At 41.6% G+C, this 114,641-nt stretch overlaps 1 protein-coding gene across 7 annotated transcripts; it reads right to left on the reverse strand.

Moving 5' to 3' along the window:
- Positions 1 to 8,190: 8,190 nt before the first annotated feature.
- On the reverse strand, positions 8,191 to 68,009 carry PPP4R1 (protein phosphatase 4 regulatory subunit 1). 7 transcript variants are annotated; one of them, XM_044382839.3, is made up of 20 exons: positions 67,972 to 68,009; positions 67,168 to 67,212; positions 48,683 to 48,767; positions 47,559 to 47,665; positions 43,125 to 43,267; positions 42,294 to 42,440; positions 39,699 to 39,806; positions 39,492 to 39,557; positions 38,655 to 38,813; positions 34,377 to 34,504; positions 27,233 to 27,756; positions 21,645 to 21,817; positions 20,253 to 20,348; positions 18,254 to 18,439; positions 16,378 to 16,539; positions 13,949 to 14,049; positions 11,059 to 11,179; positions 10,829 to 10,963; positions 10,239 to 10,380; positions 8,191 to 9,335 (listed from the first exon to the last, which is right to left on the reverse strand). In XM_044382839.3, exons 3-20 carry the CDS (start codon positions 48,739 to 48,741, stop codon positions 9,172 to 9,174), a joined length of 2,721 nt encoding a protein of 906 aa, XP_044238774.2. In that variant the 5' UTR covers positions 48,742 to 48,767; positions 67,168 to 67,212; positions 67,972 to 68,009; the 3' UTR covers positions 8,191 to 9,171. The 7 variants fall into 7 exon arrangements, with proteins under 7 accessions (XP_044238774.2, XP_048074414.1, XP_048074413.1 ...); XM_048218457.2 differs by lacking the exon at positions 67,972 to 68,009 and adding an exon at positions 67,408 to 67,528; XM_048218456.2 differs by lacking the exon at positions 67,972 to 68,009 and adding an exon at positions 67,408 to 67,528 and having other exon boundaries at positions 48,683 to 48,818.
- Positions 68,010 to 114,641: the final 46,632 nt, after the last annotated feature.

Genomic DNA, 114,641 nt, shown 5'->3' on the forward strand with positions numbered 1-114,641 from the left:
TACAGGGCAGAGTGCCTTCGCAACGATGCACGGGTCAGTCAGCCTGACTTAGCAAGAGAGCAGGTTAGTTATTACAAAGTCACCTTCACTTCAGGGCTGGCAGGGGTCTGTCAGGCAGCTTAACTAGCATTGATTAGGCGATTTCTGGTGAAGATTCCATTGCCAGGAGCTCTGAACTTAGAATTAAGTTGTGCTTGCTGATGTGGGGCTTAGCATAAGTCTCTAACAATAACCCCCGTCTTGATGAGACTCTCAGCCTGGAGGGATGGGATCAAAAATTAAGGCATTAGTGCTCCTCTCTGCTACCATTCTGGTGTTCTTGCAGTTTTCGCCCAGTGTCGGGTTCACATTCTTTAATTTGGCCATTCTCTGTTCCTTTTCTGATGTTACATTCTTAGGGAGATCATCTGCGTGGTGGTAAGTGGCGGTGGACATGGGTTTAAAGCTTTTGACAGATTCGGCGAGGGGCCATGGTCCCCAAGACCCAAGGCAGTCAACAAAGACACCCTGTTTGAAGGAGTCATTTACGTCAACTGGCGTGTTCACAGCTCTTGGGTAGCTGCGTCTCCACTTGCACACCAGTGTCCGTCCAAGTGCAGCCAGTGGCACTGGCCACAGCACAGACCCCGCCCTGCTCAGACACCCAGGGGCCTCCCGAGTATCAAGACCGGTGAGAGAGCTCAGGCTTTGCTTGTCACGCGGCAGCTGTCGCTGCAGCAGCAGATTCTTCATGTCTTCAGGAGTTAAGGAGAAGTTCTGATCCTGGCCACATTTGCACTGACGCTTAGCCAGCTGAAGAGGGCAATCTGTTGAAGGGCGTGAGTCTGGAATCGAGTGCTTCCTGGGCAGTCTGGTTTGAGTCTGCGGCTTGGGCCTGGCCCGCTGACAGCCGTGGAGGCCCGTACGTACCATTTCCGGATCTGCAGACTGCACAGGTGGTTTTATTCTGGTAGCATCTCTTATCTGTTTCTTGGTCCAGAGCCTGGACGCAAGGTTCCCCAGGTTTGGGGTTAACAGGACATAGGGAGATGGACCCCAAGGGTTAGGGAGCCCGACAGCACCGAGAGGGCTGAGCTTGTTCCAAAGAAACCAAGGCATCGGAAATCAGAAAGTTAGTGATGGACAGAACTACAGGATCACCAGCGTCGTGGCAAATCCGGCGGTGATTTAATCCATGTCGATTACCTGCTTGAGGTGTGTGAACAAGGTCGTTTCTGGGCCAGAGGCAAGGCAAAAGATGAGCAAAAGAATCCTGAAGACCTTCATGGTGTAAGAATTAGGGAAAGGACGGTCAGAGAGGGAAGAAGGAGTAGAAAGAAGCATTCTTGGCCCCACGTCTCAGAAGCTGTCTGCCTCAGTGTTGGCTACTTCTCTTCCTGGTCACTTTCTTTTGAGGGCTCCAGCCATTTGCATAGGACTAGGTGTCAGGTGGAGCCGTCTTCAGTGTGAAATCTGCACCCGGGGTTTACTGCCTTGTAACGGAGCAGCACTGTCAGTAGTCAGAGTCCTCGGGAGGGGCCTTTCCATGAATCTCACTTTTACAAAAGTATCAGAGTAAAGCAACTGTCTGTCAAGACTTTAAAAATGCCCGTGGTTAATGATCTGATGAGTTCATCGGAGAAGGAAATGTTATTTCATCATTTAGGATAATAATTAGACAATGAGGGTTTTGACAAATATCTAGAAACCGCAATTTCTGGATTACTTACGTTAGTAATATATATCCCTACACACACAACGTAAGGTTTACGGCACACATACAATCAGCATTTGACAACGCGTCCCACGTATTTTAACATGTGAAATTAATGAGAGCCTTTGAGATTTTCCAGAAGCCCTCTGGGAAATCTCAAAGTTAGTTTGAGGTCAAAAAGACTATTGAGAATTTTAAGAAAATGTCAAAAGTTTTGAACATGTGATTAGATAGGATCACAGATAATTATGAAATAGTAATTGTCTAGTGAAAGTGACTAGAAGATGCTGAGGTAAATACAGGAGGTTAGCTCTCAATACTGTGAACACTGGGTTTTAAATCATCAAAGACTGATAGAGACAGTGTAAAGCACAGTAAGTAATTTGGGGAAGAAGAAAATCTTCGCTGTCCAAAGGTTAAATAAAAAAAGACAAAACCCACAAAACAACCTTTGCAATTTCTTATGAGCAGAACAACCATCTAAGAAAACTTTGTCCTTTTAACAGAGACAAAACCAAATTCTGATTTTGTATCTGTATTTTTGATACTAAAACTCATTTTTTAAAAAAACTGTAGTAACTCTATATTCCAATCTTAGCCAGCTTCACCACGCTTAAATTCTTTTCCCAAGATTCCTTTTCCACAAACTTTCTACAACCTTTTCCTATCCATTCAGATTTTGTCCTGGGTTTTCTCCTTTAATTATGGAAAATTTAGCCAGTCATTTTACTTTCCTCATCTGCTTTCCATATGCAGGTGTTTCCTTTCACCCTTTTTTTTTTTTTCCTTTGAGAGAGAGTAGGGGAGGGGAGAGTGGGGTGGGAGGGACAGAGAGAGGGAGGGAGGGAAAATCTTAAGCAGGCTCCACGACACAGGGCAGGGCTCCGTGGCACAACCCTGAGATCGTGACCTGAGCAGAAATAAGAATCTGATGCTTAACTGAGCCACCCAGGCGCCCCCACCCTTACTATTTCTAAGTAGCGTTCATTATATGCATTGATTAGAATTTGTAACCCTTAGGATCCTTCATTCCTAGTGAAAACGAAGAAGTAAGCAATTGTGGACTGCTAAGCTAGCCTTCTGTGGATCGGCAAATTTGTAGATACATTTTCATAGATTCTAAAAGCATATTCTTCCTCTCAGTAAATTTTCCAACGCAGCACAAAACGTGTTTACTGATAGAGCTGAATGTCTTTATCTCCTCTATAAAAGGAAGCCAAAAGTGGTAAACCTTTGTTCAGTGATGTTTCAGTATTTTTTTTAAAGATTTAATTTGAGGGAGAGAGAGCGGGAGGTGGGGCAGAGGGAGAAAGAGAACTCAACAGACCCCTGGCTGAGTGTGGAGCCCCACAGGGGGCCTGATGCCACGACCCTGAGATCATGACCTGAGCCGAAACCAAGAGGCGGATGCTCAACCGACCGTGCCACCAGATGCCCCAATGTTTCGGTATTTTTATCTTATTTGGAAACTGATCTAGATACTCCATGAATATCCATTGTTTATCTCAGGATACCTTTAAGGTTTCAAGTTACCAAAAAGATTTTGAAAACTTTTTAAGTAGACATACCAAAAAGGATAATTATTGTTGAAAAGTTCATTTATAAAGTTTTATCTTATTTACATCTATTTAATTCACTTGTTCTTAATTAATTTAGACTGGTCGTGAAAATTTAATGATATCGAACTGCTAACCACCATCTTAAGTTATCTTTCTTGCTGACAAATTCTGTAACAGAGACAACATGAGCTTACCTGGTTTTTAGTAAACTAAGGCAGAATAAAAGTTCTATCTTCACATTGTATTTAATGTTAACTCTAAAGACATGCCTATTTTCATTAAACCAACAAACTTAAACTAGATTTTACTTACTGAAGATTATCCTCGATCACATGAACTTGAAAAACAACTGGGTTAGTTTCTGTGTTTCTGGGCGTATACTCGATTATATAATACTTGTCTTTAAGCCAAATAGGGCTCCTTACAAGTTAATTTTGGCAATCATCTGGAGCTAAAGAAGAAATCACACATTTATAAGGGATATACGTTGACACAACCAAGCCTACAGACACAGAGGTCCAGTAGCTTGTAAGATTTCAGCTGTGAGACAGTTACAACAGCGCAGAACTCACTAGTTTACGAAAGAAAGTCAGATACAAATTTTGTTTTAGGCAGAATGGAATAAATTGAGGTTGCCTGCTCAGATGGCTTAAACTTTTCACTAATATTTGTGGAGAAGAACCAACGGGTAACCAAAAACAAATTCCAAGTTCTAATTCAAAGATCTAATTCTTAAATGCTTTTTGCCTGCCAATCTGAATATGGAAAGGAAGGGACAAGGTCACATTCTGGCTTCTTCTCTAGACCAGGCACCGTAGAGCTATGGAAGAGCTGACCCTGGTAGGAATTCTCATGGTTTGCTGGCAACTGCCAGTTTTCCCAGGATCCCATCTGCAGGTTACAAATTTTAACCTTCTTTGAGCAAAGATTGATTTGAATCAGGCAGTATCCCATCTAGCAGCTAGAAAGGAGTTCCAAGGAGTGGTACAAAATGAAAGGCTTATAGGCAGAAGGGAGCAAGGACAAAGAAGTTAGAAGCAGCCATAAAGCAGGTTGGTTATTACAGAGTTGCTTTCCTTTAGGTGACGGCCTGGGTCTCTTACCTCCCTAGTGCTGGTCAGGCAGTTCCTGGCTGGTTCCAAATTCTGTTTCCGGGAGAGCGGAAACTGTAAGTTGAGTCTCGGTTTGGAGACGTGGGGATTAGCATAAGCGACTCCATTTTGGGCCTGCTGTCTTGTTTTTAACACCAGGAGGCTGAGGCACAAAGCAGTGGTACGGCACGCAGCCGGCTGTTGCCTCTCCTGTCACCACACATCCCTGAGACTGAGGGAATGGAGTGCCCTCTGTGCAGGGACCCTGGGCCAGTTCTGATTCTCTGGAGTGCCCAGCCCCAGCAAAAGGCAAGAAACTGCTGAAAATTCCAGCTCCAATTAGAGAAAGCAAGAGCTGCCTCTTTGGGAGGATGTCTGTAGCCTTCTGATAAAGGTCGCACCCAAAATTCTTGAGTTTCTCACCTACGGATCTCATCTACTGCTATGAAGATGGTCTCCATGCCATCTGCTGTCTGTCTTCCCAAGCAGGGAGCAGCCATAGGGAAGGAAGGGTAAGTTCTCTGGAGGAAACATGAACTCGGCCCTGGCAGGTGGGGTGCCCAGGCCCCTGCGGCTGGGGCGCAGGGGATGGCGCCGCCTCCAGGCAGGCAGAGGCCCGGGAGGGCTGGTGGTGCCCTACTGCTCGCTGGACTTCAGTCTTTTGACTTCGGCTGACCTTACCGTGGGGCTGCCAGGGCAAAGACAGACATCCCATTATGCTTTAATTTCAGATCAACAGTGACACATAAGTGTGAGTGAGGGTGTCCTGGCTCTCCTCTCCTGTATTTTTACTTTTTGTCTGGCCACCCCGCCTTGGCGCCTCTGCGCCAGGGCCGATCAGACCTCTGCGGAAGCTTACAGCGATGCTAAGTGCTGTAGGAGCTCCCACTCCTTGAAGGAAAGAGCAGAGCCCCGGGGGGATGCTATCAAGTAGGTGGAGCTGGGGAGAGAGGGGCGGATTAAGGACTGACCAGGTTTGGCTTTACCTTCGATGTGAAGACTGTGGGGACACTGGCTGAGCGGGCACATAGGCTGGTACGGACCCCATGTGTTTGTGCACAGGAGGCGGCGGCTCTCCAAGACAGTGGACGAGCCAGACGGAACAGTCTGGGCAGCTGGAGGATGCACCCGCCCCCCATCCCGAGAGCCTGTACCTGGCTGACCCTCGCTCTTCCCATCCCCTGCGGGAGGGCTGCGGGCTCGCACACCAGCTCCGGGGCTGGTGCTGCCACCGCAGCCACTGTGGTCACGGCCACCTGTCCCGAGGGCCGGTCACCACGTGGGCACCACCACCACACACCTAAAAGCAGCGGCTGGCAACTGAGGAAACAAAACACAAATATTAAATACTTCCTCTTTTTGATTACTGTGCCGTTGGAGTTATATCAAAATTACGGAGAGAGTATTAATCTGGGAAAGGTAAGATCCCACACCAACAGCTTCTTCTAGGATCTTACTATTTAAAAATACCACCTTGATTCTCGTTAGGAGTGCGGGATCGGACTCTGCCCCTCAACAAGATTCCAGGTGACTGAGATGTACATGAATTTTGAGAGGCAGCACTCTAATGACCAGCATTTTCCTACCAATATTTAAAAGCCAAAACAACAAAAACCCCAGAAAAATCTCAGAATAAATGGCCATCCAAAACAAGTCCGGTGGCAGCACACAGACGCATCACGCGGCACTGTTCTTCCTCCGCGGGAGCCACTAGAGAACTTTCTCGTGGCCGGGGGCGGGAGGGGGGGAGATCCCTGCTGTGGGGGCGCACCCCCACCGCGCAGACCAGAAGTTACATGGCAGCTGCGGTGGCCTCTAGGGAGCTGAGACTCTGTCCACGTCCCCATGAGCAGTCTAGGCAATGTTCCCTATGCACCTTTCTCTCATCTGTGCTCCCAAACGTCTGCATTTTCTGAGCGCTGGGCTGCCGGCGAGCTCTAGGCTAGGACCGCTCACGGGGACTGCCCGGGGCCGCGGACACCAGCCGCTCACAGCTTCCTCCTGAACATCTACAGACACGACCCAAGCGATGCCGCGGCTCGTGAGTAACCACTGTGGCATCATCAACACGAAACACAGCTGGGCAGGGCGAGTGTTACAGAAGTTCTGCCTAAAAACCCCGAGGAGCCAATCTTGCCGAATTTCTTTCGGCAAAACTTGACTTAAATAAGACTTGGTGGAAATCATCGACAGCTTACTTACTCACATTTCTTTCCAGACTCAACTTCTTTTCCTCTGGTTTGAGTCAGATTATTCATCGTAGAGGCCCTTGGCGTTGTTTCAAGTTGCTGGGAGTTTCCTTCTTTTCTGCCCATCGCTCAGCCCTTCCGTCTCCTGGAGTCTTGCACGGAACCATGACCAGACAAGGAAATCATCGCGGGGGTCCTGGAGCCTGAGCCGCGGGGCTTTTTCCTAAGGAAGGTCAGTTCCAAACCTGCCGCCCGCGCTCGCAGCCCCGCCTTCCCTGAACTGCATCTCAAGGAAGAAGCGGCATTGCTCCCCGAGGCTCCCCAAATACAGCATGCCTGGGGTGGCAGGCATCCGTGTTCCCCACGCTGCCCTCCGCACATTCAGCCTGCAGTCCGCCAGGAAACACGCTCGCCCGACAGAAAGCGGGGCCCGGACCCAACAGGTAGGAGAAGAATCCGTGACACACCGTGCACCCCACCGCCTGTTCCGCAAACTACGAATCAGGATGCCAACAGCCTGGACGGCTCTGAGGGCATCTGCATGGTAGTCAGGGACTCGGCACTTGCCAATTCAGCTAGAGGGTTCCAGAAAAACTAGTGGTGTGTCATCACAGAAATACCTCCGAGACCTACGGACAAAGATCACAGCCCAAAGGTGGCCCCCAAGCTATTCCACTAAGCACATAGGCGGTCTGGTGGCCTGGGTAAAGGGACCCTCTGAAAACTCACAGAGCTGGCACAGAGATGTCCCCCAGGCCAGCGGAGGCGCAGCGAGAGCCTTCGGAGCAGCACGACTCGCAGCCGCAGCCGCGCAGGCTGCCAGGGGGGCCCGGCGCCGGCCGGGCTGGGCGGCCGGGAAATGCCCTGCACGACCGCGGGGAGTAAGCTCCAGCTTTGGAGAAAGACAGCCTTCCTCTTCACCTCGGTCGCCCTCACTCAGCAGTCCCCACATCACAGAGTACCTTCTAAGATCAGCTACCGCATAGTAAATATCTTAAGTACCATTTTGTTCATTTTCCAAGTATGACATCCGCATGCGTCCTAACTGCTTTGCCGCTTTCAACTCCTGGAAGACGTCAAAGAATCGTGTTTTCCTCCCTTTTCTCGCTTCCACGAGCCTGTGGCCTGAGAGGCTGCCCCGGGGCCCCGCTGACAACGCGCAGCGCCTCGTGTCCACGGCCACGCAGCTCATCCGCGGCACCCCGGGAATTCCGTGTGACCGGAGCCTCGTCCTCAGAGGTGAGGCCGCGGGGCGGGCCGAGCCCCCCGTTCTCCGCAGCCCACCCGGTCCCCGCGGCTGCCCCGCTCCCAGGGCTCCTCGCCCACGCTTCCCGTCGCACGGTTGGGAGGCGGGAGGCACACAGGCCTTACCCGCAATCGTCCGTACAGAAAGCGGCCGCGGGATCCCCAAGCCGCACCGCAGGCCTCACGCAACCCTGAGGGGTGACGGGTCACGGACACCAAAGCTCACAGAGGCTCCGCAAAGCGGCTGCCAGACCCCGCGCCGCGGCCGGCCGGCTCTCCCGCTCCCGCCCTTCTCCTGGGGGCCGAGCTCCGGGTCCAGGCGCCTGGGGCACACCCGCCCTGCGGGGGCTGCGACCGACCACAGAGCCTCGCCCTGGTGGCACGTGCAGATGGCAAAGAAATGACTAAACTAGTTAAAAGACAAGGATTTTAATCTAGTTTTCCCACTTCATACTAAATCATTAATACAGGTCACAAGTTGCATTTGCAGACACCTAGAAAACAATCAGAAGTGTATATATCTCTCTCTATAGATCTTATGAATAAATTTTATTCGGACAAGAGAACTTGTGCCACAACAGTTTAAACAGCATGATTCAAGACCGCAGCACTCCCGAGAGCGCTCCCAGGTATGTACAGTGTGGGAAGGACAGCTGCACCTCAGAGCCGATCACCATCAAGTTAAAAACATCTGCCGTACAGCACACGTGCCAACACACTCCCTCGGGTCATGACCAGCATGAAGAAAATCAGGACACAGATCCTCAGCCAACGTTCTGTAAATGTGCACAGCAATATGCTGCATTTAAGAGCTGAAATCAGGTCCTACGTTAGTGTTAGCTCAAGCCCTTAGGAGAACCCCCAATCTCCTTTCGCATTTACACACGTCAAAAACTATTCACACTTAGGGCTGGGCAGCCGGCCACAGAACCAACAGGTCCTTGCCTGCGTGGGGACAGTGCGGGCTAATACTGAAGGTCTCTTTACATCCTGGCTCACGGCCGCCTTCTGGCTGCCACTCCATCTATCTGTTGTTAGAGCAAACCAGGAGAAAGCAATGCAGGTCTCTGGGAATCTCCTCCCTTCCACAAGGAAAATGCTCTGCCAATTCAAGTTTCACTCAGTCAGGAAGACGGAAGGATTTAAGGCTTCGGTGACAATTATAATCCTCTGAGAAATTATTTTCCCTTAAAGTCAAGATAAGATAATAGTGTTTACTGTACTTTCTCTTGACTCTTAAAATCCCTGGTATCGGTGTAGGCAACTTGCACCTGCAGTTAAGTCTGCGAGAGAGGAAGGTCTCTCCTCCTCCCAAACGCTGTCCCAGATCACACGCGTGGAGCACTTGTCAGCCCTTGGCTCCCGAGGAAGCAGGACAACGAGGTTCCAGCTTTCTAGTAGGTTGAGGAAGCTGTGCTCATGGCATCGTCAGAGATTTTGGTACTGGCAGGGTGGATGCTTGCGAAATACTTGACGTCACTGTCCCGATCCATCTGAAGAGCCATGATGGTTTGTTCCACGGCTTCCTGATGACAGCTGGCAGAGGTTAAGAAATATTCTGCAGACACAAGGGCAGATTACAAATAAAATTAGTTTAACATTTCATAGTTTTATCAGGTACAAATACATTAAGTTCTCAGAAACAAAGTACAAACACAAGCTATGTTGAATTATAAAGAGTAATCCAAATTGATTTGTGCGATATGAAAAAGATGCCCAAACATAAGAGAATTAGATTTATCTTGATTATTTTTAGAACAAATGTCAGTGAAGCTCATAAACATATTAAAACATATACTTGTGATAAGTATTAATTCACTCAGTAAAAACACCCCGAATACCAATCAGACACACCACTGAAAACCAGTCTTCTCTAGCCATTTCCTTATAATTGCTATTAAAACAACTTTAATGAATTCTAAAGGAGAAAAAAGCAGTATTCATGTACCTATATACTTAGACGTCTCTTACAAACCTTTCTGTGCTTCAGTCCCAAGTCCATGCATTTGGATGGTATTTATTAGGTATTTGGGGGGATGACAATAAATAAAACAAGCTAAACCTTCAGCAGCTTATTAGGATGTGCAGCAAAGCAAATACTAGGGGTCGTCTGTCTTCTGCCTGAGGAATGAAGAGGAGGAGGAAACACAAACATGCCTCCTGGCCTCGAACAGCAGTAATGCCCGTCACGTGGTGCAGACCGAAGGCAAGAGTTTCCTCCTGTCTTAAGTGACTATCCAATCTCTCAAACGAAGCCTGCAATTATAAAAGAAATGCCCCTGGGGCAGAAAGGAGAACAAGTCCCTGTCCTCTAATCTGTGTCCTCTCTCAGAGGGAACCCCATTAACAACTCACGAACCTTCTCCTATCAGATTATGTCTGTGCACATACAACACTTCTCCCTCCGGGTGGTCTACGCGCCTCTGCCCCGGCACAGCTTCCCTAACAGCCTCGCACCCACCTTTCTCTAGCAGAGTCTGTCTTAACGTCTTTGCGAGCAGCACTCGAACGTTTGGAACCCTGTCATTCGCCAAGGTCAGCAGCTGTGGCATCAGATGCACGGCGAACTGGTCCATGGGAAGGCAGTCGTCCTCGATGACGGTCTGGGGAAGGCAAACAGCTGCTTTACACTTGCCGGATTCGTCTACCAGACCACAACACTGGCGACGTTATCTTTTAGTAACAACCAAAGTATTCCAGATTTTAGTTACTTCTTTTTAAACCAATATTCCAGGCTTTTGGGAACTCAAAAGTAAGATGACATCATTTTAAGTCCCTACAGACACACAGTTTTTTAATGGTTCCACTGAGTCCTGGAGTGTGCACACTCATGCTCATTTACACACGTGCCATGGACCCCGAGCACCCCCTAGTGGATAGCCGTGGGATGAGCCAGGCACACAGCGACTCTAGGGAACAGGGAACCTACGAAGAGCCAGACGAAAAACTGTTTCTTAAGGATGAGAAAGAGGGTGTCGAGAGGCAAAGAGCGAAGAGGAAATGTAGTTTCAGATAGAAAAATGGGTCACAAACGGGAAAGTCTTCACTTACCTGGCAGACAAAGACAAAGGCTTGCCGACCAGACCACTTGGGACATCTACCAAAGTTCTCCACAAGCTCGTTGATGAGGTCCACTCCAAACGTGGGGGGCGTCGCCGTGTGCAGCTTCTTCACCATCTCACTGACCTAGGGCGGGGCACAGAGAAGTGAGGAGTATCTTCTGTTCTAGGATCTTACTGAATGGTGTGCTGTTCTAAAATTGTGAAAATTGTAACACATACCAGCTTGTAGGAAATCCAACGAACAGAAGAAACTTTATCTGCACACAGATTCAGAGCAATGGGACGTAAATAGTCATAAACATCTCTGGGACTATATAATTCTAGAAGTAAAATCAGCTGTCTACAAAAATGAATTATAAAAATAAAAATATAATTAAAATTTTAAAATAAATAAAAATGAAAATAGGTTAATCATCTGAATAATCTGTAATACTAGTTACTATTTGTAAGATGAACACATGCAAAGACTAGTGATTAACATGGTCTCTCATGCGTAGTTATCTCTAGTCTGTATGTAGCTGGAAATGCATTTAAACACCATGCAAGTTCACAAAGTATCTCTCCCCCTCAATATGTGAGGAAAACAAATGCTGTGCAATTGTGTGTCCACAGGGACTGAGACAGAGCAACGCATTTCCCAGTATGTTCAACGGGGGCTGGAATCACATTTTTTCCACAGTCACCGTTCAGAATGCTAATAAACTTCCATCTACAAATCAGTTTCCTAAATAAGAAGTTCTAGCAGTATTAGGTAGCCTGATGCACATCTGTCAAGGCTCTGAGCAGCTTCTAAGGGAACGATACCAGGGATACCAAAAGCGAAGAGGTCCTCTAGTGGCTGTTCCTATTACATCCGGAGAGACCTGAAGACGGACTGTGTCCACCAGGCTACTTTGAGTAGCTGCAACAATGCCCTTGAAAAAAAAAACCTCCGAGATGAAGAGATTTTTGCCTTTCAGATTTTATGTTTAAGACTATTTACATTCGTAATCAGCAGGGAGTAAACTATAAGCATGAATATACATAATATAGCCTTGACCTGTGTGCCTGTATATATATATACAAACACCAATACTCAGAGATGAGAGGCACACTTATCAACTCCATTTTCTGACATTGCAAGCTTTCTTGCTGGCCTCCCGTGGGTGCACACCACATGAGAAAGTCTGGGGTCAGGAAAGCAAACCGGAGAGAGGCCCCTTAGCAGGCAGGAAATGAGTGACACATGTTGGGGGACAGCATAAAGCCCCATGCACTCCCCTGGGCCCTTCCCTTCACCGAGCCTTACGGTGCTGACAGAGGGGTGGCAGAGCCCGTCCACCCATGGCACAGAGAAACACCCTGCAGCTGGGGACAGAGGAGAACTCTATCCCGGGGGGGGGGCGGGCAGCAAACCTCCTTGAGCGAAGACCCTACACTGATAGCAAGCAGAGGTCTCCTCCTACTGAGGACGGGCAGGAACCTCAGCCCCACCCGGACCACAGACACAAGGCAGAGACTGGATGCTACAGGGAGAGGGTAAGACTCTGAGAAAGCCCAGGCATACAGGGCCTTCCAGAGACTGAGGCTGAGCCCAAATCACAGAGATTCTCCCCTTTCCCAGCACGAGCCTACCATGCCCTAAAAGCGGTCTACAGCTAGGGGAGGGGAAGAACCCAGCTGGTTTACGTGGGCACACAAAAGCTGAAAGCTGACGGTGGAACACCACACACACGAGAAGGCCCCCTGGAGCCCCAGCTCCCACCCTCAGCAAAAGGCACTGGCAGGCCATGGTGAGAAGAAACGAAGCTTACCGGGCACTGAAGGCAATCATAGCAACAACAAAGCCCAAACCCAGCTTGCTCCTGATTAGATGGACCCAACCCTCCACACTAATGGCAGAAGAGATGTGCCTATTTTCAGTCAGAAACCCAGCAAGCCAGAACTCAGTGAAGTGAACCTTTAATGTATGAAGAAAACAACAACAAAAAACAACCAAGACTGTCAGTCCCAATTCTATACCCAGCAAAGATATCTTTTAAAAATGCAAGTGAAGTCTGGAATCCAGAACACAAAAAGAACTCTTACAACTCAACCCAATTTAAGACAAACAGCCCAATTAAAAAATGGGCAAAGGACTTGCATAGACATTTCTCTGGATTATATACAAATGGTCAACAAGCATATGAAAAGGTGTTAACACCACCAGTCACTAAGGAAATGCAAATCAAGATCACCAAAGAACACCGCTTCACAACCACTACGCTGGCAGCTATAATTTGTTTAAAAAAAAAAAAAAGGAACATACCAAGTGTTGGGGAGGATGTGGTAAAAATGGAATCCCTGTATATTGCTCATGGGAATGTAAAATGGTACAACTGTTACGGAAAGCAGTTTGGTGCTTCCTCAACAAATTAAACAGAATTATCAAATAACCCAGAAAATCCACCACAAAACAAGTGAAGATAGGTGTTCAAAGAAAAACTCGTACATGAATGTTCATAGCAGCACCAGTCACATCAACCAAACATGTAGAAACAACCCAAACATGCACCAATGGATGAATGAATTTTAAAAAGCGGTACACAACGGAGTCTTATTCAGTCATAAAAAGTAATAAAGTTCTGACACATGCTGCAACACAAATGAATTTTGAAAACATGCTAAGTGAAGAAGTCAAGACACAAAAGGCCACATGTTATAAAATTCCACTTATATGATACGTTCAGAATAGACACAGAGGGGAAAGTAACAGTTGCTAGAAGTTGAGGGCACAGAGGGATGAGGAATGACTATGAAAGGGCACAGGGTCTTTTTGGGAGGATGGAATGTTCTAGAACTAGACAATGGTAATGGTTGCACATTATGAGTGTATTAAATTTCACCAATGGCAAACTTGGTTATATGTATTTTACCACAGTAAGGGAAAAAAAAGGTGAAATATGTTAAAAAAAATTAAAAAAAAAAGGTGAGAAAATTCACTGCCGGCAAGACCTGCACTTCAAGAAATGTTTTACAGGGCACCAGACAGAAACTTGTATCTACACAAAGTAATGAACAAATCCCAAAAAGGTGAAGATGAAGCAAATACCCCTCCCAAAATATAGTCCAATAAATTGTTAGAACTTACTCAGCCAGTTCAGCTCGAAAGCGCCAATTTCTACTATTATCTGTCACCAAAAACTCCTGAAGTTGATAAAGGTATTCTCTTCTTTTGTCAATATGAAGAAGCTGAAGTGACAAAATAAAAATATTCGCTGAGATATAGGCATTATTACTTTTACTAGGCTGCTTGAAAACAACTGTAATATAGTTAATTCTTCTGAGAACAGATGTATTAGGTACATCTAATTGTTTTAAAAACTGACGTTAAGGTCATTTTCCCCGATAATCCCATTTACGTTCAAGAGTCTTAACCTTTTTTGAAATATTTGTTCCTTGAGCCATGCGTGACCTCTCTGAACCCTACAGTACCTTGGTCACAGATACACGGCAGGACTGACCGCTATGTTCACAGGGCCCCTCGTTACTGCGAACTCTCTGAAGACCGTACTGTGCTCTTATTCATACACGTATGCCCAGCGCACGGCACTGTGACGGCACACGGCAGTGCTCAATAAATACTTGCTGAGTGAAAAAAATTTATCCCAATAATTGCTTATAACCATTTTAAAGTAGGTTTATGGTCAGCAAGGGGGAAAACCCTAAAATCTGATAGAAACAGAAGCAAACTTAACCATGTAACAAACAGTTAAGAATCACGCAGGAAAAAAAATACTCTGACTACACATGTTCAGGGGTATGTTCTAAGGACAAAGTGCTTAAGGAAATCTTGAATGTTCTTTAGTTGAGTTGATGTTAGAATTAATATTGGAGTAATTCTGAAACTACTTCACGTATGCTGTGGAACTGAGTAAACGAGGACTGAGTATGTTCACGTTAAGAACAGAGTTTTTACCGTGAGAGAAAAGAAAAAATAGGAAGGGGAAGAAGGAGAGGACTGGTGTGGGACTGGGAGCTGAGTGATCACTATGAACTCAGTAATTAAAAAAAAACAAACCCAAACCCAAACACCCCTCCCAGCTCCTGTCCCCTGAGAAGGCAGAAAGGAAACGACCCCCACGGAGCAGCGTGCACACCCAGGGCCCGGGCCGTGGCTTCGAACTACCACTCTCCACTAGAAAACACCAGGCTCCTTGGACCAACAGCGGACTCCGGGCTGGGGCAGAGAAAGGAGAAGGTGGGCCCGGAAGTAAGGCTGTGCTTACAGTGAGGCAACGCATCAAAGGGGCACGGGTGGCAGCTTTCAGGGCTTCCTGTGAGCCACACTGATGTGCAGAACCAAGGACAGAAATGGATTATGAATAGAAAAATAATTCCAGAGTTCACACTTAACACTAAAAAAAACTTCCAAGAAGGGGGAGGGAGAGAAGGAAGAGATTAGCTAGCTTTACGTGAGAATGCCAACTAATAAATGGAGAAAGAATTATAAAAATAGAAAATCGGTGCTTTACCGCCAAAACAGTAACAGCTGATTGAGGCAAGAACCAGGTCTAGATGCACGGGTACAAAAGCTCTCTGGGTGGAAGACTCGGGAAAAAGGTGTTCGGAGCTTGAACGTATCAACAACCCCCCCAAGTAATTACTAATCAGGAAGGTGAGAGGTTGTTTTACAACGGAGGGAGCCACAATCTCGTGGCCGGAGTCTACACCGCCAGCGATGCAGTGACCGTGCTCCTCCCGACATGACGCACAGACACGCAACGCGCCTGCCAAGCGAAGCTGTGGAACCCGAATCTCGCTGTGTCACTGCCCGCAACCTGAGGGGCACCTGCAAAACCACCCGCGCGGCCTATTCAAAGATGCCAATGACATTAAAGACACAAGTCAGGAAACTGGTCTAGATTTAAGAGGGCTAAAGAGACATGATATTTAAATTCAAGACGCAATCCCTGATTGGATTCTGAACTGGGGGTTTGGGGGAGCTATAATGCCACATTAGACAGGCTGAGAAATTTCAGTATGATCTGTATAAAATATAATAACACAGTACCAGTGTTTTTCGAAAGTAGGACTACATTGCTTCTGTACCTCAAAACTTCGAACTACAAGAGCCAATTTCAAGGTTAAACAATAGTATTCCAGGACTAACAAGTTGTAAGATCACAACTGTTTACCTCCAAGACCAGAGATCCATACCGACTGGTAAAATACAGACTCCTAAAATATCACATAAAGCCTCCAAACTTAAATGATCATGGAATTTTTGTACATATATTAATTCAATAATTTTGAAAAAAAAAGGTGCTTGTTATCATGATCTAACAGTGTTTAATGATGAAATTTAGTGTAATTATTTTAAATTAAAAATTACAAGGACAAGCAAAAGTGATCAGAATGGGACTGTTTTTTTAAAGTCACATCTCACTATCAGCTCATGGCTACATTTTCTTATGCAAGAACATACAGAAACTTAATCTTGGTAGAAACAGAAAACCAAAAATTTTGGTCTACAATGAAACTTAAGTCTGTCTTTACGCAGAAGAATTTAAAAGTTACCTTCAGAAAATCATGCAAATGTTTAAGAACACCTATCCTGACTTCGTCGAGGTCTTTTAAAAATCCATTGAAGATCGGAACCAGATCTGCAGCTGTCAGCTGATCTCCGAGAATAACGGCAAGCTCGTGGATGGAGAAGGCTAACGTTCTTCGAACCTTCCACTGCAGAGACAAAGAGGACGTCGCTGGTAAGTGGAGCACACAGTACCGAGTGTTTTACCTCTCAGCCGGTGTGTGAAGGCCAACTTAGGTCTGAATGTTACCAATGTCAAACAATTAAATCGGAACAGAAGTAATGGCAAGAATAGACACTCAGCTTTAAATGCCTGCTATGTCTTAAAACCTGGCAGAGAAATTTCAAAGCCCCGCGTGGTACGGATTATCTCCCTTCATTTACAAAGGGAAAAAAGCTGGAAATCACTAAGGGCATAGTCTCTGCAGTTCTCTGAACACTGGGTGCCTGGTTTACAGATGTCCCACATCCATCAGAGGCTGGCTAGTGTCATCCTTGCTTGACTGTTCCCCTTCTGATTCTCGTACAGTCTATCTTATGGTTAAAAAAAATTATGAAACTTGTTTTTAAGGAACTGGCAATTAAAGAAATGTAAGAATAGGAAAATGTAGGAAAGTTTACATGACAAACATCTTTTTCTTCATGTTCCTTTAAAAGTTTTTACTTTGTTACTTAGCTTAAAACACTCTACTTGCTGAGAAGACGTTTATAGCAAGGGTTTTATCCCCACAATCCCAAAGACCAGACCCCGTTCCTGAAATAAAATTTTAAGCCCACATTCAGCATATCAAGCAGATGGAGGCAGAGATGTTCTGATGGAGGGGAGGGGACGGAGGCATGAAGCCCTGCCCATCCAGGGCCTTCTCAGTCACCAGGGGCCCCCGAGGAGCTTTGAAAGGCCTGTGGGATGAAGATGGAAAACCACCAGTGCGCAGGGCCTTTGTGGTCCCCTGCCCAGTTCTACTGGTGAAGAAGTCTGTGAACACAGGATAAATTCACTTCACCCGGACCCTGGCTTCCTAACCTCACAGGTCAGAGAAGGAACTTAAACTATATTCCCTCAAGATTACTTCCAACTCCTACCTTGCTTAGTTAACAGCACAAATTCCTTGAAAAATCAAATAATTACTAACACGTTTAAGGGAAAATTATTCATATCTCAGTATAAATTAGTCTAACCAGACTGCTTTCTTAATAACCAAGAGATTAATTTCACCAGAGAAGCAGATTTTGTGGAAGAGAGGCAAAATTTCGGTGTACGATATAGCAACCAGACCTAATGGCAGGGGAAGTTAAGTCAACAAAATCTAGGAAGAGAGCCACAACCACAAAATCATACAGATATCCAGACATGACGACCTAGGGTCAACATTTCACATTTTGTTTTCTTTCGGAGCAGATGGTGTTGGCAGTGTGTAGGTGTGGAGAAGAGCATGCTCGTGCACGCGTGCACACACGAGCATTTGCACACACAAACCCTCCCCCACCTTTACTGCAACACTCCCTGAACCAGGGCCCAGAGCTCAGCAGTGCTAATACTACTACAGTTCTATTAAGGTTTTAAGAAAATATAAGAAGCGTTTGTAACACTGTGTCTGGAATCGATCTACACATAAACTTTAGACAGTACATCTGTAAGTTAGGAACTCAGGCATGTCAAATGCAACGATAATTTCCAAACGGTGAAACCTGGACCATACAAAAAGCAAGCTCTTTGGTAGGACTTTAAGCTCTTCTGCACATGATTTCCCGTAATAGCAAGTATTTGCTGGGACATGAACAGAAATCCTACCAGGTTTTGAAGGGCACAGCACTGTGCCGTCCATCCACTCACACTCTGTGGACCCCCCGCCGCCCACTCACCTGCATGTCTGACGCCAGCGTCTCGTAGGTCTCTCGCAGGCAGTGCCAGTTCTGCCTGCCCAGGGTCAGGGCCACGCCGGGAAGGCTGTATGCACAGTGCTTAGCAATCTCAGTGTCGACCGTCTGCGCACGAGACGGGTCCGTCATAGATAAATACTGATCTAACAGAGCCTGAGGCACCACATCCTAATGGAGAGGCATAGGCACGGGTTCATTTTAGTAGTCTGGGCATAAACTGAGTGAACTTATTTTTAAATACATGAAGAATTTAACATAGTATCTCAACGAGCAGAGAAAAACCCAGTCTCAAAGTTTCAGGGGTCTGCTGAGAAGAGGAAGAGCACAGTTTTATGCTAAGGGAAATACATATATAAATAAAAGAAGCCACTCCAGAAGAAAAATGGTAAGATCTTAAAACAGAATGCAGCTTAGAGGAGGATTAGAACTGATTACTAAGCTGAAAAGCTGCACCAACAGTAAGACCAGCACCTCTCAATGTTGGTGGGATGGTCAAGTCTGACGGAATCTAGCGAATGTGACAGAACAGGTGCGCTCGTACCAACCTGGATTTTATAAAAACAACACCCACCTTTCGATGGAAATTGAGCAGCTACCTATAAAAATGTGAAGTGAATAAACATCTAACTGTTCATGTAAATGCGAGGAAAAGAAGAATGTCTACACAATCTTGCTAACGTATACATAACACAGCTCTGGAAGAACATACAAAAGAAACAAAACCGGTTGCTTTGGGAAAAGCCAAATGGATGCTGGAGGAGAAAACAAAGAAGGAAGTTTCACCGAATGCCTCTGTACCTTTTGAATTCTGAACTATGTAAACTTACCTATTTTTCAAATTCATTAAGAGATTGAGACCATCTGTTTTTATGAACTTGAAAATACATCTACAGTAGAAGTAGTGGAAAGCATGTTTACAACACTGCGAATACTAACTCCATTTTTAAAAGAACAACATATGCCATTTGACCTAGGACATCCCCAGTCCCAGAAGCAAACACCACACATAATCCCCATGAATGCGGCACCACGTGTAAGATCCCGGAACTGAACCTGGAGGCATCATAAGGACTTCAGGAGGTAGAGTGCCTTTTCACGACAGAGGCCACGCTGCGTGGACAGTACGCTGCCGTGGTGGGGCCGGGGCAGTGAGCATATGGAAAGATCAATACACACACACACACACACACACACACACACACACACACACACAGGCAAGGTACAAACTATCATATTCCAGATATTCCATAAGCATATTTTCCCATATTCCTGAAATTGGAGTGTAACTTGCCGTCGATGGCACTTTGTATGGTTTTGGGACATTTTTTCGTATTTTCATCTCTGAAATTGAGCTGTATCTTGTAATTCTTGGCAAATTAGGCACCATGAAATACCTAGGTATGATGGCATGATTCGGTCTTTGACAGACAAAAAGGGGTATGTATGCATGTTTTTGTACCCATAAAATGTTTATGAAGAAACAGACAGGGGCACCTGGGTAGCTTGGTTGGGTAAGTATCTGATTTCTGATTTCGGCTCAGGTTGTGATCTCAGGGTCATGAGATGGAGCCCCGGGTCAGGCTCTGCTCTGGGTGAGGAGCCTGCTTCAGATTCTCTCTCCCCCTCTGCCCTTCCCCCTCTCCTCTCACTCTAGGAAGGAAGGAAGGAAGGAAGGAAGGAAGGAAGGAAGGAGAGGGAGGAGAGGAGAGGGAAGAGAGGGAGGAGACGGAAGAGAGGGAAGAGAGGGAAGAAAGAAAAAGGAAGGAGCTGTGATCCGTGGTTACTCTGAAGAATGTGACTGCAGGTATCAGAAGAGGAAGATTTCTGCTTGTATTCTACTCTATTTGAATTTTCTTACCGTAAGTACGATATACTAGTCTTATTTTTAAAAAACTCATTGTAAGGACCAAATTCGGTGGGAAATGGGTTTAGAAGAGGAATTAACAAGACCGTCACCACATAAAGACTTGCTGTCACTTACTTGTACTTTAGATCTCCTCTCCTCATCAGGGCTAAAACTACTGTTGGTGCTCAAGTCCGAATCATTATGAATATAACGAAGGGCAGAGTCCATATTCTGTTAGGAAAAAATATTTACGTAAAGAACTGTCCCTTCTATAAGTTTCCTTCACTTAAACCATCTTACTAGGTTACTTACCTTTCAAAACTACCTGAAGATAAATTCTTTAAGCTTTTAAAAGTTTATAAACATACCTAAGACCTCATGAGAACCCCCCCTGACTTGAGTCAAACTTGAGGAATAGGTTGATAAAGGTATGAAAATGAATTCCAAAATAAACTCATCAAAAATGTAAATTGAGAAGTAATTTTGAAATGGCTCAAATATCTAAAATCAGCCTACTTATAAGATAGTATTATTGTATTACAGAGGGTGCTTTTGGTCAATGTTTTAGAGGCCATGGGATGTCCTATGCAGTTTTTCTTCTACTGTTGGCTATTTCTAATTTCACAAATACACTTTTTTAGCAGCTCAAAAAACTCCAAACAAAACACCTTCTAAAATGCAGAGATACCATTGCATTCAAATCACCAATGACAACAGGGGGCCAGGGTTTCATTCTGAAGCACTGATATTGTTTAAGATTTCTAACTCTACCAGCTGTCACCTAACAAAACACGAAACAGGAATCCACTAAAGCTCTAAGAACCCTCTCCATCCCCAGTGTGTATGCGGACACTCTTCCCTGAGCTTATCACTCAAACTGTTCTATCTGTGACCGGCTGATTCTAGCAACCAGTGGTGCTATTCCTTCCCCGTGTTCCTATACACAAGGGTAAGAAATACCGATCCCACACGATGCTGGCTGGGAGTGGGGGGGTGCGACAGGAAGTTAGGAAGGATCACACAGAACAGCTCCAAGTACACAGCGAAGATGACGCTAGGAACAGTACCCACCCTCACACTCCAGAGTCCAGATAATGCCACTGGCCCCTCCGCAACATGGCCTCAAGTCCCGATCTTCTGCTCAGAATACTGTGTTGCTTGCTGCAGTGAAATGGTCCGATCAGAAACAAAGCACCTCTCCAAAAAGAAAAGGGAAGAGTTAATTATTCTTGATAAAGGGCTTTGTTTCCAGTAAGACTATTTCACTGCAGTGAGCTACGTTAACACATTGAGGCTACTCAAACGGTCATGTAGACAGGATTGGGATTTACATTTCCAAGCATTGAACATGACACTAACGTCACAAAGACAGGATGTGGTGACAGTATTTTTACTTTATGTCAGAGAGAGCAGAGAAAATCAGCAACAAACAGAACACCAGTTAGAAAGTGATTAGCTACAACTAGTCCCCAACAACAGACTTCCGACTGGACCTATTTTCACTGGACACTTTACTGAGTGCATTACCTCAACAGCGTCGCTGATTAAAGGCACGGAGGCGTCGTGATTTATTTTACAGTTTGGCAGCCCACTTACACCCAGCTCATCTTGCACATCACTTCTCTTTTCTGCGTCGCTGGCCTCCTCGTGGGCGTCCAGGCTGGAAGCGCGCAGCGCGGCGGACAGCACGTCCACTTGCGCTGCGGGTGGAACAGGGAAGAGCACGTGAGCGGCAGGATGGACAACGTGCCTGCAAGTTTCTTCTCCGTTTGCACTATCAGTTATCAATGAAATGTATACTTTTTTTTGACACTGCCATCAAAAAGCTGAAAAAAAACTACTGTGGTAAATCATTAGTCCTTCGAGAGAAAAAGTAGAAAACTAATATGCTTTCATGAGATTAACAATGTTTATCCACTACTGTACATTATTCTGCGTTAGTACAGAAAAGAAATGCTATCTAGTTTTGGAGGTACCTCCAGTTTATTAAAAGGAGTCAATTTCGGTGTGAGTTAACTATGTTTTGGTAGTGCGTGAATCGGACTGACGAGGCTTACTTACTAAGCTATTTTAGCAGAAGAGCAGTCACGCAAACCCTGCCAACATAAAACAGCGGTAATTACAAAGATTTTTGTTGCAGTTACATTTCAACATCTCGTATCTTATCCCACTTTATCTTATTTTCCTCTAATTCCTCTTGAAAATGAAATTAGTGACTTAGACAACCCCACGTGAGTGCTATCTGGCTTGCAGCAAACCAAAATGACAAATTACCAAGCAGTGATTCTTAAATCTGGCAAATACCAGTCTATGTTTTGAGTTACACCTTCTTTATAAAAGTGATTCAACACTAATATGAGGCATTCTTCCTTCTCCCAAACAACTGAGACATGTAACGGAAAAAAGAATTGTGTAGTTACTTGTTTAAGTAACAATCCACCGGGATGCTCAAAATATAAAAATTCATCAATTTTCACTTCAAAATTAATTAGTACAAAGATCAGAAAATGCGTCCCCACTCCACTTAAAGATTATAAAAAAGCAATCCTAGTACTTTCATTAAGACAGCCAACTACGGGGCTGCAGCATTCATGAAACTCAAGCCCAAGCACGTCAGCCCCCGGCAACAGAGATACCGGAGACACAGGGCGAGCTTCTCTTCTACTAGGTCATTAGCTGCTCAATTAAGTAAGTAAACTGAAGGTGCTTAATCATAAAAAGTTACTCATGAAAAGTATGCTCATTCTTCTGAGAATTCCAGTTGCAATTTGTACTAATCCTTTGAATCAGTTTAGGTCCCCTTCTGGAATCTTTTTAAGTTTCCAAAACAAAATCAAAATAGTACTAAAGGAGATTGCACAACACATAAAGGTTAAAATGTTTAGTCCCACATAGAATGCACGGGGTGTGAGAAAGAGCCCTAATGCATTTTAACTGCTTCCCAGGAAGTAACTACTCAAAAGCCTTTCACAGAAAATGCCTTACCTGAGTCATTTCTCTCTAAATGGACTACATATTTCTCTTTGTCTACTTTAATGCTTGTACATTCATAAAAGTTATAATGAGTTACACCGAAGTTACTTTCCTCAAAAAACTGATTTATAAAGATCAAGAAAGAGCCTCGTGCTGACTCCTGAGGAAACCTGATGCTTCAACTCTCCAGCCAGAGAATGAAGTAGGATCTAATACTGGGCTAAATGCTGAAATTTCAGCAGGACACACTGCCACAATAAATTTAAGAAAACTGAACACACAGGTCTTCATCAAAATCTGCCTTTTACTTAATATGCAGACTGAAATCCCAGGAACCAGGGCTGGTTTAATCGTGGATTTGTGAAGAAACACAGTCCCCAGTGACTCACGCTCAGAAGCAGGGACAACCTAGAAAGTGAATTTTACTCCTTCCCTGAAGAAGCTGGTACAGCTAAGAGAAAACTTTATAATAATCTCTCACTTTTCCACACAACATACTGGTGGGTAGTCACAAATTCCTAACAATTTATTGATTTCAGTCAGGGAACAATATGATTTTTCTGACCATGACTACCAAAATGGCCCAATTCTTCCACTGGGCCTACACTGGGTAGAAATCTGTATTTTGTGAGCTTGGGCATTTTTCCTTTTATCGTCTATGAGTCGAGCTATAGTGAAACCAAGGTGGCGTCAGTAATGCTACTCAGAGTTCAGTCCTCAATCAGCTTGGTGATTCCAAACACCACAGACTGTGAAATTGCCCTAGACAAAGCCAGAAAAACCTCAAATTCCCTAGGTAAGTATTTTAGAAAAGATCTCTTACACCTTCTTTGTGTTTTCCTACTTCCCTCTCTGGCCTTCCCTGTAGGGTATGTTTCTGTTCTATGACTGAGAAAGGGCTTTCTTCTTCTGACAAGAGTATCTTTCTAGTCTCTGGAAACACATTTTTTTGACTAAAAGTCCACAAAGAAAGAACCCCCACCAATGCTTTGACGAAGAGAAGAGTTAAATTATCGAGACTGGGAAGCAAAGGTCACCTAATAAGCAGCAGCCGCAGCCTTGTGACACTTCCCACCAACGGTCACTAAGGGCTAGCGGGGAGGGGAGGGAACAAGTGCCACAGGCTTGGAAATGCTGAAACTCAACTGAGCACATGCCCAAAAACTCTTTCTCTGTGCGGTGCTGCTTTACCATTTTCCAGGCCTGCTGACAAAAAATTACACATGCAACACAACCAGTTCAAAAGGGTGGACGTTTCCCGACAGTTTGTGGCTGCCCACAGTGGCAGAATTAGAAATGAGGACACATCCAAAATTAAGGTATACCCTTTAAAACACCGTAATTTGGAAAATTAAGGCATAGTTACTGAAATTTAACATAAGTCAAACATGCCCTCGGATTTCAATGAAATAAAAAATTCAGGACTTCTGTACCTAAGAAGAAAATGCCCAACGCTGCCCACCTAGGTTTTACTGCAGAACGTCGGACGCAGGGGCAGTTCATATGCTAAGCGTCACCCTGCTGTGCTCTCTGAGGCCGGGATTTTGGTCTGGTTTGTTGCTACTATATATTTAGTGCTTAGGAAAGGAGCAGACCCACCAGTAGGTGCTCCGTAAGTAATGCTGAACGAATCAATGAACCAGTGCATATGTTAGGAAAGGTCATCATTACAGACGGAAAGAACACTGCAACAGATTTCAATGACAGCAGGTGTAAGAGCTGCACCAGATAGAGCGGATTAAATGGCAATACAGTACTCGCACTGACATCATTCACCTGTAGCCTGTGCACTCACAGTCCTATTTTAAGTAAACAGGATTAGCCATCTTCTGAAACACAAAGTCGGATCCTCAAACTTGTATGAGCACAGAGCTCTTTTTTAAAAAGCACACTCTCACGAACACAATTTTTAACATAGCTTATTCAAATATTTCAATGACCATCTGTTAAGCGCTGTGATGTGTCAGAGATTTAGCGGGCACTGGGATGCAGTGAGTACTCCCAGGACAGGCCTAAGAAGCTGAGCTAATGATCTTTTTTTCAAAAAAATGGAGCATAAAATTGATTCAAAATATATGTTATTGAAGTTTGATCAACTGAATAAACTGACAAATAGTAAAAGTTTTAAAGCTAAAAGCTTTTTTTTTTAAACTAAAAGCTGTAAAGACAAATGTTTATCAAGCTGTGAACAGCCCGAGTTTGAGGTGTAATTCTGCGTCTCCAAGCTCCTCATCTGGGGGCGGAGGAGAGTGAGGGATGGAGACAAATGACTCAGGTAAGACTCTGATGAAGGAGCTAACGAACAACAACCTCAGTACTTGCTACCTCGTCAAGCTGTCCTAGGACGCAGACTACTGGGTCAGGGGTAAACATCAGTGACAGGAGCCACACTGAGCAATGACCGAAGAAAGCAAAGCTATAAGGCTTTCATAAAAAATAATCTACCACGAGAGATTAGGGAAAAAATAGGGTATTCTATTGGAAATATTCCACCCTCTGTTCTTGCCCTTGCTGCAGAATATATTAAACAGGAATGATAAAAATAAGGAAACAAAAAGGGAGTGAACTAGTGATACACAGAATAACCAGGATAAACTTCAAATACATGATGCTAAGCGACAGAAATAAGACTAAAAAAAGGCTTCTATTACTTGATTCTATTTATGTGGCATTCTGGAAGAGGCAAAAAGCACAGGGACAGAGAACGGGTTGGTGGTTGCTAGTGGCTGGGCAGGGAAGGAAGGACTAACTAAAGGTGTACAAAGGAATGTTCCTCGAACGGTATCTGTATCTGACAGTGGGGTGGTTACACACAAGTGACTGTGTGTCTAATCTCACACAAGTGTTCATTCAAAAGGCTGGATTCTACTGATATAAACTATACCCCAATAAACCTAAAAGAAAACATGAAAAAAAAATGAAACTGACTGTCTGCCAGTTAAAATAACGTTCAACAATCACGGATATGAATTTGCCTTCAATCAAGTCTTTTAATTTTTCTCCAAGTGTAATTATAATAGGAAATCTTTAAAAATGACAAAGCCGATAAAGATAACTGAGAATTTAACCATCACTGATGCAATTTTCAAAGTTCAAACACAATAGGTTTTGTATGTTTTATAAGAATACTGAAGCTATCTATCACTTTATCTGCTTTAAAAATGGGCATTTCCCAACATTGAGCAAACTGACAGTTTAGAAATTTTAGCTTCTGGAACTAACAAGGTGAGAAAAGGAAAAGGGAAAGGAAAGGAGAAGAGAGAGGAAGAGAGAGAGGGAGAAGGAGAGAGAGAGAGAGGGAGAGAAAGGGAGAGAGAAAGTCAGTCCACGAAGTGATAGATCTGAAGATCTGTAGTTGTGGGAGATTTTCCAAAATTGGTTTTGTTTCAGATTTCACTGAATGGTTACAGAGAGTCAGGCGGAGGGCTTTAGTCTTCAAAGGAAAAGACAACACCTGCATCGGGCCCCAGCCGCACATACCTTAAACCACGACCCGAGCTCCAGCAGGCAGAACAAGGGGAACTGCCTCAGGGTGGCTCACTTCCCGCTGACTCACTCAGAACACATTTCCCCTTCTTAAGAGGGCCCTTTTTATTTTAACACAGAGCAACGTTTAAGGCCATTGTTCACAATGAAAGAATCTGGGCGATACACGTGTAACCCAGTGGAAAAAAGTCGAAACTGAGAAACCAAAACCCAGATGACTCTTATAAATGTTTATAGCTCTTAAAACTTCATATTCCATGGGAAACAGATATCTGTCTACTGTTAATAGACCACAGTCCTTCCTTTGAAAGCAACACTGTATCTGCTATTTTATAAAAAAGTTAAGCAGACCCAGAACAGAATAGTGAAGGCAGGGCTCCAGGCTGGAATTGTAAAGCACCGTTTGACTGACTGTGAAAATGTCAAGGTGAGTGATCTGTAAATCAAGAAATCTGTGTATTATGCTGCAGTTAGCAACACAGTGATGAGCTCATCGAAATGAAACTTCAGTATCAGATTAACTGTATTTATCAAGACAAGAATATTCTTATCAAAATAAGAATAAATTTTTAAAAGGTGATTTTCCTAGGACAAAAGTCAGCAAATAATATTTTGTATCAGCTTTAGAGCAAAGAATCTGACAGACTCTTCCATACCTTTAACATCTGGATCATCAATGTGCGGCTCTAGATTTTCTATCATTTCCTCAAGTTCCTTTCTGGTGGCCATAGTGATATTTGAAGAACCCGGTACGGTGACTTCAGAGGTTTCTTCTGGTGTCTCTGGGCTGAGAGTATCCCCAGAGCCCTGCTCAAGCTCTATATCTAGATCTATTTCAGGAAGAGGAGTCCTCCAGAAATGGAAGGAGTTGTACAATTCCTGATCTAAGAGAGCTGAATCTGGTGAACTGGCGCCACCCTCTGGCCGTAATGCAGATTTGCAGTTAGCAGGCTTTTTATCATTCTCATTACTAGCTGCTTCCTGATGAGATTCTGAGGACAAAGTACAAAGTAAAGAGCTGTCCATTGGGACACTTATTTCACCTGGAGATTTCCTAGATGTTTCAGCATGATCTTCCACCATGTTTTCCAGTTTGACACTGGAATTACTAATACTGGGATCTGAAGTAACATCCTCTGGCCTGATCTGTACATCCTCTGGGACTTCTTGATCTCTGATCCTTTTATTGTTTCATTTGGGGAAAAAAAAAATGAAAGTATAAAAATAATTACTGAAAAAAACTCAATGAAAGACACTACATAAAGTATTTAGACAAGTTCAATATTAAAATTTACAGATTATCCACACAAATTATACTGGTAGTACTTCTTTTTCCATCAGTTGTTCTGTGTTCAGAGATGTAAACATCCGTTAAGTGTAAGTCTAGATATTAAAGCATTACATGAGTTAGAAAAGATAACATTGCAGAATCCCAGGATTCTTAAATACCAGGCTAATTTCAATAATAAACTAAAGAAAAACTGTAGGAAGATAAATTCCTACAATGCACTTCAAAAATGATCTGATTCTTAGGATTATGGTATTGCCACTGCTCCAATGATGTACTGAAAAGCTGAGAATTAAAACCTATTTGCTTTTATAAGAAAGAAAAGGGAAAAACCTCTATACAGTATTAGAAAAGATCCTTATTTGCTATCTCACAAAATATTAAAATCCATCTTAGTGTAAATTAAGTTTTTATTTCTTCTACACTTTCCAGCTCTACTCCCAACGGTTTTCCCAAAATTAAGTCATGACTTAATTAATAAGGATGATGGTACAAGCTCCTGAAGCCCACTGACCACCACCATCCACGACCTAAACTAAAGACTCCTTACTACAGTAAGTTTTAACGTTTATCCCCTAAATTTTATTTGACTCCATTAAATTTAACAAACACATATTGAGCACCCACTAGGAGCCAGGGAACGAAGCCAGTACTGAGCACCCACATATGAATGAGATGCAGGTCCGGTCAGGGAGATCACCATTAGAGGCAAACAGGAGAGCCGAACCGGTAAGCAGGTAGCTGGTGGACAGAGTGGTAAGTACAGAAGTGCGCCCCGCGAGCATGGGGGCAGGGTGGAGCTGAAATGAAAAGGCTTAGAGGAAATGACAGGAGCAGTGTGTAGAGGAACCAGTAAATGTTTACGAGGCTACAGGGAAGAACATGCATTCAAGGGGAAAAAAGCATGTGCAAAGGCAGGAGTGACATAAAACGTGCAACATACTCTGAAAACAGCCATCAGTTTCTTATTAAGAGACGGAAATGGTGGGTGACCAGGGTGAAAAACTTTGCCAGAACCACCGTATTCCATACCCAACACCTCTGGAATGGATCCAATGGGCTACAGGGAACAAGGCAGGAATTAGGAAAACTGCATTTTTAGATGTGTTATTTTTGAGAGAGCATCCTGGAAGTGGGGCAGAAAATGGGGCGGAGGTGAGACAGGAGGCGGGGCTGCAGAAGGGCAGTGAGAGCCGGGGAGGACTGGGTGAATGAAGGCAGTGCGCTGGGGCTACAAGAAGTAAACACATTCAAATGATGACGAGACCAACAGGATCTGTTTACTTATTTACTGCATGCTGGAGATGGGAAACAAGGGGAGGAATCTGGAAGGACTGCCAAATTTTTGGCTAGCACAACGGAACAGATCGTGGTAGCACCAACTAAAAGTCGAAAACACAAGAACAGCGTAATGAGAGGGCTTATGAGTTCCGTGGACAGGGTGAGTGAGGTATCTGGGTTGTATTCTGGGTGGGGACGTCCATGGGAAACCAGTCAGACACCAGGGACCAAGTTGGAGGTCATCGACTCAGAAGGACGTGTGCAGGGCTTCGATGTGCGCGAGGCAAGAAAGATGAATGGAAACACGACAGGCACACCGAGTCACAGAGTGAAGGCATTTTTCTCGGGATGCCTTAGAGAAAGAGGTGAGAAGGGACGTAGGAACCGCAGGCATGGGAGACGGATGAAATCACGGATAAAGCAATGTCCTTCTAATAAGAAAGAATATGAACTCAAGAACACAGGTGCACAGATTCAATGGGTCAACACACACCTCTTTCCTAAGAAACATGAGAGGGAAGTAAGAATGGGTGTGTGGGTAAATTTGAAAGTGAGCGTGGGGAAAAAATTAAAGGTGCTCCCTGAAACAGTACGTGTCTTTAAATACAGACAGTAACAGATATTAAACAGGAGGCTTACCAGGACTGTGCAAACGGAAGGTGACATTAACACCTGTGTAATATCCTAGTTAAGTAGCCACCATACATGTTCCCATGAAATTATCAACTTCCCTCTGATTATGCTTTATCTCATGGTAATGTTTACATTATTTTCAAAAAATATATATTTTTAAAAACACATGAATATGTTAATGAAACTTGAAAAAATATGTAAGAAGTCATCTGAAAACATACCACACAATGATAGCATTTTACTTCTGGTGTTTCCCTTCTATTCTTCTAACCATAAAATAGACAGTGGGCGCACACAGTAGAGTTGTTACACCTGCGGGAGAGCTGGCCCCGAGTTCTTCGGTCCTTGCCCCAGCTCCAGCGCTGTATTACCATAAACCTGTGAGCCTTTCGCAGCTCCACATTTACTCCGTATTCATAAGGAAGAGGGACTGGCTTAGACAACCTTTAAGAGTCCTTCCCTCTCCAAAACAGTTCTTGAAGCTAGTGCTGTTACGCCAAATGAATGCCTTCTAAACCAATTACATATTTTCCAACCCCGTGGTTCTTATTAAAAGACATTTTTTCTGTTGTTTTAAAGAATTTAGTGGGATAATTGGTGAAATTTGAATAAAGTCTCTTACTTAGATGACAGTATTGTATCTATGTTAATTTCTTAATTTTGGTAATTGGACCATGGTTATGTATTAATGCTTGTGTTTTGAGGAAATACACAGTGAAATATTTACGAAAGGTAAAAAGAATATCATGTCTAAAACCTCAAAGTATTCAGAAAAAAAGATCAGTAAAGCAAATATGGTAAAATGTTAATAAGTGGAGAATCTGAAGGGCATATGGGATTCTTTGTGCTATTTTTGCAGTTTTTCTGATAGGAAAACTAAATTTAAAAAATTATAGTAACAAGATATTGTTTGGTGGGAGTAGAGACCAAATGAGTTAAAACTATTACCTGATAAATTAAAAAACACACACACAAAAACCTGTATTTAAAATGCCCAAAAAGAACCCAATTAAAAGGCAATGATTCAGAGGGTACCTGGGTGGCTCAGTGGGTTATGACTCTTGATTTTAGCTCAGGTCATGATCTCAGGGACCTGAGATGGAGCCCCACCTTGATGGGAGCCTGCTTAAGATTTTCTCTCTCCCTCTCTCCTCAAACAACAATAAAAACAACAACAAAGGCCCTTCAGTATGCAAAACTATTCCACTGGGCCTGAAACTCCTTGGTTACTATTCTCACAGTGCCATTAATATTAAACTTTAATATTCTTAGGAAAAAAAAAAGAATGGCCACATCATTCTATTTGTCTAATGTTACATTACTAGTGTGTCCAAACTTAGAACTCCTAGAATCGTTTTAAGGAGACAAAAAAATTTTCCCTACTGTTAAATTCTGGGAGAATTACTACATGTATGAATAACAGTTGCTTCAAATAGTCAAATATATGTTATCTGAATACTGATTTTTCCCAGAGCTGGGAGCTAGCTAGTCAATGCAAGATCAAGTTGCTAAATACTAAAATTCTGATATTCTTAGTTGTCAGATTTCCAAATGCTATTACAAAGCAAAAATCGTTCTGAAAGCTGAAGAGACCTCTGATTCTGCAAAATGAAAGAACTACCCCATCTCCTAAGGGATGTGGGTAACAAGAGCTCCAGGGTAAGCCAAAAATTTCCCTAATGGAACCTTAATTTTCCTTTAGTGTCTACATAAGTATCCTATTAATACCCTCCGAGTTCTGGACTAGAGACTCTTGGCCTAGAAAAATAAGTACACGTATTTCCAGGAGAAAATGACCTGTGGGACATCTGGTGAAAACAGCACTATGTCCTGACATGAAAGCAAAGAACATACATCTTTCCTGTACTGTGAATTAGCTCAATGAAGTTTTCACATCACTGAAATACTTCCCAATTTGTACCAAGAGCCATCAATTTTACTTTCACGCAGTTGACATCATACTAAACTGACGAAAAGTGGTGTAAGTGGTGTAGCTACGTGAGGCTTCGGAGATTAAAGATTTCTTTACAATTCATTCAAGGTTTATTATGTGCCAACTATGTGCCAGGCCCAGTGAAGGTGCTCTATACACAAAAATACAGAACTCGACTGCTACAAGCAGATGGACTTACAGTCTGCTGGATGACAGATGCAAATACACAATTGAAAAGATACGGATCAGAAATCAGTGCTCTCCTTCCAGTGCTGACAGCCAAGATGCAAAAGCTCTGAATTTCCAAAAAAACTCAGGGAAAGATTCATGGAGGTAGTGAGTCTAGAGACAGCAAACACACTGACAATTCACTTTGTTAAATGGGTATGGATGGAACAGAACAGCTTCTCAAACAGAAAGCAAAGAGAACCAAAAGAACATAGTATTCAGAGAACAATAAACAGCTGATCAACTAAGAAGAAAAGGGAATGCTTATTTTACATAATTTAAAAATGCAAATATGAATGTTTAACTCTGCTTCTGGAAGTAGCCTTTATTAACACCTTCCAAGAAGCGTTAATAGCCTGATCTAGGGTGAAAGGTAAGTCTGGCATACAAAGTTAGAGGTTTAAGATCAATTAAGGCTTCAGAGAGCATTAAATGACATTAAATGTTTCCAGGATCAAATGAAACTATATAATTATAAATAGTAGTGGAAACAGACTGTCAGAAACTTGCTTGAATGATCTGAATTCTAGGAAAATTGAGAGGACCTTGAGAACAGAAACCAAGTTCTTGATTTCTATCTATAGAAGCTGGTTCATAGTAGGTGCTCAATTATTTTCTGCATAATCAACCAATCAATCAATCTTAAATAACAAGTTTTAAGACACCTTAGAACAAAAGCTAGCGCAGTATTTAAGAGAGGGTAAACAAATGGTTCTGAGATTAATAATACATAGGACTATTTTTTTTTTTTTTTGAAGTTAGGAAGTAAAACTACACAAAAGCTTTTACGGTATTTAACACAACTCCTTCCTTAGCCAGAAATTCTCTCTTCCCTCCCCTCTATTGTTAACACGATTCAATAAAGTCTAACAATATAGTGAAAATCCAATGCTACAGAGAGTACTGACTTGACATTGAGACATACCTCATTAACAATGGAAGAGGAATTAAGGTTTGTAGGTAAAAGACAACTACCTTTAAATACCTCTTCCAGTAACGTCCTACACAGGCAGTCAGTACAACTACTGGCCATGGTAGTCACACCAATTATTTTGTCTATAAAGTTTTATTGGAACACAGCCAAGCCCATCCATTTATGTACCATCTATGGCTGCTTTCATGCTGCAAAGGCAGAGTTCACCAGTCATGGCAGAGACTGAAAATATTTATTATTCGGCCTGACCTATACAATTCTCTGTAAATTTATATTTTCACTTACTAGACGCCTTCCAGATTTAAAAATAAAGTTATGTAATAGTCTTTGCACAATTAGGTAGTGAACAAGGTACACTGACTTTAAAAATGAAAAACAGATAACATTTCCCCCCATCATCACTTTTGTCAAACTCCTTGTAGCAGCTGTTTTTCAAAAGAACTGACAGAATCTGCTTGCTAGGAAGACAGGTTTAGAGTGATTTTCTTCCTTTACAAAAAACAGTACCTCAGGTCTGTTTGGCTATTCAGCAGGACAGTAGGAGAACGGGCAAAAAGGTAAAACAAGGCAGCAGAAGAAAGGAAGAACTGCCAAATCAAAACACCAAGAAAGCAAATATCACAGTATCAAGACCTACAGAAGAGAATGTCCATTAGCATCATGACAAGGGAGGGAAAAGACACTATGGTAACTCAAGCATTATAGCAGGGACTGTTTCAGAAACAGGTTCTAAGTTATTTCAAGCGCACACCTGTAAAAGTGCATATTTCCCATGCACTAAATTAGGCTTGATTTTTTTCCCCCCTGAATATATAGTAAATAAATTTTAAAAACTAAAGCTCAAAATTTTTAATGTAAAAAAAATTTAGAAATAAAAATCAGAGTTGTCCTTTTTATTTTAAAATTTAGTTGCCCTATTATACTTAAAGTTGATATTCTAGTTAATAAGTACATTAATTTGGTGCTAATCATTATAATACTTTCCCCCTCGATTAAGAGATTATAATCATCATTCTGCAGAGTCCAAGATCCACAATTAAATTAATTGACTGAAAGGAAAAATAATAAGAAATGGACTACATACTAAAACAAACATATTCCTAAATTAGATTTTACCCCTTAAACACTAAACGCTTTATATTGTATAACCATTACTGCATCTATTCTAAATGTCAATAGATGGTTTACTAGGTAACTAACTTAAAATAAACTTATTTAAAAATTATCATCACATCTACCATAAATGGTATAAATACTTTTCTCCACGGCTGGGATCAAGCTCAGCGTGCTACATGCATCTTCATCTTCTCACGTAAGATGTAACTAACCAAAGAGACATGTAACAAATGTATGTAAAATATAGCTCTTGAAAAATATTTACCAATTTTTACCATCAAGAGAAATAGCAAAGTCTCCAAAAAGAACACTTATTATAAAACAGAGGAAATGAAAAATATGTTCACAAGCAATAAAGCTGGAAACCAAAGTTTAAAGAAATCATACCTGTTTTTGTCTTCGACTGGCGTATCTTCTGAGCTTTTGCTTTCTTCTTTAAAATACTGGCCTGAGCTAGATGGATTAGCAAAAGTAGATATGAAAGGTCCCAGAGACTGAAAAGCTGCTTGGCGAACCTAGAAGAAAAAGAGGACAGTAATAAAACATAAAAATAAGAGATTATTAACAGTCTACTTTCCATATACCGAAGTATGGTTAAGACAGTAATAAGGTGTTTTCTAAAAAACCTTCCCAGATTCAGAACTATAAATTGTTCGTCTGCTAGGACGTAAAATTCTTCATAAACTATTTTCTTTTTTACTTTCAATTTTTAAAAATCTGGCTTGAGTATTTAAACGATGAGAATATGAATATGAGATCCCAGAAAGCATCTGCACGAAACTAAAGGAAATCCTGCAGTCTTCTCAAGGAAAACAGAATGAAGAAAACCGAGACTGCCAAACAGAAAATAGAGAGCAATAAAGTTGACAAAATGTGATAAATACATTTCATGCTTTCTGGTAGGAAAGACTGTAATTTGCTTCCTACAAGGAAATGAGACAGACACGCCAGAACTATAGACACACTTATCAGAAACAGAATATGGACTTCAAATATAGTTCACAAAAATATGGATGCACATCCTACTGGTATCCATGAATGTCTCAAGTAGGAGAGCTGAAAAAAAAGGTTATAGAATTTTATTTCATATTGTACTCCTGTATTATTTTTGTAATCTTGATTATAAAAAAAATTGTGGGAGAGAGGTTTTCTGAAAGGAAGCAGGAGGACGGACACAATCTGAAAGAGGCAACTATGATGGGAGAAACCGCAAACCAATTTCTCTAAGCCCTGCTCTCGAGGCATAATAATACATTTTCCATGGTTTAAAATGAGGATTACATGACGTGTAAATTTTGCAAGGGCAAATACATGTGAAGCATGCCCATTATTAGTATTTACCTTCTGGGGGAAGCAGATACAAGACGATTCAATTGGTTAAAAAAAAAAAAAAAAGGCTAGAATTATACACAAGATAGCAAAAAGCAGCCTATGTGTGAACTTACAGGTTGTTTTCTCCTTTACAGCCAATAAATGTTACTTTCATAAAAACATAAAAGGTAACTTTTACAATTATCTGCATGAGTTCAGTCTACTCTGGATGCTGTTGAACCTCGCAGCTTGCCTCAGTTATAGGGTTTACATACACCTCAGATGACAAGATTTAAGCAGTCCTTCATTTTAATATAAACATATTCCCAAATTAGCAGCAAATACTGTATATCACTGAGGAAGACGATGACAAAGTCTCAAAATGAAAACTTCAAATAAGCTACATAATCTTTTCTAACAATCTTATACATTTTAAACAACATTAAAGTTGTGCTAAGGCTTAACAGTCTTTCCCTCTATGTAGAGTCTGGAAAATGAATATGGTAAGGCTGAGATCTATTTCAGGCATGACAGTGTAAGGAGCACCACTGACCCACTCTCCAGTGAAATCGTTGAAAATGGAAAAACAAACAAACAAACACCCCTAAAACCCCACCAATTACAACTTCTGAAAACAGTCCTAAGGGCAAACAACAAAAGAGGGAATATCTATAAATATTCAGTTAAAAAAAAAACCCCAAAAAACAAAAAAACCCTGAAGAGTCTGTGGTATTTGAACCAGGGAGGCAGAACCTCTCATCCAGATGGCTGCAGCCAACAACACTGGCCTTCCTCTCTTCTAGCTTCTAGCCAGGGGGCTTTTGAGGTTTTTCATCCTGCCCCCAGCTACCTGTTCAGCAGCGTGGCACTCCCTTCTCTTCTGCACAACGCCCACTGGTAGAATGGAAGCTCTACCTTGGATGTGGCTCAGAACACTGGGCCCTGAGAATACTCAGAATACAGTCCCTGCCCCAGCTTGTAAGGCCAGGATTGATGAGCCAAGAGAACCTGGGCGGCTGTCCCTCCCACTGCCATCAAAATGTGGTCATCCCAGATGGGAAGTAGGTATGAGGCATGCCCAAAGCTGCGCCTCCTGGAGGGGGAGTAAGAGTCCACTAACACCTTCCAGCCAGTCACTAAACAAGCAAGAAACAGTAACAAGCCCCAGAGAGAGATACAAGTACCCAAATTTGCTGTATTATCTAAAATGACCAGTTTAAAAAAAAATTATAAGGCATGCAAAGGAACAAAGAAGTATGATCCACAGGATGGGGAAAAAAATTAACAGAAATTACATGTGAGAACACTAAGATGTTGGACTTAGAAAAAAAACCTTCAAAGTGACCATTTAAATTGTTCACGGAACGAAAGAAAACCATGAGTAAAGAAGTAAAGGAAGGTATGAGGACAGTGGCATACCAAACACAGGTTAATAAAGAGAACCAGATGGAAATTCTGGAGTTGAAAAGTATAATAATTGAAATAAAAACTCACCACATAAACTTAAGTAGATCTGAATTGGTAGAAAAAAAGAACTAGGGAATTCAAGGTATATTAATATAGATTAGGCAAAGAACAGAGAGAAAAAAGAAATGAGGAGTCTTAGAAAATGTGGGACTGCATTAAGGGCACCATCACGTGTGTAACGGCAATACCAGAAGGAGAGAAGAGAGACAGTGCTTGAAGAAATGATGGCGCAAAATGTCCCAAATTCACGGACATCAATAATCTACACATGAAAGAAGCTCAACAAAAGTAGGATAAATTAAAAGAGATCTACAAACACATCATGGTAAAAATGCCAGAAGTCAAAAGCAAGATGAAAAACTTGAAAGCAGCAAAAGGAAAGTGACATATCACTTATAAGAGAACCGCAATAAAATAAACTTAATTTTCTGGCAAAAACAAGAGAGACTGGAGGGCAGTGGGAAGAGATAGTCAAAGTGCTTAAAGATATTAAAACAAAACAAAACTGTTAACCAAGAGTCCTATTACCCAACAAAGCTATCTTTCAAAAATGAAAGCAAAATAAAGACATATCCAGATAAACAGAAACAGAATTTGTTGCTACCAACAACAGGTTGAAAGCCAGTTACCCCGGATGGTAACTCAAAGAAAAAAGGATGATCTTAAACTGCTAACTTAATCTTCCACCTCAAGACACTGGAAAAATAAGAGCAAACTAAACCAAAAGCAAGCAGAAGAGAAGGTATAATATAGATTACAGTGTAAGCTAACGAAACAGAGAACAGAAACAGAGAGAAAATCGGTGAAACTAAAGCTTTAAAAAGATGAACAAAACAGACAAACCTTTAGCAGACTGGCCAAGAAACAAAGAGGTAAGAGTCAAATTACTAGAACCAGAAAGAAGGGACATTACTACTGACGTTACAGAAATACCAAGATTATGAGGAAAATACTATGGATCGTATACCAGCAAATTAGATAACCTACATGAAACAGACAAATTCCTAGACAAACTACCAAAACTGACTCAAGAAGAACTAATCTGAATAATTTTCTAATAAGTGAAGATTATCTGAATAGCGCTATAACAAGTGAAGAGATTAGTAAACAAATAACAAACAAAACAGAACTACAAAGTCCAAACTGAGATGGCATCACTGCTGAATTCCACTAAACATTTAAAAGAGAACACCAATTCTTCACAAATTCTCCCAAAACAAAGAGGAGGGAGCCCTTCACAACTTGTTTTATGAGGCCATTATTACCCTATTAACAAAACAAAACAAACCCCCCCAAAAAAAGCCATGGCAAGGAAGCTATGGACTATTATCTCTTACAATATGGATATAAAAACCCCTAACGGGCGCCTGGGTGGCACAGCGGTTAAGCGTCTGCCTTTGGCTCAGGGCGTGGTCCCGGCGTTGTGGGATCGGGCCCCACATCAGGCTCCTCCGCTATGAGCCTGCTTCTTCCTCTCCCACTCCCCCTGCTTGTGTTCCCTCTCTCGCTGGCTGTCTCTATCTCTGTCAAATAAATAAATAAAATCTTTAAAAAAACAAAAACAAGACAAAAAAAAACCCCTAACAAATTAGTAGCAAACAGTTCAGCAACATATCAAAAATTATTACACTATGGCCAGGTGAGACTTATTGAAGGTTTAACACCTGAAAAGCAATATACCACATCATATCCTTAGAATGAACATGATTTCTATTTGTACAGTTTTGTTCAGTTAAAAAAAAAGTTAATACAGTAGCTTGCCTATTGTCTACTCCTAAAAGGATTAACAATAACATACTTTACTAAATTATTTCTTAAATTATGAAATCAAAATGTTTCGTGTAAAATGTATTATTTTACAAAAATGATAATTAGACAAAACCCTACCCAACGCGAAGGATCACTGATCAAATTAATAAACAGTGCTGACAATTTAGTCCGTCGGATTTCTTGACATGTCGCACAGGAAACAGCCATGAAGCATTCGGCACAAGCTTTCCGGACTCCCCACACGTTATCGGAACAAAGCTGGAAAAACCTGGGCAGCTACGCAAGGACAGTGGTGTGTTAGGCAGACAAACGCAGGTTTCAGTGGTTCATTTTATTTCATTTTCTGCTTTCACAGTGTTTCAAAATATTAGATTTTCCTTTAACAATTTAGAAGATTTGTTTCATATTAAAACTCAGTAATTTGAAATAAATCACACCTAATTCACGGCACTGTTGACTGGAAAAGCAGAAAAAATAAATACAGCTTAAAAGTTATACACAAGCTTGCACCTAAATGTTTTGCCTAATGGATGGTTTCAGAAACTCTTCAAGTATGTTAACTGGTACACGAAGCATGTATATCCCATGCACTAACCACTGAAAAATAACAAGCTGTAGATTTAATTTGTCACTAGAATACTTGAGAGTTGCAATAAAATTACAGATTTCTTTGAATAAGAATTGATTTGTTTGATATTGGGAGAGGTAAAAATAAATCAATGGTCCTTATACATCACATATCTGCACTTTTAACAAACTGTAATCAAAACATAATTCAAGTGCCTAGATTATAGAAATTTAAACTCCTGAACTCAAAGTCATATTATCTTTCAGGTTCACATTCACGGGATTGTGTTAAAATTTGGGGGTAAATGTATGCATTTTGAAGTTTACATATTACTCTGTAACGTAGTGCTTACTCCTTTATTACCCCTTTATTTCTGCAATACTTACCAACATCTCCTCAGTAGCTTGCTGGCCAACTACACTGCAAATATCTCCAAAATTGGCAGCACAGACCTGACAACAAAAGCATCACTGACATTTCAAAATCTTACATACACAGTGCTTTTAAAATAATCTTTTAAAAAAGTTTCACATATCAATACAGTAACCACTAAAACCGTGTGTTCTTAAACAAACAAAACGCCTAAAAAATACCTTTCGAACATGAAACATTCTGCAATCACAGCACATCTCACAAAACCTAGGGAGGATAAGACGCTCTGTAATGTCCTTCCCAACCATGGGAGCCATTTTGCACATTATCTAAAATGGATAAGAACAAAAGCACACTGAAAACATCTTCAAACTAAGACTTTTCCAGTTAAGTTTGTTAACTTATTAAAAGTATACACTTTAGGAACTATAAAATAGGTTATGGCATCATTATCCCACATACATCACAAAAAACATTTACCTTATTGATTCAGGTTCAAGGTAGAAAAATACGTATTTACTATGACCAATAAAATCAACCAATAATTACTAAATGCACAGTAAGCCCAGAGAAAATCTGAAAAATTTCATTTTACTATAGTTTCAATCTTATTAATCATTTTGCCTGATAGCTTTAAAAGTAAAACACATTATATTTTCCCAGTAAGAAAATAAATGGTCACTGTTCAAAGGAAAGATTATCCACAAGAAGAATTTGGATTTAGTATATTTGTACTGCTAAGAAAAGACGCTCTGGAGGCAGTCCTTACCCTGCAAGGTACCGTGTTAACAGAAACTCGTGCCTAAGAGAACTGTGTCCCTTGGTTCTAAGGAAGGCAAGGACCCAGTTCCAACACACAGAGTTTCAGGTAATGCAGTTCCAGGCAAACTATGGATGAACTATGTTTGAAAACCAGCCCAATGCTACATAAATAAATTCCCCACACCACCGCCCAGTTAGTACAGAAAGAAATCTGATGGTCTGCTATTATTACACCTACTCCTAGCCCATATAAACATGATTAGAATAGAGACTGCAAAGAGAGAAAACACTATCCATACAGGACATGACTGACTCCACAGAAAAATTCCAAGGACTCTACAAAGAAGCCATTAGAACAAATAAGTGAGCTTAGGAAGTTTGCAAGACATTATGTCAGAATCAAAAATCAAATGTATTTCTATAAATTAGCAATGAAATGAAAACATTTAAAAACGGTATATTCACAACAATGTTAAGACACATAGTTCAACAAAATATATACATGCGCTCTGTCTACTGAAAACTACCGAACATTGATGAGAAACATAAAAGACCTAAATAAATGGAGAGATCTACTGTACTCATGGATTGTTAGGTGGGCGACCATCTCCAAATTGATCTATAGCTCCAACACAATCCCTATTCAAAATCCCAGCATCCTCAGAACTGGAGAGAACAGCTGTATCTCCCAAATCCCAAAGCTGTTTTTGTTCTTTGACTCTATACTGTTCCCGAGCATTTTCAAGCCCTAAAGATCCAAAGTTATATACTGTATCACTGATCTAACATAATTAAATTCATCAGAATGAATTATTTCCAAGATAGAGAACAACTAGGAAGCCAGGGTGTGCAGAACATGGTAAAATAAATAAACCAACTATAAAAGAATCATGGGTTTCATAATACTAGTGCTGGATATAGTCCATTACAATTACAATGTTTCACTATTGTTAAATCCCATAAAAATAATAGAGCAAGTTAAACTGCTCAGTTATGAAAAAACTGATTTCTTTCATTGAGGAACTTGTGAAATAAAAATCTACATTTTGGGATGTGACAGAGGTGCTGATTGTACAACACAGTGAATGTACTAAATGCTAACTTAACTGTACACTTTAAAATGGTTTTTCATTATGTGAATTTCATTTCAATAAAAATGGTATTACTGAAAAGTATCTAAATTTATTATTAAATGGTATGGAGTATCTAAAAAAATATAATAACGGAATCAAGAAATTTCCAAGGGAAAGGGGACTAATTTATCCTATGATCCAGAAACACTATCGTATCAATAAAGCTGCTATTATTTTAGGGTTTTTATTTTTTATTTTATTTTTAAGTAATCTCTACACACTCAACTTTGGGCTCGAACCCACAACCCCGAAATCAAGTGTCACATGTTCTACCAACTGAGCCAGCCAGGCGCCCCTATTTTAGGTTTAAATAGTAAACTCTCACTATCCAAATAGATTTGAATGTTTAGATGGATTTATTATAACTGACTTTGTTATGTACATGATTTAATCTGTGTGGCTTTCTTCTAATCACAATTTCTATCGCATATCATATATCATTATAAAATTACTTGCCTAATTCTCCTTCCCCCAAAGACCACACTTCAAGGGCAGGAGCTATTTTTTTCCCCTGTGCTTACATAGTGCCGAGAAAAGTGTTCAACAGCAATTACAGTTTCACAAACATTTCTTCACCAGTACAGGGTTTTTGTGTTTTTTATTTTAACTGCATGGATTACTTCTTCCATCTTCTTTTTCCATAATCAGGGATTTACAGTTACTTATTCTCTTGCTGCATATCTTGCTTTCTCAGAGCCCAGTGATAGAGCCACCTAATTCACAGGTGCAAAGCATAATATGGGGCCCACAGAACAGACCTTTTTTGTGTGCCTATGTCCCTTTCTAGCCCTAATAATTTGTGGCTACTTTGATACCTAATACGTATAAACTCCATAGCACACAATATAATATTTGAGCACCTCCTATTTGTCAATACAGTGACTAATTTTTGCTGAAACAGAAAAAGCACCTTCTACTTACAGCCACAGCTTCGGTTTTCACATCATCGTTGCTATCTGGGGCAGTCAGCTCTATGAGGACGGGGCACACTTTGGTCTCCACATCGAATCGCTCAATTAACTCCTGCTCCAGCAGGGCCAGCAGAGCTGCCTGACTTGTTTTTCTTACCTGGGAAAAGCCAGCAGTATGAACAAAGTACATACATGATGTAACAAAACTCTATTACTTCATTTTCATAAAACTGAAGACTTTTCACCTCAACTTAAAGGGATTCATAACTGGCAAAACCCTGCAAGTAAAAACTTGTTGCTATTTTTTCCAGCTATTGCCGACAGCACTTGGTAGACTGTGATACGACAAATGAAGTGGCACAGAAAAGCCATCCTTGGGGGGCGCCTAGGGGGCTCAGCTGGTTGGGCACCCGACTCTTGATTTCGGCTCAGGTCATGATCTCAGGGCCTGGGATTGAGCCCTGCACTGGGTACCCCACTCAGCGGGGAGTCTGCTTCTCTTCCTCTCCCTCTGCTCCTCCCCCCATTCACATGCTCTCACACGCAAGAGAAAAGCCATCCTTGTGAAAGGTGACTCCCAAATTAGCAAACTTTCTGAGGGACACCCAAGAGGGTACATGTGAGAACGCAGCTACTGGGCATTGTCTTATAACAGCATTAAGGAGACTTCCTAGATTTGCCAGACTCTCAATATATCTTGTCTAAGACACACAGTCATTTTGAAAAACAGAGTAATGAAGCTGAAAAGGAAAAGACTCAAATGAAACCAGCTTGGGGAGGCCATTCTACATACATCATACTACAAACATTTCCAGCAAGAACATGTAAATGGCACTCTTACCTGATTATTCTGATCTGCGAGATATCTAACCACGATAGGCAGTAAGTATTTGGAAAAAGCATATGGGATTGAAGGCCGGTTTTCTTGACAAAACAATGCAATATGAGGCACCTGTTCCATCAGCTCTGCTCTCACGGTTGGTTCTATTGAAACAACAGAAATGTGAGCAAACACATTCTCCCACAGTAACAAAATCCTTGCCTGGACTTAAGACTATTTAGGAAAGATGTGGACTTCCATCCTTGACATAAAAAGGACTTACACAACGTTTTCTAACTCTAGGATCCATTTCACAATCATACGCAGGTCAACCCCACGAGTAAAAGGAAGACCCTCCTCCCATCCCAGGCTTCTATCTTCCTACTGTGCACCAAGTACGCAATCATTTCCCATTATGACCAAATTTATCCACCACCTACATTGTGTCACATATGCTAGTTAAATACCCAAATATTTAACAATCAACAAAATATGTATTATTTATGAATTATTTAAGAGCCTCCCAGGACAAGTCATAAGGACCAGTTCCTAATCTAAATTTAATCAACAAATGGAGAATTTACAGTAAAAATTAAGACTAAAATGGTAAGTGACCATTAAAGTAGGCCAATCAAGTTAAAGAAACAAAAAAAATCTAAAAAGACCCAAGTATGTACAGCAAATTTCAGTATGACAAATAAAGCATTTCGAATCTCTGGGTTTCAAAAGGATGAACTGCCTACGAGTAATGGCAGGAGAATCAGTTATGTGAGAAAAAAAAGGATTCCCATCCTGCACATCATACATGAATTCTAAGTGAATTAAAGTTCCAAACTTTGTTTTTAAAGATCAAAAGCACTACAAGACAACATTAAAAAAATGTTTAATCTTGAGGTGAGAAGCCCTTCCAAGGCAAACAAAACCCCAAAACCAACTTAGAGACCAACTAATTCCGCTTTATAAAGCCTCCATTATAGACAACAGGTACCACACTCAGTTAAAAGGCAAACCAGCCTGGGAGAAAATAATGCAGTATTAATAACTAAATACACAAAGAACCCATTGTTCAAATGAACACAAGAAAGAAAATAAGGAAACAGACAGGCAATTCTCAGAAGAAATGCAAGTGACTAAGACACATATAACAAGATGGATTATCAATACAATTCATTACATCAGACCTAATTAGAACTTTGGTACCTATTAATGATTATATCACTACAGTTACTTTAAGGTAAATATGCATGCATGGGTCCAGAACTTTAGATTTCAACAAACAGAAATTAATGAAACAATCAGCAGAAAATATACTAGCATCTTACAAAGCTAAGAATCTTATCAACAAACCAATATTTTGAATTTCTATTACATGGCTCTGCCATTTGAAGTTAGACAGTAATTGAACAAAATAGTGCTTCTGTTTTGAAAAATACTTAATTAAAAACAAAACAAAACAAAACAAAACATAGGCCTCTCCTTTTCTTCACTGACCCTGAATTTGCTAACACTGACCTAATACATATTATATATTTTTTTGAAGCAAAAAAAAAAAAGGATACAAGTTACAGTTCTGGTTAAGAATGAATCAGTAGGGGCTCCTGGGTGGCTTGGTTGGTTGGGTGTCTGCCTTTGGCTCAGGTCATGATCTCAGGGTCCTGGGGTTGAGCCCCGAGTTGGGTTCCCTGCTCAGCCAGAAAGTCTGCTTCTCCCTCTCCCTTTGCCCTTCCCCACTGCTCATTCTCTCTCTCTCAAATAAATAAATAAAATCTCAAAAAAAAGAAAAAAGAGAGAGAGAATAAAATCAGTAACTTTTCTTTCTTCAAAGCCCTGCTTAGGCAAACAGACCAATGGAACAAAGCAGAGTCAAGAAATGAACACATTTTGGGAGGAACTGAAGTGCTGGGGAGGGATTTCAAAGCTACTATGATGGTTGAAGGGTATGAAGGAAGAGAAGGGAGTTGAGCCTAAGGTCTCTAACTTGGTGGGCTGGGCTGATCATGATGCATATATTCCACTTTCCTAAGCAAACAAGGAGCTTAGAACTTTTCAATATTTCATCTACCTTATCCATATCAACTTTTATCTTGATTTTTTTTATTCCCCTAAAGTTGTTATTCATATTTTTAGGATTTTACACAGCAAATGCTTATTTAGGTTTACTAATAACTTACTAAGTTCTTTTTCCTCGTCAGTACATCTTTCATCCAACTCTTTTCCAGTTCAATTAAAAAAAATCTATAAATAGAGTTACATACCAACAACATGGTAAGCTTCAGAAGAAAAGAACATATTCAGTATGATTCTATATAAAGTTCAGAGGGGCAAACTAATCTATACACTTAGCGGTCAAAACATGGATTACACCTTGGGGAAGAAGAACAGGACAGAAATGAGGAGGTGCCCTGAAATGGTTTCTGGGGTGCTAGTTCTCTCTCTTAATCTGAGTACTAATTACATGGGCCTTCATTTTGATTTACTTCATGGAGCTGAAAATTTATAGGCCATGTACTTTCTGTAGTTTTATTCAATATTAAAGTAACAGAGTTCCCCAACAAGTGTTTCTGTTGCCCATCGATGTCACCAAGTCAGTCCACACTGGTACCTTACTGTTCTACACCACAAAAACGCACTCTAGCATGGCAGTCTAAGTCCCTATGATCTAGACCTCGACTGCCTTATTGAACAGCCTCATTATTTTAAACTGTAGACTCAGTAAACTAGTGACCAAATGGGCCACTATCTGAACTCCTTACACCTCTAAACCAGTCTTGTCTTCTCCTGAGTATGCTTCTTCCCTTCTCTGTACCTCATCATTCTACTGAATTCAACTCAATGTCACTAACTTTCTGAAGCCAGCACCAATCCTCTCCGTTATAATGTACTGTTTGTAAGTTAGTTGCATTCATTAAACTGTTAATCTGATAACAGGAATTCTTATTCACCTTAGTAACTGCTCTAGCATTTATTCCAGCATCCGGCATAGGACTGTGCACTGTATTATGTTTACCAAATGAACAAAAAATGTAAATGTCAACACAGATAGTTATCATGAACTCAACAACTTGAGAGAGTATTTTTTAAAAATCTACAGTTGACCCTTGAACAACTAGGGGGCTGGGGCACTGACCCCTCCCTGTGCAGTAGAAAATCCACATATAACTTTTGACACCCCCAAAACCTGACTACTATTAGCCTACTGTTGACTGGAAGCCTTACCAAACAAACAGTTAACACGTACTTTTTATATGTATTGTATACTGTATTCTTAGAATAAAGTAAGCTAGGGAAAAGAAAATGTTATTAAGAAAATCGTAAGGCAAATACATTTATAGCACTGTACTCATTGAAAAAAAAACCTGTATCAATGGACCTGCACAGTTCAAACGCTGTTTGAGGGCCAACTGTATATACATTATATTTATAAAAACAAGCACTATAGGCAGCAAACAGGTAAAAGAAAATAAACACAAATTCCTCCCTAAAGAATATCTATTCTACTAAAAAAAGGAATAACCACAATGCAAAAAAAAAAAAAAAAGATAAGTGAAAATTGTAATTGATGAGATGCTCCTAAAACCGTTCTGGAACAAGCATACAGACATGAGTGAGCAATACAGTATCATTAGATATCATCACTAAGTTATTTTTAAGCTTACAGATTTTTTTCTACCCTATAGGAAAATAAAAAACCACTTAAGGCTTATGTAAATAGTAAAACATACTCCCCCATAAAACAAACTGCTCACCAACGATGAGCCCATCTAAAAATAAAAAATGAGACTGCTAACATGCTAGAAAGTTTGTTAAAAAGTGAAAAATAACACATTTTAATAAAGAGATAATGGGTTTAAGAAAAAAAAATATTTACTTTTGAATTGTTTCTAAATAGAAAATAAAGATATGCATATGACTTACGATTAGGTTAAAATGGTAAGTTTTATGTTACGCATATTTTGCCTTAAGAAAAAATATTTTTAAAAAACTTAATATAACCATATTCCAAGCCTGAAGTCAGGTTTACCTCTTTCTTAAGCAGACCCTCCTATCTTCACTTTGGAGACAAAATGCTCTAGTTTTATGACTGATTCACATTTTTCACAAGTGAGAAAGCACAGGATAAGGAAACATTTCATATTTGCCTAAAATAACTTACAGCCCGCTTCATCCCTTTTAAAATTTATTCAAAATTATTTTTAAGTTTTTGGTAACCCTAAAATATTAAGATACATGATGCAAAAACAATTTTTAGATTTTTCTGGTGAGAAATTTCCAAAATTAAACTAAACAGACCAACTACAAAATGTGAGTCTTAAGAAGTTTGTATTTTCTTCCTACTGATGTATTTGGTAATTTACATAGGAAATCTTTTAAGAAGTCTCATATCACACTAAGTTTTCATTAGTTTTTAAAACCTCAAATTTGGTAAAAGAAACCTTTCTCTGCATAAACATATACCTGAATCGTCAGCTAATCTGCTAATTCTTTCCAAAACAGCAATGCAATCTCTCTCATCATCGCAGACTTCCCTCAATGTGTCCAGCAAACTCCGGGCCACCATTTGTCTAACAGAAAAAGAAAACGATATAGTGTTTAGTGGTGTTAATAAGTAATATTTAGGGGGCGCCTGGGTGGCACAGTGGTTAAGGCGTCTGCCTTCGGCTCAGGGCGTGATCCTGGAGTTCCGGGATCGAGCCCCACATCAGGCTCCTCTGCTATGAGCCTGCTTCTTCCTCTCCCACTCCCCCTGCTTGTGTTCCCTCTCTCACTGGCTGTCTCTATCTCTGTCAAATAAATAAATAAAATCTTAAAAAATAATAATAATAATATTTAGAATTCCAAAAGGTAGAATCTACATGGTTTTAAAGAATGTTTTTCTTAATATATTTTATAACATAAAGTCACTAATTTCCTAAGTGACAAATGCCATATGGATTTTATTGTAACAAGATGAGACCGAATATTTACCAAAATATTTTTCATCTTTAACTGAAGTGACAAATTTCTAAGGTCACTGAAAATTTATAAAATTTCAGTTATCTTTAACTATCAAGTAATAGGAAAATACACACATTCTTCATTATATAAAATATTACCTTCATACATTTTTACTAAATGAGTTCTATACATCTATACTCAAAAAATTTAAGACTTTCAGATTTCCCAGAAAACCGATACAGGTATTCTGGGGACCACAGCTGGAGAAACAATGCATTAGGAAGAATGTCCCAATCCCCTTGAACATCACCTGGCACACAGTAGGTATACAACATCATCTGTTGAAAGAATAATATACTCCCCTCAGTAATCACTTTACACAAATATCAAAATTATGCCTAACAGCAAAAAAGTAATGGTGGTTGTTGTAATTGTTTTTTGCCAAAAAGCAAAGAAAGAGTGCCAGATGCTTACGAGGATCAAAGAGTAAACAATTATAAATGAGGCCTTGGCTGTGATTATTAACAAAACACGTTGACTAAGACTACACGTTAATATTACTTTAAGCAGGAAAACTGTATTTTCCCTACGGAAAGGAATGTAATAATCCTTCCACTTCCACAAGGAAAAGAATATGCACATACCTGTTAAATACGTTCTCACTTGCAGCATACTTGTCCAATCTCCCCAGTGGCGTCAACATTTCATCTTGTGAGACAAAGTCCAGGGCTGAAGGTATAATAATCACATCAGACTCTGAGCTGTAGTCATCCACACCAACTATCAGAGACATCAGAAATACTCCTTATAACACTTTGAAAGTAAAAAGTACCCCTTGCCTGTCTGAAGCAGCTAAGTAAAATGGCCTTTAATGTTTCTGGAGTGGGATAAAGGTTCACAAGAGACTCTTCCATCAACTCAGAAGCCATGAATGACTGAAGGATGCTCCCCTCCTTTTTCTATAGATACATCTAGATGTCTCTAGAAACACAGGGGTCAGAGGCTACAGAAACTCAGAGTGGAGTGATCACTGAGAACTTACATGTTCAAGGAGAACACTAACAACTTGTAAATAAATAAAATGTCAAACACTGGTAAAGTAAATTCTGCAATGCAGTCAGAATAACTCACACTATAAGCAAAAGAACAAATATAAGAATTACAGCAGATGTCTCATCAGAAACAATATAAGCCAGGAGACAGTAGAGCATGCCTTAAAGTACTAAAAGAAAAAAACCCAAAAAACAATGTCAACCTACAACTCTATACCCAGTAAATAAACACCTTTAAAGTATCTCTGAAATTTGTATCTTTCAAATACAAAGATTTCAGACACACAAAAGCTGACAGACATCATCCCCAGCAAACCTACACTACAAGAAATACTGAAGTCCTTCAAGCAAAAAGAAAATTATACCAATTCGAAATCTAGATCTATACAAAGGAATAAAGAGCACTAGGAATGGTAAATATGTGGGGAAATACAAAAAAGACTTTTCTTATTTAAAAATCTCTTTGAAAGATAAAGTAAAACTATGTACTGCAAAAAAAAAAAAAGATAAAAAATGTATTGCGGCGACTCTTAACTAGAATGAACAGACTGATGGTCACCAGAGGGGAGATGGGTGGGGCAATGGCTGAAATAGGTGATGGGGATTAAGGGGGGCACTTGTTGTAATGAGCACCGGGTGATGTATGGAAGTGCTGAATCACTATATTGTACATCTGAAACTAATTACACTGTATGCTAACTGGAATTTAAATAAAAACTTTAAAAAAATGTACTTTGGGTTTCTAACATATATAGAAGTTAAATAATGACTATAATAGCAAAAGTCAGGAAAAGGGCAAAGTACACTGTTCTAAAGTTCTTACAGTGTATGTGAAGAGATACATATTATTTGAAGGCAGACTGTTAAGATATATACTAATTATAAACTCTACAGTAGCCATTAATCATCAAAAAAAACCCCCAAAAACAAAAAACCAATAACAACAACAACCACCCCACCAAAGATACATAGCTAGTAAGCCAATAAAGGCCATAAAATGGAATCATAAAAAGAAATACTCAATCCAAAGGGCAGAAAAAGAGGATAAAAGAAGAGAGAGGACAAACAGAAGAGAAACAGCAAGATGTGAGATTTAAACCCAGCCGTGTCAATAACCACGCTGAGCGCAAATAGTCTCAATACCCCAATTAAAAGGCAGAGATTTTCAAACTGGATTAAAAATAACACCTAACATTAAAATAATTACTTACACAGTGCAGACAAATTTTATACAATTTATGCTTATCTACAATTCACAGCGAAGTATCTTATTTATTTTGAATCAGAAGGTTGTAAAAACCACTCAGATGCTCTCATTTGGCCTCTGTTTTCTCTTTCTAGCACAGGACTGTTGAGCTAGCATGACCTCAAAGGCACCTTTATGCAGGCTCTAGAATTCTATGACTATGACCAAACTGTTTCATCAGTCTCATACTTGTTAATCTTAAAGATAACCATTAAATACATGATTCTGGTCCTTAGAAAGCCAGGACCGTCCCACGTTGCAGGGTATAAGGCAAGCTTGGAGCACTTAGCTCTAAAGGCAGGCGCCAGGTCGCATATTCGAATACTGATTTTGTAGGTTTGGAGTGAGCCCAGGAGCGCTCATTTTTAATAAATACCCCTACTAATTCAAATGCAGACTGTTGAACAACCATATTTAAGAAACATACTGTTAGAGGGCAACGAAATCCTATTTTGCTTCAACTTCGGACACCACTCTATCTATTATGGTTGACAATTACTTCTCTACAAAAGGAGGTGTTCCACTCTGGCACGGGCACTGGTGACAAAGCCTCACTTCTATTTCCCAGAACGGCTGCCTCCTGCCAGTATCTGTGGAATCATTCTGGCCTGAACCCTCCTTTCTGAATTCAAAATTTCTTCATCAATTCTTGATTGGACTAATAAGGCTCTGAATCTCATCTTAATGGAGGCCACAAGGATTTGGTTACCATAGTTACAGACTACACACTCAGGTCTTACCCAGTCATCCTGCAAATGTCTGCCACAGGTTACAAAAAAGAGAAACACGAAAATAATCAATAAAAAGACTATTACCACTAATGAAAAAATCCTACAGCATATACTGAGTGATGGTACAGTAAATAATATCCTCCAATAAAACAACACAGAGGTAGTAAGTGTAGCAGTACTGTTAACAAGGAATCTATCGTTTATGCAAAGTAGAACACTAAAAGATTATGATAAATTAAAGACACAAATTATACCCCTTATGAGTACTCTCAGAAACATGCAAGAAAGAACAGCTAGAAAGCCAACAGGGGAATTAAAACGGAATACTAAAAAATATCATTAACCCAAGAGAAAGTCAGGAAAAAAGCAACAGAGGGAAAAAAAGAGAGAGACAATCAGAAAAAAAACAGACCTAAATAATTACATTATATATAAGCAGACTAAACATATAAAAGCAGAGATCCCTAACCAATAAAAAAGTAATACCCAACTATAGCCTATCCACCAGAGACAGTTTCAAAGCCAAATTTTCAACCAATAGGTTGAAAAGAATTTTTTTTTACAAAAGATAAAACATGAAGCAGTAAGTCTAAGAAAGCCAAAGTGGTGATATTATTATTAGACAAAACAGACAAAGACAAGGACTATTACTGCAGATGAAGAGAGATATTTCATGCCTCCATACCCCACCTGAGCACTTTCTTTCTGGACAACTAACATCAGTTTACAGATTCTTGGACACTGTGGCAGCCAAGAGCCCTTTAGGGTGTCACAGCCTTAAAAACCTAGGTTCCTCCACTGATGAATCATGTTATTGGAAATTTCAAATTGACCAAAAAGCATATAACAACAATGATCACTCTAGGGGGCCTGGGTGGCTCAGTTGGTTGGGCGGCTGCCTTCCGCTCAGGTCATGATCCTGGAGTCCCCAGATCGAGTCCCGCATCGGGCTCCCTGCTTAGTGGGGAGTCTGCTTCTCCCTCTGACCCTCCGTCCTCTCATGTTCTCTCTCTCTCTCTGTCTCAAATAAATAAAATCTTAAAAAAGAAAAACAAAACAAAAAAACAATGATCACTCTAAAATGCTTTTTCAAATTATCTGACCTCCCCAAATTCCCATACTTCCTCCTCTCCGGTAAATTTACTGTCTTAGCTGAAGGGCAACCAGCATGGAGTGGAAAAAGAAAGAGGACTTGCAAGCTCTACGTAAGAGATGGAATTCCAATAGATACTTAAGTAGGCAATCTTCATTTTTCAAAACTGCATACTTAATTATCAAATAAAAGCCTCCATGAAAAAGCTATATGACATCTTTTTAAAAAAATTTTTACTTAAGTTTTTTACCTTAATTCCAGCATAGTTAACATAGTGTTATATTAGTTGCAGGTGTACAATATAGTGACTCAACAATTCTATACATTACTCAGTGCTCATCATTATAAGTGTACTCTTTAATCTTTTAATGAAAAGTTGTGGGTTTTAGTGAATTCTAATAGACCAGAATCCTTTTTTTTTTTTAAGATTTTATTTATTTATTTGACAGAGACAGCCAGCGAGAGAGGGAACACAGACAGGGGGAGTGGGAGAGGAAGCAGCAGGCTCCCAGTAGAGCAGGGAGCCCAAGGCGGGGCTCGATCCCAGGACTCCGGGATCACTCCCTGAGCTGAAGGCAGACGCCTAACGACTGAGCCACCCAGGCGCCCCAGACCAGAATCCTAATAGAAGAGAATTCTTAATAGGGACAGAACCCTAGAGCACAAACTGAAGTCTTATATTTAAGGCATCATATGGCAAAAGCCCAAAACATAAATTAGACTCAACAGATCCTTCTAGTTCCAAAGTATAAGAACCAAACATGTTACAATACAAATAAAGAGATCAAGAAAAAAATGTTGAGAAAGTAACTACAGAAAAATGACATTTCTCTTTGTTAACTTATAAAACAGAATACTTTCCTTTGTAGAAAGCTAAGAGGTCATACAGTGGAAGAGAGAAAATACCCTTACAGTTCAGGATGTGTCTCCCCTACCTACTCTCAGCTCCTTGCACCAGCACCAACAGAAACCCAAAGTAGCAGAAAGCAATGACCTAATTTTTAGCTGTTTTAAATTTAAGGAAAATGTAAAAGTTTAAAAGTTGGATCCATGTGGAAGTCTGAAGATGATTAATTTAACCCCTACGTAGTGACTGCAAAAAGTGGTGTGAAAAGGGCAGAGGCTCTTCAAAGTGAGACAGACCTGGGTTCAGATCTCATGTTCTGCCAGTCATGAACTATGTGAACTTACACAAATATCTAATTAATTTGGGTCTGCTTCTTCATCTATAAAATACTGCAAGACTTCAATAAAGGGCAAGACTTTTAAGACACACATTCTAAGATGTCTATAAAGTCTCTAACACAGTGTCAGGCAAATAAGTAAATGTTCCCTCCTCTCTGCATTTAGGTCTGTTTCTAGTTAGAGAATCTCAATGTGGTTTCCATGTGTTTTTAAATGTTTTCATCCATTTCAACCAGTAAGTAGGGCTGCACATACACTGGGAGTGCCAAGCACTCAACAAGGAACACAGATAGAAACACTAGACAAAAAGTGTATGCATGTAAGTATATATGTACAGCTATGTGTACACAGACATATACACGAAGAAAGAATATACCGTGTAAGAATACATACATACAAAATATATTGTTAACTATTAAATGTTGTTAGTTATGGTAAGTCTAAATCTGCCCTGGTGAGTACAAGAAGACTTCAAAAAGTCAGGCAGTTCTTGGAAGACACATTGGAGTTGCCAAGCAGAGGCAGGAAGAGGGCATTCCCAGCAGAGAGATCTAAGGACGCTAAGGGGGGAGTAACAGCAAACCATGGCATGTCTGGCAAACCACCCACGGACTGTAGTGCAGGTGGGACACAGGGTTCCTCTAGAAGCGAGGCAGGAAGAACAGGGGAATGTGGCCAACCAAAATCAGCCTAGCCTTCTAATTTTTAAAAAGTTAACACTATTACATTTTTACATTATTACAGCTAGAGAATTCGCCTTGACACCCCGTAGTTAGGAATGGCATAGGAATGCTAAGCAACAACTTAGTCAAATTCAATAGTAGCTACCTCTCTTGGGCAACAGACAGTTCCGGGCAGCATCTCTGCTTATTCAACTGTGCTATGCTAAGACTTTATTAAAATTCTCGATTATTAATTAAAACTGTCATTTTTTTTAAGTTAAGCAATAAGCAAAGCTCATGATGTCTTTTCCAAGCCAAAGACTTTTTGCCTTTACACAGCATTCTAAGAAAACCCCAGGTATCACATTACTCCTCTCCCGATTATGACACCCTTAGTCGCTGGAGCAGAAAAGGAGGAAAGGAATACAGAGAAGCCCTAGTCCCCTTAAAGAGTTCAACATTCTAATTCAGTGGCGACAATCCTGGTTCCACCTGCATCAATACCGTAAGTAAGCCTCTTTTCTACGCCTTGTTAACAATGCTCAGACATACTACAAATTTATGCTCATTTCATGCTCTTTAAGAATTTTGAATCTACTATTCTTAAATCTTAAATTCTCTCAGAAGATGTTCCAAATCCCTAAGTTCCCAGAACTACACTAAAAAAATCAACTCCCGTTCCTGCCTTACCATCATTAATGATAAACGCTACAGCACCAAGCGAGGGAGAAACAGTGCCAGCAGCCAGGAGAACAAAAGCAGGGGAGAAGAGGCTGAGTAGTGCTGCCGCCCACCATTCTACTCCTGACCACAGATATGCTTAAGAGCATGAGAAGATCCAGAAGTGCCTCAGCTGTCCGGACGTGCTTCTCAAAATGTAGCAGCTCACTACTGCTGTCTAAAGATATATTTTTCCAACAACATTGCCTTTAAACACCAACCACCTTATTTAGGACTCAACTACAGAAACAGCAACATTACAATGGTGGAGGGAAAACAAGGCCATGTATAGTACGCTTTACAAGCAATATAAAGTAATTAAGGGCAATTCTGAGTACCTGGGTTTTTTCCTGACACACTGAATCTAGAACTTAAGCTTGCTATTCTCTAAAATGACTTTTTCATCAAACTTCTTAAAGAGGTAGTTCCCTTTGCAGCCTTCACCTCCTCAAGACAAGCAATCTGTCCTATTTCCCTTCACTCTTGTGATTCTCGTCTTAAGGATCAGCAATAATTTGCCAAAATTCGAGGGCCCTTCTTAGACCTATTGTCTTATTTCTCTACAGCACTTGACAAGGCTGACTTCCGCTATCCCAACTTCTCTGGAAGTACACCATCCTGAGTACTTTTCTACCTTTCTGGACTATTCTTATTTTTTTCTGATTGTTTAATGTAGGTAGTTTCCCTCTACTTTTATCCTATTTTACACACACACACACACACACACACACACACACACACACACACACACCCCTCTCCCCTCCCTCTTGAAAATGCAAGGCTTCAACTCTCACTTATAATGTAAATAACCTCCAAAAGTCTCCTGCCCTAATCCCCAGATCCATATTTGCAGGTACTTCATAGACTCTCCGCCTCAATGTCCCATTTGTTCTAAAAATTAAACTGTCCAAACTGTATTATAAAAACCAGCTCTTCCTCAGGACTTTCTCCCTTGTGACCTTGAGTTCTCAAACAGTAAGTGTTCAGTTACCTTTTTAACATGCCTTTCTGGCCCCCATCATCTAATCAGGTGCTAAGAACTATAAATCCTACTTTCATAAAGTATTCTGGATTCCCACATCTCAGTTCCCAACACCCTAATTCAGAGGTTCTGATGTCTTTTGCTGAGAGCAAACTGGGGCACTTGAACCCCACGAGGGACACAAAGATTTTCCTGGGAATATATCAGATGGATGACTTGAAGGGATATTCTAGACCCCAACTTCCAGGAGTACTCTTATTGCAAAAATGTGTGTAGGGGTTTGGATCCTAAGGCTTTCCCTTTTACAATCTCCGGCCTCCCACGGGACAAGTAAAGATACATCTCCTAGCTCCAAGGCCACCATGTTACACTGCCCCAAGGCTGGAAACACCTCCACTGTCAAACAAAAGGACCCAAAGAGACACTACTGGAAGCGTTAAGAGATCGACTCCCTAATGATTTTAACAAATACTTTTACAAGTCTGATACTTTTCAAACCTTTGCTTTCAAAAAATTTTAAAGGTTGAATAGCTCAGTAAAAACATGTTTTTAAAAATTTTAGCATATAAGTTGGAGGAAGTTCAAGGACATTACTGGCACTGCTAACAAAACCCTCTCCATCAACTTATTTATGTCAACAAAATGTCTCAGTGCACACAGGTCTTAAAAAGTAGAAAATGGATGCTAAATATTGTCTCATTCTGGCAATAAACTATATTCATCCATGAATACATACATCACTTTTTAAAAAGCCCCATCCAGGGGCACCTGGATGGCCCAGTCGGTTAAAACATCTGACTTCAGCTCAGGTCATGATCTCAGGGTCCTGGGATGAGCCCCACATCAGGGTCCCCACTGATTATGGGAGACTGCTTCTCCCTCTTGCTCTCCCTCTGTCCCTCCCCTCCCTGCACTCTCAAAAAAAAAAACAAAAACAAAACAAAGCTAAAAAAAAAATCTTTTCAAAAAGCCCCATCCATTTCATTGAGATACCTAGTCAGTAAAATTGTGTAGGAAATGGAAAAAGATCAAGAAAAAAGAACAGGGTAAAATTCCCAATTCTTGAAAATGGATGACAGTGGGTATCAAAGTGTTATGCTATGTAGATTCCATTTTAAAAAATGGAATTTTTTAACAGTGACATTTGTAAGTTTTGTTTTAAAAAATAACTGTAAACTTAAAAATGCACAAGATAGAGTTTTTGAAACTATTTTAGGAAGTATACAGTAATTAAGTTTGAAGACCACTGCCCTCAAAGGACTTCGGCTCCCCCCCTCCCCATTCTATCCCAGTTTACACATCACAACCACTTCCATCTTCCTAAAGCTCTACTCTGTTCAATACACTCCCTGCCCTCCCTCCCTCCCCCACCCCAAAACTCCAAGACACCAGGACTAAGGGACAACTTTCTCACGCTGTAATTCAAGGGACTCCATGATCTGACACAGCCTCTTTCCCTCTCCTGCACACAGCCCATACAGGGGCCCATTTCCCATCACAATTCCCACAACTCTCCTGTCTTATGTGCTTGTCACATCTGCCCCATTTCCGCCCTTTTACCCCCATCTCAGTTTAAACTTACCTATTTACAAACACCATCCAGGAAGCGTTTCCATTTTTTAAAAAGATTTTATTTATTTGGGAGAGAGAAAGCGAGAACATGAGAGTGGAGAGGGTCACAGGGAGAAGCAGACTCTCCGATGAGCAGGGAGCCCGATGCAGGACCCCAGGGTTCCTGGGACTCCACGATCATGACCAGAGCCGAAGGCAGTCCCTTAACCAAATGAGCTACCCAGGCGCCCTCCTCTTCTTTCTAATTAAGATCTCTTCCTCAACTCCCCCAGTCTGGGTGCCCCTAGCTTTTATTCTGCTGGCAATAGCAGTGTTTGAGTTGTTTTTTCTTCATTTTTTTCTGCCTGCCCCCAGCCCCAGACATAGATAAATTCCCTGAAGGCCGAGACCGTCCTGTTAATCTTTTTCTTACTTAAAAAAGAGTCTAATGCTTCTCCTGAATAATGCACATTTATTAACATTTGTTAGTGAAAGGTAGCCCATAGGGATACTTGAGGGGACTAGGGTACTTCATCCTCCAAGCTCATTAGCATATTAATGCCTCTAATAAGTACCACACCAAAGAGAATGGTTAATTTGTAGGACCTGACTTTCACCAAGCTTGATCACAACACAACATCCTTCTGTTCACCATACAGTCTCTAATAATAGCCTCTAAAACAGGGAAGAAAAAAAAAAAAAAGCAGACAATGTGTCCTCCCTCCTCCAATTTTTTCGATACTACTTAGGGCCACAATAAAACTTGCCAAATTCTGTTTCCCAATTCTTTATATTCTTTTTAGAAAATGAAAATGAGATGTACCTTGGAGACTTAATCATTTTTATAAGATTTACTTTAAGATACGGGGTTTTAAGATGATAGTCTAATAAATAAATCAACAAATGAATAGGGAAGAAGGGGAAGTTCTGTAAAGCAGACTGAGAGCCAGTAAATGTAAATTGTTTCAAGTAAGAATCACGGACACATTCTAACACGAATGGGTAAAAGTTTGTTTGGGAATGAGATATTTCCCCAGTGTCAAACTATTCCCCTTACTAATTACAAAAGGAAAGAACAGAATCTTTAGGTGGAGAAATCTTGCACACATCACCTTAATCAAGTGGTTAAAATTACCACCACCAATAATGGACAACTGGTATCAGGTGCCTCTTGAGATGAAGCACTGAGAAAAATCACAGCATTGCTTACAAAGTATTCCTGTTTAAAAACAAAAAAACAAACAAAAAAACACAACCTGAATCAACTCGTAAGGGAACATAAAACCAAACTGATTCTCCAAAAGTATCAATATCATGAAAGATAAAGGCTTTTAAAGAGGCATTACAACTAAATGCAGTGTTGGAGCCTGGACTGGCAACATGGTTGCCATAAAAAACATTATCAAATAATTGGTGATGGGGCGCCTGGGTGGCGCAGTTGTTAAACATCTGCCTTAGGCTCAGGGTGTGGTCCCGTGCTCTGGGATCGAGCCCCACATCAGGCTCCTCCGCTAGGAGCCTGCTTCTTCCTCTCCCACTCCCCCTGCTTGTGTTCCCTCTCTCGCTGGCTGTCTCTGTCAAATAAATAAGTAAAATCTTGAAAAAAAAATTGGTGAAATTTGAAAATGGACTACTTATTACATATTTGAATTATATCAATGTTATGTTTTCTGAATCTGATTGCTGATTATGAGAGAATGGCCTTGCTCTTAGGAGATTCAGGCGAAAGGGCCTGATTTCTAAATTTATTCTCAAGAGATGCAAATAAGATTAAGAACAACGTATTTATTACAATGTTTGTTTGTGTGTGTGTGTGTGTAAATGAATAGAAAAAATAGAGCAAACCGGCAAAATGTTAACAGTAGTTGAAGGCAGGTGAAGAGTTTTGGGAATTAACACAGGTGTTAACCTGTGCAACTTATGTGTGGGTCTGAAATTTTTCAATTAATTCAATTAAATCAATTTTTCACATTTACCTTGAAAATAAATTACTTCAGTATTTGACACAAGTAAAGTTTTAGGACCATATTTAGCCTGGCCAGAAAAACCAAGACTCACCCTAGCAAGTATGTGCTGAAGGTCTACTGGGTGACGGGTACTCTGCTATAGGTAAAGAGTAAAAATGTTACAGACCTTGGACTTAATAGTACAGTGCAGGGGCAACAAATCATGGCCAGCAGGTAAAACTGGCCCCCAGTCTGTTTTTGCGCGTAGAGTTTCCTGGCAGACAGCCACGCTCCTTCATTTCTGTAGGGCCTGTGGCTGTTTCCGTCCTACCCGGCAGACCTGAGTAGCTGCAACAGAGACCACGTGGCCTCAAAAACCTAAAATATTTAGAGTCCGGTCCTTCACTGAAACTTTCCAATCCTTGGTCTAGGAATGTAGCAGAAATGTAATTAAGTCACTGCTTGGGGAAAAAATGAATAAAGACAACAAATTTGAAGGACCGTATAACTTAGTTCTTATAGCCTCAAGCAACAGGTATGCTGTTTCAATTTGTACTTTGTGACAATATGTTCATCAGGTAGCTTTCCTTTAAATATAAATACTAAAAGCTTACGAAATCCTTAGAAATGATTTTTACTGAGACATATAAAACCATCCTATAGCATGTTTAATCTTCTAACTGAAGTTGAGCAAGAATAATTTCTTATAGTTCATCCTATATGAATATTGTAAAAACATTTCCCCAGGGTATGCATATAAACAAAAGAGGCATCAGTGTGTTTATCTGCTGTCAAATTAGTTACCAAGATCATGCTTCCAAACAGTATCTGCCGGAGGGACCCGCAGCATACCAAAGCCCCTGCAAGGGTGGACCTCCCATACATTATAGATGTGTTGTTTGTTCCCTTCACAGTGAGTAAACGTTTTCCTTACAGTCTTATTAACCCAATTACTTTGGTTAGTATTCCTTTTTTCCATAGGTAATCTAAATATAAAATTAGAGCTAATCCAGGTCCAAGTTACCACCAATCTCTAATACTCTAATAAATGGAGTCTGGAATTTATTTGAAGTTTTCAGGTTATTTCTGCCAAAAACTAATAGATTTAAAAGTAAAAATGACTTATATCAAGTCTGACTGTGACTATAAATTTAAAGCAGTACAGTTAATTTAAATATAAGTTCAGATTTTGGAATGACCACTTGAGGTGATCAGACATATTAGATCCCATCAATGGTCTTACACGCTTTTACTGCAACGATTGGCTCTCCCGTACACGAGTGCTTTAAAACACAAAGAAAAAGTGTGTATTTTGCTCCTAACATTTCCATGACAGACAGGAACTTAGGACAAAAAATATTTTAGTCATCAAATACTTACAGCATGTTACTACCTTTATATCATCCAGAAACTTCAGGAGGTTAATGACCTAAGCAAGTGATGAAGTAAGGGAAGTGAAATTGGAAGGCAGGGAGAATACAGTAGTAAAAGGTAATAAAGTAAGAAAGATCGCGTCACAGAGGTTCATTAACCTAACACTTTCAAGTCAGGTGACTGAGCAAATTATTTAACCATTGGATAAGCCTTATTGGATACCATTTTTGTAATTTTGTGGTTACAGACCTCACAGGGGAATACTGTTAAGTAAGGTTATAGCACAATGCCTAACACACAGTATAACAATAAATGGTAATTAAAAAAATAAAACCCAAAAATTTCTCCCACCTCTCTTTTGCAACTAAAGAACTATGTTAGATAATATCTAGGAAACGAATACCCAAACCTACAAGATCTGAATTGTATTTTAGCCTCTGCCACCTTGCCACCCTTATCTGGGAGACCTTGGGCCTAAACTTTCTTCTGCTTAAAGGACGAATATATAATCTGCCCTCTACCTCCTGATTTCAGTAATTCTGGGATCACTGGCTCACTAGGGGTACAGCACAGCTCACAGTTTTAAAGTTGATGTGATCGTCTAGATGATAAGGCAAACCAATTTAAATATACAATTCAACTTGTGTTCACCGGTATTCTTTTGCTACCACAAAGGCTGGCCCAAAAGGGTGCAATGTGCTTAGCATGATAAAAATAAACAAGATGTTGCTTCTCTTAATCTGGTGATCAATATGAAAGTGAATTTAGTAATTATTCAAATGTGCTTTATTGCAGTAGAACCAGCAAGGCAAATGTCTAAAGAATCATTTAGGGTTGTCTGGGTGGCTTAGTTGGTGGAGGGTCTGACTCTTGATTTCGGCTCAGGTCATGATCTCCAGGGTCCTGAGATGGAGCCCCGTGTGCAGCTCTGTTATGGGTGTGGAGCCTGCTTGGGATTCTCTCTTTCCCTCTGCCCCTGCCCCCCATACATGCTCTCTCTCAAATAAATAAATCTTTAAAAAAGCAAGCAAACAAACAAACAAAAAAAGAATTTAATCATTCAAACTTTCATTATTTACTATACCTTAGTCACATTATTTACCATACCTTAGATACCCTTCTGCTCATAGATTAGAGCATCACACTTCAAGTGTAAGCCTTGTAAAATATTTATAGTTAAAATAAAATGACACCTGGGATGTCTTTAAAGTACTCTGGCTGCCTCCTCTCTACTCCCCAAAAAAGCCCAGATGTTAGAGGGAGGTAAAGGAAAGTTGAAGCAAAGTGGTGGGTATATGATGATTCATCTGCTGTGTGTAGGTTTGAAATTTCCCATTAAAAAAAATTAACGGCATTCACTTAAAAAAATCAATGTAATTCATCACATTAGAAAAACTAAAGAAAACCATAGATATAGAAAAAGAATGTGACAAAATCCAACATCCACTCCTAATTTTAAGAAAGCTCTTAGTAAACACAGGGAAGATAAACTGAACCTCAAAATTCAAAACTTCTGCTCAAAAGACAGCTAAAGCAAAAACAAGACAAGTCATAGACTAGAAAATAATATTGGCAAATCACATACCTGAGAAAGAACTTGTGCCCGGAATATATAAAGAACTCCCAAAACTTAATAAGAAAACAAGTACCCAATTAAAGAATGGGCAAAAGATTTGAACGGGCACTTCATCAAAGATATATAGATGGCAAATGAACACAAGAAAATACGAGCATTATTAGTTATTAAGGAAATGCAAATTCAAACTACAAAAAAACCCCACAAAACCCAACCCACCATACATACTTAACAGGACGGCTAAAATGAAGACTGCCCACACCCAATGCTGGCAAGGGTACAGAGCACCCGGAACTCTCGCACACAGCTGGAGGCAGTGTAAAATGGTACAACCACTTCGGAAAACAGTCTGGCAGTTCCTTAAAAAGGGAGATAGCCATTCCGCTCCTAGGTACCTACCCAAGAGAAAGAACATATGTGTCCACACAAAGACTTGTACATGAATGCTCACCAGGGCTTTATTTGTAACAGTCAAAAACTGGAATCATTCCAAAAGTCCATCAACATTTTAAGGACAGAGCACAGCTGAGAAAAATGAAGTACTTTGCTCAAGATAATAAGTGAATAAACAACAAAGGCCAGAATCTGAATGCAGACCTAATGTTTACAAAACCAAGCGCGCTTTCCTCTGCACAGAACTATACTGGGATTTGGGTGCCTGGGTGGCTCAGTCAGTTAAGAGTCTGCCTTCAGCCCAGGTCATTATCCCTGGATTCTGGGATTCAAGCCCCAGAGTGGGGCTCCCTGCTCAGTTGGGAGTCTGTTTCTCCCCCTCCCCCTCCACCTACTTGTACACACTCTCTCTCAAGTAAATAAATAAAATCTTAAAAAAAAAAAAAGAACGAACTATACTGAGATGTGTTCCAGAATTACGGCATGGTAAATGCTCAGACACCAACCTGACACCAAGTAGGGCAGAGAACAAGTCTGCTCCCAAGTCTAGAGGGGTAAAGAGCTAAGAACACCTGACTAAACAGTTAGGAGGATCAAAGGATGGATCTGGAGAAGGGGGACCTTAGGTGACCTGACAGCTGGAAGATGGGTGCAAAGTGCCCTCTTCAGAACTCACAAGGACTAAGGGTCCTTTAACCTCCTTAGCCCAAATTCCATAGGTGTGCCTCCTCCTCCTCCCAAAACATGACATTAGGTTTATTTTCAGATCCAAGTTAAATGCAAAGTAACACTTTAATTCTAGTCTAGGGACTGCCCACCCTATCATGCAACTGATGGCAAACCATCAAGAGAGGAAAAAAAATCCCGAATTCCAAAATATAAGGCAAACAGAGGAGTGAATAATTTAAATTATACATTCTGTTTTGATGAGAGGAGGAACCAAGGCAAAAGGAGCAGAAATAAAAAAAACAGTGATCAAACAAACGTGGCAAACTAATGAACTTTACCTAGGAAGGGCTATTTGTCTTTCATAGGCGGAAAGAGCAAACAAAAACCTATGTTGTTTTTTTTTTTCCCAAGTCATGCAGCTACAAGCCCAGACAGCTGACATGCATATTTGCAAAGGGTTTTCCCCCTTTTACTTTCTTAAAAAAAAAAAAAAAAATTCTGTAGAGAATTGTTACCCAACACATCATTAACTGATTCTATGCACGTGTGGGTACCACTAAAACCATTTTTAAGCATGCTTTTCTAGAATATTAATTATATTATCTCTAAATAAAGATTTTTCCTGTCCAGTCTTGCTGGTGGCAATCAAAACATCCAACCAAGTCTCATGACTCACTCTTCCAATTCCCCATTTAACAACACTTCTAAATATCATGACTTTCAAGGGCACCTTCCTACAGTTTTTTTAATTGATTCCCTGGCCACTACTACACACAGCCCCAATTTTTTACTCCTTACTTTCCTAAGGTGACTTAAAGAATCTTATCAAAACTAGATTTCAAAAGTAGTCCGAGGGCCCACAGACTCTTTGAAAGAAGTACAGTCCAGGCAGTTATTACCCAATTAGTTCTGGATCCATCCTTAATTCATTCTAATCCAATAGTGCCCTCAAACCTGAAAAATAATATAGTGTGAAAGATTTCAAAACTTCTTCAGATATGAACAATTCTGCAGTATGGCATATGCTGTAATTTAGCGCCAAAAGCTCTTTGACATCATGCTAGTTACAGCTGAAAGAAAAGTTAACATAAAGACTAAATAAGCTGTATGACACCCAAGCTTCATCCGAATGACCTCTCCGTTAAACAAACCACATGCAGCATGCTAGATTAATCCTCAAGGGTATTTTAAGCATGGGTTCCAACAAATTGCCTATACAACAGGCCTGGGCTGCTCAATGTTATAAACTGAGCAATTTAAGAAAAGACTGTATTTCCGATACAATATTTGGAATCAGGAGGCCTACCTTCAAATTCTGGCTGGTAGTTAAGGAGTTTCATTTCTTGAGAAAATAATTTAGTCCCTTGTGTGTCAACGGATTTACGTACTGATATCCGAATCCTACAGCCTACATCTCACAGGAGTGTTGTGAAGAATAATCTGCGTAAGAAGGCTAACCCATCCAACCTTACTGTAATATTACTATAAGCCCTATCTCACCTATTTTAGAAATCTAGCAACTGAAATGTAAATCAAAACTGCATCTTTGGAAAAGTGACGATAGAAATTTAAAATCTCTATGAAAGTCTACCTGTAATTTTGCACGGCCTCCCGTTATTCAAGAAACAGAAAGGGTTTTCCTGACTCTGAAGTCACTCTGCTGAGACACCTATTCAAACGGGTGTCACTGGCTTGCTTTCACTTTGAAATTCAAAGTATGTTTCATGATACAGTATGGAAAGTACCACTTTTAACCTAAAACAAACTTAACAGCACCTAATCATTTCGTTTACTTACTTTTATGACCTTCTGCTATGTACATACAACGCACCTTTTTTAAGAAGTTAACTGCAAGCTTTAGCAGCATCTATAATTATATTAATTCTGTAGTGTAACGTTCAACATCAGTATCTCCTTCTTTTTTTAAGCTTCCCTTCCTCTTCACTCATAACCACCACCACATAATAGCCCTTTTACCAAGTACTGTTCTAAGGCCTTTATGTGCATTCATTTACGTCTCTAAACAACTCTAAATAGGCAATACTTACTATGCCTATCTTCAAATGACAAAACTTAAGCATATGGAAGTTAAGTGACTTGCAGGAGTCTGTCCAAAGTGACAATATCAAAACTGCCACCAAACAATCTGGCTTCAGAGTGTTGTCCATTAACTACTGTGGTACACTGCCTCGGATATCTTCATTATCACACTTATATTAAAACTGCTTGTAAACCACTAGAGGGCATAGACTGTGACCATCCTTTGCAGAGCTATATCCTCAGTACACAGAAGCTTGAGGCTCATGAATAAATCACTTGTTGAGTTCTTCACAGGTGTGCTTTCCCCTCTAGACTGCGCTCCTTTAGGGTCAATGAGGAAACCGACACTCCAGCTCACCCTTTAAGTGCATGGCACCTAAGTGAAAATAAATGAATAGGCAGGAGTTCTTCCTCCACACATTCCTAAACACCTGCTGAATGACGTGTCTTCTATTTATAAAGTCTTGAACCTAATTACAGGAATGAGAAGCCCCTGTTTGAGAGAACAATCAGAGCCACCTTTCCAATCCTAACTTTGCAAGCAAGCAATAGCTGCCTTGAATAACCTTTAAAGCTTACTAGCAGACATAACATAAAACATTAGGTGAAATGTAAAAGCTGTCCTTCACTACATTAGTACTGCTCCCTTTAAGAGTTTTTACTTAAAAAAAACAGCCCAGAGTTAGCAAAAGTTAATTTTGCATATGGTTCATTTGCTTTAAAAATAATTACTTTTTAGAGAACCCTTTTGAAGAGTAAATTCCCCCTTCACTCAAAACACCTAGGAATTTAAAAATTAAGCTTAATTTGGCCAAGGGAAGCCACATTAGACAATGCTAGGGATTAACTACACAGTATTTAAAAGAGCAATTTCAGACTGCAACCATCTCTGAATTACTTACCTAGGTATTAGCCACAGTAAATCTCAGCATCAGGCAGGGTCTCCCCTAAATACACCACAAATTCTACCATGGTTATCATTTCAACGCAGAACAATTTCCAAATTATCTTCTGATTCTTAGAAAAGCACACACGAAATAAACAAATTCCTCTCTAAATATCAGTTCCTTCCTGACACTATTCTGGAGACAATGTCAAAGTTGTTTGGTTTTTTTTTTTTTCCCTTTTTGCTTTTTAAACAAAAGATCGACTCTCTTAAAACTTCCCTTTCTCAAAGAAAAGCTAAAATTGTAATATTTAGGGAGGTCTGGGTGATTCGCGAACATTTGCATTAAAGAAATACGCTCTCCAAACCTAGTAACTCCTGCTAAGGCCACACCTTCTAGCCTTCCCGTAATCCACAAATCACAGGGGGGTGTCTAGGCAATCTAAAAACTGCTCGGAGCTAAAGGGAAATTACAGGTATGTAGTCTCCACACAGTCAGAGCCCAGGCAACAGAACCGGGACCAGGCTCCCCTACAGCTGGCCGCCGAGTGATACTTGCGAGCAACTCTAAGAAAACACACCTTCCTTCGCCCAGCCTCTTCCTTCCTGGGGGGGGGGGGGGGAGGGAGGTAGGGGTGGGGTCCGCGGAGGGCCCCCACAGGGAACAAGCACACCCCAAATGCCTATTTCACATTTCGGCCCTGCCACTTTCTCCTCCCGAACAGACGCCGAGCGGCCCCCGAGCCCACAGGCGCCCTGGGGGTGATGCGAGGGTGGGCGACGCGGCAGAGCCCGAGCTCGGGCGCCAGACAGGGCATCCCTCGCCGCCCGCGGAGCCGGGCGCGCCGTCCCCCCACCCTCGAAGCGAATGCTCCCTCCAGCTAGCGGCCCCGGCCGGCCCAGGGCCACGCCTCGCTGAGCCCCGTCCCCGCCGGCCGAGCCCAGGCCGCCGCCGCCCGCCCTTCCTTCCCGGCCACTCGCCGCGGGCGGCCGGAGCCGCGACAGCGAGGCGGGCGCACTCACATCCGTCCGCGTCCTCCTGCAGGTCCTCCTGGAGCAGCGAGAGGTCTGCGCCGAGGGGAGAGAAGAAAGGCCCGGTCAGCGCCCCCGGGACCCGGCGCGCCGCCCCCGCCGCCCGCCCTCCCGACCCCGCGGCGCCTCCCCGCGCCGAGACCCCGCGCCGGCCGCGAGTCGGGGCGGCGGCGGGCGGGCCGGCGCGGGGAGGAGGCGCCGCCGCCGCCCGGAGGACAGGGGGCCACGTACCCGCCATCTTGTGGTCGCCCCCTCCTCCTCGGTCTCCCGGGGATCCGGGGCTACATGGAGCGGAGCGAGCCGGGGAGCCGGGGAGCGCGCGCGGGAGGGGCGGCAAGGAGGAGGGACCGGCCGGCGGGGGCGCGCGCGGCTTCGCGCGCGGGGCGGGCCGAGGGCCCGGGCCTGGGCCGCGGGCGGAGCGGCTCCCGGGCGCTGGGGGCGGGTGGGCGCCACGGGCCCCGGGCCTCGCCCCGCCTCGCCCGGCCGTTTCGCGCGGCTCTCGGGCGGCCGGCGGTCCCTCCTCCCGCCTCCCTCGCTCCCGGCCCGGCCCGGCGGCGCGCGCTCACACCCTCGGCCGGAGGCGCCCTCACGCCGAGCGCTGCGACGGGCGCGCGCAAGCTGCCCGCCCGCCCGGGACCCTGCGGCGTGTGCCCGGAACCCGGCCCGGGCGGGGCCTCCCGCGGCCCGGCCGGCTTTATTGGGTCACCGGCCTCGCCCACCGCCTCGTCGGCCGCGGCCCTTCTTCGCGGGCTCGCCTTTCGCCGCCCCGCGCCCCCTCCCCAGGACTGCACGTACGTCGTCGGCGATCCGAGGCCCGGTAGAGGCCGAGGGTCCCACCCTCCGGGTGGAGGAAGCGCCGCCTCCCCGCGCGCCGGGGGCCCTCGCGAAGTGGCTGGTAACAAAGCCCAGGGCCCGGCTGTACCGTGGTTGAGTGACAAAGTCATCCTAATGCCCGCTTTCCCACCCGGCGCGTTTAAGTCCGAGGCACAGATTATGGTCCCCATGGCCTGCCCTTCGTGCGCTGACAAAGCGGGAAATGCTCCAGCAAGAGCGCCGGCAGGCCTGGGTTCAGATCTTGACTCTGCCATTTACTTCGGTGTGTAACCGTTTGTAAATGACGGATGATGCCTGCCCCAGGATTACTAGGATTAATGAAGAATGTGAGGAACCGGGCAGGGTACCTGATATCCAGAAGGTGCTCGATGAAGGGTGCCTGTGATTAGCTTTTTTTTTTTTTTTCTTTAAATAATCTTGCGAGCATTCGATGTGCGGGACTAAATCACTACTACAGATTTTATTATTCCCGCTTTTTTTTTTTTTTTTTTGATGTGTCAAGTGATTAGCTCAAGTGCAAAGTGGAGGCTGAATCCAGGTTTTCTGACTTCATTTCACACTCTCCTATCTTCAAGACTCTATTCCAACTCCACCTAAGGCCTCCAAAATGATAATCTCCCGAAGTGGAGAACAAAACACCCAATTGTTTAATGGATGCCAGATGGCAGGTCTAGTTTCTTGAAGAGGAGAGGGAATTCTGAATAATCGGCTTGTAACTTTCTGCATTGTGGTCTTCTATCAGTTGACCCTTGAACTACGCAGGTTTGAACTGTATGTAGATTTTTAAAAAATAAATACATTGGAAAAAATTTGGGAGATTTGCAATGATTTGAAAAAACTCAAACGGAGTAGCGTAGAAATACCTGGGGGGGGGAGTATTATTGTAAGAATGCAGGATATAACACATATTATATACAAATCAACTGGGTTATTGGTAAGGCTTCCAGTCAACAGTAGGCTACAAGTAGTTAAATTTTGGGGAGTCGAAAGTTTTACGTAGATTTTTGGGGTGGGCACCCTATCCCATTGTATTGGTATTTAATGCCATTGAGAATCATACCGAGGATTAGATTGATCCTCTGAAATTCATCATTCTGTGTAATAAAATGGGGTCTACATCTCTATTCTAAAAACTTCCCTCTCGGCTATTACAAGGCGGAACACAGATTGCATAGTGTGTATTAAATTTCTAAAAGCAATAAAAAACAGAATAGTATCTATTACTCCAGATGTGTGTCTAATGTTCTCAAATATAGAATAATTAAAACTAAAGGCCAAATTCATATCCTGTTTCTTTCTTTGCCTTGCAGAATGCCCTTATGTGAATTCAGCTGACACTAATTCTCAAAATGACAGCTAGAAATTCACAAACTATCAAAGAAACCGGTCCCTATTGACTCAGTCCATGAGAGTTCTGCCCTAATTGCGAATATTTGTCTTGTTGACCACCTACCATTTTAGCCATTCTGGGTAGAAAGGGGGAGGGGAGAGGATTTGGCTCTTTGCACTAAACTGGTGATTTTGCAAGAACACAAAACCTACAGAGTGCCAACTATACTTCAGCCACTGGTTATACAAACACAACACAAACTATCTGGACAGTCTACCCAGAAGTCAGATTGAAAATTCTCAGCGATGGTGGTAAAACAGAGATTATGTCCCACCTGCTAGCCTGGGATACAGAAAGACGAAGGAGCTCTGCCTTTGGTAGCTAGGACTCGTGAGCTTCGTCTCACTAGGCTCTGGGAAGGCCGCAAAGGAGGAGGGTCTGTGCAATTTTGTCATGTTCTTCAAGAGCCGTGCATTTGTTACCCTGCCTGCTTTACATGTTACTGCAGGTCCTTTTAGGCGGTATGGTTTTGAGACATTTCAGTGAGGGTGTCCTTATTCACAATTCAGTATAAGTACATGTTTTTACATTTGATTTTCTTTCTCTACTCCTTTCATGAAGATAAGATACGTGGTTTTTAAAACCAGCACTTACAGAATTCACTCTGTTCCCTTATTATTAAAAAATGGTATTTAAACAAAGAATAGCAATCATTTTCCTATATACCCTTACCCCACCCCAAATTCACTTATAATGTAGCCTGTGGGTTCCAGAAGGTGTTGTTTAGTGGTGAGAGCACAACAGGAAGTGTCAACGCTGAACCTATTTTGCCACTGAAATCTGTAAAATAGAGGGAATGTCACAAGTCATAATCTCTACACCAAACATGGGGGGCTCAAACACACAACCTGGAGATCAAGAGTCATGTGTTCCACTAATTGCACCAGCCAGCACCCCACAAGTCCATTTTTTAAAAAGTATTATCTGAGTATGTGGCTACAAAGGTCTGGATCTTTCAGAATAAGTACTCTTTAAAATACTTGTGAAAACCTCCATTAGTTGCCAAGGAGCCTTGGAAATCGACATATTTGGCTCTTCAAGAACAAACACAATAAATATCATGGGGAAAATATTGCTGATAAAAAAAGTTAGCTGGCATTGCCGGAGGCTATCCCATTTATTAATTTTTGTATCGGTAATTGAACTGTTTGCTTTTTTCTTCAGAATGTTCATTCCTGAAGCTGAGAAGATATAAAAGGCAGATCTATTAGCTATTGTGTTGAATAATAAAAAAAATGAATCAGTCTGAAAATGGAGAAATACTTATATGAGAAAGTGCTTTTTAAACAAATTTTTAACATTCATTTTTATTCATCTCTGTGTTTTTGATGAGATGTCCCTGGAGCCAGGTTGATGAGATGTCCCTCATAGACTGCCATTCCCAAGTAAAAAGAACAAACATTTTCCTTCTTTTTTCTTTTTTAATTAATTGCCCCAATTAACCTCATATCGAAAGCCTCCTTTACATATTCTGGTAAATTTTTTAAAGGTAAATATTTGTGCAAAATTTTTCTTATCTTTTTGTTCCCTTGCCTCTTCTAACTCCCTTTAAAATTCTTTTTTTTTTTTTTTAAGATTTTTTATTTATTTATTTGATAGGATAGAGACAGCCAGTGAGAGAGGGAACACAAGCAGGGGGAGTGGGAGAGGAAGAAGCAGGCTCACAGCAGAGGAGCCTGATGTGGGGCTCGATCCCATAACGCTGGGATCACGCCCTGAGCCGAAGGCAGCCCTTTAAAGTTCTATGTCAAGGTGACCTTCCAAAATGTGAACTCTTAGCCTTTCCGAGACCTTTCATAGTTTGGTTTTGTTTTTTCAAAGACATTAGATCTCTCTTTACTCACATCAGCTAAAGCTACATTTTCTCAGACCATCCTAAAAAAGAAGGAAAGAAAGAAAGGAGGGGAAAATACCTGCAGAACTGAGCCCCATCCGAGTCATCCCTATTCAGGCCGCTCTTTCTCTATTTACAAGAGTTGAAGGCTGCCCCTGGAATGTGGCAGAACAGAAGCTCTGTCCCAGGGTCAGCCAGCGCTGCAAGTTTTAGCATAGGCTTGTTCTGAACAGAAGAAAGCATCCTCTTGGAACCACTACTGTAAATCAAGTATAAAAGAAAATAAATCCTCTGTTTCTTATCCACTGTGTGAAGTGGTCTCCTGTTTTCTACGTCAGTAGAGCCAAAAGGGATTCTCCACTGAGAATGTGGTTACTCCAACTGAGGTACGGCGTCCTATACAATTTGTTTCACAGAGTTCAACTTCATGGTAAGTCCTAAGATGTGAAAATAGCAAGTAATAAGTACATTAAAATAGCAGTGTTAATTTTCTTTATTCTTTTCTCTTAAAACGCGGAAGACGTTAGTTGCATTTCAAAGCAATGTGGAAGAGCCTACCCCACAGAGCACGTGCCAAGGAAATGTTTATTATTCTAAATCTGGGTGCACGAGTCAAGCTGAACCAGGAAAAGACCGTAGGTAAACCACATACCGACACCCAGATAAACTTAGCGAATAAACCATACCTTGATTTTAAGGTCACTTCACAGTAATGTTGCACTAGTGGGTCTATGGTTCAGAACAAATTGCTTCCATTCTCATTTCACATCTGTGTAACTCTTTGTAACCAATTGCTTGTGTTCCTGGTCCTTGATTCCTTCATTTGATAGAAAAATTAAAAATAAAAAAATAAATTAGCACAATGACACAATACAATTCGTACACAGGATAGCTAATCCAGTTTTTAACTGCTTGTGTTTTTTTCTTTTTAAAGATTTTATTTATTTATCTATTTGACAGAGAGAGAGAGAGCCAGCAAGAGAGGGAACACAAGCAGGGGGAGTGGGAGAGGAAGAAGCAGGCTCCTAGCGGAGGAGCCCTACGCGGGGCTCGATCCCAGAATGCCGGGATCACGCCCTGAGCCCAAGGCAGATACTTAACGACTGAGCCACCCAGGCGCCCCTTAACTGCTTGTTTTGAAATAATTGCAGATTTACAGGAAGTTGCAAAAAATGTACAGGGAAGTCCTGCGTACATTCTACCCCATTTCCCCCAATGGTGATATAGTGCATTTGGCAACATTTTTGAGTTGTATATGTCAGACATCATGCTAGGTGCTTTTATGCACTTCCTGATTTAACCCTTAAAACAACCCTGTGAAATAGGCACTGATATTACCATTTTTTAAAAAATATTTTATTTATTTATTTATTTGAGAGAGAGAGAGGGAGAGAGAATGAGCAGAGGGAGGAGGGTTGTAGGGAGAGAGGGTTAGCAGGGGGAGGGGTTAACAGGGGGAGGGATTAGCAGGGGGAGGGGCATAGGGAGAAGCAGGCTCCCCGCTGAGCAGGGAGCGGGACAGGGGCTGATCCCAGGAGCCCCGGGATCATGACCTGAGTGAAGGCAGCCCCTTAACTGACTGAGCCACCCAGGTGCCTCTGATATTACCATTTTTTAAAATAAGGGAAACCAAAGCTCAAAGAGGTTAAGTAATTTGTCAAAAGTCAGATCACAAATAGGGGAGTTGGAATTCAGACACTGCAATCCTCATTCTAATAACATTTGTATATCATCATGTCCACAGCCTTCCATCAAAACTGTTCCTCAGCGAATTTCTCTGGCATCAGGAGAGCCTCTATCCTTGTATGTGTATGGTCTTGCGAACTAGGCCATCACTATTCCTTGCTGATTTTAACCATTGAAACATTTAGGATCACCTTTTCACTAATTTATCTCTCTCTGAATGGATTTGCCTGTTCTGGACGTTGTATGTAAATGGATTCATAAGTTACGTGGTCTTTGTGACTGGCTTCTTTCGCTCAGCATCATATTTTCAAGTTTCATCTATGTTGGAGCACCTGTCAGTATTCCATTCCTTTTTATGGATGAATGATACCTTATTATACAGATATACATTTTGTTTACCCACTCATTAGTTGATGGACATTTGGGTTGTTTCTACTTTGTAGCTATTATGGATACTGCCGCTGTAAACATTTCTACCCAAGTCTGTGTGCAGATTCATGCTTTCCGTTCCCTTGGATGTATACCTAGCATTGGGAGTGCTGGTCCCATGGCGACTCTGTCTTTGGTGTTCTGAGGAGTGACCAGCTGTTGTCCAAAGCAGCCACACCATTTTATAGTCCCATCCTTAATGTATGGGGGTTCCAATTTCTCCACATTCTGTTACATAAAATGTGCCTCTTCCAAAGTAACACTGTCATTATTCATAAATGGTGTGTGGTATATGCGGAAAATACAAGAATCCAAAAATAAATTATTAAGAAGTAAATTTAGCAAAGTCATTAGACACAAGGTCAGTTCTATGTATGTCAGTATTTAATAATTATACAGAGATCTAAAAATGTAATACCATTTACAGTAGTGTTTAAAAAGTCAAATCTTAGAAATGAATCTAATGAAAGATACGCAGGACCATTACATACAAAACTAGAAAGACATTATGGAGGGAAATTTATTAAATTCTTAAGTAAAATGTAAGGCTATGTCAAGGCCATGGATTAGAAAACTCAATTTTATAAAGATGTCAATTGTATTAGATTCAGTTCATTCCTAATAAAAATCTGAGCAATTTGTGTGTGTGTGTGTGTGTGTATTGACAGTCTGATTCAAAATGTCTATGGAAATGCAAAGGGCCAAGACAAGAATCGCCAATAATTTTGAAGGACAACAAAGAAATGAGAGGAATTTCCTTTACCAGACATCCAGACTTATGTTAAAGATACAAAAATTAAGAGTGTGTGGTGTTGGAGTGGACGTAACAAATAGATGAAGAGTCCAGAAACACACCTCTGCCTGTATGAGCTGCCGGATTTCTGGCAGCAGCAATGCAGAGGAGTAAGAGAAGGACAAAAGCAGCACCGCAGAGGTGTCACAGAAAGCCGATGCTGCGTCACCTGGCGTGCCACGTGAGGAGAAACAGGAAGAAAGAAAAGAAACTTGATCCCCACCTCCCTCCATACACAAAAATCAATTCCAGAGGGGTTGTGATACAAATATGAAATGTACAACAATAAAGCTTCAAAAGATCTTGAAGAATATCTTCTTGGCCTTGGGGTGGGGATGATTTCTTAAAGAGACACAGTAACACTGGCCATGGGGGAAAAAGATAAATTGCATGATCCTAGAAGTTCTGTTACCCAAAGACACTATTAGGAGAGGGAAAACGCATGCTATACAGTGGAAGATAATATAAATACGAAGATACACGAAGAACTACACACATCAATAAGGAAACGACGATCAATAGGAAAATGAGCAGTGGATATGGACATCCTAAAAGAGCATTTCCACATGGCTAAGAAACTTATGAAAAGGTGCTAATATAATTTCTCATCAGGGAAATATAAATTAAAAGTATGATGAGATACGATAATACGCCCACCAGAATAGCGAAAAGCTTGAAATATCGTCTATTGTTGAGGATGTGGAGTTTATTACTTTTCTGTTGATGCTATCACAAGCTACCACAAAATTAGTGACTTAAAGCAGCTCAAATGTATTCTGCTCTAGTACTGTGGGTCTGAAGTCTGACACGAGTCTCACTGGGCCGTATCAATATTTTAGCAGGGCTGCATTCCTTTCTAGAAGATCTACAGGAAAATTCAGTTCCTTGCTTCTTCTAGCTTCTAGGGACCTCCATGTCTCTTGGATCTTGTCTTTCTTCCTTCATCTTCATAGGCCTCAACATTACCTCTCGATGACCATCCCACCACGGTCACATCTCCTCTGACTCTCTTCCTCTCTCGCCCACATTTAAGGACTCATGCGATGACATTGGGCCCCCCTGTAAAATCCAGAGTAATCCCTCTCTGCCAAGATCCTTAATTTATTCACAGCTGCAAAGTCTCTTTTGCCATGTAAGATAATATATTCACAGGTTCTGGGAAGTAGGACAGTGGACACCTTTGCAGGGGGAGCATTATTCTGTCTACCACATAGAGTGACACAACTTCCATACAAGGCTCTTGGGAATTTGGTTCAACCACTTAAAGAAAATTTTTGGCAATATTTACTAATGCCAAACACACGCAGAACCTATGATCCAGCAATTCCACTCCAGAAGATATGTACACATATGTACACCGTTATTGGTAAAAACTCCCAAAATAGAAAAAATCCAAGTGTCCATCAGCATTCAGCATGGATAGATAAGGTTGCAGTATATTCATTTTATGGAATAATATATAGCAACAAAAACGAATGAGCAAGTGTCACATATTGTAAAATGAATGAGTGTCATGGAAGTAACATTAACCGATAGAAGCCACACAGCGAAGAATATATTCTACGTGATTCCATCTGTTCAAAATTTAAAAACAGGCAAAACTGATCTTTGGTGTTAGAAGTCAGTTTAGAGATTCACTAGGGATTGAGGGTGGGGGTCGGGGGATGGGTGGATATGATTAAAAGAGGACTTGAGCAGGGTTTCTGGGCGTTGGAAACGTTCCATGTCTTAACCTGAGTGAAGGTTGCATAAGTGTGAACTCTCTAATAATTTTTCATGCTGTATCTTATGATTTGGGCATTGTTTCTGTTTGCATGTTTTACTTTAATTTTATAAAGTTTTATTAAGGATGCAAACAATGTGACTATACTTAACACTACTGAATTGTACACTTAAAAATGGTTAAGATGGTAATATTACCTGCCTTCTTTTTTTACCACAGTTTAAAACAATTACTTAAAAAAATCATTAGCCTCTTCCTGAAGAACTAGTGTGACAAAAATCCAATCCAGCAATGAAAAATTTCAAACACTGCATTTTTCTTTATATCATCTTTAGGGCAAAACGAAGAGGAGGAGAAGGAAGCGGAGGAGGAGGGAAGGGAGGAGGAAGAGGGAGGGGGAGGGGAAGAGCAGGGGTAAGAGGGAAAGGGGTGGATGGGAAGGGCAGGGAAAGGAGGAGGAAGGGGAGGAGAGAAGGAGGCAGGAAAGGAAAGAAGGGGAAGGGCTGGGAGAGAAGGAGTAGGGGGAGAAGAGAGGGAGGAGGTAGAAGAAGAATGCAGCAGAAGAGGAAAAGAAAATGTTTACTTAACTCAATTTGATTATTTAGTAATTATTTTGTCTTTTCAAACAAAGTGTTCTTCTATGAGCAAGGTAGACTTTGCCTTTCTCCAGGCAAATTAAAGAAACCAGTGTACAGCCTTCGTTTTTTCCCACCTATCTTTCCTCTTGTACCCCTCATTTCCTCCCTTCCCTGTTCAGTCTTCGACCGTGTTTTCCTCGGCTGCATTTTGGGTGCTCAGTCTCTTCCTGCACCTCCACGCCCCTTGGGCATAAAGCACTGGTGAGAGTCCCCAGGCCTGGAACTTGAGCGAACAGGGCATCTGAAGCCAATCATGGGATTGTGTCCCATGTCCGTGTGACTCGCACACACCCGCGCAGCGTGGCGGAGTCAGCAGGGCCCCAGCTTTGGATCCTGGCTTTGCTGGTCCATGTCGGTGGGTTTTAAGCAATTGCCTCACCTCTTTCTGATTTGGCTTCCATGTTTGTGAAAGGGCAATCATAAAATAAAAGTGCCCTTCTCAAGGGCCACTGGTGAGGACGGGAGGAGTTCCTGCCTGTAAAGTGCTGAGACAGCGGCTGTCACATGGTAATGACTCAGTAAGTAAACTCAACAAAGAACTTATTAAATAGTCATCCATTCTGAGCATCTGAAATTACTGATGTAAGGAGTAATCTTAGTAGATCTGGCGGAATTCCAATAAACTTTGCCTCTGATTGCTTTCTATTTTTAGCTGTCACTGCTCTTCAGAAAATGGAAATGACAGCCCCCCAAAGTTAATGACGCTCAGGATGGCCTGGGATCCCCGTGGTCACCGAGCTCTCATTGCTATCTTTTAGCTGTTTTAGAGATAAATAATGCATATCGTAGGGATGGAATGGCATTTGACTTCAGCCTCGGTGCTCAGCCCAACTCTGCGATTTAACTTCGGCTTTGCTTTCAGCCTTTGGAAGGCCAAACGGCACAGGGCTTCCCGAGTGAGCGACATTTCTAGAATCCCTGGGATGCTGCTACTCACGGACCAAGAATACACGCGCAGGTTCCCAAAGCATCTAATCGGTGTGACAGCATCGTCAATGGCAATCACCGTGCCATGGGTTTGTTGTTATTTTCTGAAGATACCCTTTCAAATACAATTAAGCGTTCTAAATATAACTCAGAGGAAAATCTCCTTACGTACTTCCCGTGTGGAAATTCTGCCAATGAAAAGTGCTACATTAATTTATAATTGCTGGAGTAAATGCTGCAGTATTCATGAATGTTGTGAAACCTTTAAATGAGAGTGCTTTAGATAGTTAATTTTAGAAAGAACATTACATATTTTTGGAACCAAAAATTTTTATAAAAATTTAATTACTAGCACAAGGTAATAGAATAGTGATTATATCATGATTCCAATCTTTTCAGAATTGTTTGTTGTACTCGCAATTCTGTCACTAACCAAAATAACCTGTAACAACTGCATTTGATTTAGGTCTAAAAAAATTCTCTTTAAGCCAAGACTCTTTTTAAAAAAAGTTCTGTTTGAAAATTCTTTATATCTCATGGGAGTATTATTAAAATCATAATGTCTACTTTGCCGTCTCAATTCCACAAGGAAAAAAAATTTCAAAACAGCATACGATAAATCCATGACGAGCTATCTTTAATCCAAACAAATACACTGAAGTGTGTCAATAGTAGGAAAAAAAAGAAATATTAGAGGGGCACCTGGGTGGCTCAGTCGGTTTAAGCAACAGACTCTTGGTTTCGGCTCAGTTCATGATCTCAGGGTCATGGAATCGAGTTCCGCAGCATCGGGCTCCACGCTCAGCCGGGAGTCTGCTGGAGATTCTCTTCCTCTCCCTCTGCCTCTGCCTGTGCCCTGGCTCACTCGAGTGTGCTTTCTCTAAAATAAATAAGCGAAATTTTTAAAAAGTATATTAGAGAAAAACTAGGTATCCCAAATACATTTTGTTCCTTCTAATAAAAATACATGCTGTAAGAACACTTAGAAGAAAACAATTCTTCATAGATTGGAGCCAATAGAAACTAAACATTAAAATATAAAGCTTGCTGGGGTGCAGGGTGGCACAGTTGGTTAAGTGCCCTACTCTTGGTTTCAGGTGGGGTCCTGATCTCAGGGTCCCAAGATGGAGCCTCCCTCTGGCTCTGCGTACTCAGCGGGGTGTGTGTGTGTGTGTGTGTGTGTGTGTGTGTGTGTCTGCTTGGGTTTCTGTCTCCCTCTGCCCCTCCCACTTGTCCTCTCTCTCTCTCTCAAATAAATAAATAAATCTTCAAAAAAATATAAAGACTGCCAAATGTTTGCTTGGTCTGACAACCATTTTTTGGTAATTGAAGAGATAAGGTATTTTTGAGATTTTCCTAGGTGCACTGTTCCTTTGAGAAAAGTCAGTACTGAAAACCGATTTATGCTCTGTCATGCGTATAAGATCAATGCTTTTTGTTCAACAGGCTGGGGACAGTTGAGTATCGTGAATGTGCAATGAAGTACCTGCAAAAGTGATCTCACAGGTGATAACATTGACAAATTGTGTTCCTGCACTATAATCAAACTTTAAAATATTGGTTGCTAAAATATTTAAGGGCCAAATTATAATCCTAATTAATTTTTTGACAACATGTCACTTATTTTTATACTTCAGAGGTTTAATCTGTGATGGCGACATTCAGCTTCTGTTTCAGCTTTGAGTGAATTTGGAGCTCTCCCGGCTTGGGCTGAACATGGTCTTTCAGCTTTGGTTATTTGGTGTTTTGCCATGAAAAGTATTCAGTGCACTGCTCAAATGGAGGTAATGAATGAGTATGGCGCATACGTGCGTATTTACATCCACGCCATACAGCTTGCCTGCAGTTGCCTTGTATTTTTCCTCGATACGTCCCAAATCAATATGGGTTGATAAAGGACACCATCTTGTAATAAGATACAACTATTTTTATATCTATATTAAAGAACTCTAAGAAATGAGTTCCTCTGAACTGCAGTAAAAATTATTTACTGAAAAGGACTTAATAGACATTTTCCCCCAAAAGATACAAATGGTCAGTAAGTCCATGAAGAGGTGCCCATTATCACTGTTTATTCGGGAAATACGACAAAACCACATGATATATCACTTCATACCCATTGGAATGGCTTTATTAAAAGAAAAAGAAAAAAAGAACAAGCATTGGCAAGGATGTGGAGAAACTGGAGCCTTCTTGCCTTGCTGGCAAGAACGTACGATGGTACAGCTGCTGTGGAAAACAGTATGGTGGCTCCTCGAGAAATTCGACATGGAATAACCATAGAATCCAGCAATTCTACTTCCGGGTATACACCCCAAAGAACTGAAAGCAAGGACTTAGCAGATATTTGCACAACTATATTCATAGTAGCATTATTCACAATAGCCAAAAAGTAGAAGCAGCCCAAGTGTCCACTGATGGATGAATGGACAAACCAAATGTGGCGTGCATACACACACACACACACACACACACACTGGAATATTATTCAGACTTTAAAAGGAAGGACATTCTGACATATTACAACACGATGAAACTTGAGGACACTGTTCTAAGTGAAATAAACCAGTCACAAAACACCTGCTGTATGATTCCATTTATGTGAGACAGAAGGTAGATGGTGGTTGCCTGGGAGGGGGGAAGGGGAATGGGGAGTTAGCGTGTCCTGGATAAAGAGCTTTAGTTTGGGAAGATGAGAAAATTCTGGAGACGGATAGTAGTGATGGTCGCACAACAATTGTGATTCTACTTAATGCCAGTGAATTGTATACTTAAAAATGGCATATTTTATGTTATGCATATTGTACCACAATAAAAAATTATTTTATATTTTAAATATTTCTATGTGAGACATGCTTATTTGACCACAATGGTCAGGGTGAGGACAAGGTTGTCCAGAAGAAGTAAAGGGGGAAAAGAGTATTGATCAAGTTGCTTTGACTTTGCAGACAGAGCACTTTCCTAGTGCGCTGGGAGGATATAGCAGAAAGAGGCATTTCTTTGAAAGATCTAATGTCTCCACCAGCCAGCAGACCAGGACCCAGGATTAGGAGCCAAGCTGGGACAAATACACTACTTTACACAGTCTGGGATTGGGAGGGCTTGATGGGGGGATACACACCAGAGCTTTCAAGGGAATCCCCAGGTGAAAAATTGGGCATGTGCCAAGTCCAAGTGGGCCTTGGCTGGTTGGAGGGGAGAGGGAGTTAGGGCCAGAGCTGGACCGAGAAATGACAGACTGAGAGGTAAGCAGCCCGCCCATGTCTGTGGTATATGTCACTATATTGCCTGACTTTTTTCCATAATCCTAGAAATGAGGAAGATACTGAGATCAATCCTTGGAATGCAGCTGGGGTGCTGTGAGTAAAACGGACCTCTTCAACCCTTCAAATGGTTCGGCATGTCAGACAGGCCTTTTCTTATTACCTATGGTCTTATATTCAGATGCAGTCCATCCTAGTGATGGATAGGGACACTGATAGTTGATCCAACTGAGAAAGCTTGCGGGGCACCGAACAGCTACTGGCGTGGAACTGTTAGTTGCAGTCAGCACATTTAGGGAGCAGTCCTGGCCCGGAGGATGTAGGATTCCCCCCACATGGAAGCAGAGTGTGGGAAGGGCCAGGCTCCCATGCTCTGCTTGAAGCTTCTCAGCTACTCAGCTTCCCTGGTTTTCATCCCCTCAGCTTGAACCTGGAGTCTTCTCCCCCTACTTACCTCTCTGGACGGACGAGCCTCTGCTACTCACTGTGGCTTTGTAAGTCACCTCTCAAGGATGGCTCCATCTTGGGTCTGTGCAGGCCTCTGGACCCAGGTTCTGAAGCCCCATACGCCAACCCAGACCAGCATGCCCAGAATCCCACTTATCCTTCAAGGGCGAGATTTAGCATAATTTTTTCTCGTCAGATAGCACCAGCGCTCCCTAGAGATGCTGATGAACAAATAGACCTTCCCTTTTATCTCAATTTATTCTCTCAGGAAATCCTGCTTCCGATAGAGACAGATGTCCAAGAACTAGGCCTACTACATAAGTATTATTCATTCATTCAGAAAAATATTTACTCAGTGCCTTCCATATGCTTCAGGATTAGGGTTCTGTAGGAAAAACGTGTTCAAGGAGCTCACAGTCTAGGGACGGTAGAGAGTATAACAATTGTAATGAAATGTGCTGAGAGCTTCAATGGAAGGGGGCAGAGGGTGCTCTGGGAACAGTCAGGGTGAATCCGAAGGGGGGGGGCAAACAAAATACTTGGGCAGAGGTCCCAAGTGAGGCATGCTCCTTGGGCAGCACCTGCAGCCGTGCTCTGGCAGAGTGCTCCTTAGTGGGTGCTGGTCACCTACAGGAGTCAATCTGTGGGAGGGGGATGGAACTGGAGAAGAGGGGCGAGCGCTTGCCTCAGCCATCTGTAGGCAGTGGGGTTTATGACCTTCATGCACCAAAGACAAAGTGACCTGGTCCATTCCTATGTATTTGTTGGCACCCAGAATCTTGCCTCTAGCTCCTCGCCCTCTGTGACCTTGTGCTGGGGCAGGTCAAACATAGTCTCTGGAGACTAGTGAGCCCACTGGTATTGGACACGGTGGCCTGCAGCCTTCTCATGAGACTCTCCTGAAAATCAAAACAATTGTACCTTAAAGAGCAGTCAACGAGGCCAAGCCTGGGATTGCCCTCATTTTCTGGATGAGGAAAGTGAATGTGGGAGACTGTGCGGAGCTAGCCTCGGGCCTTGTTGGCTGTAATCTCCACGTCCTAGAGCACAGCTGGCACTGGTGCCTCCTCCAGAAGAGCTTTGCCTGGTTGCATAAGGCCAGCACCCCATCTTGCTGCCTCTCCCAGCAGACAAGACACTGAAAATAGCAACTTTTTAGGTTCCCCCAAGATTACAAGCTCAGGGAGCAACAGAGAGCTGTAGCTGTACCAACGTGTTGCAGTTTCTCAGAGTCACATTTCCGAACGGAGGAGGGAAAGGTCACTGAGCACTCCAAGCCAGAATCCGATGAGCAAGCAGGACGAGAACAAGAAAGGCCCCCAAGGCCACCATGCAAGACACAGAATGCCACATCTTGATTTTAATCAGACAAACTAATAAACTTTGGTTCCCATATTTGTTTGTTTCTGTTCTCATCACCTCTCCAAAACCGTTTCACTGCTGTCACCCTGGGCACCGGGACACAGGGGGTTGCCACCTGGCCCAGAAGACTGCTGTTTCGTTGCTGTTTGCTTCCTCCTTGGCCACTACTGGGCACCGTGAATATTGAATAAACACGCCTTCCTGACTGCAGAACTGCCAAGTGCTCAATAAAATAAGCCTTTTTTTCTTTCATTTTGCAGCTTATAAAACCCCTTTATAGATTATGCCGGTTGTTAATCAAAGCAGGCTGGCGAGGTCAAAGGGCAGATTTTAGTTCCCAATTACAGAAGATGAGCCTGAAGCTCTGATGGGTGGAAACCTAGATAAGGCCGTGTGGATAGATGGTCTGTGGCAGAGTGAGGGCTGAAACCCCGGGCTTCCCAGCTCTGAAGTTTTAGAGTAGGGACTTGGTTCTGTATGTACGTATGTATGTATGTACGTATGTATGTATTTTATTTTAAAGTAGGTTTACATTCACATTGTAAAGTAGGTACAAAGGCAACGTGGAAGAAAAAGAGGAACCTCATAACCTTGATTTTTAAATAATTGTCAATTCGAATTTTCAATCCGTATTTAGTGTACACAGACCCATTGACGTGTATCCTATTTCTCCATGATTTTTTTTTTCACTTTCTTTTTACATAAACGTTTCCACGAAGCTGACTTAAGGAGCCCTAATGAAGCTCGCCAAGGGCGTGAGATCTTTGCCTGTTCCTAGGGAACCCGGTTTAGCGCGAAGCGCGGATTCCGCACAAGCACATTTTGGTTAATCCGCGAGCACTGACCCACGGTGCCAGCCTATAGTGAAGAGTCTACTGAAACAGCACACCTGGGCTCTGTCTGCAGGTCTGGCCGCGCGATCAACAGGCGCAAACTGCCGTTCGTGGCCTTGGGTTTCCGCGTCCAGCCCTGTGTCTGCGGGCCACTGCGGGCCACTTCCCACACCATCGCGTCCGCCACAGTGCAGAGGACTTGCACAAGGATGCGTGAGCCATTTTCGTAGCATATTTATTTAAATTGTATTGGTCGACTAAAGAGATGATGTTTATTTAAGGATGTAATGGATTTCAACAAGTGTCAGATTGAGGAATTTATGTCATCGGCAGGCTTTAGTCAACCATGAATTCAGTTGACCCGCTTGGGTTAGGGAGTTGGCTTTCTGCTGAGCGCCTTCCAGAAGCCTCGGAACAGTGGTTCTCAAACTGTAGCATGCTCGGGAATACCTCGGAAAGCTTTTCAGAGCTCAGGCTGTTGGGCTCCACCCCGATTAATAGGACTGGGGTGGGCCTGAGAATTCGCATTTCTGACATAGCATCCCGATGCTCTTGGTTCAGAGGCCACGCTTTGAGGGCCACTGACACACACAAAGCTTGTGGTGAAGGCAGGTACTAATCTCAGAAATTTGCGTTAAATAACAGTTGCTTCTTTCAGATTTTTAAATTGCCAAACTTCTTAAATAAAACATCTATTCCACAGCCATGAAAAAGTTTTAAAAATCGAAGGGGTACACCTTGAGAGAGATTTTTCAAATTTCACGTGCAAGAATATACGATCTTACATTCTTCCATAGAAGACACGTTTGTATCGAAAGAAAAAGGGCAATAAACTAAGGCCCGTGTTCGCAATCCCTGAAGACCCCGCTGGGAAGCCCAGAACGGGACAGGCTGAAGATAGGTTGCAGGGGCAGATCAGGGCCGTGTGACCAGCTCCTTCTCTTTACCTAACCAGCAGCAGTGTTTACGGCAACACACTAAGAATGCAAAGTGGATTAAAAAGACAGCAATGAAAAGACACTGAATTATAATTCTAAAAAGCATCTATATCTTTGGGAATGCTGGGGTGACATCGAGGACATGGTTTTGTAAAACTCTCCATGTTTATAAAATTCAAGAACAACGATACTGCTCTTTTTGGTAAAGGTTCAAGTGCAAGACACACAGTACCCATTGAATCAGTCATTTGTGGGGTATGTTCTTAAGTCAAGGGAGGAGAAAAATCCCTGGGAGGTCCCCAACGTTGTTTGTCTTGCCTTTAATTAAAGGGCTTTCCTCGGAGTCCTATCAGTCGAGGAATGGAGCTGTGCTATTTGCTGTTTAAATAAAACAAGCAGCCTACCGGTCCGCCCACATGTAATAAATACAGACCATTTGAAATGTGGGGTTGAAAGAATAGGCGGCACCTACCTTTATCTCCGCCCTCTTTCAGCTGTGGGACCTTACCTTTACTGTCACTTACTTAGAATACATATCATGATTGAAAGCTCCTTATCTGCCAGGTACAGAGCTTCTAAAAAGGACTTTGTTTCTTCTGTAAAGTAGGGATCATGCTGACCTGCTGTCGCGACCACATGCCTGGAACCCTGGAGGAATCTAGATCTAGGAGACCTCTTCTCTCTGTCTCCTGATGATGAGTACCCACAGGAACCACTCCTGGGGGCTTAGCTTACTCCATGCATTGTCTGGTGAGTGCAGCCTCCCTCAGTGTGACTTTCCGAACTTGAGCTGTTTGGAGAGCCAGATGAAATGAAGTAATGGAAGTGCCTGGAAACGGCTTCCTCCGCTACAAGACATCACACACGTGATGCCAGTTGAAAGGACGTCATGCACCTTGAACGTGCTACAGACGGGCTAGGCACGGCACGGGACATCCACCAGCTTACAACATCGTCACTCTTGCTTTGTGCAATGCACCAGCGTGGCATCATTACAGAATCAAAGCCCTTTTGCAGTCCCCACAAAGCCCCTGACAAAGTGCCTTACACTTAGGGGGAGGGCAACTGTTCACTGAATTCAACCATGCACCCTCAAATCGAATGCTTTTGAGCTGTGATTGTCAAAAGGAATTTGCAACTGTTTTTAAGAAGTACCTAAAAATGTTCTCTTCTGTGGCATGTCCTCCCCCTGCTCCCACCCCCCGTATTTGAAACCACCACAAAAAAGTCTCTTGAATTAAGCTTGGAATGATCATGTTCCATCTCATGCTGGTTCCATCTTTAGAAGTAAAATCACAGTTTGCTTCCATAGGAATAAAAAATATGTATTTAGAGGTATTAATTGTAGAGGTACAATTAAGAAGAAAGATATGAAAAGCTAATCTTTAAATTGCAGAAATCGTATCTTTTCAGTAAGTTCTTTCGTAATCATGGTCAACTCGGCTGATTGGAAAATAGCTATAATAAGCCAGATTACAAGTTTAACCCCTGGAGGGGGTCCACACAACACACTAGCCACAGATGCTTCTTTACCCCAAGCAGCTGTTGGCCCCTGAAGGTGCTGGGCCAACACTTGAGCCTGCAACTGTGTGGACCACTGCGAATGTTGGGGGAAAGGACCCAAATTCTGCTTTCTGGCAAATTTGTAGCACTCTTAATTCTTTTCTCTTCTCTTCTCTTCTCTTTCCTTCCCTTCCCTTCCCTTCCCTTCCCTTCCCTTCCCTTCCCTTTCCTTTCCTTTCCTTTCCTTTCCTTTCCTTTCGAGAGACAGACAGAGATAGTGAGAGAGCACACCAGCAGGGAGGAGGAGGAGAAGCAGGCTCCCCGCCAAGCAGGGAGCCTGACGTGGGGCTTGATCTCAGGACCCTGAGATCCTGACCTGAGCCGAAGGCAGACACTTCAACCGACTGAGCCACCCAGGCTCCCCTCAATTCTCTTTTATTAAATAAACTGACTAGGACAGGAGTCGTCTTCAACTAGTCAATACGTCGTCCAGCCTTGGCGGTAGTGCACCAAGAGGTAGCAAGCCCCTTTGATGTGAATCGCTATGAGCACTGAGGCCTGCAGTAGCATGCCCAGAGTCCCCATTGACGAGGTCTTTCCTGGTTTCTTAACTTCCCAAAACAAAAAAGTCACTGACAAAGCTAGATGGGTAATTATTATGGGTAAAATTTCTGTACAGAGAAATCAGGATGATATGGCAGAATGAGAACACGTTTCACCTGAAGATAATCAAGTCTTAACATTTAACTTCCAAGTTACTGGAAATACAAGAGACAAAAGAGCAAATGAAACAGCATCTGGAGAATTCCAGAAAGTGGGAGATGAAACAGGACAGTAGGTCACTTCAACATGTCAGTGTTAAGATTAAAAGCAGCAGTACTGATGGAAAGAAAATTTTAATTTTTTGAAACAACCAAATGGAAGGTGTAATCTCAATTGGAATTTTGTTTGAATAAATCATCTGTCAAAGACAATTTCAGTGCAATGGGGGAAATTTGAATATTGGCTGGGTATTTGTTGTTGAGAGAGGAATTACTGCTAACTGAGTTTGGTGATAGTACTACTATAGTTCTGTAGGAAAATGTCTTTATTTTTCAGGGGAACATTCTAAGTATTTAAAGATGAAATGACATGTCTCTAGCAGAAAACTTTTCAGCAAAAATGAAGCAAAGGTGTTGAATATTTTTTGTTAAATCTAGTTAATGGGTAGATTATACTATATTTTTCTCGTTTTTTTAATTTGAAAATTTTCAAAATAAAAGGTTAAAATATATTAGATTTCAAATTTGTGTTTAAACATTTTCCTGGCTTTCTCATTTCTTAGCTGCATGAACCTCCACAAATCATTTAAATTCTCTGAGCCTCTGATTCCTTATTTATACATTGGTGATAACAATAAACTTGCGTGAAAATTTAATATATATGTGAACATGCTTCCTACACGGGCAAAGCTCACACGTTTTGTTCCTTCTTATTTATACGCATGGCTTGAACATTGGCTTGCATGGCGGTTCATCATTTCTCAAAGTGATGCAGATGCTTGTATTAAGGTTCTCCAGAGAAACAGAACCAATAGGACGTATCGAGAGAGAGAGAGAGAGAGAGAGAGAGAGACAGGGACAGAGACAGAGATCAACAGAAAGAGAAAGACAGAGAAAGAAATTTAAGGAATGGGTGATTGTGGATGCTGGCAAGAACAAAACATGTAAGGCTGGCAGTCTGGAGACCCTGGGAAGAGATAACACTGCAGTTTGAGTTTGAAGGAAGTTTGCTGGTAGAATTCCCTCCTCTCCAGGGGACATCAGTCCTTGTTCTAGTAAGGCCTTCACCTGATGGAACAAGGCCCACCCACATTTTGGAGAGTAATCTGCTTTACTCAGTCTACTGATTTAAACATTAAATCTCACCTAAGGAAAAAAAAAATCCTTCACGGCAACATCTGTAATATTTGACCAAATATCTGGGTTTGTGTCCAACTGTAGCCTAGCCAAGTTGGCATATAAAATTAACCATCCCAGTGTTTAATAAATAAGTGATTAATGAGATATCTAGTGTTTTGCTCTGTAGAATTCTGTGCGTTACAGAAAAACAACCTGTCGTTGGTGCCATTCTGAGTCATTCAAAGTCATATCTTTACAACAAGCAAGAAATATTTAGTTTTTTTTTTAATGCATCTAAATAAAATTTACCCTCAACCAAAATATAGTAAAGCCCTCATTTTCCATGATAAGAATGCAAGACCCATGAGAATAAGGGTCTTTCTGTCCCTTTACTGCTGTAGTCTTGGTAATTAGCATGCAGGCCTGGCAGACGTTGGGCACTCAGGAAATATGAATGAATGAATCCTTGGTGATGGAACTGAGCAGATATCAAAAGTGCAATTAGTCAAGTGTGATCAGGATATCACGTGTATATAGTCTATGGTAAAGTTTAGCATCAGTCCACACACATAGAAGAAATTCCGCTTCAGTTTAATTTGGAACATTTTAGGGGCACCTGGGTGGCTCAGTCATTAAGCGTCTGCCTTTGGCTCAGGTCATGGTCCCAGTTTTCTGGGATCGAGCCCCGCATGGGGTGCCCTGCTCAGCGGAAACCCTGCTTCTCCCTCTCCCACTCCCCCTGCTTGTGTTCCCTCTCTCACTGCATCTCTCTGTGTCAAATAAGTAAATAAAATCTTTAAAAAAATTTTTTGGAACATTTTACTCCTTGCCTGGGCATTTACAGATCAAGTTTATTGAAGGTGGCAGTTTGTAATAAAACATGAAGGCCATTTCCAAATGTATCTTATATCTTCCATGGAATCTTTCATAGAGATGGAATGATGTGCTGAACAGCGAAATGATTCAACTTTATTTTTATTTTTCTCCACAGGGCTTGAACTCTCGACTCTGAGACCTGAGCTGAGTTTGAGAGTCAGACACTTAAGTGACTGAGCCACTGAGCCACCCCAGTGATTTGACTTTTTCTAGTGAGAATTCCCAGTGAAGCCAGTCTTAGGTCTTACTGGTGGGCAACTGTACTGGGGAGGGGGGGCAAGACTGTCTTTTCCCAAATGTCTTCCTGTTATCCCAGGGCATAAAATGCCTAAAGTACCCCAATTTGGGATATATTCCTTTGAATCTTGAGGGGATTTTAACTTTCCAGCATTCTCAATCAACACCAATACCTCACAAAGGATATGTTAAAGCTGTCATTTTAGTACTTTAGCAGGGATTGACTAAAGCTACCAGCCAACTCTTCAACTGGTAGATGTCCCATGTTTCTTTTCCCTTAGGGATGATCTTTTCCAATTTTGATAATTCAGAAATAGCCATAATCAATTCTGCCCTTATAACTGTAGAGGAATCAAATCCCATGACAGCCAAAGAGTTTATGTTTAGTGTTTTCCTCTTTCTCCCCTCACACCTTGAATTAGATTTACATTAGAAATAATCTCATTGTTTCCACACCTAAGAAAGAAAAGAGTGATGTTCCCTGCTCCAGACGCTCCAGGAAGAGTAAGGGCTGTGGAATGCTGTTGGATGACTTCCTGCTGACGGGTCTTTGTGGTTGCTAGGGTACTCACCCATATGTTTATACACTTATATAAAAATGACCTAAGAGACTAAGAACGAAGAACGAGCCCAAGTACTTCAGGGATTTGGTGATCATTTTCACAAACCTCCTAGATTCTGCTTTCATCCATTCTTCCAAAGTCAAAATCATATAGTTAACAGAAAACACGACCACAAAATGTTTACATAATTCGCAGTTGTAGTGTTGGATTCTGATAGAATATTTGCTCAAATGATACTCTTATATGGGAAAATGTAACTTGAAAAATATGACCCAAGCCTACTGGAGTAGTTTAAGGCTCCCCAATTATGTTAAGGTCTGTGATGAATGTATCTACTTCATTATTTCTGTCATTGAAGTTATAACCTCAAGATGATACACAAAAACTTGGATTTTGACTAGAAAAACTGTCTAGTTCTCTTTCTCGGATACTATTTTACAATATTATATTAGTTTTAAGATCGCTCAAGATACAAGCGGATTATCAGTGATAAAATCATATTCTCTGAGACAAGAATTTCTATGCCCTAATTCTATTTCTTTTGGTAGCAGAGACTTTGGAAATAAATGGACTGAAAGGAATGCCTTATCTTTGATTCAACCAGAAGCCGTATAATGAAGTGGTCTCTAGGGCGGCTCCTAACCACACATCTCCCAGGGCTCTGGTGGAAATGAAATGAAACGAGGTATCAAAGTTCCCTACAAAATGCCTGGCATATTTTAGACACTCTTCAAGTATTAATTTTCCTTGTTCTTCCCGAGGGAGTTTAAATTTGTATATGAAAGATTTGAAAAGTAAAATGATTATATACATGGCAATTTTTATGAATCAGGCAAAACTCTGCTATTACAGGTCAAGCAGTTTTCTTATGTTTCTATTTTAAATCAAATCAAATCTGTTAAAACGTTTTCTCTGACAAGACCAAAAACCTTTCCCTCCCTCTTCTAAGAAGGCCAACCTCTTTTAAGAAAGTACAAGCCTCTTTAGTGTTAAGACTGTGTGTGGATCGCTGTGCTTTAGTTAAGACAAAGAACATATTGGGGCGCCTGGGTGGCTTAGTCGTTAAGTGTCTGCCATCGGCTCAGGTCATGATCCCAGCATCCTGGGATTGAGCCCCACATCGGGCTCCCTGCTCCACTGGAAGCAGGCTCCCTGCTCCGTCTTCCTCTCCCACTCCCCTGCTTGTGTTCCCTCTCTGGCTGGCTGTCTCTCTCTCTGTGTCAAATAAATAAATAAAATCTTAAAAAAAAAAGAGAACACATTATACTCTGCCTGTTCAAGGGCACGTCTCGAAGGCAAACGTGCGTGCACTCAGCATGACCAACATTATTTGCTAGGTGGAAATACAAATGTTTCCTCCTCCTAACTGGTACTCCGTTGTTTGGAGAAATGATGCATTTGAGAAGTCTAATAAATCACTCACAGATTTGTGTGGTCATCGTAAGGCAAGCAGATTTCCTTTGAAAATGGAAAACAACTTTAGAGTAAAATAACAGACTTCCTTGTTATACATTCCTACTTACACAAAGCCGCAGGTATTTGCGGAAATGTCTTGCAGTTCTCTTCCCACACTGTGGCTCTGGTTCTCATGGATGTCTAAGCTCTTAAAAACTCACTGTGTTGCCTAACAATGCACTTCACCAAATAAAGGTTAGAAGCCTTAGAAGTGAATATGGTTTTGCCGCCTGTTACAGAGACACGGAGCTCTCAGCGTCCTCTCCTTCACAAATGACCATTGTTTCTCTCTGACCAGCCCCGGGGCCTCTGCTTCCAGAATTCAGGCCCAAAGATGTCAGAACTGTCCTTGCTGGTAGTTACCCAGGTAATTTCAAGATACCCATCTTTTAGAATGTTGAAAAATGGAAGTTCCTAATAGGGGATTCTCTCAAATAACAGATAAAAAAAAATTAGGCAAGATAACCACTGTCTCCGTTTCTGTAAAATAAAACCCAGGCACTATCACAGGTGATAGACTGGCACCAACGTGCTGTCGTTTGGGACACCAAAAACAAGCCACCCGTATCAGACATAAAAAAATAGTGACTCTCGTCCCCTAAAAACATGTGATACTACTTGGCATTCGCAACTGTCTTTGCTGCTTTGCCCGCTGTATTAATTTTTTTCTTTGACCTATTGCACTTGCTTACGCATCTTTGTCTCTTTTAAGCCTGGTTGATAATGGTTTTCTGCTCAATTGTATCAGTTTTTTCTGCTCCAATTGCGTTAATAACCGAAGACTGCAGAAGTCCGCCAAGCTTGGGCACCAAGGACAATTAAGTTGTTGGCTATCTCTTGTGCCTCATTTACTCCCTTCCAGTGAGGAGAACATAAATGCTTGGCACTGTGTGGTCCAGGAAATTCCAGCCTGTTAGGAGCAGGGCTGAAGACCATTAGGCCATGCCATGTGCTGCTGTGAAGTGTCAAAGTCTAGGGCAAATAATATGAATAAGCAACATTACTGCTCCCCCATCTCTTATCAGAAAGTCAAACTAGGCGACTTGGAATTGACAAGGAGCAGCACGTGGGCTGGAGAAGCTGAAGGGGCTGCTGGAAATGAAGAGGAGGCCACCACAGCCATTTCCAGCCCCCTCCTGGCTCCTGACAGAGGCAACTTGTACAAATGCAAAGGAAAAAGTGCTTCTGGGGCTGGTCCATCACTTCTTGATACCCCAGAACCAAAGCTTTCTAGGCGAAAGATGCAATAAAAAGTATCCAGAGCTGGATGCTATAGGAGGTACAATCCTAGTTTGGAATATGGAATGGAGGGAAAGGAGGATCTCTTGCTAAGTGTCTGTCATAACTCAGACTCCACGCACGCTGCCCTTAGCGCTCCCAATGATACTGCGAGGAAGTACCATCTCCAGCGATAGGAAAGTGATGGGAAAATTGAACCTTAGAGAAAGTAGCGCAAGGTTACAGAGTTAGCACAAACCAGAAGTAAGATTCTTACCCAAATGTGTCTAATAATGAAACTTTAACAGTTTTTTTTAATTTTAAATTTTTGTTTCAATTTCTTTATTTTATGGTAGAAAAGGTGTTATTGCCACTCACTTAATAAACACTTAACATTTATTTGTGCCATCAGAAAACTTAAGTTTGAGATAAAAAACAATACTAACAGATAAATTGGCTGTACACATTTTGAATTATGCCAAATGCTGAAAAAGCCTTTGATTTCCTTGGGATTCCTAGTTACAGCAGATTTAAAATCTGTTATTCTAATGACTATTTTAATGAGGAAAGAAACTTATTTATTTTGATTTATCTTAAAATTTCTAAGATCACCAATATTAATATAATAAGATGTTTTAAAGAAACCAATGTCTCTTCATTCATTCATTATTTTGCATATTCATACATATATTTATTTATCATCAACAATATGTTAGACAATTTTGGGAAGAAAAAAAGCAAAATGTAAATATTTCCCTCAAGACCTTTGGTTTAATAAAGGAGATAGCATGTATAGAGAACCAGATCTTTTAAAATAGGTGTTTCTTTCTTTCTTTTTTCTTTTTTAATGTTTTTTTATTGTATTATGTTAGTCACCATACAGTACAACCCTGGTTTCTGATGCAAAGTTCGATGATTCATTAGTTGCGTATAACACCCAGTGCACCATGCATTACGTGCCCTCCTTACTACCCATCACCAGCCTACCCCATTCCCCCACCCCCGTCCCCTCTGAGGCCCTCAGTTTGTTTCTCATAAAGTCCATAGTCTCTCATGCTTCATTTCCCCTTCTGATTACCCCCCCTTTCTTTATCCCTTTCTTCCCCTACAAATCTTCCTAGTGAAACTTTAACAGTTTTAATCACAAGGAGCATGACCAGGAGAATGGAAAAAGCAGAAGGCCTCAAATGGACAGGGTTTAGATGGAGCTCCAATTCCCTCACCTGTCATCGTTCCTTCACTCCTATTTTCTCTTCTCCCCACAATGCTCAGAAAAGATCTTGAGCTATGCATCCAAGTTTGCTGGGCTTGACTTTCCTCATCTATAGACTGGGGTGATAAGATGATGGCACTGACCCAGGTGTAAGCCCGTCATAATCAAAGCCTGGTTTTGATGCGGACACACCACGTGTGTCCACTTTCTCTGGGGTGCCGCTTCAGTGTTCCTTGGTCTGGTTTGGCTTTATAGAGACTGTCCTGCAGAGCACTCATTATAATCCCCGGAACACCACATAAAACAACATGACTTGGGCAGTTGTTTATCTAGCTCTTATCTTGTTCTCAAAAATGAATGGAATTTCTCTTCTTTAACAAGTGCCATTTCATCTCAGACCACTTTAAAACAAAACCCATGTTCTGGTGACGGCTTAGAGACAAAGTGACTCAGCCCTGTGGCCAGGAGCCCCGTGGGGCCGGTATCTCGGCTTTATACCTATCCCTCAGCCACACCTGTCCTTGTGCAAACCAAAGTAGGAGAGGCCTCGGGCAAGGAGGACTCCTGGTCCTAGTTACGGTTTGTTAACAAGGCATGAAAAGGAAGTGAATTCTGCCAACTCTCCATCGGCCCATGGGATAAAATCTCAGGGAACCCATTTCCCACAAGAAAAGTACCAGTTCTCTGTACAGGAAGTTTCCAATCTAAGATGATGTCATGGAGAAAATGAGTGCTCTTTTTGTTTTTTAGTTTTTTGATATTGGATTTTATTTCATTTTTTCACTTTCAGTTTTATCTTCAAAGTTACAGGAGTTACTCTTTTACGGGCAGCAGGTCAAGGAGTCCCGGGCAACTTTGACCTGGTGGTAAAGATGTTGACAAAGAACATGGACACTCTTGGGCTGATTGAGTCGCGTCTCTGCGAGCTCATTTTTCCTGAGAGCGAGTGAGTGCTTGATACATAAAGGCCTATTTATGTTTCAAGTGTGTGATTCTACATGCTTTAAAGTACCTCTGTCTGGGGGCGCCTGGGTGGCTGTTAAGTATAGGGAACCCACGGACGGTCATCAAAGGGGAGATGGGTGGGGGGATGGGTGAAGTGGGTGATGGGGATTAAGGAGGACGCCTATCGTAATGAACATGGGGTGATGTATGGAATTGTTGAATCACTCTACTGTACACCTGAAACTACTTTGACTCTGTATGTTAACTATACTGGAATTTAAATAAAAACTTAAAAATAAAATGTAATATGTGAAATCATAAAAAAACCAAACAGACAAGAGCTGTCACGGGCAATATGTAGTATAATTAACCGCTAGGGAGAAAAAGTCAACATGTGATTTAAAAATTTAAGAAGAGAGGGGCACCTGGATGGCTCAGTTGGTTAAGTGTCTGCCTTTGGCTCAGGTCATGATGCCGGAGTCCCATCAAGTTCCCTGCTCAGTGGGGAGTCTGCATCTCCCTCTACTCCTCACCCTGCTCTTATGCACGTGCTCTCTCTCTCTCTCTCTCTCTCAAACAAATAAATAAATAAATAAATAAATAAATAAATAAATAAATAAGATCTTTTAAAAAATTCAAAAGACAGATGGACCCCTAACAAATTTTATTCACTCAATCATGAATTCATTCATTTATTCAACCAATGAATATTTATGGACCCTGGTGTTTAGATGTTAAGGGGATTTCAAGATGAATAAGAAAGGGGCCACCCTCCTTGGACTTGTAGAGTAGACAACGAAGTCAGGCACACAAATAGCTATCATTCAAGGAAGAAGGTGATGAAGTGCTATAAGGTGTTGGAATTTCAGAACACAAAGGAATAACTCAGCTTGGAGCCAATCCAGGAAGGCTCGTAAAGCAGATATTCGGACTGCGGCTTGAAGGACGGGCAGGATCTGTATGCAGGCAGCTGACTAACATCCTTCCATCGATGGTGCACAATTTCTTTTTAAGTTGACCATTGGTATTTGGAATGTATTTTGCATAGAAACAATATTCTGTCTGGTCTTTGGTGTCCCTGATCTGTCCACAAAAGCTCATTTAGCCCACAATGTACTTGAGAAATATGACAAATACATTCTTTCAACTACGCATAGATACTGTGTCAGGGTTTCTATGGGAAAGTTCAGGCTGTTCAAATGTTTGGAGCTAGACACACAGCTTCCTGCTGCCCCACCACAGGATGCGGGACCAGGGTCCCCTCCCCAACATCCCCCTCCAGGTCTCAAGCCAACATCTCAAGGGCAGACAAGGCTTCTGGGATTCGGAAGATTGGCGGTGGTGGCAGTATCCAGAATATGGAGCCTATAGCTTACAGAACTTAGGGGGCTCTCTTTAAAAAAATAATTTAAAAATCACTGTCTTTCGCCAATTTTATAAAAACTTAAGAACATATCTGTAGGCGCCTCCCAGGCCTGAAAGAGTCTCAGCAAGTGAGAGACCCTGAAGTTTCAGCTTCATTAACTTTCTGCAAAGTGGAGCTCTAGGATTTGAAATGCTTGGAGATGAGCTATCCGGTTATTCTCTATTCTTCTCTAAAATATACTGAATTGTTTTGCATTAGGGGCTAAAGGAGCTAGAGCTCCAGCAGCCAACTCCTTTGCTGCCCTTGGGAAAGAGTGGAATGGGTGACGGTGAGGATACAGAAAGGCTGGGCAGGGCAGGGCTGGGGCCAGGTGTGGCCGATCACTGTATGGGTGTAGGAGCCAGATGGATCTGGGCTGGCATTCCAGAGTGTTCCAGAGTTGATCCTGAACAAGAGCCCCCACCTTTCTGATACTTGAGAGATCTTATTTGTAAAATGGGGGAAGTGCCATTATCTTTGTAATAGTGCCAACTCCAGAGGTCAGTTTCAATGCCACAGCACGTTGAAAATACCTAGCCCAATCCCTGGCTCGCCACAAGCATTTGATAACATAGAGGGATGAGTCATGGGGAAATTGTGATACTACCTGTTTCAAACAGCTTTGCAAAAACCCACTTTCCTGCCTGTACTACTAGCTCACTTGTCTCTACACCCGAAAGGCAGAAAGGACTGCAGGAAATGTTGCCAGCGTCGGCTAGAATGTAAAACATTCTGGAGAGATGGATGTCTATGTGTGTAAGTTCTTTATAGAGCGCAAATTCCAGTGCACATGGATATAGTGTTGATAGGAGTGTGGCTGTCAGAGATGGTTCACAGATTTCCCAGCTGCTAGCCAATTACAGTATTTCCAAAGGATGAAGATAAATCAGACCGGTGGGAGGCTGGGGACCAGAGAAGCAGGTCGGGCAAGGGAGCTGAAACAATTTAGCCTAAGTATGTTTATTCAACACTTGGCAGGTTGAGTCCTTACCTTTTAGAGACAAATGCTGAAATGTTTTGAGGTGGCGTGATATGATGTCTGGGACTTGCTTCCCCGGGAGGCAAGCAGTTGAGGGTGTAGATAAGACTGGCCATCAGTCTTCTTGGATATATATATATATATATATATATATGAAATTTTCCATAGTAAAGACTTTAAAGAATGACCAGATAAATAAAATCACTTATTCTATAATTGGGCATATGTCAAAATGTGTCCTTTGCTGTGGCTCCTTACTCCGTCAGCAGGTACCTCCTTAACACCTCACTGGTCCCACCTCTGTGCCCCCTGCCTAACACCCCCCACCCCATAATGGCTCTGGACTTATCAGGGAGTGTGTGTGAGGCGTTTTGGCTGATGTAGATGGTCCCTTATTTTAAAAGCTTCCCCATTGGGGTGCCTGTGTCTGCTGTCATTATCTTCTTTCTAGCTTCTAACCCTGCCTTGAACGTCAGAACCCCTCTGTGGTCCCCGACACCCACCTGGCCCGCTGCCCAGCTGAGATCTCTGGTACCCACATTTTCAACATTCTGACTTTTCTTTTGAATTTGAAACCTGGTGTTTGAGCACCTTCCAGATCCAGCCCTGTTTCGTATCTTGTGCTTATTTCCCACCCTCCCTTTCTCTCAGTTTGGGTACCTTACCCTATCTCCGTGACCAGTTGGTACCCACAGCTCACACAATGACAATGAAAGATGGAACAGTTCTATTTTTTTTTCAACTCAAAAGAATAATGTGCATTTCATTTCCTTGTAGTTTCATTCTGGAATTTTTAATTGACTGTTTCTTTTGCTTTAGATTGATCAATTTTCAGCTATCTTAATGAAATCATTACAGTACATTTCCGAAGCATGAAAATACATACCATCTATCAGTTTCCTATTGCTGCTGGTACAAATTTCCTCATGATTAGTGGCTTAAAAACGACATTTGTTCTCCTACAGTTCTGGAGGTCAGAAGTCTGGAAAGGGTCTTGCCGAGTTAAAGTCAAGGCGTTTGTCCGGAGGCTCTGGGGGAGAACCTGCTTCCTTGAGTTTTTCAGCTTCTGCAAGGTGCCTGTATTTGTGGGCTCTTGTCTCCTCCTCCGTCTTCAAAGCCTGCAGCCCGGTGCCCTCAAGTATCCTCCCCGACTCTGACCCCTCCTTCCTTCCTCTCCTACTTTAAAATACTTGTGATTATACTGGGCCCACCTGGATGATCCAGAGGAATCTCTTTAAAGCCAGCTAACTAGCCATCTTAATTCCATCTGTAACCTTCTTTCCCCCCTTGCCGTGTAACCTAACGTATACACGGGTTCCAGGGATTACGGTGTGAACATCGTTGGGGGTCCTTCTTCTGCTTACCACATACTGTACTAGAGACTGAATGTCACTTTAAGGACATCCAGAGCAAAAGTGATCCCAGGAATGAAGCGGCTCGTTTAATAAAAACCATACAGATGACCAAGATACTATTAAGTTTGTCTGATCGGAATGCTTGGGTGGCTCAGTCGGTGAAGTGTCTGCCTTTGGCTCAGGCCATGATCTCAGGGTCCTGGGATCGAGTCCCACATTGGGCTCCCTGCTCAGTGGGGAGTCTGCTTCTCCTTCTCCCTCTGCCTGCCGCTCCCCCTGCTTGTGCTCTCTCTCTCTTTCTCTGACAAATAAATAAAATCCTTTTTAAAAAAAATTAATAAATATGCTGCTGATTGAACCACTCAGGCTCCCAGCACCATTGGTTTCCAACTCAGCTTTCCCATAGGTTCCAGAGTTCCAGAAAGGGCACTTGGTGGTTTTGAGTGAACTCCTGATCCTATGACGCTGTCTTTAGGATAACAGAATGAATGGCATACATGTATCATTTATTGTTGTTGGCCCAGGACAACCTGGACTTGGTCTCCTCTCAGCCCCAGGGCCCCAGCTGTGCTGCATGAGGGCACGTGTCCCAGGGACATGACCTCAGTGTTTAACGTGCCTGGCCCTGTCACGGGTGCAGGAGATCCACAGGCACAGAAGAGAATCCTGACCTAAAAGGGAACTGAGAGAGTATCTGTCTTTTTCAGCTTATGGATGGAGAAAACAAGACACCGGGATGCTAGGTGACTTTAAAAAGACACCAGAACCCGAAGCAGACTTTTGAGGGGCCAAACAGAACCTATCCTGTTTCCCCCTAAAATCACCGCAGGTAACATATATAATTCTTTTAGAAGAATACTTGTTTTTAACAGGAAGCTCAATGTCGCCGCTGTGCAACGGGACTAAGGCCCTGGGATAACAGAAGAATGAAAGGCCTTTGTTCCAAAAGTGTAAGTGAGATAAGATGTGGTGGAAGAAAGTGAGGAAAAGGAGCACAGTGAAGATAAAGGTGAAGCTCGTGTTCAGAAGGAGCTGGCAAGTGCGGCCAGAGAGGGGTGCGTCTCACCACCCAGATCCCCGCGCACGGTGGGGGACTCGGGAGGCCGGCTGTACCCCAGCACTGAACAGTGCCCCCCAGACTGAGTATCTCTCCCCGTGCTCTTGCTTGTGCCGTCTGGAGCCACTCATCCATTCGTGATCATTCATTCATTCTCAGTCAACAAATACGCGATAGGCTCCTGCTCTGAGAGGCAGAGCAGTGGGGACGGCAGGGAACGAAGAAATGAGCACTCCTGCGGGCAGTGGCTTCACGGAGCCTCCCGTCCAGCTGAGCTGTTGGCGGGATGGAGCTTGCGTACAGCTGAGCTGACCACACCCTCGAAGTAGCACAGCTGGAGATGTGCGAGTGTGCAGAAGGCGAGCCCAGAAAAAAGGCACTCAGACGCCCCCCCCCCCCAGAGGCCGGATCCCCCAAGAGAGGCCGGATCCCCTAGAACAGAGGCAGCTCTCTTCTCTACAGAGTAAAGGCCGTCTGTTATGCCGCTCAGGGCTATTTCATCCTCCCCTGGAAAACGTGGTCATAATTCAATGGACCACTTATAATCTGTTCATTTCAGCCCTTCTAGTGAGTGGATTCTATCCTTCCTCAGGCAAGCAATCAATAAATAGATGTTTATTGCTCTTTGGAGCCTGGAAGTTGGAAGGTACAGAGTGTTTCCTTATTTGGCAATTCTGTTTGTGAATGAACCCAGACCTTAAGAAGGGGAAGACATGGTACACTTTGTGACAGTTTTGGAGGGACAACTTGTGTTAGACGGTGTCTTTACTTGTGAGGTGTTCGGCGTATCAGGGACTGGCAGTTTGATTCAACAGCATTTTGTCAATGGATTCCCCTATGATCAGACATCTGTGTAAGCTGTGTTAGGCGAAGAGAACTATGTTTCCTGCATGAAGGATATTGAGATGATTTATACGTTTTTAATGCATAAAAAAAATTTATACGTTTTAATGTCTAGTTGAACAATGAATCCTCTTATGTATTAAATAATACAAAATGATCTCTGACTAAGAGACGTCAGATTTAAAAAATACGTAGGCTATTTGATTCAGTTTCACACCATTTGACCTTGATATTCTAATTTATTGCCATATAAAATGAGCTTTCATGACAGAGACTGATTTATTACTACTACTCTTCTATTTCCTTTTTTACAGTACTCCTGAAATAGGGCTAGAGTTATTTTTAAAAACCCAGCTCTTTATGTGTGTCTGATCAACAGCAAAAATAATCTAGCATTTTAAATAAAGCAAATTGGAGGGTCCTTATAAACCTCACCATGGAGACCAGGGAGCAAGCTGTTACCATGGAGACATTTTTAAGTCCACTATGCCTGGAGTGATGATTACCACACATGCAGATATTATTAGCATGGATTGGATAGTGTAGGAAAGCATTTTAAGTTCCTCACTGGAAGCAGGACATTAACATCAAACAGACTTCAATGCACTACAAGAGTGTCCTCATCTCTGGCACATAAAGGGGAAACCCACAGCTTCCAGAGTTCACCCCAATTCCTGATCTAGTCTGGAGTGGACGCTGAGCACTTTATATCTTCCCCGGGCCGCTGGGAGCCGCTGAGAGCCGCTGAGAGCCACGCCAGCGTGAGAATCTCACAAACGAGGGTTTCTGAGCAGGTAGTCATCAGGGATGGTGTCTCAGTTTGGTTTGGGTTTATAAACAAGAGTTTTTCCTGATCTTTTAGAGGTTTACTTTAAGGTTGAAAATGAATTGCAACTAATTAAAATTTGTAAAAACTTAATTCTTTCTTAAGCATTTGCCCTCGATTCACCTATCTTTATTTATTAATTTGACACCTTCTGGCCATCTCTTTTAGAGGGATTTTTACAACTTAAATTCCCTTAGGTATTTCAAACTCTTTGTGTAATTATAATATACTCAATATTTTTAAGCACCTCAAACTTTAAAACCTTCTCAAGTTCTTTTTTTTTTTTTTTAAGATTTATTTTATTGGTGGTGGGGAGGGAAAGAGAGAAAGAAACATAAGCAGAACTGGAAGCAGGGATCCATCTCACCACCCTGAGATCAAGACCTGGGACGAAACCAGGAGTGTGCCCAGGTGCCCCTCAAGTTCTTAAGTAGTTAATGAAACTTGAAAATTTGAGCTTCTAGTCTCTTTAGTATTCCAACTGTATAAAAGCATGGTGAGATTTCAATGAAATAAGATCATATCAGATAGTTACACATTTTACATTTGAATCCTTGCCCTAACTTCTCTGACTCTGATAAGCTAATCATTAAAATCTTTGCAAGTAAAATAAATTCAAATTTACAAATTCCACAACACAAAATCCATTTATTAAACTTTTTTTTTCAAGGATTTATTTATTTATTCCCGAGAGAGAGAGAGAGAGAGAGAGCGAGCATGCACTAGAACAGGGGAAGGAGCAGAGGGCCAGGGAGAGAAGCGGACTCCCCACTGAGCAGGGAGCCCGATACGGGGCTCAATCCCAGGATCTCGAGTTCATGACCAGAGCAGAAACCAAGAGTCAGACACTTACCTGACTGAGCCACCCACATGCCCCGATTTGGTTTTCTTAGACATTTCTGTACAATTCTAACTCCTCTCAGGGAGAAAATTTCCTCCTTGCTTATCAATCCGAGATTTGGGAAGTGACACTAAGGGATGGAGTATACTGAAGATGAGTTTTAGTCGCTCTGTATTTATTAGGGTTTAGAGTTTTTTCTGGAGATCCTAGGCGACAGCCCTCATGTGGCCAGAGATAATTATCACTGCCGGGCTGGCAATGTGGAGACTAGGAGCCCAGGGCCTGTATGCACAGTGTCCTAGGGCGGCTCTCTGTCCCGGCCACCCCATCTAGGCACCACAGGGTAGTAAGTATGTGGGGTTATAATTTTTCAAAATTATGTATATTTTATCTTTTTTGGAAATAATTTAAGACATAAGGAAGTGATACTGTAATTTTAAGTCAGAGCTCTTTAATATGCTCTTCCATTTGAAGGTCTGGGGATTGAAACAGGGGGTGGGGGGCAGGACACCAAGGCTCTCACCTGATAAATGTATCTTCTACGGGAGGAGAATCATAATGGATTTCCATTATGGATTTCCCTTTAGGGACAATAGGTCCCAAATAACCAGGGTCTGAGAAGGAGTTCTCCACTTGGGTTTGGTGAAAGAGGTCAGATGTTCATGAATTCACTGCATAGTGGTCTGTATTAGTGTGGGAAAGGCTAAGCTGCTGTGACAGAGAGCATATAATGGCTCATCAAAAATTGAACGTTGTTTGACTTTCACTTAATAGCCCTACGGAAAAGGGGCCAGACTGATCAGGGGACTCTGCTCCATGTGGCCATTGTGTGACCCAGGTATCCCCATACTGTTGCTCCACCAGCCCTCAACGCTACTTACGGGGGTTCTTGGACCTCCAAAGAGTCCATGGATAGAGTTCAGAGGCACCATAAGTTTGGGAAAAAAAGGTCTCTGTTTTATATTTAGCATTTCCTTCAATTACGAATATAGGCAACAAACCATAGTATTATTAGCAGTACTTATGACTTTATCACCAATACAAATAACAGATACTTTACATCAGTTTCAATTGTCTTGAAATATCCCTTACATTCATCACTACTTTGAAATCGTGGTAGTTATTAGACTTGTTGTTACTTATTATTTGATGCATCATTAAAAAAACATATATGCTACTATATAAAAAATTAGTTTTTTATACATTTATGATATTTTAATAGTGTATTCCAATACAATTCTTTAAAATTTTGAAGAATTTAAGTGAACTCTACCCCCAACATGAGACTCGAACTCATGACCCCAAGATCAAGAGTTCAACCAACTGAGCCACCCAGATGCCCCAAGAATTGTATATTCTTGATCCAGAATACAAGAATTGTATATTTTATTTATTTATTTATTTATTCATTCATTCATTCATTCATTCTATTTTTTCACTGAGTTATGTATACATAAAGCAAATAAAATAAACACAACTCTTACGTGTACAAGTAGGTAAAAATATACATTTTAATGGTAGTAAAATATAGAACTTTTTCATTACCCTGGGTCCTTTTGTGGTGCCTCTCTTGCAAAGGTAATGATTGTTCGGACTCCTGTTATTATTAATTAGTGTCGTCTGTTCTTGACATTCGTATAAGTGAAATTATACAGTGTGTATGCTTTTTTAAAAAAGACTTCATTTTGTTTAGAGCATTTTAGGTTTATAACAAAATTAAGAGGGAGGTAGAGAGATTTCCCATTGTCGTCCTGTTCCCGCACATGCACAGTCTCCCCCATTAACAACTTTCCAGAATGGTGCATTTTTTACCGAGAATGAACCTACATTGACACATCATAATCACCCAGTCCATAGTTAACTTTCGGGTTCAATCATGGTGTTGGACAGTCTAAGGGTTTGGACAAATGCTTATGATGTATATCTATCATTATAATATCATGCAGAATATTTTCACTGCCCTAAAAATCCCCTGTGCTCTGGCTGTTCATCTCTCCCTGTAACTGGAATGTTTTTTATTGGGATATAATTGGCATATAAAATTATATTAATTTCAGGTGTGCAACATAATGATTTGATATTTCTATATATTGCAAAATGATAACCACAAAGTCTAGTGAATGTGTATACACTTTTGTGTTGGCTTCTTTCACTCAACATAATGTCTTGAGATTCACCCAAGTTTTTGTGTGTATTGTTAGTCCATTCCCTTTATTTTGTGTAGTATTTCACTTTATGAATAGTAACAATTGATTTGTCTATTCTTCTGTTGATGGACCTGAGTTACTTCCTGTTTTTGACATAAATAAAGCTACTATGAACATTCTTATGTATCTATCTTTTATTTTTTAAGATTTATTTATTTATTTTAGAGAGAGAGAGTGTGCAAGTGTTGGAGAGGGGCAGAGGGAGAGGGAGAGAGAAGCGCAAGCAGACTCTGTGCTGAGTGTAGAGCCTGACTCAGGGCTCAATTACATGACCGGGAGATTGCAACCTGAGCTGAAACCAAGAGTCAGACACTCAACTAACTGCCCCACAAGGGTGCCCCCAATGTGTGTCTTTAGTATGTAAGTGCGCTCATTTCCCTTGGATAAAATCGTATGGGTGGGGTTGCTGGGTCATGGGTGAACATATGTTTAGCCCTAGTGGATACTGCCAAACTATTTTTCAAAATGGTTGAATAAGATTATACTCCAGTTAGCGAGCAATGTATAAGAGTTCCAGTTGCTCCACATTCTCACAAATATAAGGGGTTATCTGTCTTTTAAACATTAGCCACTCTCGTGGGTGTTTTGTGGTGTATTTTATTTTATGCACTTATTTTTCTGAGAAGGCATCCCTAGGTGTCACCAGACTCTAAGGTGTCCATGGCACAAAAGGTGCTAAGAACCCTGTATGAGATCACATTCGTGGTCCAACTACGGCCTGGTGAAAGGCCTGCTCAACGTTGGGCACTTTGGTTTTCTCACTCTAGGGAAGGATAAAAAGCAGAAGGTCGGGGGAGCAATTTCCTTTCAAGCAATGAGGAAGTTGCTCATTGCTTAGTCACTTACTAACTTAGTCACTGGGCCACACCTAGCCTCCCGGGTATCTGGGAAATGTAGTCTATAGCTGGGCAACCATGTGCTTGTCTAAACTCTGTTAATGTGGAACACAGGGTGACGGACTACTGGCAGTCTCCACCACAAGATGCCGTTGACTCTCTTGGTGGTTTTTTTTGGTGGGGAGACTTTCGCTGCAGCATAAATGCACCCCCACCCAGGGTGAGGAACTGCTGAATCTCCTAGCTGCCCCATCCTGACTTTTGGCAACATATTCCAGGGCCTGGGGCAGTGTCTCCCTGGTGAAATCAGGCCCTCGTGCTGAGCTTCCCTCAGATGAATGCATAGATTGATCAGGTGCACGAGGTTCTCCAAAAATGGGTATATGAGACATGATATCTGAGATGTGTCAGTGAGTAACTGCGTGACCCAAGGATGAGTAGGATGGTGTTATTCTGGTCTTGGGAAGAATGCTGAAGGTGTCGGTGCAAGGTGGCCCGAGTCATGCCTTTGTCAAATACCTTGCGTGGCACTTCACTCTTCAACAGGATTGACAAAAATGTGTTGCAACCTTTCCAGGAAGTTGTCACAGTGTCTCAACCAACCCTCTTGGGTCATCCATTAGTGTGGCTTTACCCACTTCTCAGATTGGGTACAGTGGTTGCCCAAAGACATCTGTGGGCCTCAGAGTTAGCTGCCCTAGTTTCTGCACTCCACGCGCTTCAAACAGCAGCTACAGAGGGGAGCAGATGATGAGGTGGGAAGAAGTGAGAACATGTCTATCAATGGAAATACATAGATAGCACCAAAACTCTGTGGTCGCATTACTCAGGAATGAGGGAAGTGTGCACCCACGCCATATTGATGGAAGAGGCTTCCCCATGTAATTGAAGGCCAGAGTTGAACCAGCATTCTTTCTTTACAGTAAACTCACACATGCCAGCAGGGCTTGGGATGGAGATTTGAGTCCATGTGAAAACCCAAGGAGGGCCATGGTAAAGAGATTAAATCTGTCAGTGTGAACCGTATGTAATTTAAAATATATATACTTGGAAACAGCCACAGAAAAACAAAAAGCCAAATTCCATTTGGGCCATGGAGAATTGCCTAAAGCCCCTTCCTCCCCATTCTGTGTGATCTTGGCCTCCTGCGTTTGTACCTTCCCTCTATTTAGCTGATACAGGCAGAGATGAGAAGAGATTTGATTTACAACTCAGGGAGGGGGTGCTGGGAAAATCTCTAAGACGTCACAGAAGGTTTGGGACCTGCTAACATCTGGGGGCAAGGGAGGAGGAATATAGTGCTGCCAAGAAAGCGGGGAGGCAGGAATTTGGGGAGAAGAAATCAGAAAGGCAAATGGCATTGGGAAGAAAGTGTGTTTACCCAGTGAATTCCTATTAAGGGACGTTTGGGCAGTGAGACCCGGCTCTCTAGAATGACACAAAGGGATGATTAGTGAGAATAGAGAGCCTGAAGTGCTAGCTTTCTCACTCTCTCCTAAAGCCGCCAAACTCGGTGCCATGTGGGTTTTCATGCTGGAGCCCTTGAGTTGCTGGAGTCCTGTGTGGTGTGTACGAAGTCACCGGACACCCCCCCCCCCACTCCCCCAACCCAGGAGTCCTGAGGACATGCTCTGAGGGTCGGTCGCACAGGTGTGCCCAGCTCATCAAGGGGGCTTTGTGGAAAGCCCAGCTTTCTGACTAGCATTGGTTCCAGGGGTTGTGTCGACTGCACCTAAGCTTTGAACGTGTGAATTCCATTCGGATTCGTTCAGAAAGTCTAGTTTGGGAAACGTTATAAATAGGTTTCTCATGAACACTTATGAGGAAAAAACACACAAGTGAAAACACACCCATTGGCTGAGGCTTTGCCGACAGATCTGAATAAAAACTTCTTGGTTGGCACAAACTACACTAGGATCTTTTGAAAGAAGCCTCATGCCTGCTTGGCAAAACATGAATGTGCTGACTGTGTATTAAAAGGGCATATTATCCTCACTTGGCAATGCCCACAAAAAGTGTGCTTACTGGACAATAAAATTCTGACCTTAACGTAATACTCTTTTCCCCCCTCATTTACAATATTTGGCTTAATTAAGAAGCGAAATTGTGAATGTTTTCTTGGCAATTTGGCAATAAACATCTGTACTGAATATAAAGCTCCATTTGGTGTTTGGGAACAAAGTTACCAGTTCCTTAATGTACGGGTAAGTTTCTTGGAAAGTAAAAGAGGGCCAGTGTTGGGATTCAACCTTTTTCTTAAACATGGTAATGTACTTGGCCTTGCTGAAGGGGAGCAGAGAGGGAAGGTCGCCCAGAGCACTTCATCAACAGGACAAGAACCTTTGAGAAGTCCATGCATGGGGAGGAAGTTGTTGACAGCACGGACAATCATTTCCAAGCAGTATTTCTTCAGAACCCTTCTTACAGCTGCTGAATATGGTAAGAACACAGCCTCTAAGATAAAACGGAGGCATCGTAAATGAAGAGAGAGGCATAGTCAACAAATGGCGTTTACTCGTTCGTGTCAAATCCTTTGCTAAAATTAAGTTCATTACCAGTAGGAGCTAAGAATAAAATGGCAACCATAGGAAGACTGAAAGAAAATATGACAGAATACTAATCAGCTCTTGGGTGTGTGGATGTGAGGAAGTCTTTGAAGTTTAGAAGAAACCGCATAGCAAAAAAGATATGAATGCATATTTTGAATTTTAGTATCTGCAAATAACAAAACAGGTGAAAAAATGAAAGATGGGGAAATATCACAGTTCAATGAGAAGCAAGTGATTAATTGTTGCCTTAGATCAGGTTCCCTGGCAACTGGCTCAGATGAAGCTTTGGTATACAACAACTTTATTGGCTCGAAGTGTCTGTCAACAGATGAATGGACCAAGAAAATGTGGTAGATTTATACGGCAGAATGTTTATTATTCAGCCTTAAAAATGAAGGAAGTCCTGTCATCTGTGACAATGCGGATGAATCCCTAGGGCATTATGCAAACTGCAATTAGCCAGGCAGAGAAACACAAATATTGCACTGTATCACTTGTGTGTGGAATCTTAAAAAAAAGTCCAACTCGGGCGCCTTGTGGCTCAGTTGGTTAAGTGACTGCCCTCGGCTTGGGTCATGATCCCAGGGTCCTGAGATCGAGTCCTGCATTGGGCTCCCTGCTCAGTAGGGAGTCTGCTTCTCCCTTTGCCCCTCCCCCTGCTTGTGCTCCCTCTCCCTCTCTCTCAAATAAATTAATAACATCTTTAAAAAAAGAGAAAAAGCCAAACTCATAGGAACAGAGAGTAGAATGGTGGTTACCAGGGGCCAGGGGTGGGAGAAGTAGGGAGAGGTTGGTGAAAGATTACAGACTTTCAGATATAAGAGGAATGAGATCTGAGAATCTAATATATGACTCGGTGATTAAGGCTGATAACACCCTACCATATAACTGAAATTTGCTAACAGTAGAACTTAAATGTTCTCACCAAAAAAAAAAAAAAAAAGAAAGAAAAGAAAAGAGGTAACTATGAGGTGATGGATGTGTTAATCAGTGGGAGAATCTTTGCACGCTCTCTCTCTCTCTCTATATATATATATAATCATCACGTTCACATTTTAAATATCTTACAATTTTATTTGTCAATTATACTTCAGGAAAGCTGAAAGAACAAAGAGTTTATTGGGGAGGGTTCTAGAAACAGCCTCCTGGAGGGAGGGAGGGCAGCAGGGCTGGGAGAAGGAGAAGCTGAGCAGTGATGCAGCAGCGTTTGGGTGGCCCTGCAGAATTGTTTCAAACTGAGGCAAGGGGGCTAGTTCCCACTGGACTCATCTATGGGTGTCCCCAGAGGGGGCCTAAACTTGGGCAAGGGGTTCCCTTCCCTGAACACAATTATCAGAGAGGGAAGCAGTTCTGAAATGTCCACAGGGAGTCTGCCTGACAATGGGGCAATGAGAGCACCCCCCCTCTCCGTCTTCAAGGGGGTTCTAAGTGGCAACTGTGGAAGTTATTAAAGGAAATCTCATTTAAAATGGAATCGGGAAGCCAGAAGAGGGAGCTCTCTCACCCTACCAGTCCTTGTCACTTGCAGACCCAAACAGGAAGAGATGTACCCCTCCAAGTCAATGCTGCTTTACTACCCCAACTGGAGGAAGAAGGGTTTTCTCCTCCCCCCCCAACAGCCCAACCAATGAGAGATTGCCGCAACTCAGCCAACGAAAACCACTACACTTTGAATTCCCAGTTTAGTCCAATGGACTTGCTTTTAACAATCTCTCCCCATGCCTCTCTTTTCTTGATAAAAGAGCTGTCCTCTGTTTTGTTCCCCAGACTTGTCTATGGTTTCACTGTGGCTCACAAGTTCCGAGCTGCAATTCTCTGCTATTCCTGCATTAATTTATTTTTGCTGGAAAAATGACTGGCAGTTTTATTTTTAAGGTTAACACACCCATAGCATTCACTATAAAGAGCTAAACACTAAAAAACTCGCAGTGTTAATAGGAAAAACAATGACTCCAATATAGAAATTAACAAAGGACATGACTAGACAATCCACAATTCACAAATGGAAAAATGTCCAACATCACTAGTAATCAAAGAAATACAAGTCAAGGGTGCCTGGGTGGCTCAGTCAGTTAAGTATCTGCCTTCAGCTCAGGTCATGATCAGGGGGTCCTGGGATCGAGTCCTGCATTGGGCTCCCTGCCCAGCATGGAGTCTGCTTCTCTTTCTCCCTCTGCCCCTCCACTCCGCCAGTCCTTACTCTCTCACTCTCTCTCTCAAATAAATAAATAAAATCTTAAAGAAAAAGAAATACAAGTTAAACAAAAATGATAAGACATAATCTTGCCAATTAAAATATACAAAACATAATAGCCAGTTCTGGAAGAATTATGGTGTTGCCTGTAGGCATGACTGATGAGAAGTGTAAATCGTTACAGCTTTTTTGGAAAGCACTTTGGCATTCTATAGCAACCCCTAAAAATGCTCTTAATTCTTTGACCCACCTCAAAAAAGTTAACATCTCTAGAGAGATAGTTCATTATTTGAAAAGACCATATACACGAAGATATTTGTTACAGCATTTTTTATAGATGTGAAAAAAAAGATGGTATAACTCAAATGTCCAATGATAGAGACAAAATTTAAGTAGATATGATTTAGCTGTATAGCTATGGAGAAAAGATAGTGGAATTTTATATAGATATGGTTACAACTATAACAGATTGTAAGAAAAGAAACTTGAAGTAAGGAGGAATGGAACTAAATAATTTTAAAATTCAAGGGAAGAATAAATAGATTCAAATAGTAATGACAATTTTGAAAAATTGGCAGAACTACTCTAAGACATATTTATAAAGCGTTCTGGTGATCTGTTGCTGTATAATAAATCACCCCAAATTCAGTAGCTTGAATAACAATAACCATTTTTTACCATCTCTCATGAATCTGGGAATTGACTGGGCTCAGTTAGGTGGTTCCTACTTGGAAGTCCATGTGGCATTACAGATGGTGGCTGGGGATGTCTAAAGAAATGCTCACTCCCAGGGGCACCTGGGTGGCTCAGTTGGTTCAGCATCTGCTTTTGGCTCAGGTCATGATCCCAGGGTTCTGGGATCGAGCCCCACGTTGGACTCTCTGCTCAGTGGGGAGCCTGCTTCTCCCATGTCCCTCCTCCCCTGCTTATGTTCTTTCTCTCTCTCAAATAAATAAAATCTTAAAAAAAAAAAAAAAGAATTGCTCACTCTGAGACCTGGGGGGTACTTGGGCTGAGAAGACTCAAGTTGCTGAGGCTGAACCTATGGGCTCCTGGTCATCTCTCTCTTCCACATACTCTTTCCAACATGGTGGTGTCGGGGTAGCAGCACATCTTGGATATGGCCCAGGACTCCCACAGCCAGTGTCACCCAGGGTCAGCTTCATTGCCTCATATTCCTTGAGGCAGTTACAAGGGTCCATCCAGTTTTAAGGAGAGGGAACACAGCTTCCACATCTTAATAGAGGAATGCAAAAGTTCTAGAAGACCATTTGGGATGGGAAATATTATTGCAGCCATTTTTTTGCAAAATGTAATTGGCCACACAAAACCACAATAATTTCATAGATTGTAGTAATGTAAAATAAAACGCATTCAACAATGGCACAAAATAGAAAATCAAACAACTGGATTTATTGTATTTAAATTTTAATATATGATTAAATAACCATCTCAACTCAGTAGGAATGAAAAATTATTCAATTACTTATGTCTTAATAACTGATGAATTAAAGAATTAAGTGTAAAAAAAGAAAAAACTGAAAAAAATATCGAAACACTGAGAGTGGTGGGACACTTCAGAAGCTTGAAGTTTTAAGAGAAATCCCAAAGGAAAAGATTTTTTTAAAATGTTTTTTTATTATATTATGTTAGTCACCATACAGTACATCCCCGGTTTCCGATGTAAAGTTCGATGATTCATTAGTTGCGTATAACACCCAGTGCACCATGCAATATGTGCCCTCCTTACTACCCATCACCGGTCTATCCCATTCCCCCACCCCCCTCCCCTCTGAAGCCCTCAGTTTGTTTCCCAGAGTCCATAGTCTCTCATGCTTCATTCCCCCTTCTGATTACCCCCCCTTTCTTTATCCCTTTCTTCCCCTACCGATCTTCCTAGTTCTTATGTTCCATAGATGAGAGAAATCATATGATAATTGTCTTTCTCTGCTTGACTTATTTCACTTAGCATTATTTCCTCCAGTGCCGTCCATGTTGCAGCAAATGTTGAGAATTCGTTCTTTCTGATAACTGAGTAATATTCCATTGTATATATGGACCACAACTTCTTAATCCAGTCCATCTGTTGAATGGCATCTCGGCTCCTTCCACGATTTAGCTATTGTGGACAATGCTGCTATGAACATTGGGGTGCATATGGCCCTTCTCTTCACTACGTCTGTATCTTTGGGGTAAACACCCAGTAGTGCAATGGCTTGGTCATAGGGTAGCTCAATTTTTAACTTTTTAAGGGACCTCCACACTGTTTTCCAGAGTGGCTGTGCCAACTTGCATTCCCACCAACAATGTAGGAGGGATCCCCTTTCTCCACATCCTCTCCAGCAATTATTTCTTGCCTTGTCAATTTTTGCCATTCTAACTGGCGTAAGGTGGTATCTCAGTGTGGTTTTGATTTGAATTTCCCTGATGGCTAATGATTTTGAACATTTTTTCATGTGTCTGTTAGCCATTTGTATGTCATCATTGGAAAAGTGTCTGTTCATATCTTCTGCCCATTTTATGATTTGTTTATTTGTTTCTTGTGTATTGAGTTTGAGAAGTTCTTTGTAGATCTTGGATACCAGTCTTTTATCTGTATCATCATTTGCAAATATATTCTCCCATTCCGTGGGCTGCCTCTTAGTTTTTTTGACTGTTTCCTTGGATGTGCAGAAGCTTTTTATCTTGATGAAGTCCCACAAGTTCATTTTATCTTTTGTTTCTCTTGCCTTTGGAGATGTGTCATGAAAACGTTTGCTTTGGCTGATGTCGTAGAGGTTGCTGCCTATGCTCTCCTCTAGGATTTTGATGGATTCCTGTCTCACATCGAGGTCTTTCGTCCACTTGGAGTTTATCTTTGTGTATGGTGAGAGAGAGTGGTCAATTTTCATTCTTTTGCATGTAGCTGTCAAATTTTCCCAGCACCATTTATTGAAGAGACTGTCTTTTTTCCACCGGATGTTTTTTCCTGCTTTGTCAAAGATTAGTTGCCCAAAGAGCCGAGGGTCCATTTCTGGGTTCTCTGTTCTGTTCCATTGGTCTATGTGTCTGTTTTTGTGCCAGTACCATGCTGTCTTTGTGATCACAGCTTTGTAGTACAGCTCGAAATCCGGCATTGTGATACCTCCAGCTTTGTTTTTCTTTTTCAACAGTTCCCAAAGGAAAAGATTTTTAAATGACTAAATAATTATGATAAACAAGTGAGAAAAAAAATCCCATTTTCCAAATAGAAGAGGAAATAAATGACAAATTTTGAGATATACTCTAAGTAAATACAAAAGAAACAAGGTTAATGTCTTCTAATATGAATAGACACTTTTCCAATGAAGACATACAAATGGCTAACAGACACATGAAAAAATGTTCAAAATCATTAGCCATCAGGGAAATTCAAATCAAAACCACACTGAGATACCACCTTACGCCAGTTAGAATGGCAAAAATTGACAAGGCAAGAAATAATTGCTGGAGAGGATGTGGAGAAAGGGGATCCCTCCTACATTGTTGGTGGGAATGCAAGTTGGCACAGCCACTCTGGAAAACAGTGTGGAGGTCCCTTAAAAAGTTAAAAATTGAGCTACCCTATGACCCAGCCATTGCACTACTGGGTATTTACTCCAAAGATACAGACGTAGTGAAGAGAAGGGCCATATGCACCCCAATGTTCATAGCAGCATTGTCCACAATAGCTAAATCGTGGAAGGAGCCGAGATGCCATTCAACAGATGGACTGGATTAAGAAGTTGTGGTCCATATATACAATGGAATATTACTCAGTTATCAGAAAGAACGAATTCTCAACATTTGCTGCAACATGGACGGCACTGGAGGAGATAATGCTAAGTGAAATAAGTCAAGCAGAGAAAGACAATTATTATATGATTTCTCTCATCTATGGAACATAAGAACTAGGAAGATCGGTAGGGGAAGAAAGGGATAAAGAAAGGGGGGGTAATCAGAAGGGGGAATGAAGCATGAGAGACTGTGGACTCTGGGAAACAAACTGAGGGCTTCAGAGGGGAGGGGGGTGGGGGAATGGGATAGACCGGTGATGGGTAGTAAGGAGGGCACGTATTGCACAGTGCACTTGGTGTTATACGCAACTAATGAATCATCGAACTTTACATCGGAAACCGGGGATGTACTGTATGGTGACTAACATAATATAATAAAAAATCATTAAAAAAAAAGGTTAATGTCTTCTAATGCATAAGGAGTTCAAATAAATGGACTAATGGAAAGGACAAAAGATAATTCTTTTTTTTTTAAAGATATTATTTATTTATTCCACAGAGATAAAGACAGCCAGCAAGAGAGGGAGCACAAGCAGGGGGAGTGGGAGAGGAAGAAGCAGGCTCATAGCAGAGGAGCCTGATGTGGGGCTAGATCCCGTAATGCTGGGATCTTCGCCCTGAGCCGAAGGCAGACGCTTAACCGCTGTGCCACCCAGGCGCCCCACAAAAGATAATTCTTAATAGAATACAAAAAGAAAGTAATTTTGTAAATTGTGATGGAATGTATAATACATAAACTATATAATACAAAATTTACCATTTTAACCATTTCTAAGTATACAGTCCAATGACATCCAGTATATCCAGATTGTACAGCCATGACCACTGTCCATCTCCAGAGCTCTCTTCATTGTTCAAAACTGAAACTCTGCATCTGTTAAACAATAACTTCCCATTCCTGGCTCCCCCGATCTGTGGCAGCCGTGAGTCTGTATTTTGTCTGTAAGAATTTGACTGCTCTAGGGCCCTCATATAAGTGGAAACATTTGGTATTTCTTTTTTGGTGACTGGCTTATTTCACTTAACATGAGATCCTCAAGGTTTATCTATGTTGTAGCCTATGTCAGGATGTCTGTTCTTTTTAAGGCTAACAGTCCATTGTAGGTATAGACCACATTTTCTTCATTCATTCATTTATTCACTCATCCATCAACGGAGAGACCTTTTTGTTAAATTGTAAAACTAATATGTTGTTATGTTTAGAAATTCAAACAATAGAGAAAAGCACAAAATAGAAAGCAAAAGTCTTTCAATCCTCTTTATCGTTCACATTCATCACAGTACCTCCTGTTTGGCACTCAATCATGCATCCTTCTGGAAAGTTTGTGTGTTTGTAGAAGCAGACTCAGATGCTTACCTCGTCTTTCTTTCTTTGGTCCCTAGACTATCCTCTGATGATGAAAATCTTGATGGCGTTAGAGATAAAACTGGATGATGCAACCTATAGTTATAGTACAATATTAGGTTTTGACACTATGTTTAAAATATATTTAAACCAAATATATGTGGGGTATTTGTCCTGACACAGGCTTCTGAAAGTTTGCCCCCTCTTGAGAAGAGTCAGTACTAGATCCAACCAGTCCATAAACGGG

Source organism: Ursus arctos, unplaced genomic scaffold (assembly GCF_023065955.2).
Source record: "Ursus arctos isolate Adak ecotype North America unplaced genomic scaffold, UrsArc2.0 scaffold_17, whole genome shotgun sequence".
NCBI lineage: Eukaryota > Metazoa > Chordata > Mammalia > Carnivora > Ursidae > Ursus > Ursus arctos.

What these genes read in the sequence shown, in the direction of transcription:
- PPP4R1 (XM_044382836.3), bottom strand. Translation starts at nt 62,571, where the DNA reads ATGTTCTTTCTCTTGGGTAGGTACCTAGGAGCGGAATGGCTATCTCCC. An exon ending in TCGCAGATCAGAATAATCAG is followed by an intron (nt 42,441 to 43,124) that starts GTAAGAGTGCCA and finishes GGCTTTTCCCAG; the next exon opens with GTAAGAAAAACAAGTCAGGC. An exon ending in TGAAAACCGAAGCTGTGGCT is followed by an intron (nt 39,807 to 42,293) that starts GTAAGTAGAAGG and finishes TATCCATTTTAG; the next exon opens with ATAATGTGCAAAATGGCTCC.